This window comes from Mytilus californianus, unplaced genomic scaffold (assembly GCF_021869535.1).
Source record: "Mytilus californianus isolate M0D057914Y unplaced genomic scaffold, xbMytCali1.0.p SCAF_8, whole genome shotgun sequence".
NCBI classification, from domain to species: Eukaryota; Metazoa; Mollusca; class Bivalvia; order Mytilida; family Mytilidae; genus Mytilus; species Mytilus californianus.
Genome location: NW_026262734.1, coordinates 31,685,649 through 31,801,812, shown reverse-complemented (window position 1 = coordinate 31,801,812; position 116,164 = coordinate 31,685,649). Strand labels below are relative to the sequence as shown.

Here is a 116,164-nt window from a genome sequence, read left to right as displayed (position 1 = left end):
CAGACAACCCGTTGTTGGGTTGCTTCCCATGAATTGGTAATTTTAAGAAATTTTTCACAATTTTTCGTTAATTTTTGTAATCTTTTACAAAAATCTTCTTTTCTAAAACTACTGGGCCAAATTAAACCAAACTTGGCTTAAATCATCCTGAGGGTATCTAGTTTAAACAAAATGTATCTAATGAACGCGTCCACTCACCAAGATGGCCACCATGGCTAAAAAAAAGAACAAAGGGGTAAAATGCAGTTTTTGGCTTATATCTCTGAAACAAAAGCATTTACTGCAAATCTTACACGAGTAAAAACGTTCATCAGGTCAAGATCTATCTGGCTTGAAATTTTCAGACGAATTAGAGAACTCGTTGTTGGGTTGCTGCCCCTGAATTGGTAATTTTACGGAAATTTTGTAGTTTTTGGTTATTATCTTGAATATTATAATAGATAGAGATAAACTGTAAACAGCAAAAATGTTCAGCAAAGTCAGATCTACAAATAAGTCATAATCAAAATTGTCAATTGACCCTTTAAGGAGTTATTGGTTTTTTTTTTTTTTTTTTTTTTTTTTTTCTTAGGACATTCTTGCCATACTAGTTCTACAGTCTGTTTTCATGCTTGCGTATATAAATTTGTAATTGTGTACATCTCTATTGATTATTGTTTTATATGCATTGATTGTTATATGTATTAATTGTTCATTTTAATGTGTGAAGGCCTCGTGTGAGATTAACAATTATATGTTAAATGAGTTACCTTCGTTAAATAAAGAATTTATTATTATAATGGCCCTTTAAAGTCAATTTTTCACTATTTTCAGTAAATTTTTGTAATCTTTTACAAAAATCTTCTCCTCTTAATCTACTTAGCCAAATGGAATTAAACTTAGCCACAATTATTATTAGAGTATCTTGATTGAAAAATGTATCTGATGACCCTGCCCTACAACCAACATGGTCGCCATGGGTACACATAGAATATAGGAGTTTACTATAGAAGTCTATGGGAAAAATTTAAAAAAACAATTTCAAATGATCACAACTTGAAAACTAATTTAATAATGATAGGAGGTCTTCAGTAACTATTTTAAGACTATAATGGGATGACTTGATTTTTTTTTCCAGGGGGATGCAATTTTTTACAGGGTTTTTTTTGGGGGGGATTGCTAATAGTTCCTCCTTGATGTGTTCCATTTTCAGAATTATTCAGTGTTATTTTTTCTAAAAACCATTATCATATCTTTTCTTTCAGCATACTTATATTGGGTGAATGCCCCCAGACCAGGCAGGTTAGTCGGGGTCAAGACCCTTGCCCAAATTTTTTTTGAAGGGTGTTAAAAAAAACATTTAAAGGCATTTCCATCATTATACAGGCCCTGGGTGAAATAAATTTTGGAGCGGAGGAAAAGAAATTTTGCATATTTTGTTAATTATCTTGAATATCATTATAGATTGAGATATGCTGTAAACAGCAAAAATATCAAGCAAAGAAAGATCTACAAATAAGTCAACATGACCAAAATTGGCAATTGACATCTTATTGGAGTTATTGTCCTTTAAAGTCATTTTCTGCAATTTATTGGTAAGTTTTGTAAATTTAAAAAAAAATCTTCTGCTTTTAATTTAACTACTGGGCCATATTGACCCAAGCTTGGCCTTAATCATTATTAGGGTATCTATTATGATTTTAACCGTATTTTACATGATTTCCAAAACCACAGTAGATACATGTGAGCGACACAGTCTCTTGAAAGCCTCTAGTTTAATTCGAAAAAATAAAGCATACTTACAAACTTATATTGACAACCATTGAAGATTCTCCGACTTAGAATAGGCACTAGATCTTATTCCAAACAAGGATAGTTGTCTCATTGGCAATCATACCACATCTCCTTATTATTAAATAAATTTAACAAAAACGCCAACAAAAAAGTTGTTGTAGTTGATAGTAAATTGACAAAGACACCGATAAAAAAAGTTTTTGTAGTTGATAGAACATATCGTTTATAGTATACACTTTCTCGATAAAGTACAAATTGTGTTAAGTCAAATATAAATACGAGGTAAACAAAATGGAAACAGCACTGAAAAAAACCTCTTTTGTCCGAATCGCATCTCAGACCCACCTGCACCAGGAACGCCCAAGGTCAAAAACCCGATAGCGAGATGCATAAATACCGAGTTACATCAAAAGTCATACGACCAAAAGAAATATAATAGCACGAAGACAAATAAAGGGAAACTGTAAAGTAAATAAAAAGATACACAATTTCAGCCCCTAGAATCTATAACTCAAGACCATCTTGTATTATTTGTGAAGTAGACACTGAATATTCGTCTATCTTGGTACTTGCGACGAACCTTTCGAGAAAAAGGACGAGACGTCCTTTGACAAAACCCTGGCTCATTAAATTTTTGCTCAGACACCGATTACGTTTTACAAAATCTGAGTAGCAGCTGCAAGCACTTGAGTTGAGAAATGTATACTCCATAAGCGACGGAAGTTGGTATATTGCTGCTAAAGTGAGGAACATTTGAAAGCCCATATTGAGGGCATGATTATATACAAACATTTACTAAATAATGAACGTAACAGTACATGCAGTAGACAAAATATATATAGAGAAAAATAAAACATTTTCATCAACAACTGTTGTATAAAAACAACTTAGGAAATCTCAACTTGGGTAATTTTAACATCGCAATGACCGTGAGGGCATTCCGATGTATTGCTATCGCCTAGATTTCCATTACGTAACTTTCGATTTGGGTTTGTAACCGATCTATAAATATGATAAATACTGGGACATTAAGGAGTGCAAAAGTAACATTCCTTATCGTTTGTTATAAATACATCTCTTCAAAGAATACGCATAAAAATATTTTTGTTTAGAAGATAAATTAATAATATGAAAATGTTTTGTCGTTAGATATATATGTATAAATAAAAAAGACATGAATTTCTTTAAAAGAACGATGTTTTTAATTTAATTTCGTAAAACCTTGGTATATATAATTATAAATATGTACAAGTTAAAGTTGTACGCCATTGAGAAACTCATCGACACTAAGTCTTGTCTTTTTCCTGTAGTTGATTTTTCCGCTATCAAATGGAGATAACTCTAAAATTTGATGAAGTAATCGGAATAGAAAGCTATGATATGTAAAAATGTTTAGTCTTTATGGATAAATTATAAGGCAATATAAGAGATTATATTTTTTGTATTTTCGTGTTTTTTGTTATTCTGCTGTATACATTATGCTTATTATTTGCTCTATGAAACATAGTAGGAATGTTCTATTTCGAGCTCTTAAATGCAAGTTATGTAGGAAAATACTACTACTGCATGTACTCATTTTTTTCTACTTACAATTATTTGTGAAAATATACAATTTATGTCATTCATTTTACTTTCTTTCGACCGTAAATCTCCTTTAAAATTTCAAAGATCATACAGTGTAAATTATGCTTATAGTTAGAAATTATCTTCACGCATAAATTATTAAATATTCGGTAATACAAGACATACAATGTACTTCATTTTAAGGCAAAATAGAGCTCTTAGCGGATGTACTTGCTCCATTGCTTTTTCAACTTTACTGTTTAAATCTTTATCTCTATCTATTATTGTGTTCAGTATACATGTCATACATATGAAATCATATGACCGTTTTGATTAATTTAAGACATCAACCCAGCAACACAAATTTCAAAGGATATACAGAGGTTAACAAACGGTCTTCACCATTGACAGGTGTCTGTACAATATATCTATATATTGATAGTTAACTTTTGCTATTTACAGTTCATGTCTATACATGTATATATTATAGTTCCAAGCTTATATCATGGAAGTATTATATTGACATATAATACTTCCATGTATAGACTAAACCTCTATAAAACTGGTTAAAAATCGTCATTTAATGCATACTCACCAGCGCGTTATTTCAGAGAAAAAAAAATCCGCGATGCTGAAACGGAAATGTTTGATTATTTTATTAAATGACTACCTTTAGCAGAAATACTCGCAAATTGTTTTACTTACGACACAACGAAGAATCTATTTTTTTTTATCTACATGCATTTGAACTTTTTGTAGCATAAACGGAACTTATATATAGATTATTTATTTTTAATGTAAAGTTTCTTTTTTTCCATAAATACTGTGATGAAAATAAAAAGATGTGGTATGATTGCCAATGAAACAACTTTCCACCAGAGACCAAATGACATAGAAGTTAACTACTGTAGGTCACCGTACGGCTTTTATTAAGTTCCTTTAATTTTGACAAACAATTATTGTTGCCAAAGTAGTTGGTGTGGTAATGTGTTTTTTTTATTCCTACGTTTATTACTTCAAAATGAAAGGCGTTTCAAGCTGGTGTATTAGCATGTCAGAAAGAAAATTTGAACGATTGTTCTTCTTTAGGTATACAATATTCCATCGACATCCGATGATTACATACTGTTGCATACATGGACTTTTTATAAACATTTACCCCAATTTAAACAGAAAATAATTATTTAGGGCAATGAAAATAACAAATTTGTGATTAAAACTATATACAATATTAATTTATGCTATCTAAATAATAGTACAGAGATCAGCAGGAGTGAGCTATTCCCTGAAGCTATCAACTGATGGTGCTTGAACAAGTACCACAGGGAGCTGATTCCACTGTGGTATTGTGTATCGGAAGTATGAGTGTCTCTATGAGTCATTGGATGTATATATGAGCCTGTATGTGAGTGTATATTTTTTCCTGGTTCTAGAGTTTGCTTGTATTAGTGTGTCAGATGGAAAAGCAACAAGATGGTATGATATCTTATACATCATAACCAATCTTGTGCTTATCATACAGTCTTCTAGTGATGGTAATTCTAATGTGGTTAGCATATTTGTAACACTACTTGTATTGTGATATCTATTGCAGATATACCGATCAGCTCGTCATTGGTCCATTTCGATTTTGGATACTGATTCAGTTGTGTGATGACAAGATTTTCAAGTTTGGGTCGGACAAGTGCTTGGTATGCCTGGGGGTTTATATGTGGGTTTGTTGTTTTTGGATTGCGTTTTAGAAAACCCAGTGATTTGTTACCTTTTAATGTTATGTCATCCATATGTTTGTCCCATTGGATGTTTGACTCTACTGTGATACTAAAGTATTAAGCTGAGGTTACAGATTCAAGTGTATGATTATTTAAAATGTAGCTGCGCTGTAAAGGTTGTTTCATTTTCGTGACAGCTAGCACAGGACATTTATCTGGACGGAAAGCCATCAGCCAATCCCTCTCTTCCTACTAGCTGCCGTGTCTAGATCTTCTTGGGGTTTATCACAGTCACTCTATAGTATGCTATCATCTGCGAATAGCATGGGCTTACTGTGGGCAAAGTAGTCTGGCAGGTCATTAATATATACCAGAAACAAGACAGGGTCTTATACAGTACCTTGTGGAACACACGTTTAGGGAGCTTTTCATATAAACAACGAGTTGAAGTTTACAATAAAAAAAGCTAAAAAACAGAGATGTTCTTAAAAGTTGACTTCAAAATCTTCTTGATTTCAAACACATTTATATATGTATAGGAAACAGCACAGTGTTCGATAAAATAAACATTCAAGTCAAATATATTACATATGCATTTGTCTTAACAACCATATTATTAAAATATCAAGTTTTATCCTCGAAGCAAGTAACTATAAAAGCGCGCTCATATATATCCTTCCAGGTCATAAAAGCTATGCAAATTGCATGGTCTTAATTCATAGCGATTGGTGTTAAATAGATATAACTGTTAACTATTATCATCATGAAATATAATTATAAAAGACAAAATTCACCTTATATAGTTATCATTTTGACTATGATCCATTTTGACAATGGCCTCGCAATCCTAGTTTGAAATTAAAGGGGTACATATTGAGTCTTACAAAACCTGCTCATTTTAACTTAAGTATTTGTTGTCTGCAGTATCATTTAAAATACCTCGAGTAAGGTCATTCCTATACTGTGCTTTAAAAAATATGCTTGCAATATTTATACCAAAAATGTAACTTTAAACAATCAATAATCAACAATTATAGGTAATATAAAACAATAGAGAAGGTCACAGTTTTATGTATCGAACTGTACTGTAAATTAATTGCCATTCGATATTAAGCAGATTAAGGTTAACAAAATGATTACGACATCAATAAAATGACATTGAGTTGAGATTTGGATTCATTTCTTATAAATTTTCAAAAAGCAGCATTGAATTCGATATAAATATACAATATAATATGTACACTGTCGCAAAATATAAAATTTATTGGTGCGAGTACAAACAAATTTTATATTTCCGAATATGTTCACTTACTGTTTTTATCCTACAATTTACACCCGGCACTTTAGCTGTTTAAATCAAAACAGTTGTCTCTGATTTTTCAAAGAAATCGACATAGTTTAAACGCGGACCGCGAAGAGGACCCCAAAATGCACTGTTACGCAAAAAGAAATATTCACATTACTGCTTGCTTTTCCTTTCTTTTGATGTGTTTGAGCTTTTGATTTTGCCATTTGATAAGGGACTTTCCATTTTGAATTTTCCTTGGAGTTCGGTATTTTTGTTATATCACTTTTTGCTCAACATGCGGATTCAGTGGGTAATGTTATTCTCGAGGGACTAATTCATATAGTTTATGTAAGCTCAAATGTAAAACTAGGCATTTTGCTCTCAGACATGTTTTTTGGCCGATCTGTATTAATGGAATTTGATATATTCTATGTATGAAACTTTTTTGTCATATGTGATTTAAATTTTTGATGTCGTGGTAAAGAGGGAGATGCTTTGTTTAATCAACATAACAGATATTAATAATATTAATAATCTTTGTTTTGGGATAATGAATTCTCTAGACAAAATTTTTACCTTTTCCGCATAAGCCCAAATGCAGAACAACCTTAAAGTTTGCTAGCTTACATATTGGCTGTTCGATCGGCGCCAAAACAAATATACCCAATAAATACCATTCACAATACGGCACTTTTTATACACTTGATATCCATTGTTGTTTTTTTTTTTTATAAATGAGGCATTATAAAGATCCAATTCTTAAAAATGAATTATACTTTAAGATATATAGTCCGCATATTCTCTCTAAATCATCAAGATCTTTCTTAATTTATCAAAGAGATGTCTCTAATTTTTAGTTGATTTATACTTTCCCTGAACTATTGATTAGGGAACGACCATTTAACTTTAAAAAAAGACGGGGGGTTATGGTTTTTTCCTAAAAAAATATTCTGATCCCCAATTTGACGGAAAAAAATATTGTGGTCAAGCAGATGACAAAAAAAAATCAAATATTGTGAATCCAGATTTTCCCCATACCTTATAGTGTTAAATTTAAAAAAAAATAATTTGATTGATAGCGTCGAAAAACTAAAAAAAAAAATGTTCGAATTTTCTGACTCAGACAAAAAACCATACCCCCTTGAAGTTAAATGGTTGCTCCCTTATGTTTTCTACAATCAACTTGCAGTTTCTTAAAAGTCATATGAAAGGAGTTTCTTGTAATGATAATGTTATCGAAATTATTGAACATGCATATATACTAAACTAAATCCTGTATGCACGTTTGTTTATATTTATTAGGAATCTATAACGTATTACCGACAAATACTATTTCATTCAGTGTTTATTGATTCCAAGCTTATTAACTTTCACAAGTTTGTTGCCGAAGTTTTCTGGATCGTGGCTTTAATAAACAACCAACACAGAGCAATTAAAGCACGTGAAAAATAAGTGAATTGATACAGCCATGCTATTTCTTTTTAATATTTTCCATGCGTTCCCATTTGTTAATCAAACTTTTCCTTATCTGTTCTTAAATTATTTTTTGTATTTAATATGTTTTTTAAGAATCCGTTATTATCATTTACCTACCGGTGCACGTTTGTTTATATACTTTCATGACGGTTTCCCCCCTCGCTCTTGCGGTGGCCGAAGTTCTAACGAGAGGTACATAGTTAAGGTCACTGCATACGGGACAATATCGGCGAATGAGTGTACAGGATGACAATAATTCAATATCAGTATATTTATGAAGATTTGGATAATATAAGGGATTTGTTTTTACAAGAAAGTTCTCGTACACTTGTTTTATAGTAATTAATACTTAGCCGTTTAAGTATATGAAACATATTCAACATTTTTTTTAGATTTGAAGTTTCACATGACTTTTATCTAAGTTTATCATTGATCAAAATTCAATAATGACGTCCTATTTTCTTGTATTCCTCTTGATCCGCTATTGTGTTTTCAAGAAAAAAGTGTCCAGGCTTGATGGGGTGTCATAAGAAGAACTTGCATTTTTCGCAGATCATTGAAAAAGGATAGAATTTTCCTAGTTAGAGTCTAAAAACATTAGAGAAAATAATTCCAAGACAGTATCTCGTGCAATACGATATTTATCACCTCTTGCCACAAGTTGAGCAGGATATGCTTACCCTTCCGGAGCACCTGAGATCACCCCCAGTTTTTGGTGGGGTTCGTGTTGCTCAGTCTTTAGTTTTCTATGTTGTGTTTTATGTCTGTTTGTCTGTTTCTTTTTTAGCCATGACGTCGCCAGTTTATTTTTGACTTATGGGTTTGAATGTCCCTTTGGTATCTTTCGACTTTCTTTTCCTTAATAAATCTTTTAAATTTCAAATATCTAAAAAGCTCGACAATCCTAGCTTTAGAACATTTTCTAGTATATACCTAGTACTGGAAATGTATGAACATAACCGACTATTTAAATCATGTCAATACAATCTCTGGTTACAAGTTTCTACAGGTACACCAAAACTTCCTATCCTAACACATTATTTGCATCTATGAAAGAGAAGTGAATGTTTTAAGTAATTTGTGATAACAAAATCCCTAGTTCAATTAAATACCAGCTATATATAGGTTACGTTAATTGAAATCTAAAACAGCACTACAGATACGAGTTAGAAAACATACACACCAAAAGGAACATCACTGTCCATGTATGTTGTGTTTTGAGCTCCATGATTCAAGTCTGTATAGTGAAATACTACTAAAATGATTACTCTCAACTGCAATTCTAATAGATGTTTTGAAAATTTGAGTATAAATTCAATGATTCAATGATGAATGAGGAGGACTTTGTAAATACGTACGTAGAAAGTTGTTTCGGAGCCAAATTACCAAACAGACCTAAACAGAATAGTCAAATTCACCCAAGGTCTACTTTGTCGGAAGGCCGGTTGGAACTTTAGTTTCTTATTAATTTCTTAATTTATTAACGGGGAATTTTGAATAAGTATGCTATAAATCACGCCAGTACCGAATCACAGACTACTAAACTGATGATACCCTCGGGGAATTGCAGTCAATCAGCAGTGGTACCGACCCAATACTAGTACTCAATATTATGGAATACATTCCTGATATATAGTTGGTGTGTAAGACATAATAGTGTCCTGTGAAAAAGTGTCCGACAGTTTTCCATAGCTGTAAAATATTAAATAGTCTATTGCCATGAAATTTTGTCTCTTAAATGGACAGAATTTTACAGCAACAGTTATGAAATAGTGTCCTCCAACAAGACAATATTTCATAGTAGTTGATATTAAATTATGTCTTCCAAGAGAAGTCATACAAAGGTCATCAAAATGTTTTATTATACTTGAATTTTTATTAATTAAGAAAGGTGTATTAGAAATAGATGAATTTAAACATAAAAAATGGACGGCAGTGAATACTGACAAATTTACAACTAGTTCAAAGAAATACACAGAAAAGTTCAATGTAAGGCGAACACTACGAAAAAAATGTGAACATTTTAAAATCAAATTGGAGGAGTTATATCATATTTATAAGGACAGGAAGGCCAAAGAAAGTATAGATAAGCTTCAAGTTTTCACAGAATTAAAGTATTAAATAATGTCCGTCCATTGACATGAAATTTTGTCTCTTAAGTGGACATAATCCCAAAATTTATTATGTGCAGACTCAAAAGAATGTGACGGAGTTAAACAAATATCATGGGGACATTATTAAATCATACATTATCACATTTACTGTTTAAGGACCAAATAATGGTAAAAAGTGATAACATGGACACTTTTTCACAGAGTAGGACATTTTTTTATAGGTAAATTGTGTCCGGGACACATCAAAATAAGTTATTACTATGAATAAATGTCCCGGGCGGACATTATTTCATGGGGGACATTATTAAATCCTACACCAGCGTCCGCAATGATTTCTGGAAATCCGCTGTATCTGCCTCTTTAAATTCAAAGCCATGGTTGCTTATTCTTAAAATTCCTCGACTCCTGTTCCCTATAGATAGGTAGGGTTCAAAACTAGTTATATAATTTCCGAATGATATATTTCCCCCTATATAGATGAATACCACTACAGCTGATTATCATATGCAAGTACTAGTCGAACTGAAAACAAACCGAATTTACTAATGCTAATAGAGATTTCCAATAAAATGACATTTCTCGACATAACCAACCTATCTGACCGTGGGCGTGTTTTTTTTGTTCTTTGGTAGTGAGCCAGAAGAGGTCCATTTCTATTTTTTGTTTGCATTGGGAAGATCTTTTGGCTCTCTTCTACGTCTTCCTTTTAAATAGTTCATTTTAATCTGTCGCTAATTATGCCTATTTTCCAGCTCTTACCAGGCCACCATATTCATATTAAAATCCTCCTATCCCCCACCCCACCCCCACAAAAATAAATATCAAAAGGTTTTCCCCTTATTTAACACAAATTTAAATTGCTTGATTGTTGGTTGCTTATTTTTAACGTCCAGTGACAAATATTTCATGCATGTTCAGGAAACCACGAGTTTAAAAGTCAGGTATATAATATAAAAATGAGGGGATGTGGTATGAGTCAACTGTCCACCGGAGTTCAAATGAAGTGGATGTAAGCAGTTATAGGCAACCGTACGGCATTCAACAATGACAAAAACCCATACCGTATAGTCGGCTATAAAAGGCCCCGACGTGAAAAATGTGAAACAATTCAAACGAAAAAACTAACGGCCTAATTATATATAACAAAACAATTTACAAAAAATCAAATATGAGTCGACAGACATGAACCAACGAGAACCACTGAACTACAGGCTCCTGACTTGGGACAGGCACATAAAGAATATGGCAAGGTAAAACATGTTTGTGAGTGCTCAACCCTCCCCTTAACTGGAACAGTGGTGTAACAGTACAATATAAGAACAAACTGTAAAATTCTGTTGCAATTAGATTAACTCAAAAGATCGATACGACACACAAAAACAACTAACATTAAGACAATAGACACAAAGAACCGAAATAAGAGTTATTTGCAGTTACGGAAAGTTTGTTCAAAGCTAATTACAACTAAAACTGAAATAGATCTTGTTCTCCCAGATTAAAGTATCAACCAGTACACAGCCAACGGATTTAGTCATAAACAGTCTAAGAAACGCCACGACCTTGTATGCCTTATATACATGTATATACATTCCCCATTTCCATTCTCAATTTTACAAATAAGGTTTTCGAAAAGTGGTGGTGCGGAGGTTTTGTCCATCGAAAATTTGCAATAGAAATAATAGTTAGGACCAGCAGGTTTTCTTCAAGGACCACCAGGGAAAACAGATTTTGAGAACTCTGCGATATCTTTGCTTTATACAAAAATAATCCAGTTTGGTTACTTTTAAAAAAAATTGATATACAAGATGTCCTTTTCGATCATATACCAAACAAACATAGACAAATTCTTGTACAGTTTAAGATTAATTATTCCTGAAAATGAAATGGTCAGGGATTTAAGCCGGCTTTGTTTAGCAAAATTTAGTTAGGAAAGGATAAATAAAAAATGTCACGAACACAGCGATTACTTCCAACCAATTTTCTTTGTTTTTACACTTATTGTAAAATTACATCAATGCCAAAACAAAGCACACTATTACAGTCCTGTCCATAATACCGAATCGGAACTGACGTATCTTACTGTTCTAATAAATCATCGTAAAAACTCATTTATGTCATCCAACATAAAAAAAAAATTCTGCTATATTCGACGGCAAATTGAATTTTTGTTTTATTGCTTCTTCTACAGAATATCTCCAGAAGAGGTCCAGATTCATTTTTGTTGGACTCTTCACCAGAAGACATTCTGGAGATGTACAGAAGAGACCTATAAAACACGCCTATTGCATTGAAGGATGACGGAGGGGAGCATAGACTGCATGCATTTTTGGCTCGTTGAATACACATACTTTGTTGGAATAGATGCTATTTAAAAATTAGTACAATCTGCTATTTTAATTCTTTACATATTTTGTTGTTAAATTTGGGATGATTTTATTGACAACAACCTTTCAAGTGAATAATTAATTCAGTAACCGGTAGTCAAATGCACCGATCATTACTTCGTCATTTCACTTGACCCATATATTTATTTCTCAAACGGTGAATTCTTAAAGCTACAAAATCAAAATTAAGTTTAAAAAAATAAAAATAATGGAATCTGAAGCAAGATGATATTCTCATTTTTGATTTATAAGTTATAAGATCAAAACAAGAGTTTCAAACAAACCGGAATGTAAAGGGTGTACACGAATTGCTTCTTCTTCATTTTTGTTTTAGCATACTTCTATAATTTATTTCAAGATACTTTTGTCAGAGGTAGATATTTAGATCACTGATGCATCTTTCTGATAGTAGTTTGTCACCTTTCCGTAGAATTTTATCAAATGGAATTTATGAGGACGCATCTTCAAGAAAAAATATGATTACACTTTACTGAATAAGTTAATGTTTTTACTGCTTGTCTTTAATTATAATGATCACTGTGTATCATCGCCACCGGAAATTGGGTACTAACGAAGCGGAAAAAAAAAAGTAAACAAGGTAAGAATTCATTCAATTTAAAGCATTTCTACTGATATGACGAGGGTACCGCTTAATAAATGATTTTCTGATACATAATTCTTTAAATTATCAGGCCGATAAGTACAAAATTAAGACACTATTTTGTGTTATACTCCAAAGCTTGCCACTGAGTACCTGAAAATTTCGAGGTCGATTGTCCTCTGTCGCCCCATTGGCAAGATATTCAACTGTTTTTCATTGTTTTTCCAGACACGTTTTTAGATTATGATAGTGTGACATCATATTGACTGAAATTTGTTGTCATAAAGATGTTTTTAAAGAATATAGACCAAAACATTGTTTGTTTATTGTACGGCGAATTGCAGGACGTTGTACGGCGAATTGCAAAATAACAACTTTTGTCTGTACGGCGTCTTGCAATATATTGTAATTTGAAGATGAAATTAATCACTGTTTAGAAAATATCAAGTGACGATATTTTGGCTGTATCAAAGCTTTACCGGCTTACAAATATACAAAATAAACTACTTATCAAATATTATAAAATATATGCCGTTAATTTCGTTCAGAAGTCGTCGTTGCGTACCTCCATTTGACTTTGTGTTTTAAAGACAAAGGTTTTTTTCAACCATATTATCCTAAAAAAAACATTCATATATCGTTATAATACTAAAAAATGTTGTCTTATTTGTTGTCAGGGTGAAATTTTGTAAGTTCAATAAAAAAAAAACCGACCATTCATCTTTTGTTGGTGCTGGTTTTTTTAAAAATATAAACAGTGGAGATGTTGTATGATTGCAAATAAGATAACTATCCACCAGGGTCAAATAAAGTGTACGTAAGCAATTATATGCTATCGTTTGGCCTTCAACAACGAAAAATCGTACCTTATAGTCGGCTATAAAAAGCCCCGACATGAAAATTGTGGAAGGATTCAACAAGAAAACTAACGGCCTAACTCATAACAAAACAATTTACGAAAAACAACAAATATGATAGAGATGAGCCAACGACAACAACCAAACTACAGGCTCGTGACTTCGGACAGAATCATAAAGAATGTGCTGGGTTAAATAGATATAGGAAGATGTGGTATGAGTGCCAATGAAACAACTCTCCATCCAAGTCACAATTTATAAAAGTAAACCATTATAGGTCAAGGTACGGTCTTCAACATTGTTTATTGTTCATTTTTTAAATTTCTGAAATGAATAATTTGTTAAAAGAAAAGTGAAGAAAATACTTTGTTTTCATTGAAAATTAGGAGAAATAAATCATGAATTGTGTTTCGAATTAATTTTCTTGTTTCTTATTGAAAATAAGATTGTATTTTTTTTTAGTTTAAGTAAATTCAATCAATCTTTTTATTTACAGGGAAAAAATAATAAAAGACTGTTGCTAAGGCTGTTTGGCCTAAACTTAAATGAGTAGATGAAGGGGTAGTGAAAAGGAGTGTATTCGTCCGAATTTTCATTGTGACAGTAGTACATTTTCATGATTACTATGTATAATATTTCTCGGTAAATTTTAATGTGATATTGTGCCAATTAAAATTATATAATTAATACAAGTAAGACTTGCATTTGCCTTAAAAGATATAGCAGTACGTGATTATTTGTTTTCAAACACACCTCTGTTTTGAAACTTATAATGGTATGGATCTCGGCCTATCTGTTTGGTTGAATATAAATGTGAATTCAATCACAGAGTTTCAAAATCAGTAAGCCCTATTTTTGTGTGTGTGTAAATAATCTAATCTTTAGATAGATGCTAGAAATAAAATAATTTTTCTTAATAAGAAGAAAAAAGTGCAACTTAAGCACGCCTGAATGTAAAAAGGTGTACCCAACTTATTCGTTCACGATAAGAATTTACCGATTTCGGTATTTTAACAAAACTGTTTACGAGGGCAAATAAATAAATGAACGCTATCAAATCAACATTTAAATTTACGTGGATTTTTCCAAAAGAATTTATGAGCATGCACCATCAGGATTCAAAAATAATTCAACCTGTCCTTATTAGATGTTATTTCATTATAATTCTTTAAACTTACAAGTCGAAGATGCTAGCTTTTGTGAATTGTATTAATAAATATATAATATTAAGATGACAACCAAAAAAACTTCATACAAGGTCATCTTTATTCTCAAGTAGAAAGTTTATATAAATAGTTTATGCCGTAGCCACAGCCGGATTTGTATCCCTTGTATCGGATTCTTCTTTCATTCTTTCCAAAAATGATCAATCTAAGGTTAATATTTTTTTTAAATTCAAACAGTGTTAGCCACCGAGCTTGCTCATATCTTACTATATAGAGATGAAGTTTTTTTTTTAGAAAATTAATGTTCTTTATTCTAATATATTGACTGTATCTGCTTTTTACAAATAAGGCAATAACATTAATTGAAAAAGGAGACGTGGAATGGTTTTCAGTGAGAGGACTTTCAAACAAAGTCCAAATGAAATAGATTTGACCAACTATTGGTTACTATACACTTCACAATGAACAAAACCCATACCGTATCAAAATTGCCTGATTTATGACAAAATCATAAACAAATATGTCAGGCAGCAACTTACGACAGCTGCTATATTACATGTTCCTGACCAGGGACAGACACATATATATTGAGGCGGGGTTAAACATGTTTGTGAGCACTTAAACCTCCCTTAACATGGTGCCGTGGTGTAGCAATACAACATTTTGTTTTTGCAGAGAATGATAATACATTTATATTTCATTTTATTTGAAAGTTGAAAGAGAATTCATTCACTTAATGGTTCTTAATATATATATATATTCAATGCGGAAAAATTCTCCTGCCCTTACCTCCTTCCTTCCCTCCACCCACAACCCAACCCCGAAATGTTCATCACTTATATGCAAATGCTGACTAATGTTGTATTGTTAAAACATTTGGTTGAGGCAATCTAAAGTTTGAGAACAGAAACGACAGCTTTATATCTTTTTTTCATTTATAAAAGGGCATAACTCAAGAACGGTAACAGTGACGCTACCCATTTTATAACTTGATCTGTGTTTTGTGGTGATAGGCATTTCGTGTAAGTTTTAAAACATTTGGTTAAGGCATACTAAAGTTAGAGAACGGAAACCAATTTTTGGGACTTTCTGGACGGACGGGAGAGACGGGTCGGACGGACATGGGTAACATTTAACGCTACGTCAGGGGCATAATAACAGGTCAGTAAAACAGTGACATGTCTTTCCGAAAGTTACAACATTTGCCAGCTTTTGTATATGCCGTATTCATATTGTATATATACATCAGGTATGTAAAAGATGTAATAGGCCTGTGTTCAAGCCTTATATTGTGTATACATCTTAAATGGTGTTAAGCGAATTGTATTTTTATCAAATGCATAATTAGATATTTGAAACTAATACTTAATTTTCTTTAAAAAGACGGCAAATAAATATTTTGAAACTAATCAAGTTGCCATACAGTTGAAAACAAGTTGCCATACAGTAAATTTGTCAACATGAGCAAGTTGCCGTACCCTAGACTTTATTTTTTATGGTCTATATTCTTTAAAAACCATCATTTTGACAACAAATTTCAGTAAATATGATGCCACACTATAATAATCTAAAAAAGTGTCTGGAAAAATAATGAAAAACAGTTGAATATCTTGCCAATGGGGCGAAAGAGGACGATCGACCTCGAAATTTTCAGGTACTAAGTGGCAAGTTCTTGAGTATAACAGAAAATCTTGTCTTAATTTTGTACTTCGGCCTAATAATTTAAAGAATTATATATCAGAAAATCATTTCTTAAGTGGTACTCTCGTCAAATTAGTAGAAATGCTTTAAATTGAACGAATTCTTACCTTGTTTACTTTTTTTTCCATTTCTCTCCGCTTCGTTAGTACCCAATTTCCGGTGGCGATGATACACAGTGATGATGCATGTATTCTATAAAGAGTCTGTACAAACGTATAAGTAATTTATCGTCATTGCTCTGAAGTTGTTTTTCTAAAATGTTAGGCGTTTGACTTCTGCAAATACGTAAGCAAAACTGACATGTACGGAATATTTGATTGCAGTTTTGTTAAGTAGGATGATCATTTTAGTTTTATTACCAACTTATGATAGCAAGGGGATATTATATTTACTGGTCTGTGCATCCGTCCGTTCTTCCTTTCCGTTCAAAATATAGAACGTTTAAAATTTTATACCAAATTAGAGTTTGACCCGGATTAAGTGGTGCACTGAACATGGAAATAGGATCATGTGAAGGGGCATGGTGTCTTAAGGCCACTCATTCTTGTTGTAAATGTTTTGATTAATACATGTACATGTGTATGTATCTTCCATTTCCATAATTGTCTCTTTGGTCTTGTGGTAGCGTGCTCGCCTTGACAGTAACCCCTTAAGGGTGACCGGGCAATAGAAATATGGTCACTATTGGTCTTGTTCCGACCGTCAGTTAAACCATTACCAAAGTGGGGCGTCCGTTTGACTGTGCGGGATGTACAAGTACGTAGTCACGTCCGGTCAGAGTGGGTGCCTGTTGTAGAGAGTATGCTACGCTCTCTACACGTTAAGTATGCATGAAATATTTGCCATTGGACGTTAAGCAACCAACTATCGACAGTAGCGTAACTTGAATTTTATTTCTGGTGAGGCAAATGATTTGAATCTTGGCAGTCAAAGCCTCATCTTGGTTAAAAGACGTCAATGACAATAGGGAGTGGACGGTTTATGGAAAATCTGAATCGCAAAATAGTTTTCAGCATTTACAATGCAAGAAAAATCATAATTTTAAACACGTTTGGTTGATTGATTTATTGATTGTTGTTGCCGGACAATCAGAGACGAAAACTGCATGCATATTCAGGGCAAGTAAAACAAAATAATACAATAGTTATGTATATCAGGTGGACCATGATAACAGCATAAATTTCAATTGTACCTGGAAAAAGAGAGCATGTTACATAGGGGCAGACATTTTGTCTTGCAACAGGCCCCCTATGGATCCCTGGTTCTGTTCCGTGTAGAACTTATGTACGCACGTACATTAGATTTTATTAAACGTCCCCACTCCTACTGGACGTGGCTGTGTATTTATACATCCCGGACAACCAATCGGACGACCCTTTTAAGCATGTTTTAATATTGAATATAATCTTGTATAGAGTACATACGGGTACACCCAGCAACGCTAAGGAAAAACCCAACGGAGGGAGGGGGTTAGGTGACCATACTCTTGATAGGTCACACACTGGCACAAAGATCCAGTATATGAAAAATCCTGATTTGTGGAATTTTATCATGAAATAATAATATTTCTAGTGCGCATTAAATCAATATATTTCAATGAATCTATTGGTGAAAGGTTTAATTCTCAGTATTCATTTACAGACAGGTCCTGACCAAAACAAAAATAATTGACATGATTATATGTATGACCGCCTCTAAAATGTTTTTGTACAGATTTGGGGATACATAAAATGTAGGAATGCCAAGTGTCTGTTGAAAAGTACGTCCACCTAAAGTCAGGGGCGTAGCTGGCCTAAAATAAAGTGCAAGCATAAGTCTTGTATCGCCGAGCGGAGCGAGGCGAAAAATATGTGACCTTTTTATGCAGAAAATGATAATTTTTCGGTCATTTTCCAGGTATGCCATGCTTATGAAATTCACATTATTCCTTATTAACATGGTTGTTTTCAAATATAAAATAAATTTTATAAAACGGGAAGATCAGTCGACAAGTCAACCGAAGCGTTTATCAATAGAAGGGTAATCAATGGACACATGACCAACCCGGGAACAGATAAGACACAAAAGAACAAACAAAAACATTCAATATTGAAAACTAAATACAGATAAAAAAAACACGAACCCCGAAAAAAAATGTGGCGACCTCCAGTGCTCCGGAAGGGTAAGCAGGTCCTGCTTCTTGCAAGACACCCGACCGTAGCGTTTCTCACTAAGGTCATTTTCGAATCAAAGGAGCCTGAGGTTTCTACGACAACGGTAGAAGGTCACTTGGGACACAGATACCCAAGGTGAATTAATAGTCTTTTGGACGAACGGACAATGGGAATACGAAATCAAACGGCGACTTTTAAGTCTTGACTTATAAGTGAGGGATATAAATCTTAGATGTTTTCAAGGTTATTGTATTGAGCCTGTATTATTAAATGTTAATATCCAAAGTCCATATATCTATTTTTTGCCAAGGCAAAAGATCGCAGAACTCTCTCGGTGTCGATATTCATTTCTCTGTGAACATGTATGAGCGCCAACGAAGATAGTCTGTCCTATACCATGGTTGAACGGGGATAAGTTTTAAGTCGCCGTAATGCACTAAATGACCGTTCAGTAGTTGATGTAGTTACTGGCATTGTAACTAAGATTGACACGATTGCAAACTATTGAAGGATATAGTTTCTTTTTAGTCACTGCTAGAGACGACATCAGAGATTTGGGCTACTCTATAACATCTGGACCCGACCAGCGTCTCTGCCATCTCTTTACCTCAGAGTTGAAGGTTTCTTGATTGTCCGTCAAGTCGTGTCTAAATGTTTCGTATATTTTGTCTATACACTCTGCTGTCAAAGATTCCAAACGTGCAGGTATTTAATTGAAATTAAGGTTCTGGCCTTGAAAACGATCAGAATTATCCAGTAAACGTCCTGTGAGTTCTTCAATGAAATAGTCAAGAAAGGAGAAATACAAGGCTCGCTTCCAATATTGACTTGGAGTGTCAGCTGGATAGTTAGCCCGGTTGACCTGTCTTCCTACTCATTCGTAATTTAATTTCAGAATTATTTTTTTTTGTGAAAAAAATGTGCAAGCAAATGATTTTTTGCGTAAAGGCAGCTACGCGCCTGAAAGTAACAAGTTCGTTTTAAAAAACTAGAGGCTCTCAAGAGCCTGTGTCGCTCACCTGTATTTACTGATGCTTTGGAAATCATGTAAAATAAGGTTAAAATCATAATTAATAGTATTAGATATTAGATATTATAATGATATCTAAGTGATAACAAAAAACTGCAAAATTTTTGTAAAATTACTAACTCAGGGGCAGCAACCCAACAACGGGTTGTCGGATTTGTCTGAAAATTTCAGGGCAGATAATTCTGATGAACATTTTTTTTTGCCACCTGTCAGATTTGCTCTAAATGCTTTAGTTTCAGAGATATAAACCGAAAACGGCATTTTACCCCTATGTTCTATTTTTAACCAAGTCGGCCATGATGGTTGGAAGGTGGGGTCATCAGACAAATTTTTTAAACTAGATACCATAATAATGATTAAAGCCAAGTATGGTTAAATTTGTCTCAGTAGTTTCAGAGAAGAAGATTTTTGTAAAAGATTACAAAAAATTTCAAAAAATTGTTAAAAATTGACTATTAAGGGCAACAACTCCTAAAGGGGTCGACTGACAATTTTGGTCATGACAACTTATTTGTAGATCTTACTTTGCTGAACATTATTGCTGTTTACAGTTTATCTCTATCTATAACAATATTCAAGATAATAACCAAAATCTGCAAAATTTCCTTAAAATTACCAATTCAGGGGCAGCAACCCAACAACAGGTTGTCAGATTTGACTGAAAATTTCAGGGCAGATAGATCTTGACCTGATAGTCAGTTTTACCCTGTCAGATTTACTTTAAATGCTTTGATTTCAGAGATATAAGCCAAAATCTACATTTTACCCCTATGTTCTATTTTTAGCCATGGCGACCATCTTGGTTGGTTGGCGGGGTCATCGGACACATTTTTTAAACTAGATACCCTAATGATGATTGTGGCCAGGTTTGGTTAAATTTGGCCGAGTGGTTTCAGAGGAGAAGATTTTTGTAAAAGATTTCAAAAATTTACAAAAAATTGTTAAAAATTGACTATTAAGGGCAACAACTCCTAAAGGGGTCGACTGACAATTTTGGTAATGACAACTTATTTGTAGATCTTACTTTGCTGAACTTTATTGCTGTTTATAGTTTATCTCTATCTATAATAATATTCAAGATAATAACCAAAAACTGCAAAATTTCCGTTAAATTACCAATTCAGGGGCAGCAACCCAACAACAGGTTGTCAGATTTGTCTGAATGATGATGATGATTGTGGCCAAGTTTGGTTAAATTTGGCCCAGTGGTTTCAGAGGAGAAGATTTTTGTAAAAAGCTAACGACGACGACGACGACGACGACGGACGACGGACGACGGACGACGGACGCCAAGTGATGAGAAAAGCTCACTTGGCCCTTCGGGCCAGGTGAGCTAAAAATCAAGCATCATGTCAGTTTCACAGTTATGACCTCTTGTTTGAATCAGTTTTTTGCGAGGTATGCTTTGTCTGTTCCATAAAAAAGATATTTGCATCTTCCTTGTTCATGAAAGAAAGCTTGACGTATATTATTTCAAGACGTCAATAATGAGGAATAAGTGAGTAAAGAGTATAGCAGTCAACGTTTTGAGCCGTCGTCACTCTGTATACTCTATACTATGAAATACACGGTATACATTTTCTCTTTATCGCTCTTTTTTAATGGTAAAAAATTTGGTGAGGCGGTTGCCTCATTGCATCAATGGAAGCTACACAACTGCTTGAGTGCAGGAAATCTTGGGTTCCGCATCGGTCCTCGCCCGGTTCAAATGTACGATTGGCTGCCTCTCTGCCAAGCACGCAATATTTAGGAGTAAGAGCAAAGATTGGTCGGTCCGGAGTCAGAATCATTTGTCCGGGTAGAGTGACATGTTTTCCTGCGGTATAATACAAAGTCTGGTTCATATTCATCTTCTCGTCCTAAATATGCATAGGTAAACTACATATGCAACGAACATTTCTATATATGGCCCTACATCCTATTAATACTTATATTTTATGTTGCACTTCTAACGCCTAGATCCCCCCACCCCCTTTTCAAATTTTTACATTTTATAATAGATGAAAAATAATTTTTAGGAAAAAGCGCCACCTACAGTGAAAAGAGCGGAAGTTTGGAAAAATCAGAGAACCAAAATTTTGAAAATAGATTAATTTAAACCTTAGTTTTTGCTATAAACTTACTATTTCTACTATTTTCAACATCAAACAACACATTTTGAAGATGGGATGTGACATTAACCAGTTGAGGATGAGAATTGGTTCATTTTGTCATCAAATCGGTAGGAACAAAATCAAGTATCCCGCGCCACGTTGTTAAACGCAAATCGGAATACCAACTTTAAAGCAATTTTTTTTTAATTATAACTACCTGTGCATTAACACCATTATTAAACCCAACCAAGAATCTCCATTATATCATATTGTATATGAATGTCACTTAGATTATCACTTCTTTCGTAATAGCAACGCTGACCGTTTGGTGTGTAGGCCGTAACAGAAAGTTCTTGTAAGGCATTCTAGGTCCCTTATGTTGTCACACTTTAATTTTGCTATATGATGCAACTTTGGTAAGGATGAATCAAGTATAAATTGTAGGTCCTCTTTTTCAAGTCTATCAATGATACTCTCACTGTAGTTGTTTCTTATGCACTGTTCTATTTTGAGCAGATGTTTATCTCTAATGTCTTTTAAGTGCCGTACATTCCAATAGGAAATGCTTTGTGTCTTCTTTACATAGGCCGCATAAAGTACACAGATCAGATTCTTTGTGACCGGAGAATTTTGATTTGTCATGTTGGAGCGTATATGTTCTTGTCATAAGTTTCGCTTTAACTTCAGCCTTTTTAACATCTAAAACTGTGTTTGAGACCATTTTGCAGATTTGATGAGATTTTCCAAATAGGCTGTGCTTTTTTTTATTCCATTTCGATTCCCAAAATTTTCCAATTGCATGTTTAACTGTTGTTTTCCATTCATTTTTGTATGAACTGTTTCAATCAATTTCTCAGCTTTAGGTAGTTCATATTTTTGCCAAAACAGTTCGTAATCTATTAATAAATGAGTCTGATTGTTCCTTTGACATAACCAATTGTCTTTCGATAATTTTGAATTCGATGCTACATTTATCTTGAAGTATACTTCCGAAAAAAGTGAGCCAAATTCTGTCTACAACAGCCTGTATTGGCTCCATTCCGACTATGACATATGTTGCGGCATTAGCTTTTCGTGTTGGTAAGCCTTGTATTTGTCGACATATTTGCAGCTGAAGTTGTTCCAATTTCAAAATATCGGAAGATGTATAATTTAGTACTTCGATACCAAAGACTTCTATGTAGAGCATATGTCTGCCAAAGCTTAGCGGCTACAAGTGGTGACATTCCCTTTCGGGCATGTAGTCCTGGTTTAAGAAGTGCATAGATAGTTCGTCTTGCTGTCCTTAGCCTGTCCTCAATATTTAGTTTGTTTCTTACAGTACGAATTAAACCAAGATGATTTGTTTCTGTTTTTTTATCTATTTTGTCATATCCCAAGTAAATGTTGAATTCTTATCAGTTTTTGTAAGTGGTACAATGTCAGACTTAGTAGGATTGATAGAAACTAGATCTTGTGCAGTTAGACTATGGACAATATTCAGAAGTGCCAGAGATTCGTGTTCTGTGCCTGCAAGGATGACTATATCATCAGCACATGTAGGGGACTGCAACGTTGATATTTCCTATTGATACGCCTAATTTCGATCTCTCTAAGGCTTGAAGAATGGTATTATTGTACCTTTTATAAAGAACAGTAGACAACCTTGCTCCTTGTCCTACACCAAGTTCCTGTACAAATTCATCAGACAGGTTATTGTTCCATTTTACTTTCACTATCACATTTTGGTACATGTTTCGTAAGAGAAGCCAGGTGTTTCCAGTAATTCCATCATGATAAAGCTTATTTAAAAGAATCTCATGGTGTATCTTGTCAAAAGCATTTTTGGCATCTAGCGTTACAAGTACTAGTTCCTGTAATATGTCCTTATAGTGTTCACCCACCTCAGATACTATGAAAGCAGCGTTGACAGATGATGTGTTCTGAGTGGATCTACGCTGGAGCTTGCTCTGCGACTTGAGGAGGTTTGGCTCTACACGCTCTTTTAGAATACCTTCTATAAGCGTTGACATGATGTTTGTAACTGTAATTCCCCGGTAGTTTTCAGGATATAGTTTATCCTTACCTGTTTTGTGTATGGGGGTTATAACACCTTCCTTGATAACTTGAGGCACATCCTTTTCTTCGAAAACACTATTACTAATATCTATCAGAAAGGGTAAAAGCTCATCTGGCATGTATTTAAAGTGCTCAGCCGACAGTCCATCGGGTCCTTGACATTTTTCTGATTTTAATTTGCTCAAAATATTTTGTACTTCCTCTTGGTTTGTATTTTCAATTTTCTCATTTTTGTTTGTTTCTAGTTCTTCTATAATATCAGAAGTCACAAGATTGAGTTTTTCACAAAAGAATTTCTGTAAACCAGCTTCCCTGTTTGTAAAGTTTTTCTATGTGTCCTTTCTATCCATTGAGAAGTTGTTCATTCTCACATTGTTCTTCACCGTTAAAAACCATTGTGTCAGTTGTCATCGTTTTCTTGTTACGCTGCTGTCGCACTAGCTTGTGAAAGAGTTTTGTATCACTTTGAGATGATCGCATAAGTTTTTCCATTAGGCTATTTCTTCTAGAGGCATGTGCTCTCCTCTGTGTACTCCTTAGAGTCTTTTTTGTACTTCTCATTTTATTCTTTTTAGTGGTGTTAGTCTTGTCATTTTTCCATTGGTAAAAGGCACATTTTGATGTCTTTGAGGCCTCACTTATTTCTTTATTCCATATCCCTTTGCCTACAGATTTTATTGATACAGATTTGCAGTAGCTAGGTATAGAGTCCTTACCGGCTGTGTGTAATATATTGGAGAGTTTTTTTCACAGCTCCTGATGTATCAAATAGACAATTGTGTGTCATATCTTTCACGGATTTTCTTATTGAGTTCTTGAAGGTCTCTTTATCGCATCTGGACCAATTTGGCCTTGGTATTACTTTACGACAATGCTCTTGTTTTCTTGTTTTCTTAATGTCAACTTTGAATTTTGCACAAACAAGATTATGATCAGAAACATTGAGTGCATGCAAGTCCTCTATAGAAACAGTATATTTCAGCTGAATTTTAAGTTTCTTATGTATAAAATAGTCAATTTGCGAGGATGATAGCCCATTATGATGTTGAAAAGTAGGCTTTTTTGGAAAGTCATCTGACAAAAGAAGGGTATTCCTATCCATGAACTGTTAAAGTCTCCTATCTCTGGATCTGTTGTCCCTATCTAAGGAGGCATTCAAATCCCTGCATACAACCACTTGATACCCATCAGCATGATATTTGTCGATTACCTCTTCCAGTTGCACAAGCATGTCTGGGTATTGCTCATCACAGTTTTTATTTTCAGATGGCATATATACACCAATAAAACAGAACGGAGTTCCAATTACATTAAAAGATAAAACTATCATTCTTTCATTTCCATCTTGTATATATCTGATAGAGTAGTCAAGTTCTTTTCTCCAGTAGACAACTACGCCTCCATATCCTCTACCTTTAACAAAGATTTCAGTATCTATGTTATCGTCAACAGATTTTACACAGCATATATGTGTGGAATTAATGTCTTGAAGCTTATGTTTGTCAAAAGAGAAGAGCCAGTGTTCTTGTATAGATAAAATATCACAGTTATTTAGCACATGGGTCAAGTATGTTTGATTTGACAGTGCATTCTGAATATTTCTATTCTATGCCTATTCTAACAGTTCTTGTATGTCCCTCTTGGTTGAAGCTCGGCCCTGTTCTAAAAAATGGTCCTTATTTGTGTTGCTATTCTCATGTAGTATCGGAGCTTGTATCACATTTTTGGGCGGGTAATCGTTTAGAACATTATCACTTTGCTCATTGCTTGGGTTCCCTATTGCTCTCCGTTTATCAGATTTAGATCCTTCAATTGTATTGCTTGTTTTGATACTTGTAGAAGGTTCTAAAACTTTACTTTTGCTGAAGATCGCGTCATTGCTGTTAATGCGTATGGCCATAGAATTTTCAGCTTGAACTACGTTATCTTTGACTATTCTTTTTTCATATGCTATTGGTTCTTTTCTTATTTTTGCCGAATGATTTTCATTGCGATTTTCATGATTTTCATTGCGATTGTTGGCATTTTTTATGGTTTGTTGTTTATTCCTATGTTGTTGGTTGCTATTGGGTGGTTGTTGCACAGGATGAGCAGAATATTGGACATGTGTCTACATTGGGAAGTGCTGCGTCTGACTCATTCTACCAACTGGTTTGCTGTTGCATATTTGTATAGTATATACCAGGTTGCATGGTATGTTGTTGCCTTGCTGCCTGTGGCGGATATTGCAAGGGTGTATAGTGTTGAGGCAAGATATTTGTTGGAAAAGGTGGGTATCCTGGTTGATTCATAGATTGCGCATGATGTGGTGTACAGCTGAGGTGGTATGGTACATGGGTATTCGGCACAGTTGGAGTACAGTGATGATGTTGCATAGTTTAAGAAGAGTTTGTAAGCTGATCGATTTTTGCTTTCAAGTTGTTTACTTCTAATTGATGTTTTAAGTTTACCTCATGTAGAGCTAGGTTGTGTTGCATTTCTGTTTGAGCATATCAAGCTTAACTGACACTAGCGTTTCAAATTGATGAAATTTTTCATTGAGGATATTTAGGATTTGATCCTGTTGTAAACTTGGTTTGTCATCCTTTATACCATTGCTGTTCAGTTTTCTTTGTAATAAAGTAATAGAGTTTTCATAGACTCTATTTTGTTATTCTAGCAGAATAATTCTTGATTTATGAGCGGCAATTGCTCGTCTATTTCACTAGGTTCCTTTTTTCCTTGATTTTTTAAGTTAGGGTTTTATCGTACAGTTTTGTGTTGTTGCTTCACCAGTACGTGCATTCGAATGTGATTCATTTTCTACTTCGATAACGGCTTCCGGTACTGTATCTTCATTATTTCCTATATTTATAACTTCACCAGTGCATGTATTAGAATGTGTGCCATTTTCTACTATTATAGTTGTTTTTGATACCGTGTCATCATTTCCCATATCAAAATTTAAATGATGCCCATTTTCTGAACTATGTTGTGTCATAATGGTGTTTTTTGGGTGTGTTTCTAGGTTGTCTTGCTGATCAGGACAAAATTTGTCAGTTTGTGGTATAAGCATTCCTTCACGGTCATCCTCTATGTAAAAAAACATCAGACTGCTGTTACAATTATGATGGTCTAAATCTTTAGCAGAGGTGTATATTTCCTGATCTACTAGATTTATTCTAAAGAGTTGCTTCCTGTTTTCCTGTGCCTTTGTCCCTAATTGACAGTGACTCTTCCACTATAGCTTTGTCTACCAATCCATTATTGGTTTTACTGGCTTTAGTTGTTTTCTCATAAGTTCTTGTTGGGTTTGACTCATAGTAGTCATAAATAGCTTGTTTATAGAGTTCATAAACACCAGGTGTAAATGGCATTACAAGCGTACCTCTTTTTAAGTGAATATCAACATTATGCTCTCTTTTTGTTGCTTCAATTTTCTTGAACATAGCCTTTTTCTCATTTCGTCTATGAGACATATGCATTTCTGCCTTTTCAGGTGTGTAAATGACTCTAGGAGTGATTAGTCTCTTTGTTTGCTTACGGCAATGGAGGTCGCCATCTTGAGAAAACGTTACTTCCGGTAGTCGAAGTAAAAAATAAATGATAACACTCAATATCGACAATGATGATAAAACGTAAACTTTGGAGTCCTTATATGAGTAAAATACGCATAAAAAGTGTCTATAATAAAACAATGTTCAATCTTAAAACAATCTCATGTGCAGGCTTTATACAGGTGCGCGGTAAAATCATCAAGCGTGTCGGAGTATAAAAGTGTTGAATAAAAGTTTGTAACACAAATAAAACCACTAAAACATGATTCTTGGTTTGTGAATGGTGCTAATACATAGTACTAACTGCATTTAAAACTGGTGACAACATATAAAACAATAAACATTTTAAAAGTTTAGGGAGTGATGTGTGCTGTGAACTTCTTACTCCGCCATCTTGTCTGTCTACCCTCTGAGAATGATTCACTCAGTCGAACTCTTCAGGAAATAAGGTCAGAAATGACTACCATATCAACAAATATGCTCGCTACGAAAACAAAGATGACCGGTGTAAATCAGAACATAGATAGACTAAATTATAAGATAGACAGTAAAATAGACATGTTACAAACAGAAAACAATAAACCTAAATCACGGGTGATGTCCCTAGAAAACCAGGTTCTTCAAATTGAGGCCGGTTCGCGTAAAAACAACTTGTTATTTATGGATGTCGATGATAAACCCAGTGATATAAACAGATCCAATGATGTAGATGATGTGTTCGATGATTCAGGTCATAAATCGCCAACTCAGAAAGAGACATGGGTTGAGTGTGAAATGAAATTCAGGCTATTCTTAAACTGGGAAAAGAATTCGCAGATTATGTACAAATTGAACTTGTACAACGTGTCAGTGGCACAGAAAGTAAGCGTCCAATTATTGTGAAATTCTCAAGCTACAGGGACAGAAACCTAGTACTGAAAACGGCTAAAGATGTTCTAGAACAAAATGAAACATATAGAGTAAACGAAGATTTTACACCAAGTGTTCGAGCAGCAAGGATAAATTTAAGACAATTCCTTCTTCGTGCTAGAGAAAATGGTAGCAAAGTTTCGATGCGTCATGATAAAATTTTGATCGATAGCAAACTGTACACTTTTGATGAGGATACTAAAAATCTACAAGAAGTTGCTTGAAAATAAGGATGTGGTCAAGGCTCACGGTACTGTACATATGACAATTATTTTAAATGTAAACCTGGCTCTTCGGAGAACAAAATTAAAATTGTGTCATTGAATATTGAAAGTTTAAAAACTAAGTTATATCGTGACAAAAAGTCTATTGATGAGATAGTAGAAAATCATGATGTTATTAGTTTTCAAGAAACATTTAAAGAAATGGAGGATGGATTTGTAAATACGTTTTATGATTTTGATTGTTATGAAAGTATTCGTGTAAGCGAGCAATTTGATTACAGCAAAGCTTCAGGTGGTGTAGTAGTGTTGGTTAGAAAAAATATTGTAACAAAATGTAAAGTGATACAAATCTTAAAACAATTTAAAGATATGGTTTTACTTATATTTAATTGTGAAAACAAAACAATCATGATGGTATTTATTTATATACCCCCAGAAAACTCTGTTTTTTATAGCAATAAGAATACTGAAAATGGTATTGATATTCGGGAAGAAGCTCTGTTTGAGGTTGCGGTTGAGGTTGAGGACTTCAGAATTAAACGACTTTGTCACAGAAGATAAAGCTAACTACATCTGGTCTTCAATACATAATAAACAATGATCACGACTGAAAACCATATATTACGCAGTGTAAACGTAGCAATAAAGACAAAATTACAAATAATTTTGGCCGGTCATTGATACAGCTGTGTTGTGCAAAGGATTTATATATATTTAATGGGCGCAAACAAAATGATAAAGATGGAGAATTTACTTATATGTGTCAAGTTGGGCAAGTGTTATTGACAATATTATTTCTAGCTATAAAATATACAGATGGATATCACATTTTAGTGTACTTCCTGTTGATTTGTCAAAACATTTACCAATTTCATGTTGCTTAAATATTCCAGTTACAGGACATGTATGAAAATGGTGACGAATATTGTGATGAGAAACAGATACGATTCAAATGGAACAGTAACAAAGCTCAATTGTGCAAAGATCTACTAGACAATCCAACTTCGTTAGCATTTTTAAATTATATTTTATATTTAATGGACAGCAATACAAATGATGCTGCTAATGCATTCATTTCTCACTTGCATGTATTTGTACAGAAGCAGGTTTATTATTATTTTATAAATTTTGGAAATTGATAAAATCACTCATAAGTAAATCTAATATACCTAGGTCAAATATTTCTAGTGAAGAATGGAAAACTTATTTTTCTAACCTTTTGAACCCTGATGTATTAGATAAAGATGTAAATTTTTCTGAATTTGAAGATACTTTTGTACAGACTCATAATACTGAATGTGATTTATGTATTGAAGAAAATTTTTCATATTTAGACAGTGATATTACATAACTTCAACATTATATAATTACTGCCAGTTTTATTAAAATTATTTACTAAAAAATAAAATATTTCATACTGGTGATTTTCCAGAATGTTGGTCTACTGCTATTATTATTGAATTATTACATTGTTTAAAAAAGGTGATAGAAATGAATGTGGTATCTACCGTGGTATATCACTTTTATTTGTTATAAGTAAAATTTTTATGGGTATTATTTGTAGTTGATTAAAATTATGGTCAGATCTGAACGAGCATATAATAGAAGAACAAGCAAGTTTTCGCAGTGGTTACTCCACAATAGATAATATTTTCATTTTGTGTAGTATTATTATGAAATATTTGCCAAAGAAAGGGTGTTCTGTGTTGTGCATTCATTGATTTTAGCAAAGCCTTTGGTGGCATCAATCGTTCAAAGCTTTTTAATATATTGTTAAGTAAAAATTTACATGGTAGAATGATAAAGCTATAACAAAATATTTATGGCAATGTCAAAGCAAAAGTTAAAACAACTAATTGATTATCAGAAACTTTCACATGTAATTCTGGCGTGAGACAAGGTTGTCCTTTAAGTCCTTGGTTGTTTGCAATGTATATAAATGAACTTGCAATTGAAATTGAGAATAGTGGTGGAAATGGCATCTTTATACATGAGAACTTTCATAACGTTATGCTACTACTCTTCGCAGACGATCTTGCGCTTATAGCTGATGCACCAATAGATCTACAGAGACGATTGAACAGTTTAGAAAAGTATTGTGAAAAGTGGAATATGACTGTAAACATGGACAAATCAAATATTGTTGTATTTAAGAATGGAGGTAAATTGACTAAAAACGAGAAGTGGTACTTCAAAATTTAACTTTTAAAAGTTATCAGTTATTATAATTATCTAGAAATATATATTTCCAATAGATTGAAATTGACTTACTTTTGCAAAACATTAGGAATGCAGTGTGAAAAAGCTATGAACAAGATAAAACATTGTATGTGTAAACTCCGAACTACAGATATAAATCTTGAATTTAAATTATTTGACTCTATGGTTGCTCAAATACTTTATTATGGTGCAGAATTATGGGGTACAGATAAAGTGAAAGACATTGAAACTGTTCATAACAAATTTTGTAAATGGTTACTAGGAATGGGTCAAAAGACTAATAATCATATAGCAAGAGCGGCGTTTTGCATTTGCGCCGATCTGCATTCACTTGCGCCGATTTTTTCTTTCATTTGCGCTGATTGTTTTACAGGTTATTTTGTATTATTTAGAATTATCAGTGAATTGAGTGTTCTACAAGGATCACCAGTCCTTCTCCTTTCATCTGATACCTTAATTACTGAAATGTATGCTACATGGTTTAAGGTGTAAACCTGTGCGTAGGAACTATTTTGTTTTAAATATGTACTACTTTCCTGTATGTTCTTTTTTGACCGGGCCCGATTAGGTGGTGTTACATTTTACAAAGTCTATCCAAATTATTTTTGCAAAGAATTCCGCGCAAGCCGGTGCTAGGAGCCGTCTTAAACATGCAGTGATGTGAGAGTTTTTTTCCTCCGTGTTGAAGGCCTCACTGTGACTTAAAGATGAAGGACAGCAATAAAAGCGCTGTTCTTTTCCTCTTTGTGTGTTTTTTGTTGTTGTGCATGTACTGATTTTGTGTCATGAATAGATACCCCATATCCTTTGTTTTTCTATTATACAGGTGAAAACTATTTTTATTTATCATCATAAACCTCTTCTATTAGCCAGTTATACTAATGTTATGGATTATCAATTAAAACATGCATATAACTGTTGTCCCATGCCACATGGGGAGGTGGAAGTAGGATTTCGAGCAAAACAAGTCAATTTTACGGTTAAAAGCATTCTGTTTACATCCACTAAAATAACTGAATATAGCAATACAATATCAAATGATATAAAAATCTATTTACAGCCTTTAAAATATCAAAAGACAATAAAACCTCTTTACGCCATGAAAAAAGCACAACACTAAAATGCAAAATGGAGCAAATGGAACTTGAAATTATTGAATCGGCGCAAATGCAAGATTGAAAGTTTATAAATTTGGCGCAAATGTCATACGGCCAGCAAGAGGTGAATGTGGGCGTCATGAACTACAGTTGGGTGCAGACCAAGCATTACATGTAAACGGGCGGAAAAAGTTAACGCGGCGTTTACTCGCGTGCACTTCAAGTAAACGCCGCGTTAACTGTGCGTTAACTCGGAAATTTCAGTAGACATAAAAAGTAAACGGCCGTTTACTTTCGCGTTTACCTTCGCGTTAACGCAAAATCGGCGCGTCTTCTAATTTTGTAAAGAGTAAACGGGCGTTTACTTTCGCGTTTACTTCCGCGTTAACGTGAAAAAGGCGCGTCTTCTAATTTCGTCAAAAGTAAACGCACGTTTACTATTTGAAGTAAACGCGCGTTAACGCAAATTGTCATCGTATCCTGGATACACTGACCTTAAATATCAAATGATAAAGTACATCAAAATTAAATGACCAACTGTTCATTTTCGATTGACATTAACAGTTAATTAATAATGTAATAACACCTCTTAAATTAATTGAAAATTGATCATAGTAAATTTCTTTTTTCTGCACAAACAAACAGTTCAAGCATGTCCTTCTTTTATTCAAATAATTAAATCATCACCAAAATTTTTCACATCTCAGACTGTCCAACTCAGGATGACTCGTTTAACAAAATTAATTGACCTCATTAACCAAAAATGACCATATCTGCACTTCATCAAGTAAATATATATAGCCGCACAGTAATTCAGTTATATTTTTAGGTCAGGAGGGACTGTATAATACAAATGACAGCAATATTGGAAAACAATGACTAAAAAATTTGGTTCGCATCAATTTATAGTGCCAGCATGTCCTGTTTTTATTAAAAATATTGAATCGTATACAAATATCAGTAGTTTTCATACCTCAGACTGACTCGTATAAACAAAATTATTTTTCCGCATCAACCAAAACTGACTTAATTTGCTCTTTTTTATGTAAATCTTATAGTTGCATACCAAATCAGTAATATTTTAATATCAGTATGGATTGTATAATACAAATGACAGCAATATTGGAAAACAATAACTAAAAAATTTGGTTCGCATCAATTTATAGTGCCAGCATGTCCTCTTTTTATTCAAAATATCTAATCGTAAACAAATATCTGTAGTTTTTATACCTCAGGCTGACTCGTATAACAAAATTATTTGTCTGCATCTACCAAAACTGACCATATTTGCACTTTATCAAGTCAATCTGTATAGCTGCACAGTAATTCAGTTATATTTTTAGGTCAGGAGGGACTGTATAATACAAATTACAGAAATATTGGACCATAATGACTAAAAAATTTGGTTCGCATCAATTGAGAGTGCCAAAATGTCCTGTTTTTATTCAAAATATTGAATCGTAAACAAATATCAGTAGTTTTCATACCTCAGACTGACTCCTATAACAAAATTACTTGTCCGCATCAACCAAAACTGACCTAATTTGCTCTTTCTTATGTAAATCTTATAGTTGCATAGTAAATCAGTTATATTTTTATGTAAGGATGGATTGTACAAAACAAATGATAGCAATATTGGACAACAATGACTACAAAATTTTGTTTGCATGTATTGAGAAAGCCAAAATGTCCTGTTTTTATTCAAATATTGAATCGTTAACAAATATCAGTAGTTTTCATACCTCAGACTGACTCGTATAACAAAATTACTTGTCTGCATCAACCAAAACTGACCTAATTTGCTCTTTTTTATGTTAATCTTATAGTTGCATAGTAAATCAGTTATATTTTTATGTAAGGATGGATTGTATAAAACAAATGATAGCAATATTGGACCACAATGACTACAAAATTTTGTTCGCATCAATTGAGAAAGCCAAAATGTCTTGTTTTTATTCAAAATATTGAATCGTAAACAAATATCAGTAGTTTTCATACCTCAGACTGACTCGTATAACAAATTTTTTTTCCGCATCAACCAAAACTGACCTAATTTGCTCTTTTTTATGTAAATCTTATAGTCGCATTCTAAATCAGTAATTTTTTTATATCAGTATGGATTGTATAATGCAAATGACAGCAATATTGGAAAACAATAACTAAAAAATTTGGTTTGCATCAATTTATAGTGCCAGCATGTCCTCTTTTTATTCAAAATATCTAATCGTAAACAAATATCAGTATTTTTTATACCTCAGACTGACTCTTATAACAAAATCATTTGTCTGCATCAACCAAAACTGACCATATTTGCACTTTATAAAGTCAAACTATATAGCTACACAGTAATTCAGTTATATTTTAGGTCAGGAGGGACTGTATAATACAAATTACAGAAATATTTGACCACAATGACTAAAAAATTTGGTTCGCATCAATTTATAGTGCCAGCATGTCCTCTTTTTATTCAAAATATCTAATCGTGAACAAATATCAGTAGTTTTTATACCTCAGACTTGACTCGTATAACAAAATTATTTGTCTGCATCAACCAAAACTGACCTAATTTGCTCTTTTGTATGTAAATCTTATAATCACATAGTAAATCAGATATATTTTTATGTAAGGATGGATTGTATAAAACAAATGATAGCAATATTGGACCACAATGACTACAAAATTTTGTTCGCATCAATTGAGAGTGCCAAAATGTCCTGTTTTTATTCAAAATATTGAATCGTTAACAAATATCAGTAGTTTTCATACCTCAGACTGACTCGTATAACAAAATTACTTGTCCGCATCAAGCAAAACTGACCTAATTTGCTCTTTTTTATGTAAATCTTATAGTTGCAAAGTAAATCAGTTATGTTTTTATGTAAGGATGGATTGTATAAAACAAATGACAGCAATATTGGACCACAATGACTACAAAATTTTGTTCGCATCAATTGAGAGTGCCAAAATGTCCTGTTTTTATTCAAAATACTGAATCGTAAACAAATATCAGTAGTTTTCATACCTGAGACTGACTCGTATAACACAGTTTTTTAAAGAGGGACTGTATAATACAAATGACAGCAATATTGTAAAACAGTGACTAAAAAATTTGGTTCGCATCAATTTATAGTGCCAGCATGTCCTATTTTTATTCAAAATATTGAATTGTAAACAAATATCAGTAGTTTTCATACCTCAGACTGACTCGTATAACAAAATTATTTGTCTGCATCTACCAAAACTGACCATATTTGCAATTTATCAAGTCAATCAATATAGCTGCACAGTAATTCAGTTACATTTTTAGGTCAGGAGGGACTGTATAATACAAATTACAGAAATATTGGACCACAATGACTAAAAAATTTGGTTCGCATCAATTGAGAGTGCCAAAATGTCCTGTTTTTATTCAAAATATTGAATCGTAAACAAATATCAGTATTTTTTATACCTCAGACTGACTCGTATAACAAAATTACTTGTCTGCATCAACCAAAACTGACCTAATTTGCTCTTTTTTATGTAAATCTTATAGTTGCATAGTAAATCAGTTATATTTTTATGTAAGGATGGATTGTACAAAACAAATGATAGCAATATTGGACCACAATGACTAAAAAATTTGGTTCGCATCAATTTATAGTGCCAGCATGTCCTATTTTTATTCAAAATATTGAATTGTAAACAAATATCAGTAGTTTTCATACCTCAGACTGACTCGTATAACAAAATTATTTGTCTGCATCTACCAAAACTGACCATATTTGCACTTTATCAAGTCAATCTATATAGCTGCACAGTAATTCAGTTACATTTTTAGGTCAGGAGGGACTGTATAATACAAATTACTGAAATATTGGACCACAATGACTAAAAAATTTGGTTCGCATCAATTGAGAGTGCCAAAATGTCCTGTTTTTATTCAAAATATTGAATCGTTAACAAATATCAGTAGTTTTCATACCTCAGACTGACTCGTATAACAAAATTACTTGTCCGCATCAAGCAAAACTGACCTAATTTGCTCTTTTTTATGTAAATCTTATAGTTGCAAAGTAAATCAGTTATGTTTTTATGTAAGGATGGATTGTATAAAACAAATGACAGCAATATTGGACCACAATGACTACAAAATTTTGTTCGCATCAATTGAGAGTGCCAAAATGTCCTGTTTTTATTCAAAATACTGAATCGTAAACAAATATCAGTAGTTTTCATACCTGAGACTGACTCGTATAACACAGTTTTTTAAAGAGGGACTGTATAATACAAATGACAGCAATATTGTAAAACAGTGACTAAAAAATTTGGTTCGCATCAATTTATAGTGCCAGCATGTCCTATTTTTATTCAAAATATTGAATTGTAAACAAATATCAGTAGTTTTCATACCTCAGACTGACTCGTATAACAAAATTATTTGTCTGCATCTACCAAAACTGACCATATTTGCAATTTATCAAGTCAATCTATATAGCTGCACAGTAATTCAGTTACATTTTTAGGTCAGGAGGGACTGTATAATACAAATTACAGAAATATTGGACCACAATGACTAAAAAATTTGGTTCGCATCAATTGAGAGTGCCAAAATGTCCTGTTTTTATTCAAAATATTGAATCGTAAACAAATATCAGTAGTTTTCATACCTCAGACTGACTCGTATAACAAAATTACTTGTCCGCATTAACCAAAACTGACCTAATTTGCTCTTTTTTATGTAAATCTTATAGTTGCATAGTAAATCATTTATGTTTTTATGTAAGGATGGATTGTACAAAACAAATGATAGCAATATTGGATCACAATGACTACAAAATTTTGTTCGCATCAATTGAGAAAGCCAAAATGTCCTGTTTTTATTCAAAATATTGAATCGTAAACAAATATCAGTACTTATCATACCTCAGACTGACTCGTATAACAAAATTACTTGTCCGCATCAACCAAAACTGACCTAATTTGCTCTGTTTTTTGTTAATCTTATAGTTGCATAGTAAATCAGTTATATTTTTAGGTCAGGTTGGACTGTATAATACAAATTACAGAAATATTGGACCACAATGACTAAAAAATTTGGTTTGCATCAATTTATAGTGCCAGCATGTCCTCTTTTTATTCAAAATATCTAATCGTGAACAAATATCAGTAGTTTTCATACCTCAGACTGACTTGTATAACAAAATTATTTGTCTGCATCAACCAAAACTGACCTAATTTGCTCTTTTTTATGTTAATCTTATAATCGCATAGTAAATCAGTTATATTTTTATGTAAGGATGGATTGTATAAAACAAATGATAGCATTATTGGACCACAATGACTACAAAATTTTGTTTGCATCAATTGAGAGTGCCAAAATGTCCTGTTTTTATACAAAATATTGAATCGTAAACAAATATCAGTAGTTTTCATACCTCGGACTGACTCGTATAACAAAATTACTTGTCCGCATCAACCAAAACTGACCTAATTTGCTCTTTTTTATGTAAATCTTATAGTTGCATAGTAAATCTTATAGTTGCATAGTAAATCTTATAGTTGCATAGTAAATCAGTTATATTTTTATGTAAAGATGGATTGTATAAAACAGATCATAGCAATATTGGACCACAATGACTACAAAATTTTGTTCGCATCAATTGAGAGTGCCAAAATGTCCTGTTTTTATTCAAAATACTGAATTGTAAACAAGTATCAGTAGTTTTCATACCTCAGACTGGCTCGTATAACAAAATTACTTGTCCGAATCAACCAAAACTGACCTAATTTGCTCTTTTTTATGTAAATCTTATAGTTGCATAGTAAATCAGTTATATTTTTATGTAAAGAGGGACTGTATAATACAAATGACAGCAATATTGGAAAACAATGACTAAAAAATTTGGTTCGCATCAATTTATAGTGCCAGCATCTCCTATTTTTATTCAAAATATTGAATCGTAAGGAAATATCAGTAGTTTTCATACTTCAGACTGATTCGTATAAGAAAATAATTGGTCCGCATCAACCAAAACTGACTATATTTGCACTATAGCATGCTAATCTATATAGCTGCATAGTAAACCAGTTATATTTTTAGGTCAGGAGGAACTGTATAAAACAGATGACAGTAATATTAGAAAACAATGACTACACAATTTTGTTCGCATCAAGTTATAGTGCCAGCATGTCCTCTTTTTATTCAAAATATTGAATCGTAAACAAATTTTAGTGTTTTCTTACCTTAGACTGACTCATATAACAAAATTATTTGTCCGCATCAACATGCTCAACCAAAACTGACCATATTTGCCCGTTATTATGGAAATCTTGATAGTTGCATAATGAACTGTCACTTAAGTCAGTAGTTCGGGATGGTTTGTATTTAAAACAAAACTTAATATTTAACGGCATCATCCAACACTGTCATGACTGATTAAAGTAATTTATAATGAAAAGTACGAGTTGACATGTATCCAAATTATGAGGAGGTCTATTCTTGGAAAAGTGTACTGTTAATATATTATGGCGGTTGATTGATTTCGTTTGTAGCCTAACGTCCAGGGGCAAATATTTTTTTTCATGTTCAGAACGAGTATATTTTTTCGGACGTCCCAGATATCATTTATAGTCGTTATGGATAAGTCTGTCTAAATTGACGAGATGGTACAAATGTACATACTTATACAACACCTGATCAATATCCCAATATATACACTGTACAATTTTCGATCGAACTTTTGGCAAAATAGAATCTTGAATCATGTAAATCCAAGGCAAACAAGGTGAATTACGATTAAAAATCCTTGTATTAAATGCATAGAGTTATATTTAGGAAGAGACTGTTAAAAATGGGGAACGAAGCAACGTAAACCATGATGTTTATATCCCATCATATACAAATATTTTTCTGATGTGTTGGATAACCTTTCTATTTGCCTCGATATTTGTACATGTAACTTTTGAAAAGAAAATATAGAAAATCCGCTACTCCGGAAAATTATTGGAACTGATTTTTTGTAATTAATAAAAGTTAATATTTCGAATTAAGTGTTTTTGAATTGTTCTGGTTTGAAACACTTGTACATAAAATATTAAGATACAAGTCGTTTTAATTAAAAATAAATGTACAAATGAACACGAAGTTTATTTCTTAATTTACACAATCAGTTAACGCGAAAAGTAAACGCGCGTTTACTTTCAAGTGCACGTAGAAATACACTTGTGAAATCTGTAGTAAACGCCCGTTTACTTTTAAGTGCACGTAAAAATAAACTTGTGAAATCTGAAGTAAACGCCCGTTTACTACTGACTAAACGGACACATAGTAAACGCCCGTTTACTCGGGTAGACATTAGAAATTTCCATTTTGACCGCGTTAACGTAATTATAGTAAACGCGCGTTTACTAGTAAACGCGAAAATTGAAGTTAACTAACGAAATATGTGCACGCGGCGTTAACTTGCGTTTACTTTATGTAATGCTTGGTCTGCACCCAACTGTATATGTACTTAAAGATGTAAATTATGTGTGTAAACCTATAAAATTTTTTCTTCATTTACAATGCATTGATGATAGCAGATTACCAAAATTATGCTACCGTATGATGTTTAAAATGAATAAACATGGACGTATAAATTGGTGTTCTAAAGTGCAAAGACTATTATTTTCAAATGGATTTTGGTTTTGTATGGGAAAATCAAGGTGTGGGTGATACAAAACTGTTCATGAATTTATTCAAACAGATACTTAAAGATGTAAATTTACAAACTTGGTCAGATCTCATTGGTAATTCATCAAAACGTGCATTTTACTCAAAAGTTAAAGATTATATTTGTATAAATGAAAATATACAGAAGCTGTCATATAATCTTAGATATAATTTTTTTTCAATTTTATGTTCAAACAATAAGCTTGCTATAGAACAAGGTAGACATGGAAATCAACCAAGGGAAAATAGGTTGTGTAAAATTTGTAATACAAATGAAATTGAAGATGAATTCCATTTTGCACTAGATTGTCCGATTTTGGCTGATATAAATTTTTTACCATTATGGTGTCAAAGTAACTGTAACAAGGACACGTTAATTAGTCTTTTTAAAAGTAAAAATTCAAATACTTTGAAAAATCTTGCTATATTTTTGAAAAAAAGCTAAGTGCTGTAGAGAGGAAGTTTTGTCACTATGACTTTATGAAAATGAATATACTTGGTAAATAAATTAATTTATTACAAATACTGGTCTATTAAAAACATTTTGCAAATCAATAAGATATATATATATTTATATGTATAATATATTTGTGTTGTATTGTTTAATATATGTTACTATTAAACTGTAGTTGACATTATAAATTATGAACTGACAACTGTACCGTGGACGAAAGGCCTATTTTTGTACAATAAACTTGATTTGATTTGATTTGAAAAATACTTTTGTTTAGAAACTAAATGGAAGCGATAGTTATATCTCAATTTTCAACTTTTATAAAGTTCTGACAGACGCTGGTTTCGATATTTCTGAAATGTCTTGTGTTGTGGGCGATCGGCAATTATAAAATGTGTTTGAGATATTTTTGCCATAAATATTAGAATAGTGTGTACTGAAAAATAATTGTCATAATCAAAACCATGAAAGATAACTTAAATCGATCGTATGATAGGTATATGGGATACGTGTGTTTTTACGTGATCTCATGTCAGTGAAAATAAAGGCGGTAATCTGGAGAACCACGTGATAAATAAAAATGCAAGATTTCTATCATCATTTTTCGTCATGATAAAAATATTTTATATGGACGAAAATGCCAGTGGGTGATTTTAAAAATCTTGGAATACTTTGTTAAAACTTGAGCGACGTATTTAATCAAATTCAATGGTTGGCAATAAATAGTCCCATTAGGTCCGTAAGTCGAGTTACGTACGTATGTCATTTTATTGGAATCCCTAGCGGACGTGTTAGCAAAGGGATTTAAATATTCTGCGCTGATGTTAAATAACAAAATACAATTGCATTGCGTAGTATAGTTTACCTTTGTGGTGTGTTTAATACGATATAGCAAACAGTTAACGACTCCAAATCTTAAGACGGACATTTAATAGATATTAATATATGTATCTGTATTTTTTTTTTATTTAGGAGTGCAAAACAAAACTAAAAAACATATATAAAAGGGTAAAGAATGGGAATGATAGATTTTACGGCCACAAACCTAAATATTAATTTACATTGAATGAAATGAGTAAAATATATGTACTAGTAAAAAAAACACCGTTTGTCTCTCCACATATCCAGCACACAATTCAACAATTTGATTTAATTCTCAACCATAAATGTTTAAAACGTCTGATGGCATACTCGACTCTAAAATTCTATTTTTTTTTGCATTTTCTTTTTCCCCTTCGCGTTTTTTTTTCTCAATTGGTATATGGCGTAACAATTAAAGGACTTTATATCTTAATCGCTGAACTTTACATCTCCAGCGCTGGACTTAAAATCTCAAGCGCTATACTTTAAATATCCAGCGCTAGACTTTATATCTGCAGTACAGCACTTCATATATCCTGCGCTGGACTTTTTATATGTCAACAAAATAAAAAAAAAAGAAAAAAATTGCCCGGTAAATGATTATGCAGGCGTTGCAACAGGTGAAAATGAATATTATGTTTTCAAAATATCCTCCTGACCAAAAGATAATAAAATTAACTTCTACGTATGAAAGCTTCACGCCACTTTCAACAATATCTCAGTTAAATCGTGGTGTCTTGTCTAATTGGTTGAGGAAGCCATGATACAAAAAAAAAGAAATACCGACCCTTCACCGACAAATAAATTTAACACTTTGATTGTATAGTGCCCTAATGTGGTAATCTTTTAAAACTTAATTCGATAACCTAATCTGTACGAAATACTAACTGACGAAAGTTGATAGAAAGAAAATGTCAGGGAAAATGTGAATAAGATTAAATTACCAGACTGACATTTCTAGATAAAATAAAGATAATATAATTAAATAGGACAAAATAATATGTCTCCCCTTGAAGGGGAAAAAAATCTAACAATTCGGATATTGGAATATTTTGCAGAAATGGTACTTCTATAATTTCACTTTCAAATTTATTATACACGACTCCAACAACAACCCGAATTGACCGATGACGAGGTTTCTTGAATCATAGTATACAAGAAAACATGGTTCAACATTCATATTGAAGAAACAGTTATGATGCATGAAGTCGTCGTCAACACGAGGAGAGAAACTTAAACAAGTATCGCTTATAAGTTAAGCTGCATGATGTTCGTTTTTAAAAAAAGGGTGTAAAATTTCCGTATTTTACACGATTTATAATTTTGAAAATAGTTTATATTTTTGGTACGAAAAAATATATCGGGTTTTATGGGGAAAATATTGAGGGAATGCAAATAACTTCTATTGTATTATGTTAATATGGGTTTGACTATTATCTAAGGTTTGAGATTTTATTAAATTTATCAAGTACACCGATAGTCTAGTTTTTGTTTAATTAGAATGTAAAGCTACACACTTCTCTATTCTAGAAACATGAAGAAATTATGGAGATGTGGAATGATTGCCAAAGTGACAACTATCCACCAGAGACCATATGACGTAAATGTTTGCAACTATAGGTCGCCATTCGGCCTTCAACAAAGAGCAAAACCCATACCGAATAAATAAAACTATTACAGGCCCGATATAAAAAGCACATTTTAAATAAATTTCAAATAAACGAACATTTTGAAAAAAGATTGATAAAGAGTAAAAAATATGAAAATCGGATTCGGATGTGATTTGATTGCAGTGTTTTTATTTTATTCATATATTTTGGTCATTTTGCGGATTTTCCTTGTAGTCGTTTAACAAAATAGTAAGAAAAGGGGGAACAACGATCTTAAACTTAATCGATGATCACTACTATGAAACAATGCAATTTTATGATAAAAATATTAATATATATGAACAATGATCGTGGTTTTTATTGCATGGTCCTCGTCTGTGTATTGAAGAATAAATTCATTTTACATTATTGAAAAATCATCTCAGCATCTGTGGATCGAATTAGTCAACCAAATGCTTCATCCTTGTATCACCTTCAATGTTTACATTCTTTCCCTTTTAATAGCTGAATACATGCGTAACCCATGTCCAGCTAAGGGGTTAAATTAAAGGTCACGTGAATACGGATTCAATGAGGTCGAATTATTCACTTGTAAGTGAATAATTCATCATCGATGTTTCTTAGCTTATTTTGACAAAATTGAAACAAATTGGCTGCTAAAAGCGAATAATTATTTCACTTTTCGCTTTCATTAATGATTGAACAAAAAAAAATAATATTTTGAATTTTTTCCATATTTCTTAGCTAATGCCACTTTAAAGGGGCATTAACTGTCAAATTATTGTTCACCTATTTGACTCAAATTCTCATATTTCATTTATAACATACTAAAACGTATATCCAAATTACAATACGTCTTAAATAAACAATTAACAATGCATGGACTCGATAATATATATCTACATTTCGTGTGTATTTTAGTCTAGGCGCCATCTAATTAACCATCGATATGACCTCCGAAGACTGCCGACGGTCACATATCCCGATATAAACATAAACATAAATATAGATAGCGACCTAGTGCAATTGGACATTTCTAGGTCTGTTTGATTTCATGTTATAGGTTAATAAAATTAGTTAAAAAAATCATCGTTTTAATTATAAGAATATTTTTTTGTGGATCGAATAAGTCAACGAAATGGTGCACCTTTGTTTCACTTTCAATGTTGAAATTATTTTCCTTTTAATGGCTGAACACGACTAATACATGCGTAACCAAACTCTAGATAATGGGTTAAATTGAAGGTCACATGAATACGGATTCAACGATTGAACAAACAAAAAATCATAGTTTAATTTTTTTATATCTCGTAGCTAATGCCCCTTTAAGCTTATAAGGGTAAGTATGACAAAGGCCTTATTCGTCACCCAATAATAAATGGTATACTAAATAAATATGAAGACATGTATAATTGTTTGATTGATTGTTGATTCCATTATTTTGATGGCCTCATATATAGTGAAATCTAAAATAGCATTGAAGAACTTATCACCTTCTTTATAACCAATGACATTATTATAATTTGAAAAAAGAATGGCGAAACTACTATGTTTTGAATTTCAGGCGCTTACAATAGGTCTTATACACCAAATTATCCCATAAGAAAAACATTCAATTGTGAGGATAGCCATTATTCAAATATAGAAAAAAAGAGGCGTAGGGCATTCCACATTGCAGTCCAACTACAATGAATAGACAAGATCTGCAACAAAAAATAACCATACATATGTAAAGCTTTACATTTTAAGGATCATTTTGAAAAGATACCGTTGAAAATATATTATTTGTGTTCTGATATGTTTAAATTTTACTACGTTTCACTCTCTTCACTTTTCGATGTCTATTATGAATGAAAAACATTCAAGTGGAAGCGGCCATACTTTTCTTTTCGATGCCTCTCACTGTGTCTAAACTACCCCGGCAAAAAATGTTTGGACTCGATAGTATCTAATATCCGGTACGGTGACGGACAATCAACAGACAGAAAAAAGGTAGAATTTCTGTTTATTTATTTGTTTTTAAATGACATTGAAGAATAAACATACACATATAACTATTTTCGATTGTGTGATGTAATATTTTCTACAACCGTTCTAGATTAATGGAGAAATAAGTAAAAAGGCACATGAAAATGGTGAATTGAGTGAACCTTGCTACGAATTTGTTTTATTTCTTTTTAAATTGTGCACATTGTAAGGAAAGAAACGTACGGAAAGAAAGATATCAACACAGAGATTGAATGGCTAGTCACTATGAGCACCTCAATATTTGCATTTCTGTACATGGAACGAAAGAAAGGGGTCATGTCAAAATGGAAGGACCCTGTTTCGTCAATGTTGTTTATTACATAAGGACCCGATTTTGTCTCAGTATAGGACCCGGTTTTGTTTTGTTTTGAAACCACAAATTTATGAAAAGCTACGTTAGCACGGATCTGAACATTTCCCATCGGAAGAAATTAAATATGTGAGTCAAAAAGATGTTATAAAGATGTTATTGCAATACAAACATGTGTTAAAATATATTTCAAACGGGAACTTTTCGAAATAGGAAGTAAACATTTTTGAATGCTATACGTATACCTTATTGAACTTATTTTCGAACTAAGTTTAAATGGAAATAAATACTTTATAGCATGTACTTACATTAATTCCTTATGATTTAAAAAAAGAAGTGGTGTGATTGCCAATGAGACAGCTCTTCACAAGAGATCAAATGACACAGAAATTAACAACTATAGGTCACCGTACGGCCTTTAACAATGAACAAAGCTCATACCGCATAGTCAGCTATAAAAGACCCCGAAATCACAAATGTAAAACAATTCAAACGAGGAAACTAACGGCCTGATCTATGTACAAAAAAATGAACGAAAAACAAATATGTAACACAGCAACAAACGACAACCATTGAATTACAGGCCCCTGGCCTGGGACAGGTACATATATACGGAATGTGGCGGGGTTAAACATGTTAGCGAGTTCCTAACCCTAACCCTAACCTGGGAAATTGATGTAACAGTACAACATAAGAACGATCTATAAAAATCAGTTGAAAAAGGCTTAAGTCAGCAGATGGATAACAGTAGAAATACATCTCACAAATGTTTGTTTGTTTTCTATACTACTGTAATGATGTAAAAATAAGAAGATGTGGAATGATTGTGTTACCATATCAATTTATCAAAAGAGTAAGGATAGTATGCTTTACTACACTATAATACGCTATGTTTACAATATATTTACTCATTCGTTCATCCATTGACGGACAGTGAGAGAAAAAGCTCCGTTTTGAAGGCCGTACTTTGACCTATAATGGTTTACTTTTACAAATTGTGACTTGGATGGAGAGTTGTCTCATTGGCACTCATACCACATCTTCTTATATCTATTAGAACGTTTTGGATATCTCAAATCAAAATGGGTGCCTTTCGAACGTGTATTTTATGTCCGCTTCGAAATACACAAGTTCTAAACTTCCCTATTAGAAACAAAATAATTCTATCATGCCATGCTCTACGCTCATTTAAACATAGGTACTAGGCATTATATTTGTCAATATTTTATATCTAGCTAACGCTTGGTTTAAAAATTTTAACAAATATAATGCTTACCTATGTTAAAATGAGCATTGAGCAATGCATGAAAGAATTATTTCTTTTTATAAATAAAAGTTGGTTTGCAACATTATAACGTCCAATACCTCCGTCTTCGTTTACCTGATTGGTAATTTGAAAAATGACAATGAGACAGCTTTCCATCAGAGACGAAATGACGTAAAAGTTAACAAATGTAGAACACAGTATGGCATCCAACAATGAGAAACGTCCATACGACACAGCAAGCTAAAAAAGGCCCCGAAATGAAAACTGTAAAAAAAACTAATGTGAAAACTAACGACCTAGATTTATGTACAAAATAAAAAACGAAAAACAAATACATAAAATTGAGAATGGAAATGGGAATGTGTCAAAGAGACAACAACCCGACCATAGAGCAGACAACAGCCGAAGGCCACCAATGGGTCTTCAATGCAGCGAGAAACTCCCGCACCCAAAGGCGTCCTTCAGCTGGCCCCTAAACAGATATGTATACTAGTTCAGTGATAATGGACGTCAAACAAAACTCCAAATTATACACAGGAAACTAAAATTAAAAATGATACAAGACTAACAAAGGCCAGAGGCTCCTGACTTGGGACAGGCGCAAAAATGCGGCGGGGTTAAACATGTTTTTTGAGATCTCAACCCTCCCCCTATACCTCTAGCCAATGTAGAAAAAACAAACGCACAACAGTACGTACAGTAAAACTCAGTATTAGAGAAGTCCGAGTCCGATGTCAGAATAGGAAACAAAAGAAAATAAACAAAATGACAATAATACATAAATAACAACAGACTACTAGCAGTTACTGACATGCCAGCTCCAGACCTCAATTAAACTGATTAAAAGATTATGTCTTCATCATATGAATATCAGGCACAATCCCTCTTGTTAGGGGTTTAGTATTATACCGCCATAAAATATATGAGAAGAACATAACCCGTGTCATGCCAACAACTGGTTTTAGAATAAATGTGTTTAATTCCGATGCAAAGACCCTATAAGTGAATTAATATTAAAGCCAAAATATGCAATCTTTAATGACCTGACAACAGTATCGTAACTATATCCCTTCTTAATAAGTCTGTTTAAAGGTATTGTTAGCTTTTGAGGTGAATAATGACATTTTTGTGCTTTGTAAAGAATATTACCGTGGATAATTAACGATAGGAAATGAAAAATCATCTCTTTTATCATAAATTTTTGTATTAAGCTTCCCGTTAATGATATAGATATCAAGATCGAGGAAAGGACAGTGGTCATTGTTAGTATTAGCTTTATTTAAAGTACTAAGTTCAACAGGATAAATTTCTTTAGTATACATACTGAAGTCGTCATTATTGAGAGCCAATATATCACATATCATGTATGATATATAGCAACAAAAGACAACAACCGATTTACAGGCTCCTGAATTCGGTACTGGCATATACAGAATGGCGGGGTTTAACGTGTAAACCCCCCCCCCCCCGTCCCTTCTAAAAAAAACAAGAAAAAAACTGGTATAACAGCACAACATATGAACAAACTAAAATTCAGTGAGTTGAAAAAGGCTTAACTCATTTGATTACAGAGCCCCTATAGTAAATATGCGATTGGCGGCTGTCTCTGTTTTTTCGTCTTTTATTAAATTTTATGATGGTATACGATATAGTTACATTATATCAGTGGGGATCCAGGGGGCAGAGGGAGTACGCCGACCCCCCCCCCTTTTTGGTGGCTAGAAATAATTATTTCATCATGTTTTTTACGATTTATATATGATTTTTTATTAAGAATAAAATCGTTAAAAAAAGTTCACCTTGGCGGTATAAAATCCGTTTATGAATACCATGAAAATCATGGCCTAGGCCGCCCTTCCATATTGACAATTTTAAACTTGACCAAATTGCTTAAATTGTAGAACATTTGTCAATGTACGATAATCATTATACAATGAAGAGATAAACCTATATATAATAGTTGTACTATATAGGGCAGTTGTTAACAACTTGATACTAGTGCATTAAAGAATTTGTTAATGTTAAAAAAAAAAACGAAAAAAAAGAGAGATAAAACATCGTTTATTTATAAAATTACCAATCAAACTAGTATCTCAATTGTTTGAAAAACAATTGAAAGGTCTTTCCTGTAAAAGTGATGTTTTTGTAATGTACTCTTTAAGACCTTTCATTTGATATACGACAAGCATACCTTCTAAAAAATTTCACTTTTTACACTTAATGACCCCATCCGCCTACATTTTTGATATCGGAAGTATGATATATGTAATCTAGACTTGATTATCTTTCATTTGATATGCGACAACGCCATGTTCTAGAAAGTTTGATTTCTGCACTTAATAACCTCATCCAACTTATTTTTTGAGGACAGGAATCTGATATTTGAAATGTACACGTTACGACCTTTCATTTAAAATACAACAACCTTACCTTAAAAGAAAATTATATTTTTTGCACTCAATGACCCCACCCAACCCATGTTTTGGGGACGTCAATTTGATATTTGAAATGTACGCTTTATGGACTTTCATTTGATATGCAACAACCTAACCATCTGAGAAGTTTTAATTTTTTGCACTAAATGACCCCACCCTTCCCCCTGGGATGAAAAGGGGGGTTTACATTTTCATTTTTGAGTAGAGCTCGTTAAGACCTTCAATTTGATATATCAAATGACCCCATTTGGCAAAGTGCCAAAAATGATGCAATATTAATTATATAAATAGAACTTATGAAACTTACAAAGTCAATGCAAAACATGAAAATTTCAAATTGATTTTTTGGTTTTTTTTTTCATTGAATGTTTTTGGTATTTAGTCAAACATATAACCATGTTAAACTCTTCAATTTCTGATAATTTCAGGTGGTTACCTGTTGTTGATTCAGAAATACATGCCTCCGCTCGCAAAATTTCAAAGTGCATTATCTCTTAAACGACAACAGGTATCTCAAATTTGTTAAAAGAAAAATGATCTACAGTAAAAGGACAACATTTTAGAAAAAAAATTGGACAATTCCAAAGTTCATCAAGGTCACAATGAATTATCAAATATATGATGCAATATCAAACTTCTGAACCGGAAGTCGTAGAGACATGGGACTACCACCATTCAACTCAGGACCACTTGACCTTTCAAATGTCACAAGGTCATGGTCATAGTACACTCTGAAGGTCAAGGTTAAATTTCATCATGACCTGACATTGACCTCAAATTGAAGGCCTTGAATTACTGATCATCTTTGCAGTTTATAGTAGGTTGATATCTGTTACCTTTTAAAAGATATACATATGTTACTATAGTTTTAAGAATTATGTTAATGTAACTTTTGAACAGACGGTCGGACATTTTTGAGCTTAAGGTATAAAATGTAGACCTCGTCGAGAGGAACATTTTATACACAGTATGTATGCAGCAAACTCTTATCGTTTTCCTAATATGCAAGCTTGAAATTGCAGCGTAAATTGTTTTTGCACTCTGTGACCTTTGACCTTGGGTGCAAATTGAAGGTCACATGAACTTAAGATTATTGGTGTAGGTCCCAAGTCTCTACGACTTCCGGTTCTCGAAATACAATTTTTCAAAAATTGTGTATATTTTTTTAAGAGAAATAACTCCTTATAAGGGTCAATAACAAAATCATTTTATATGTTCATTAACATTGCTATCTGTTTTTGTATATGTTGCCGTTTTCAAATCGATTCTATCCCTAATACTTTTTGAGAAAAATGCAAAGGAAAGAAATCGCTTCAAGGGGATATAACTCGCATAGGGGATGATGAAATCCTATGCAGCCTCATATGGTAGTACATCATGATGAGATCAACCTATTGTCAAAATAAGGTCATGATATCTTTAAAAACAACGAAGGGGGGCCATGTTGAAAAAATCCAATAAAAGGGGGATAACTTCTACAGGGGATGATGAAATCCTTAACAGGGTCATGTGGTAATACTTCAAGATGATGTCTATCGATGGTCCATATTTCGTCTTGATATCTTTAACAGAAACGGGGGGAGGGCATTCTCAAAAAAATGTTGGAAGAAAAAAAAGAAAAAAAAAAAAAAAAAAACATTAGAAAAACAATAAGGTCTTTCCTAACGGAGTGGAAAGACCTTAATAATCATCATTGCAATTTCCGGATGGCCGAAGACTTTTATACTAATTTATACTTAGTATTATTGTAACAAGGAGGGGTAAACAGATTTTTAACGCACTATTATTGTGATCCTTTACGCCGCATGGAAATTCCTTTTCTTGGGCGATTCTGCATGCACATAAATTTTTCTTATTCTCTTGCTTTATACTGAACGTTTAGTTTCAGAATATTTATTTTCAAACGATTATACTGTCTTCCCTTTAAGTAGAGCGGAACACTAAGATAACCATCTTGTTGTCCCAGAAAATCACATATCAAATGTGTGTCCTTAAATTTTCAAGGCCGTACACTAATTAAGTTTGAACACTTGAATTTACATAGTTGATATAAAAAAAATCTAATTCCGTTTCAAAACCTTCATTTCTTTTTAATTTTTCCTTTTTTTTTTTATACAAAACAAAATTGAAATTTGCTTTGTTCTAATATAGCAGAAATTCAAGTGTTTACGGATTCAAAAAGGTTATAAGTTATCCTCTGAAAGAAAATGTTTTTCAACGATCCCTCAAACTGCTGTTGCACGCCATATTTTGATTTTCGTCATGCGATTATGCATTATATTCTATGACAAAACCGGGTCTGCTTTGTGAAATTTAAGTACAAAACCGGGTCGTACACATTGACAAAACCGGGTGCTTCAATTTTGACATGACCCACTTCTTTCATTCCATGCACAGACATGCAAATATTGAGGTGTTCATAGTGACACGTCTTGAAATCTCCGTGTTAATATCTTTCTTTCCGTACCTTTCTTTCCGTACAATGTGCTCAATTTAAAGAGAAATTAACAAATTCGAGGCAGGGTTCACTCAATTCACCATTTTGATGTGCCTTTTTACTTATTTTTCCATAAATCTAGAACGGTGGTAGAAAATATTACATCACACTATCGAAAATAGTTATATGTGTATGTATATTCTTCAATATCATTAAAACAACATATAAATAAACAGAATTTCTACCTTTCTCTGTCTGTTGATTGTCCGTCACCGTACCGGACATTAGATACTATTGAGTCCAAACATTTTTCGCCGGGGTAGTTTAGACACAGTGCCTCTTATGAATGAAAAACACGCAGGTGGAAGCGGCCATACTTTTCTATCACAAAGAAATAAACAAACAAATCAAAGAAATATTCAACGAACAACATATCTGTTTGAAAAGAAAAAAATAATCGATAAAAATGTACAAATGCAGATGATTAAGACATTGCCGCTCCCTTTCCACTGTTTATACAATCCACAAAAAAAAAAAAACAATTGGCCAATATAAATAATTGTATTAGCCTTTTATAATTGTGTTTTTATAATCCACTTGAATTGATATACAAGGCTATTCTGAATGAATTAAACTACAAAGCGAAAAACATTTTTCTCTTTTATCAGCTATGAGACGGCTAGCTTTTTAGAAAAGCTATTGTTATCAAGCTTATTTGACCCGAAGACTTAACTGATAATATTAGACACGTGATAAGGAAGAGAGGAGTATAACATTTGAAACGTAAGTAATCTTTATTAGATGATATTTATGCCATTTCGACAGCTCTGTTCTTTTCATTGCAAACCAGGAACATTTTGTTTCTAGGCTTTATAAAAAAAACCACTATATATATTATTGTTTCTGTAACAGTAAAGAAAAAAGTAAATTTCCGGAAATAGGTCAGGGAATTTTTGAAAATTACGGAAGCCTTCTCCTTTAGGGCCATGCCAATGTTATCTAGTCTATAAGTAGCATGCAATGATTGTATTTATATTTTTAATTTGATAACCGAAAGCTCTAAATCAGAAATTAAGACGTCTTCAATATTGCCGATTTCAGTCTACGTGGGTCTACATGAAGGATCTTATTTTGTACTTGATATTTGATCAATTTTCAAATCAATCACCCATTACGTCGCAATTTCCAAGCAAGGACCGAAGCTCATAAACTCGGCAATCAATCCTTGCCGTCACGATTGTCATCAGTTTCTATTGTAATCGACAAGCTTTCAAAGGGACACTACTCTTTGTGGTCGGAACGCAGGTTGAAGAAAGGTCCGCTGATGTAGGCCCTCAGGTAATCAGTGCCCTCAGGTATCTTGCAAATAGTGCCCCATATGCGTAGTAATAATATGATCTAAAAATAGAATAAACAAAAAATACATTATTCTACTTTCTATTTAGACTGTGACAGTACACAAGACTGGTTTAATAAAGGTTACCTCAGGTAATCTGTTGTGTATGGAAACTGGTTTAATAAAGTTCCACGAAACTTATGTATGAAGAATGGTTTAATAAAGGTGACTTTGATATTTAACATATTTTATTCATTAAGATATGAAAAGGATTGAGCAACAGGCACAGCATATAAAAGCTCTCTCCATATTACATGTACAAGGTAAAATTAAATTATCAACAACTGTATTCAAAATATTGTAATATAGTGGAACATGCATGCTACTTACACTACAAAAGTCAAAAAGTCTGAAAAGACCAGTTTTTGTCTGAATTTGCATGAATTTTTACTCGACATTCTTAATTTGTCTTAATAATTTTTAAAAATTCTTGACATAGTATGAATTTGTCTAATAAGGTTCTTGATTTTTCTTGACAAGTGTCTTGACAGTATGAACATTGTCTTAAAATTTCTCGACACTTCCTGTATCATCTGATAAGAGTCTGGATTAGTCTCGACCAATTCTTGACTGTCTTAAATTTGTCTCGATCTGTCTTGACATATTCTTGACATTCTTAATAATGTCTGAATATGTCTCGACATATTCTTGACATTCTAAATAATGTCTGAATATGTCTCGACACATTCTTGACAGTCTTAAATATGTCTTGACACTATCTCAACAGTATAAATTTCGCCTGAAATGTGAACAGACTTATTCTGCACTGTTTATGACATTCTATTGCTGTTATATACTCCTTTTTATTATGGCTAAACTAAACTTTGAAGAATCAAGGATTAATTTGGTATAGTAAGATACCTTTTTGGTGCAACTAAGTTGGAATACCCTGAATAATCCCCCATGACGATGATGTAGTTTAATTTTGATTTATTTTTATTAAACATTTAAGTAATTGTTTTCACTTGGAATATAAGTCGAAGGTATTGACAAACAGCATTAAGATTTTTGCCGTTCGCAAAACTGCCAGTCAAATTTGCTTTACTAAAATAGGTGTCTTGTATCTCTTTTGGACCCCACAATTCATCTTTTGGGTTTGTGTGGCTAAAAATAGAGGGGGGGGGGGGGGGGGGGGGGGGGGCGGGAGGGCTTTCGTTTAGATCAAAGAATTTGTTCCCATCTTGATTCAAAAACCTTATTCATTTTTTAGAACAACCCAAAAACATTTTTATTCAAATTTGAGTGTTGAATTTAATATTTTTTTTACCAAAAATAAATATTTGTGATAACTCCTTCCTGAAAAGAAAAAAATGTTTAGATCTATATTATGCATGTCTGTTTGAGAACCATTTCATAAGACCGATGATTTCTATAGAAATCATTGATGGGACCCATTATAAATACATTTTTTTTATTATTCCTGGAGTAGATAATAATTTTCTTTTAATCTTTGGGAATTATTCAATTTGTTTTTATGTTAAAATAATTAACTTCATAATTTTGATGAAGAAAATCCATTTCAATTCAATTGTTTTTATCAAAATGATGCTTTTCATTTTCATCTATCAACAAACTTTTTAAGTTGTAGTGGCATGGTCGGTCAATTGATAAGTTGTATGGCTGATTACAGGTAAAGCAATAACTTCTATTTGACAGTTGCGTGTACTCTGGGGTGTGGAATACCTTAATTTTATGGGGAACATCCTGTCCATGTGTAATACTTAATATATTCCAACAGATGACATTACACAATTTTTTCTTCTGTTAAATGAATGATTTGTATATCATCATAATTTGCTATTTATATAAACCACATTTTGGTATAATAATTATTTACCATATCAACATTGAATATTATGAATGTAGAATGAAATATGTCTACAGTATGATTGGTTTGAATCATTTAATTTATAAGATTTAGGAATCAAAATTTGTAATTATTTAAAAACCCACATTGAAATTGTTTTATGTCAACACACCCACATTTGAATTATTTTATACTTTAGATTTCATAGCCATATTTGCATTTGTAAAAATATTTATATACCCAAATTTTCAATTATTTTACATGCCCAACTTTTATTTTTGTTGTAGAGAAGTGTAACTTGAAACAACAGTATTTTATATAAAGAGAAATAAAGATTAAAGTTATATCATGAATATTGGTCATGATTTGTAAAACTCGGAACTGTCAAGTAAATTTAAGACACGATTCAAAATGTTCAGAATATGTCAAGCCATACTGAGAAAAAATAAGAATGTCGAGAATATGTCGAGAAATTTCAAGACAGTATTCAAATGTCAAGAATTTGTCAAGAAATTTTAAGACCATATTCAGAATGTCGAGAATATGTCGAGTAAATTTCATACAAATTTAATATAAATGAGAATTTGTCAAGAAAAATTAAGACACAAGTCATACTTTTGGAGAATGTCGAGTAAAAGTTCATGCAAATTAAGACAAAACCTGGTCTTTTCAGACTTTTAGACTTTTGAAGTGTTATGAGCACACACGAGCAAATATATGTTTACAGTGTTACTTACTAAATGTAAAGTATATTTAAGTATATAGGCAATTACTCATCATTTATTCAAGTACCTTGAAACATGCAAATATCCTTTATAAGTCATTAGAAATATATATATATGTATATATATATATATATATATGGCTTGAAAGAGACACTAAGCTTGCTTAGTGGAATAAATGAATTAATGTTGAAGTGTAGGAGAAAAAAACTAAATAAAACAAAAATTAAGTAAATTTCGAACAAAACGTTGAGTGTCACTGATATTATTCTGAACAGATTTAAAAATACCAATATTCATATCATATGTAAATAATCTGTTTCCAAAAAGTAATAATTCAATATTTATGTCAACATTATCAGCAATGGAGTAAATGGAATCAAGTAGGATCTGTCTTACATCATTGTACTTAGGGCAAATAAATACGAAATGTTGGTTATCCTCAACAGGGTGATTACAGTTTGTACAAAAAGTATTCTCGGATGAGAACTGATTAAACAAATGAGATTGTAGGTTGCTAGCACTATTTTTGAATTGACAATGACTTATATTAAGTTTCCTTATCCCATAGTTGAAAGGTTTAAATATATCATCAGTCCTATAAAACTCGTCCAGTCCACTTCTAAAAATACCCAAATTTGGGGATTTTTGTAATCTCAAAGGAAGACTATTCCAAAGTCTTATAGGGGAAGGAATGAAACTATTAAAATAAGAGCTAGTTCTAGCAAGAGGCGGGTGAAAAGTGTTCTTTTCATTCCTCAAAGAATAAGGGGTTTGTCTGGGAAGATATGGCTGGACTAACTGATATAAGTATGCAGGTGTCATCCCATTTAATATTTTATAGAATAGTATAAGCTTATGTTTATTACGTCTATTCTCCAGAGTTTCTAAACCTAGTCCAATATAAAGTTTTTGTCTTGAGGAATTACATCGTAATCCTGTAATAATTCTAGCAGCTTCTATTTGAATATTTTGAAGAAGCTCAGACTCATTATGCAGGGAGAAATTGCCCAAAAAAACATCACCATACTCTGATATAGGTCTAATAAAAGCATAATAAATACCTATAAGTGAACTCCTATCTAATAAATGTTTAACTTGACGATAAACTCATCAAAGATACCAGGATTAATTTTGTATTTACGCCAGACGCGCGTTTCGTCAACAAAAGACTCATCAGTGACGCTCGAATCCAAAAAAGTTAAATAGGCCAAATACAGTACGAAGTTGAAGAGCATTGAGGACCATTATTTGAGGATTCATTAACGTTTTGCCAAATGCAGCTAAGGTAATCTATTCCTGACGAAGCACAGATAGACGAGAGCATGCTTTTTTATATATAATAAAAAATATGTGTGTTCCATGAACCTGATGACTGAAATGTTATACCAAGATGACATTGAATATTTATTTTCTCAACCTCTTTGCCATTTATCCCCAAAATAATACAGGTGGATGCTCCCTTTCCCTTCTAGTAAATACAATATTTCTAGTTTTCTTTGAGTTAAATTGAACAGCCCATGATTTTGCCCAATTTGACATAACATCCAAGTCATCAGTTAAAAAAGCAGCTGCTACACCATGATCATCATCTATTATACCAAAAAAGAGGTGTCATCTGCAAAAAGTCTAATATCATAAGCAATGTCATTTACTTTATCATTTATATAAAAAAATAAAGGTGACCTCAGGTAATCTGTTGTGTATGGAGATTTGTTTGATAAAGGTGACCTCAGATAATCTGTGTTTATGAAGACTGGTTAAATAAAGGTGTCCTCAGATAATCTGTAGTGTGTGGAGAGTGGTTTAATAAAGGTGACCTCATATAATCTGTGTGTATGAAGACTGGTTTAATAAAGGTGACCTCAGGTAACCTGTAGTGCATGAAGACTGGTTGAATGAAGGTGACCTCAGGTAATCTGTAGTGTATGGAGAGTGGTTTAATAAAGATGACCTCAGGTAACCTGTAGTGTATGAAGATTGGTTTAATAAAGATGACCTCAGGTAATCTGTAGTGTATGGAGAGTGGTTTAATAAAGGTGAAATCAGGTAATCTGTAGTGTATGAAGACTGGTTTAATAAAGCCCTTATGTAATATGTTGTGAATATAAAATTGGTTTATTAAAGTCCTCAGGTAATTTGTAGTGTATTGAGATTTGTTTTATAAAGGTGACCTCAGGTAATCTGTCTATGAAGACTTTTTAATAAAGGTGACCTCAGGTAATCTATTGTGTATGAAGACTGGTTCAATAAAGGTGACATCCGGTAATCTGTAGCGTATTGAGATTTGTTTAATAAAGGTGACCCCAGCTAGTCTGTTGTGAATGTAGACTGGTTTAATAAAGGTGACCTCAGATAATTTGTCTGTGAAGACGTGTTCAATAAAGGTGACCTCAGGTAATATGTGTATGCAGACTGGTTAAATAAAGGTGACCTCAGGTAATCTGTGTATGCAGACTGGTTTCATCAAGGTGATCTGAGGTAATCGTTAGTGTTTTTAGATTTGTTTAATAATGGTGACCTCAGGTAGTCTGTTGTGTATGAAGACTGGTTTAATCAAGGGGACCTCAGGTAATCTGTTGTGTTTGAAGACTGGTTTATAAAGGTGACCTCAGGTAATCTGTAGTGTATTGAGATTTGTTTAATAATGGTGACCTCAGGTAGTCTGCTATGTATGAAGACTGGTGTAATAAAGGTGACCACAGGTAATTTGTAGTGTATGGAGATTTGTTTAATAAAGGTGACCTCAATAAATCTGTAGTGTATGGAGAGTGGTTTAATGAAGGTGACCTCAGGTAACCTGTAGTGTATGAAGACTGGTTGAATGAAGGGGAAATCAGGTAATCTGTAGTGTATGAAGACTGGTTTAATAAAGCCCTTATGTAATCTGTTTTGAATGAAAACTAGTTTAATAAAGTCCTCAGGTAATCTGTAGTGTATTAAGATTTGTTTTATTAAGGTGACTTTAGGTCATCTGTCTATGAAGAGTGGTTTAATGAAGGTGACCTCAGGTAATCTCTGTATGCAGACTGGTTTAATAAAGGTGACATCAGGTAATCTCTGTATGCAGACTGGTTTAATAAAGGTGACATCAGGTAATCTGTTGTGTATGAAGACTGGTTTAATAAAGGTGACCTCAGGTAGTAAGTAGCGTATTGAGATTTGTTTAATAAAGGTGACCTCAGCTAGTCTGTTGTGAATGTAGACTGGTTTAATAAAGGTGACCTCAGGTAATCTGTGCATGCAGACTGGTTGAACAAAGGTGACCTCAGATAATCTGTTGTGTATGAAGAATGGTTGAATGAATGTGAAATCAGGTAATCTGAAGTGTATGAAGACTGGTTTAATAAAGCCCTTATGTAATCTGTTGTGAATGAAAACTAGTTTAATAAATTCCTCAGGTAATCTGTCACATTCATTTAACCAGTCTTCATACACACAGATTATCTGAGGTCACCTTTATCAAACAAATCTCCATACACAACAGATTACCTGAGGTTACCTTTATTAAACCATTCTTCATACATAAGTTGCGCGAGGACGTTAATAAACCAGTTTTCATACACAACAGATTACCTGAAGTAACCTTTATTAAAGCAGTCTGCATACACAGATTACCTGAGGTAACCTTTATTAAAGTAGCCTGCATACACAGATTACCTGAGGTAACCTTTATTAAAGCAGTTTTCATAGACTTCAGATTACATGCGGTCACCTTTATCTAATCACTCTTAATACACAACATGCTACCTGAGGTCACCTTAATTTAACCAGTCTTCATACACAACAGATTACCTGAGGTCACCTTTATTAAACAAATCTCAATACACTACAGATTACCTGATGTCACCTTTATTAAGCCAATCTTAATACACAACAGTTTACCTGAGCTCACCTTTATCAAACAAATCTGAATACACTACAGATTACCTGAGGACTTCATTTAAGCAGTTTTCATTCACAACAGATAACATAAGGGGTTTATTAAACCAGTCTTCATACACTTCAGATTACCTGATTTCATCTTCATCAAACCAGTCTTCATACACGGAAGATTACCTGAGGTCACCTTTGTTGTACCAGTCTGCATACACAGATTACCTGAGGTCACCTTTATTTAATCACTCTCAATACATAACATATTACCTGAGGTCCCCTTAATTAAACCAGCATTCATACACAATAGATTACCTAAGGTCACCTTTATTAAACAAATCTCAATACACTACAGATTACCTGATGTCACCTTTATTAAGCCAATCTTCATACACAACATTTTACCTGATGTCACCTTTATTCAACCAGTCTGCATACAGATTACCTCAGGTCACCTTTTTTCAACCAGTCTGCATACATAGATTACCTGAGGTCACCATTATTAAACAAATCTCAAAACACTACAGATTACCTGAAGTCACCTTTATTAAACCAGTCTGCATAAACAGATTACCTGAGGTCACCTTTATTAATCAGTCTATATAGACAGATTACCTGAGGTCACCTTTATTCAACAAATCTCAATACAATACAGATAACTTAAGGTGACATTTATTAAACCAGTCTACATTCACAACAGACTAGCTGAGGACACCATTATTAAACTAATCTCAAAACACTATAGATTACCTGAGGCCACCTTTATTAAACGATTCTTCATACACAACAGATTTACTGAGGTCACCTATATTAAACCAGTCTGCATACACAGATTACCTGAGGTCACCTTTGTTAATCCAGTCTGCCTACACAGATTACCTGAGGTAACCTTTATTAAAACAGTCTTCATAGACTTCAGATTACATGCGGTCCCCTTTATTTAATCACTCTCAATACACAACATATTATCTAAGGTCCCCTTAATTAAACCAGTATTCATACACAACAGATTACCTAAGGTCACCTTCATTAAACAAATCTCAAAACACAACAGATTACCTGAGGTCACCTTTATTAAACCAGTCTTCATACACAACAGATTACTTGAGGTCACCTTTATTAAACCAGTCTGCATACAGAGATTACTTGAGGTCATTTATTAAGCCATTCTTTATAGACAGATTACCTGAGGTCACTTTTATAAAACAAATCTGAATACACTACAGATTACCTGAGGACTTCATTTAACCAGTTTTCATTCACAACAGATAACATAAGGGGTTTATTAAACCAGTCTTAATACACTTCAGAGTACCTGATTTCATCTTCATTCAACAAGTCTTCATGCACTACAGGTTACATAAGGTCACCTTTATTAAACCAGTCTTCATACACGACAAATTACCAGGGTTAACCTTTATTAAACCAGTCTGCATACACAGATTACCTGAGGTCACCTTTATTTATCCGGTCTTTAAAGACAGATTACCTGAGGTCATCTTTATTAAACAAATCCCAATACATTAAAGATTACCTAAGGTCACCTTTATTTAACCAGTCTTCATACACAACAGATTACCTGGGTTCACCTTTATGAAACCAGTCTGCATACAAAGATTACCTGTTGTCACCTTTATTAATCCGGTCTTTATAGACAGATTACCTGAGGTCACCTTTATTAAACAAATCCCAATACACTACAGATTACCTAAGGTCACCTTTATTAAACCAGTCTACATTCACAACAGACTAGCTTAGGTCACCATTATTAAACAAATCTCACAACACTACAGATTACCTGAGGCAACATTTATTTAACCAGTCTTCATACACGACAGATTACCTGAGGTCACCTTTGTCAAACAAGTCTGCATACACAGATTACCTGAGGCCACCTTTATTAAACCAGTCTTCATACACAATAGATTACCTAAAGTTACCTTTATCAATTCAGTCTTTGTAAACAGATTACCTGAGGTCACCTTTATTAATCAAATCTAAATACACAGATTACCTGAGGTCACCTATATTAAACCAGTCTTCATACACAACAGATTACCTGGGTTCACCTTAATTAAACCAGTCTGCATACACAGATTACCTGAGGTCGCCTTTATTAATCCGGTCTTTATAGACAGATTATCTGAGGTCACCTTTATTAAACAAATCTCAAAACACTACAGATTACCTAAGGTCACCTTTATTAAACCAGTCTACATTCACAACAGACTAGCTGAGGTCCCCTGTATTAAACAAATCTCAATACGCTACAGATTACTTGAGGTCACCTTTTTTAACCACTCTTCATACACACATATTACCTGAGGTCACCTTAATTAGTCTGCATACACAGATTACCTGTGGTCATCTTTATTAAACAAGTCTTTATAGACAGATTACCTGCGGTCACGTTTATAAAACAAATCTGAATACACTGTAGTGTATAAAGACTGGTTGAATGAAGGTGAAATCAGGTAATCTGTAGTGTAGGAGGACTGGTTTAATAAAGCCCTTATGTAATTTGTTGTAAAATATTACAGCATAATTATATACCCTAGCATTGTATCTATTTTTCTTTTATTACAGAGGGTACCTGAGGTCACACCCCTAAAAAAACGAATATAACCCATTGAAGTTATCTTAACAAATACATTACACAAACAATACAACGTCCATGAATCCTACATTTTAAAATGAAGAAATTAATTCATTACAGAATAATTATATACCCTAGCATTGTATCTATTATTCATTCATTACAGGGGGTACCTGAGGTCACCCCCCCCCTCCCACCCCCCAAAAAAACAATAAATATTATCATTTAACTCAAGTTATCTCAACAAATATATGACATAAACTATGCAATGTCCATCATGTCCATGAAGTCCTACATTCAGAATGAAGAAATTAGTTTATTGCAGCATAATTATATACCATAGCATAGTATTTACTATTCTTTAATTACGGGGGTTACCTGAGGTCACCCCAAAAACCCACAAAACTGCAACCACTTCATCTCCAATAAACTCAGTTCACCTTAACAAATACATAACATAAACAATACAACGTCCATGAAGTCCTACATTCAAAATGAAGAAATTAGTTTATTACAGCATAATTATATACCATAGCTTAGTATCTATTATTCATTCATTACATGGGGTACCTGAGGTCACCCCCCAAAAAAGCCGAATAAAACCCATTTTACTCAAATTAACTCAGTTCACCTTAAAAAATACATTACACAAACAATGTAACTTCCATGAAGTCCTACATTTCAAAATGAGGAAAATAATTTATTACAGAATAATTATATACCCTAGCATTGTATCTATTATTATTTCAATACAAGGGTACCTGAGGTAACCCCCAAAAAAATCAAGAAATATAACCCATTTAACTCAAGTTATCTTAACAAATATATTACATAAACTATGCAATGTCCATCATGTCCATGAAGTCCTACATTCAGAATGAAGAAATTAGTTTATTGCAGCATAATTATATACCATAGCATAGTATCTATTATTCATTCATTACATGGGGTACCTGAGGTCACCCCCCAAAAAAGCCGAATAAAACCCATTTTACTCAAATTAACTCAGTTCAGCTTAAAAATACATTACACACACAATATAACTTTCATGAAGGCCTACATTTCAAAATGAGGAAAATAATTTATTACAGAATAATTATATACCCTAGCATTGTATCTATTATTATTTCATTACAAGGGTACCTGAGGTAACCCCCAAAAAATCAAGAAATATAACCCATTTAACTCAAGTTATCTTAACAAATATATTACATAAACTATGCAATGTCCATCATGTCCATGAAGTCCTACATTCAGAATGAAAAAAATAGTTTATTGCAGCATAATTATATACCATAGCATAGTATTTACTATTCTTTAATTACGGGGGTTACCTGAGGTCACCCCAAAAACCCACAAAATGCAACCACTTCATCTCCAATAAACTCAGTTCACCTTAACAAATACATAACATAAACAATACAACGTCCATGAAGTTCTACATTTAGAATGAAGAGATTATTTAATTACAGCATAATTATATACCCAAACATTGTATCTATTTTGCTCTTTAGTATTAAGTCACATTACAATTTGGTATTAAGATTGATACAAATAGAGAACTATATTTTCGTGCTAATTAATCGATGACCAATTCCCCCGGATACCTGAGGGCACCGGATACCTCAGGGCCTACATCAGCGGACCTTTCTTCCACCTGCGGTCGGAACTACTTTTTGGGGTTTACACCAAAGACCCAAAAAGGAAAAAGAAATGAATTGACGCTGAAAATATACGATTCGATTTATTCAAATTTCAATTACCCTTTTTTACTTTTCAATATATTTTCTTCAAGTTTGCATTTTACTAAATGTAATGTTAAATGTATTATTAAAATGAAAAGAAAAAAAACATTTTCTTTATGTTAAAAGTCGAACCTGCAAGTGGAAACGAAAAGACCTGAAAAACTCTACTATACGACTTATCCAAACTTCAATTTCTTTATTTTTTTGTAATGGATTTCCCCCTAGTTAATATTTTGGAAAAAAACAATAAAAAGTCATTATAATTTGTTATCAAAATTAACCAGAAAAAAAAATAAAACTTGTTTACAGGTATGCAATTCAGAGAACTGCATGCCTATTATTTCAAAGGCAAATTCAATTTAGACATTTATATATTTACTTTAAAGCTACATTTGTATGTGATTGATTTTGCCAAGTTATACTGTATAATGTTTTATCAAATTTATATGCAATGAGATTTGTAACTGTTTTTTTTATTACACCATACAGTTAAAAGATCTGAGATTTTACTCTTATGCATGCATGTAGCATTAGACTGTGATTGATTTTAGAAGTAGTTTCAACTACATGTTTTGATATAACTTCTTGCTAGAATTGGATGCTTACTTTGACTGATAACTTTTTTAAAACGATTATATGTTTCACAAATATTGTTACTGTTATCTTATTTTACTACATATATGAGTATAATAATTCAATTCTTTTATGTTGACAATGCACATTTTCGTAATACTTTACAAAAATATGTAATAAAATTCATTCAAAGAACCGACAAAATAGCTATTCCTAGAGAAATATGCTCTTTTGTCGGCTTTAAAGGGAAACTTCGCAAAAAAATGAAAAATTGATATTATGTTCATTCTGTATAAAAAAGCACAAATTCATAAATATTAAAGTTTTATTCTGCTATATAAGAGATCACCATCGACTTTAAATTTAGAGTATCAATTCTCTGCATGCGGCCATTTTGACATCTTCTCGGTTTAGAAACCACGATATATCTATAAACCACAAAGGACCAAAACCAGCAGTAACCTAACGTAGTCGTAATTGCGTGTCGATATCTTGTCAAGCGTACAGTTGTTTTATCCGACAAGAAAAGCATAAACAGTTTCCCGGGTAACAAAAATGATTATAATAGACATGGTTGTGCAACCTTTCCTAACTAACATGATACGGAAAATGTAATTATTTTTTTTTAAATAACTATGGTCTGTCGTATTTAAACTTGTTTTTTTTTACCAAGGATTTGTATTTGTTACTACACAAATCCTTGTTTTTACTAAGTTTTGAAACAAGAAATTTATATGGGAATTAGTTAAAAAGTCAAAGTTCAAAGTCATAAATAAGTGTCCCGTGTATAATTGTTTTCGAAAATCTAATTTGTTCATAATTCTTTTATGTAATAAACCAAGTGTTGAAGACCGTACTTTGACCTATAATGGTTTACTTTTATAAATTGACAATTTGTGACTTGGATGGAGAGTTGTCTCATTAGCACTCATACCACATTTTCTTATATCTAATTATTTAAATAAATTCAGACCTTCCCTTATCTGATCACCAGCATGGCTAAAGGAATTATTCCCAGAGGTATTGTGAGGTGACACGTCCAGGTATTCATGCGATTTCCTGTCAGGCTTAAAAACTCTTATTACACAATTACATAAAGCAAGTTCATGCATCCCTTCATTTCTAAGGGTATTGATCAGTGTACACGGCCGATAACTTGTAACTTTCCATTTTGAAACTATCAGGTGTAATATACATCTTTGTCTTGCGTGTCCGATAGTAATATACTAGTCATTACTTAACACATACACTTGTTTATAAATAACATTTCTGGTGTAAAGAATGATATTTATGAAAATCTAAATAATTCCAAAAAAAGATTTGATAAAATTTTTCCAAGGGTAAATTGTGGAAATGTAAGTATATACTCGTTGTCAATAATGATGGACATTTTGAAACATACAAATATTGATTTAACAAAAATGTACGCACTTGTCGATCATTGGTTAATACGCCTAGATAGAAAGTTACGGAACTATAGATAGTCGCAATTAAAAATATATACATGTTTTTGAATATAACAGAGAAACATCCAGAACCAATTTGATTTAAATACAGGTTGATATCTTACTTGCTTTGGTTCATCGAAGTTATGGACATAGTAAAATCACAGATTTATATTTCATTTAGATTGTTCTCGATCAGTTAAAGAAATTCTTCATCACCACAATTGATGAGTATAATGTATAATGATGTGAACATGGTTCTAAAAGTACATTATGCTAACTTTCCTGTTCCGACATGCATGTAATATATATGCCACTTGACGTACACTGATGATCCCCAAAAAAATCTATTTGAAGAAATAAAGAAACTTCACTCCGGATAGACTGATAGTATTTGTATTAACGTCTGATTAGCTAGATGGTTGATTAATTTATTTAGTTGGCTTGTGGGGGAATAAACTATTCCCAAATATTGCACTTATGCATAAAATATTAAATGAGAGTAATATGAGAGAAAATATAAATACGAAAAGTCGCATATCTGGTAAAAGAAAGTCTCACTGGCAACTATAGAATTTCACGTACAATTGTCATTCTTAATCGAAATAACGGACAGTCATTAAAATACATGCATGTACACTTTGACAAAAAGAGGTGCCGCAGTTGCATATTATTCATCATAAATCTATTTCAAGTATATACTTTCCTGTCATTCTTATTAGTTAACGCAGAGACATGTATTTATACATCTCTAGTTAACGACAATCAACCATATAAATATTTGAATCTGATGTGACTTACCGTTCATCTCTTTCTTTTTTCTTCTTTTTTTTTTTTTTTTTATTTGGGCAGGTACACAAACATTGTAATGTTAGATATACTGTTCCCAGGTTGGGAGGGGGCGGTGGTTGGAGGAATTTACATGAATAATTCTGATCTTGGACGTAGGTTTCTTTTTTTTTTAGTTCAGAGATTTAAATTGAGAGAAAAAAATCTAGTCAGAATTTAAATCGTACCGGCAATTTCCACCTAAGACTCCTCTAAAATCATGAATGGTCACGCTTCACAATCATCAGAATTTTCTTTGCATTGGTACATTCTGTATCGGTAGTGATTTACCTTGACATTTCCGGGTATAACAGAGCTACTTGTATATTACCTGTATGTGGTTAGGTGACGTCCCATGATGTCTTACGTATACAGGTTCACATTGGTTTCTGATAACAAGGTTTTATGACATTCACACATCTGCATGTTCTGTATACCAAATTCTTATCTTATTTTTTCAGACACAACGAGGATGTGACTATTTTCCAGGAAAAATATGGAATATCAAAGTATCAAATTAATATCGGGATTTTTTTCTTTCTTCGTATCAAATCACAGAAATTTAAAGAATATACTGCTTGTCCGCTTGAGGTGTATTCTTGTCAGTTAAGACTGACATATATGTATCTGGTTTATGAATGAATGATAAGTCTTTCAAAGGTACAAGATATAAAGCACATTGAAAATTGATTCCGCCGGTCTGTCTCCATTCAAAAAAGGAAAGTTGACGTTATATTGATTCTGTTATTTTTTTTAAACATCGTTGGTCAAATAGCTAAAGTATGTATACGTTGTGAGATTTTAAATATTTTAATAAGGGCATTCCCGATTAGGTAAATGTAGATCGCGGTGGACGGACCAAGCTATATTAATCATGTAACCACGATAATTTTCGCTGAACATTGAAATATTCAAGCTTAATACCCATGATAATTTGAAAAAAGTAAGTACAGTGTTTGGTTTATACGCTCGTTTTCGTGGGCCATTTTTATTTATAAAATTATTTTATTGAAAATAATACAGAATTTCGATGTTACAACAAAATACTCACCTATCTATTATAAAATTAAGCTTACGCAAAATATAAAAGATATATATAACGGCGATTCAGGTATTTTGCCACCATATTCCTCCCCAAATAATTAATGTTTTTATCATTCATACGAAATGTTGTTCACACCTGTAACGGTGAACAGTGTTGGCTAAAATTCACTGAGTGAAGATCAAAAGAATAGAATTACAGAATGCTAATCTTTTAATTACCTTGAATTTAACCACGCATTCAACAGGTAGTCACTAAGTGTCACAGTACAATACACATTGTATTTACACAGTACTAGTGTGAAATGTTTGATAGACTGAAGTAAAAGCCTTCAGGTGAGAATACAAACATGCATTTGTAAAACAATATCAGTTATATATGTTTGTTCAAAATATCCGTCGGAAAAAAATTCATAAAAAAATATATTCTATTGTATGATTTACTTTTATTATTATAATCATATCAGAAATCCTTTAAATATAAATCGTACATTTTAATTTTGAAAGTTGCACGGCTGATCACTTTACTTTCTCAATTATTAGTTGGTTAATAGCTACACCAAAAGTCGTCGATGCGCTTTAAATCGCGTTATTAGATGATTAACGAGCAAGACTTACAATGAGATTTATTCACTCCCGGCATGCAAAAAGACTTAAACTACGTCACATAAGTCAGGAAGTTCGAATAAATTAAATTATTAATTCCCAATTTTCTTCTTTATTAGTGTTCATATCCAGATAAAACTTGGTGAATATGTTTTTTATTGTATTATGAACATAATAAGATGAAAAGTAAAAAATCGCGAATTTTCCCTTTAATTAGGATATTTTAATCAGAGCCGGCAAAATAGCCACTGTCTTAATTAAATTTGAGAAATAACTATGAGTCTTATCCGTGAACATGTCTTTGAAATCTAATGCCTCTTTTATGAGTTATTATATATATATATATATATATATATATATATATATATATACAAGTCTAAATTGAAAACAACGTTCTATCCTATGATTGCGTTGGATAAAAACCGCAATTTTTATACGTGTGCATGCAAAACAAATTTCTGGGTGGAGGGGTCTAAATACAGCACAAACAACATTTTCCAAAAGACCAAATGAGTGAAAAAGTATATTTTGACAAAACGCATTTGACTAGCAGGTCGAACAACTGATGTTCTTAAACCCTGCTGACTGCCATTGGCGATTGCCAAATAAACGGATCACCGATGTAATAAATGGATCTTAATTATAAATTTAATACTAAACAGAAAACAATAAACTTGCGGAAAAGATGGTATACCGCAAACAAAAGGTGCAAAGGTTTCTGTACACCATATCCGGATTTCGACAATTAATGTCTCTTCAGTGATGTTAGGAATCGAAACGGTATTTGGAAGGCCATATAATTTACCTCAATTTAAGATAGACTCTTGAATTTTGAAAGAGTCAAAATAGGATGAACGGATCATATAAACCCGAAGGCAAATATAATACAAGCCCAAACGATAAAATATAAACAAGTCTAAATTGAAAACAACGTTCTATCCTATGATTGCGTTGGATAAAAACCGCAATTTTTATACGTGTGCATGCAAAACAAATTTCTATAATTTATATATATATGTTGTTGCCTCGATGCAGGTGAATATTGGGAAAACTTTTCCTACGATTAGATGCCACTTTTTCATGTCAACACACCGTTAACATCTTTCCAGAGCTTATAGTGTTTCTGTAAAACTCATCGTATAGATAATACATATGCAGGCTAAAAACGTTAGTAGATTTACTTATTTACTTATTATAACCACAGTCCACTGCTAAAATACCCTAACTTGGGATATGATTTGCCGTACGGGAGGGAAGCGTCAGTACTGTCTAACTATACTGTCCTATGTACAGTTAACTGTATGTTTGACAATATCTCAGCAGTCTTACTTTTTATGATTTAGAACTTGAATAAAGCATGGCTTCGTTAGTCCCAAAAGTTAGACAGTGCTGTTTTTCATATATACATCTTATGAGTCAAGTACAATAGCAGGAAATTTTCAAATGGAATTAACATGTGATCTTCCTTAATATAAAAATCAAAAGATGTTGTATGATTGCCATTTAGACAACTATCTACCGGAGACCAAATGATACAGAAGTGAACAACTATATGTAATATTCATCGCTGGACGTTAAACACTAATTATTAATCAATCAAAACTAGTTCAACCAAAAAATCTTTAAGCATCTGTCTCAAATGATGATGGATGGCTGCTGAATGTCCACCGCAAATTAATGTGCTTAGTTACTCAAGACGAGAACATAATAATGTGATAAGAAGATTTACCTTGCTTTGTACTAGACCGACACACAGAGCCGGATTTTTAACGTGCTAGTACACAAAGCAATAGTCATCAGGAAGACAATGTCACCTTACCCGGACACATTATTCTGTCCCCGAGGTGGACACGCTACCAAGAGACCACTGATGAGTTTTTCCATTATCATGAAATTAGTGTCTTCATATGGTGAATGTATAGACAATCTGCATGCATGCATTACTAAATATTTATATGGGGAAATTTATAGTTTGAAGTGATAGATGTATATATGGCAAAGATGCTTGTCCATATATATCTAACGGCAATATTGCTTATGAAGATGTGATATGATTGCCAATTAGACAACTCTCCATAAGAGACCAAATGACACAGAAATTAACAACTATTGGTCACCGTACGGCCTTCAACAATGAGCAAAACCCATACAGCAAAATCAGCTAATGTAGGTTGGGGTTTATCGTGTAATGATATATATGAAAAGGTATCATTTTCCGGTATGCATATTTTACTTGTTTCTACTGTAAATCGAGGTGAATCAAATTATGAATCTGGTATAATTAAAATTTCATACAGTTACCTTCATACACTATGTAATGACCTTACATGCAGTTGGAGGGGAGGATTTAGGGCGGACCGGGGTGCCCGCCCTTTATGGAACTTTATTTATGGTTAATCCAGACTTTATACTGGTTCAACTACAAATTTTGTCTAGTTTGGGTCCTGTGGGCCAACCATTTTTCAAAATCCTGGATCCGCATCTGAGTTGCTCACATATCAATTTGGCCTAAATGTCGAGTTGGCATCATACCGTATCTGATTTTTTTTGTAATGAATCTATTTACCAATTATTGCAGACTTGTCACAAGGAAGGTGAAATTTAGCTTTTTAACATCCCAATGTTCAGACTTTGTTTTATGTATTAGGTATTGGTGGTGGTCAATGTTGATGTTTCCAACAAGCTAGTCAAAAAGAATTGTGTTACAAAATGTGTGAAACATTTGGCCAATTTCATTATTATTCACTGATTTGTTTTGCTCATTTTGTCTTATGATTGATTTTATGAACTTTTCATGTTCATCCCAAAGCCATGTTTTTTCTGTATGCCAATGCAGCCATAAGAGTTTGATTCCAGGTAGAAGGTTCATGCACCGTCCCCTCACATTATAAATTGTTAGATATCTCTAAAATGGTTCGAATTCCGACATCTAAACCATATAATTATGTTATCAATTGCAATGAACAGACCTTTCTAGAGGTGTTTGTCCATCCTCTATATTGTAAATCGTTAATAAATATATTGTTCATATCCCAACCATTCTAATATTCTATGACAAGGCCTTTACAGTATACACACCATGTGTTTTTATTTCGAGTGATGCCCAACCATCATATCATTAAATGTTAAATATAAAAAAGAAGAGCGCACATGCTGAAATTTTTGTCTGCTTTATACTTATCATGATTGGACTTTTGTTAAAAGTCTGTAATATGAAGGTTGTACTACAAGTATCACATAAACCTAACAATATCAAATATACATATACATAAAGTCAAGGTCTGATGAACCCTGCCAGACAGACATGTACACCTAACAATCATACCGTACAATACTTCAAATATAGTTAGCCAGTTGCTTATAGCATCTGACAAATGAGTCTTCTCTTTATTAGCGTAATAATAAATTAATAGCACATTTTTAAAAGAATATTGTCCATGCCATTTCACGTTGTTTACGTTTGTCATAAACACCTAAAACTCAGTAGAGATTTCCATGTATTTTTAAAATGTATTCTGGTTCAATAACATATGCTAGGCTTTGAACTGAACTCTCAATTGCATTGTTTCATATTTTTCCTTTTAGGCCTTTTATAGCAGACTATATGGTGTGGGATTATTTCTCATTGTTGAAGGCCACACAGTTGTCTAATATTGCTTACATCCACTTCATTTGAATTTTGGTAGATAGTTGGCTCATTGGCAATCATACCCCATCTCTTTATTTTCATATTTTTAATCAGGCTAACCTTGACCAGATGCGGATCCAGGAATATGAAAAATTGGGGGATAGCGGGCCCCAAAATAAGACAAAATTTGGAGTGGAACAGGTGAAAAGTCTGAATTAACCATAAATGTAGATCTGTAAAAGGGACCAGGCCCCCTGTCCCCCCCCCCCCCTAATCTGCCTCTGTTGACTGCAGTACTTGATATTCATGAATGATGATAATATCAATATGGCTTGTATAACATGTAAATAATCTGCCTTTTAAGTGTATACTTCTGAAATTTACTAGATTTTGACAAGGACCTCTGTCTATAAATTGACTTTTAAGATTGACTTAAAAAAAACAATAAAAGATATGTATTTTTATTTCCTGTGTCTATGATAATTGTTTGAATTACAACATGTATAAAGGTCCTTCACTCAGGAAGTCTCTATCAGTACACAACATACAAAGTATATTTCTTTTAAGTCAGCTTCTCTCTGTTACAGTTCCATATAATGTGTCCATTCTAGAAGAAAAAAAAAAAATTAATAAATTTATTATATTGCATGACTTTATGAATGATAATAGTTCATCCAAAAATAAGATAAAACACTTATGATACATGAACAATTAAATAAAAATACCTATGATCAAATTCAGAACATATAAGGAGATCATGTTCAACAATCTAGTAAAATATAACATATATTTTTGCATATCTTTGAAGCTATTACATATAGATCTTATCTCCCTTTACAACTTCAAGAGAATATATTTTAAAAGCTTAATGTATATTTCACAAAGTGTTTTAGAGATTCATTCAAAGAAAATTAATTTGTAGCATGCATAGAAAAACACCATTCTGATCCATTCTAGAAGAAATAATTCAAAAACTTAAATTTGGACATTTTCTAAGCTATTCAATCAATGACACCTATCAAGGCTATTACCTTTCACATGACAATTACAATAGCGATATGCAGCTCGTGCCGTTTCCATCCAGTGCTGTCTCATAGCTGAAATTTCTTTCTTTCTTTTTATTTATGGCCTTTTGCTCTGCTTTTTATGCATTATTATATATATCTGCTATTATAATTAAATGCCAGTGCTTAATTTATTTATTTATTAATTTTATGCTTTTTAACCGGATTTTCGAAGGAAATATCGGTTATTAAAATGGTGATGTACGGCGGGCGTACCTGTTTCCTGGGACTTCATGAAGGACTTGAATTTTCAAGATATTAGTATATCTCCTTTGTGAGTTATCGCCATTTTTAATATCTAAAAGTGGAATTTTTAAATATTTTACTCTTGTTATCTTTTTTATGACTACGCATAATGTCTTATCTCACAATAAAAATTGGAGTGACAGATTTATTTGAAAATTATCAATTTCCTAAGTGGTAATTATTATAAGCTATATTATTAGATATTTTGAAGTTAATTACATTATTAATTATTAATTAGATCTGGGTTATATCTTAGCATATAATATCATTGGAGTGACAGATTTATTTGAAAATTTTCTGTTTCCTGAGAAGATCTGTAGGACTGTATATTATATATAAAGTTTGAAATTTACTAGTAGGACTGTATAAATGAAATTTGAAATTAACTGTTCATTATTAGACATTTTGTAGATAATTAAGTCTCCCTAAACCATATGTATTCTTACCCCCACCCCCTTTCAATTTGAGAATGTGCTTTTATCTTGTAAACAGTTGAGATCCCCACCCCTAAACCATATATATTCTTGTATGGGACAATAAAACAAATCAAATGAAATATTTGGGGAGTCCCCGGGTTCACCCCCACCCCTATACTTTTTGAAAACTTGTAAACAGTCAAGATCCCAACCCTGAAACCATATATATTCTTGTATGTGACAACAAAACAAATCAAATGAAATAAAAGGCGAGTCCCCTGGGATCACATCCACCCCAACCTGTTTAAGAACTTGTAAACGGTCGAGATCCCCACCCATAAACCACATATATTCTTGTATGGGACAATAACACAAATCAAATGAAATATAGGGGAAGTCCATGGGGGTCACCCCCCCACCCCCTTTCTTTTTGAAAACGTGTAAACGGTCAAGATCCACACCCTGAAACTATATATATTCTTGTATGGGACAATAAAACAAATCAAATAAAAAATAAAAGGCGAGTCCCCTGGGGTCCCCCCCACCCCCTCCTGTTTGAGAACTTGTAAACGGTCGAGATCCCCACCCCTAAACCATATATATTCTTGTATGCAATAAAACAAATCAAATGAAATATAGGGGAAGTCCATGGTGGTCACCCCCACCCCCCTTCTTTTTGATAACTTGTAAACGGTCTAGATCCCCACCCCTAAACCATATATATTCTTGAATGGGACAATAAAACAAATCAAACGAAATTAAGGGGAAATCCCCTGGGGTAACCCCCACCCCCTTCTTTTTGAAAACGTGTAAACGGTCAAGATCCCCATGCGGAAACCATATATATTCTTGTATGGGACCATAAAACAAATCAAATGAAATATAAGGCGAGTCCCCTGGTGTCACCCCCACCGCCTCCTGTTTAAAAACTTGTAAACGGTCAAGATCCCTACCCTTAAACAATATAATATTCTTGTACAGGACAAAAAAAACAAATCATATGAAATAAAGGGAGAGTCACCTGGGGATCACCCCCCCCCCCCCCCCTCCCTCCTTTGAGAACTTGTAAACGGTCGAGATCTCCACCCCTAAACCATATAAATATCTGTTCGTAATTTCAAGAAGATTTGAATGACATACAGGGTCAATCCATAGGCGTCACTATGCATATCATAAACCAATTTGTACTGGACATTGCCCAATGTCAAGCGACAATGGGAATGACGAATTATTGGAGCTTTGTTTGGGAGACTTCGTAACAGCATTCTGTTACAATTATTTCTTTTTTTGACTATGATAATTGATTTATTGGTCTAAAGCTGTTACAATAACCTTATTGCTACAGCTTTCACAAACAAGGTACCCTGGTATATTAATATCTTTAAGAACAGGGTGTCTTAAAGATAAGTTTTACTTTATAATTGTTAGCTAATTACAAATACAAATATACTATAATATAAACATATATAATTGCAAATTATTTAAATTTGTATTTACGTATTTTTTGTTCCGGATTTGACCTTTACTTTTCCGTCCTTATACAATCTAATAGACACATATTTTACTCGTTTAGAAAAATCGTGCGTTTATTTCTTGTTACTGATAAGTTTTATAGATTTTGAAATGACATTGTATTAATGATAAATAAAATTTTTGATTTTTTTCTTCTTTTCTTTGGTAAATTGTTTGACAGAATTTTGTGGCAAGTTTGTTTGTTATTCTGTAAAAACTAATTTTCTGAATGCTATATATATTTTTTTTTTTGATGAAGTAAACTCCTTTAAAAACTAAGCTTATATTGTCTATTAATAAACATATATTTATATTTCTGATTTTGGGCCCAGTTTTCAAGTTGGTCCAAATTGAGGTCCAAAATTAAACTGTGTTTGATTTCAACATAAATTGAATATATATAGGGTTCTTTGAAATGCTTAATCTAAACCTGTATTTCTTTTCATTATTAATAAGATAATACCACATTGAGGTCCAAAGGGTCATAAAATAAACTTTTGATTAATTTCATCAAAAATTGAATTCTTTGGTTCTTTGATATGCTGATTCTAGCAATGTTTGAGTGTTAAATCATATCTAATTTTAGAGAACTTAGTCATCACTGGTTGTTGTTATTATATTATTGATTATAAATTGAAAAATTGCATCATATCTTATTTTAGAGAACTATTTATCCAGTTTGAGTTATTTCCCTTTGCACAGAAAATATTATGGATAAAATGAACCTGTGTTTCATTTCAACATAAATTAAATATATATAGGGTTCTTTCAAATGCTGAATCCAAACCTGTATTTAAATATTAGATTTTTGGGCCCAGTTTTCAAGTTGGTCCAAATCAGGGTCCAACATTAAACTTTGTTTGATTCAATAAAAAAAATATTTATGGGGTTCTTTGAAATGCTGAATCTAACCATGTATTGAGAGATTTTGGATTGTGGGCTCCTTTATCAAACTGGTCCACATTGAGGTCCAAAGGGTCTCAAATTAAACTTTTGTCTGATTTCATAAAAAATTGAATTCTTGGGGTTCTTTGATATGCTGTTTCTAATATGTACTTAGATTTTTGATATTGGACCATAATAGGTATTTAAATGTCCAATTTCAAGTATTTCAGTTCTTAAACCACATTCATTTTGTGTCACAAACCTATGCTGTGTCAAATATTCAATCACAATCCAAATTCAGAGCTGTTTTAAGCTTAAATGTGGTGTCCATACTTGCTCAACTGTTTAGGGTTCGACCTCTGCAGGAAAATCCGGTTTGCTGTCAATCTGACAGCCTCTTGTTAGTTTGTTAGTATTTTATGGTATTCAAGTGATTTGCTGGTTCCCTCATTCAATGCACATAGAGGTGTTTGCAGCATGAGTATTGACTCTGGAGGCTCAGAAATCAAAATTAATATTCTTTCATTATATTTGCATGCTTTTTTATTTTTATTAATTAGTATTTGCATGAAGCTGCATTATTTTTTATGTGATAGTCGGTTAAAGAGCTCACCAGAGCTCATGTTTTGTTGGTTAGTTTGTATATATATGCCGACTTTGAATAAAATTTACTTACTTATTTACTTACTTACTAGTCTATGCATACAAATTCAAAATACCATATCTGAGATTTAATATATGTTCAGTAAAATCAAACATGTGTCTGTCTAAGTCTTTGTTATGTGCCTTTTATAGCCAGAAACAGGAGGCCACCAAAAAGAGCATATTTTCAGCCAATATTTAAAATTTTGACAAATGAAGTCTCAAAAATATTTTTCTTCAACCCATTCAATTTTTCAGCTCTAAAATAACTTTTTGATAAAGTAAATGTTATATATATGAAAGCATTTTCTATGTATTATAGGCACCAAACACTTAATTTTACCTTCAGAGATATGCAGAGATATTTTTGATGTATGTTTACAGTGGCTCATATCTCCATTTCTCTTCAACTTCAACCCAAGAAAAGGAAAATCACAAATAGATATGTGAAGAATACAAATGAACTAGTAAAATGCATACACATGATCAGTGACAGAATTCAATATTTGCATGAAAATCTTATGGTACAGTGTATTAGACTATTTTACAATATGATAAAATTTTGGTGCGTTGCTATAGAAACAATGAATATGCTATAGACTTTGCCAATTTTGCCAAAATTGAATATATTATGAATGAAAGAGTCAGATCAGCAAGTCGTGCAAAAAAAGCTTTTTTTCATATTTAGAATATGGAACACACTCTCTAAATATTGACTATTTTGACAAACAATATCAAAATTAGCTGATTTCTCATTGACAGTCTCATATAAAATTGCACATTACAATCAAACTGACTTTCAAGTACAAAACTAGGACTGTTTGACCCTAAATATATATATAGCTTAGTACAGAAATAATCAGTTTTATTGATGACTATATTTCATGGTCCAAAATTGCATCATTTTGTTTGTTGGGTATCAAATTACGTGCACTTTGTACAGTTAAAATGATAATAAATGAAGGAAAACTGTACTTTTAATGAAAAAAATGGAATAAGACTGCCAGTATATTGCTGTCTGACATATGAAACATCTTTGCAGTCAATATTATGAAGTTTAAACTAAATACCTGCTCAAACTATTAAAGGAAAATCATCTATTTCTTAAATATAATTACATAATAGCCTGTAACATGACCCCTATATGATACATATAAAAAAATCTTTATAATTCTCCAATATTTAATCATTGTCTATCAATCAAACCACAATTTGAAGATTTTTGTAGATCAATTTCTTCAGGTGTACCTTATCCTTGACAGGAACGTGGACCCAATTCTTTCCCCCATTACTTGAAAGCGATTCTATACCGGTAATTGAGGGACATTTTTTTTATTCCCTATATTAGACGTGAAAATTTCAATTACTTTCTCATTTATTTCTAATTACAAAATTTAAATTGCTTTTTCATTCTTAAGTAGCCCCCTTTATAGTTTCTTGAAGAATTCTTGAAGGTTCAAGACCAGCATTTAACAGCAATACTGTTTTGAGTATATATATATATTACATGTTAATAAGGACCCAGCCATAAATCATGGCCCCCGTGGGCTACATGTAAATTATGGGAACTTTCATGGGTTAAAGCTGGTCCTGGCCCTATAAAGATATTAACTGGACATATTTCAAAGAATGCAGTTTCTTAACTTTTAAGATATGACCTTCTTTTTTTCCATAAAACCTAGCTAGGCTGTCAGATCCTTTTTAAACTACACAGTGTACTTAATATACACTATAAAAATAAATTCACAGCCTCAGGTCCTATTTTTGAAAAAAAACTGATGTTCTATATATATATACAAGTCTAAATTGAAAACAACGTTCAAACCTATGATTGCGTTGGATAAAAACCGCAATTTTTATACGTGTGCATGCAAAACAAATTTCTTGTTAGAGGGGTCTAAATACAGCACAAACAACATTTTCCAAAAGATCAAAAAAGTGAAAAAGTATATTTTAACAAAACGCATTTGACTAACAGGTCGAACAACAAATGTTCTTAAACCCTGCTGACTGCCATTGGCGATTGCCAAATAAACGGATCACCGATGTAATAAATGGATCTTAATTATAAATTTAATACTAAACAGAAAACAATAAACTTGCGGAAAAGATGGTATACCGCAAACAAAAGGTGCAAAGGTTTTTGTACACCATATCCGGATTTCGACAATTAATGTCTTTTCAGTGATGTTAGGAATCGAAACGGTATTTGGAAAGCCATACAATTTACCTCAATTTAGGATAGACTCTTGAATTTTGAGGAGTCAAAATAGGATGAACGGATCATATAAACCCAAAGGCAAATATAATACAAGCCCAAACGAAAAAATTTAAACAAGTCCAAATTGAAAACAACGTTCAAACCTATGATTGCGTTGGATAAAAACCGCAAATTTTATACGTGTGCATGCAAAAAAAATTTCTTGTTAAAGGGGTCTAATTATATATATATATAATTATCTTCAAGGCGTTTGATCAAAAATAAATGACTAAACTCACCAAAAGGTAAAATACTATTGAAATTAACATATACTATCTGTTAGAAATTTAATTGCTAACTTCTAATCTCCTGGCACCTCATCATGTGGTGACAGTGTCATGATAATCAGTAACACGAAACCTAAAAAAATAATTATCTATCATCAGAATCAGCTCTATATAGAGCTAGCCAACAAAAGAGGGGTGCAGTTCCCCTCTGCAATTTTCTGTGTCTAACCTCAGCCTACATGTATACTGCATGTATCAAAGGGAAAAAAATTATTTTAACAACTGGAAAAAGTTTTTTACAGACGGTGAGACTAAAATAGCATAAATTCAGCAAAAACACAATAATTTATTCATTTGTTACAATATTAATTTTTAATATATAAACATGTTCCCTTTCAGACAAAATACCAATCTTAGGTGTCCTTCATCCTAAAACTGTGCCTCTCTTAAGTTCTACGCTCAAATTACCTACATGTAGAACACTGTGCATGATTGGTATTTAATATTTAAAAAATATCCATTAGATTAGTACATTCATTTGCTAAATAACTAATTTGGAGTTCAAACTAGGCTCAATTTTAAATTGAATTATATATATATGCAAATATGAAAATTACAAATAAATTCATTCGTTATGATATCTGTGCTTTTTCTTACGAACTTCCTACATATACATGTACATTGTAAGAAAATGGGTGATTATACATTTTTGTAAATATATATAAACTTATGATTCTGGCATTTGAACATTACTATCAATGGTTTTGACGGACAAAAATATATTAGGTTTCAAAACCTGTGAAGTAGGAATTTTTTTACTGTGACACACATGTACAAATGAATATTGACACCATAATTTCATAGGCAACCTTTGATTGCTTTCTCAATTGTTAAACAGTTTCCTAATGCAGGTTTTTTTTTTGGGAGGGGGGGGGGGGTGTTGAGGGGGTACAATTTTTAATATCCATCAAACTCTATTGTCTGTCCATGAATAAAGTTATTTATGGTACCGCAGCTAGAATAAAGTATGATACTTGGTAGTTTTGAATGCATGTGAATCTTTTTTGTGCATAAGTATAAACTCCACCGAAAAGAAATCCACAGAAAGATAAAAGATTGGTTTAAAAAGTACTAATTTGCATCTCTTCCCCCGGAGACAAGTTTTGGGAGAAAATCCTAAAAAAAATTAAATGGGCAATAATTTCATCGAAAAGAGAAAGTCGAGTCACCTCTTTATGTTCAGGCGTGTTTGAGTTGACTATTTTGTCTTGAAAATGTAATGCAAAAATATTTGATACATCATCTCGCTTTAGATTCTATTACTTTTTTTATATATATATATTTAGGCTACAGGTTGATATAATAACATTCTGTAGCCTAAATATATATATATAACATTAAAAAATATTCTCTAATCGGTTGTCAGGGGTTGGGGGTTTTAATGTTATATATATATATTTAGGCTACAGGTTGATATAATAACATTAAAACCCCCAACCCCTGACAACCGATTAGAGAATAGTTTTTAGCTGACTGAAGACCTAAAAGTACATTAAATGATGCTTAAAATACCTAGTATATACAATTGTCTTTTAAATTTCAACTGTCATATAAGGATCGTAATGATGCTATGTGGTTAAATTTATCTGTTTTCAAGAGCTAAATTGACAGCGCGTCTTCCCTTCAATGACTTTCATTTTTACGATTGAAAAAAAAAACAGGTGGCGTAATAAGAAATTAATTTTGACGAAGTAGAACCCTGACTGTAGGTACTTTTATATTTCAACTAAAAGGATATTACTTCCTCACCAGGATAGAATAAATCCAACCAAATTCTCAACAGCGACATTACAAAATGTACGTTTCATGTTAGTGTAATGTGGGATGCCACATGAGAACAAGTACAGATTCTACAACATTTTAGGTTGACAGATTTCTACTCTAAGCAAATACAAACTTTAGATACAAGAATTTATAGAAAATCAATGGTTATTTTGTTTTACTAATTTGCAATAGAAGAAAAGTAGTTTTTTCACTACCCTTATGGTACCAACTATTTTTGTTTCATTTTATTTTACAGAAAACCCCCCCCCCCCCCTCCCAAAAAAAAAAAAAAAGAAGCTCGGTGCCTATAATAATATATGGTTTCTACATTCTTTTAGATGTTCATCAGCAGGCTAGACTAAAGTATTTCATGATTTGATCGTGTTTACACTTGAAGCAGTTTTAATTTTCAATTGATTAATTTTTTCCTACCATTTGATTACATGTTGCATATGACGACGGTAAACATAAAATCATTTGGGAAGAAAAAGTTTTCCCTCAATCTTTGCTTTGTTAATTTGGAAATAGCTAGAAACTCCCATTTATGAAAATAATAACAGAAATAAGCTATCAAAGTGACAGCAAACCCGCTTTTCCTTAGGTAGGTAACCATTGTTGAATAAAATGCCTTTTTTCAACGTTTGGATTATTGAAACAAGCTTGGGAATTATCCCGGCGAATAATCTTCAATAATTGAAGGATCGCTAGAAACTTAAAGAAGAAGATATCCTACAATGTGCAAAACGTGTATTCTGCCTGCATCGAATTATTAGAGAAAAGGAAGAAATTGAATTTTCAATCCTCTAGAAATGACTCTCAATGGTTATCTGTATATAATGTATATATTTAGCTTTAATACTATGAAACACAATACGTCTTTACTATTCCGAGTAAAAAAAGCTTAAAAAATCATATTGCCCAGTATTACCCGTTTATGGGAGTATTGCCCAGGACCCGGGTTTTCCCGCCCGGGTAATACTTTGCCAACCCTGGTAACAAACGATCAAAATTTGAGAAGCATTGATTGAACAGTTCATAAGTTATTACACGGAACCTGTTGGCATTGGCAGCCGTCCACAGTCCAGTGTCGGCCTGTTTTAATTTTTTTACAATTGTTGTGTTTTATAGCTTACTAAATGCCGTACAAGTTTTGATGAAGGCCGCGTGTTGGCCAGTAGTTGGTAACATCTGTGTTATTTCAATCGAATTAAAATATAGACCTCTGATTTCATCGTATGAGGATAACGAAATCAGATGTCTATATTTTAATAATATTTGAGTTATTTGGTCTCATTGGTAATCATACTACATAGATATAAGAAGATGTGGTATGAGTGCCAATGAGATAACTCTCATTCCAAGTCACAATTTGTAAAAGTAAACCATTAACGGTCAAAGTACGGCCTTTAACACGGAGCCTTGGCTCACACCGAACAGCATGCTATAAAGTGCCCCAAAAATGACTAGTCTAAAACCATTCAAACAGGAAAACCAATGGTCTAATCTATATGAAAAACGAGAAACGAGAAACATTTATGAACCCCATCAACAAACGACAACCACTGAACATTACATGTACATCTTCTAAAATGAATGTCATTTGAAGTTCGAACAACATCATAGCAGATTATTTTAAAACATACATATAACAATATTATTAACACGTAAAGAAGCCACAATCACACTTGGACATATTTTTGGAATTTTGAGTTTTCACTCAAGAATGTTTGAGAAGGGCATTATGGAAATTAAGCTTTTTATTGTCTCACAAATACAAATCAATTCATATTGGTAAGAGACGTCCTTTGATACAAAATTTTACAAACACATGTAACATTTGTAATTTTGTATCAACAATGCCTTCGACAGCAACATGAAGCCCTAGATCACATTTTGATTCTATGCAAATATGTAAACTGATGGATTTCATTTTGAAAATCAACAAAGATTAGACTACTTCAAGATTTTCACACCGTGATTAAAACAAATACGGGGGAAATTGGTCCTATCTCTTTTTTCGTGTAGTAGACGGATTCATTTTTCAATACCCCAGTAGTAACCATTTATGTAACAGAGCCGAAGTCTATAAAACAGTAAATTAAGAGAACACAAGAAATACAGAGGAATAATAACATTGTATGTCTAATATTTATTATATTAAGGAATACATCTTCAAACTCACTTTCATATCTAAGATATATGTAAAGTATTCGTTTGAAAAGACAAAGCAATGATTATTACTTAATTTTTCTTGAAATATCATTTTATTTCTGATTTTAAAGGATAAACATCAGAATGAGTGTGTCAGGACCTGACATTGGTTTCACAGACCTTACAGATCTCGGTAAGGGTCACAGAGGATATGCCCATCAACTAACGTCATTATTTAACCAATGTGATTTTGGCACAGTGGAAACCCATCGTCATACCATTAGCTTCAAAGAAGCATCGAAAAGACTAAGGAAGCAAATGATGGAGTCTTTTGAATATATAGAAATTCAAACAGGTAGATTGGTAAAAGAATTTAATATTGGTAAAACACATGTTTACTCGCAGTATTCTATTGATTTCAATCCAACACAGCCGTCCACTTGGGCTCCCTATGGAGGTTTATCTGTTAGTTGGGAAAATTATAAAAAGAAAGGATTTGACGGAATGATAGCATTGGGTTGTGTAATAAAGGATATTATTCCCCAAGTTATTCGCGACACCAACAAAGCCTTAGAAATAAATCATCATAGCTATGCAGCTGGATTAGCACAGTCCTTGGTACAGTATTACCTTCTACAAAATCCTGATGATAGGTTACGCAGTGTAACTGTTGAGGATCTGGGAAACAATACTGGGAAAGATGAACTTGGTTCCCCAGCTAGTGTAATATATGCAGCGTATAAACTAGAACCTAAGACGACCAATTCGGTAAGTCAGAATTTGACGTTTTAGCTTTATAATAGAAAAACAAAGGATATGAGGATATACATCCAGGACACACAATCAGTACATGCAAAAAAACCAAACAAACAAAAAGCAAAGGAACAGCGCTTTTATTGTTGTTCTTCATCTCAAAGTCACAGTGAGACCTTCAACACGGAGCAAACAATCCTCACCTTATGCTTTTTTTTATAGCTGTCATTCATTCATCAAATTTATCTATGATGAGTTTATTATGCAGTAATAATTTTGATAAAGTTGGAATTTATTGTCAATAGTAGTAGCCTTTCGACCTAAGCAGAAGCGATTATATTTTCTTTGAACTGAAGTGTCAGTTAAATAGTATTACACAATGCATTATTTCATAAATGTTACGATAATTAATGTATGCATTCATGTCATATTTGAAATAATATCAGAGAACATTATTTTTACAAATTTAAAATTTAAATTTATTACTGTATATATTCACTAGCAACTTTTAGTAGATACTCTTTGACACATTCCCCGTTTCCATTCTCTTTACTGTCACAATAAATAAAGGTTAGCATTGGCTAAAGACATCCTTAGTCATATAGTCCTGACTGGGACAGTATTTGAGTATGATTTTAATCTTCCACAGAAGACGAAGGAAATCAGTATGGTTCCATATGCTCAAAACTCTTTGAAAAAAATGGAGCTCTACTCGTGCACAAAAGTAAACTTACAGGGCGACAACATAAAACACCACTGTCATGTGAAAAATATCTTATAGAATTTTGAAAACATTGGATGACTTGTTTATTCATGATAATCAGATGTTCAGGATCTATTATTACAAACTAAAACACACTGGGACACCAAATGAACACAAACTGAATAGGGACTCGACAAGAACAACAACAATACTTTATTCTCTAATAAACTGTTGACACAGAGATATGTCTCGCCTGTCCGCATAAAATTCAGAAAAAGACAATCTGATGGACAGCAGCATTGCTTATTAATTCAAAGTCGCTGGACCATGATCTTGATGGCAGAACCTAGAAATAGTCGACAAATTGAGATGTACTGTAAGTAATGAAACTTCATACAAAATAACATCGATCTGTCACAAGCAGTTCTTATCAAACTGACTTAAGCAGAAAACTTATCATTGAAAATTGCTAATTAATTCAAAGTCACTGGACCATGACCTAGGGGGCAATGAATAGTCGTCAAACAGATATGTAATGACAGTAACGCAACTTTATATTAAATATCAATGATCTATCACAAGTTGTTCCTATCAAACTAACTTAACCAGAAATCAATTGTTGACACCACCGCCGCAGCCGTCGCCGTCGCCGGAAAATCAATCCGGACTTTCGTCGCGAGCGAGACAAAAACCAATACAATCAAAGGTCATAGAATGCCATGCAAATAATATATACAAATCATACATAGTATGGTTGAGGTGAGTTAACATTGGTGTAGTAAAAGATACAAAATAAAGAAAAACTAGACTAAGTGATGCCCCTGCACTCCACTCTGAAGTAACTGTATTATAATAAAGTCAATGTAGGACTTTCTTTGAGATATGATTGTGTCTGGGAGACACAAATGATGCCCCTGCAGATGTAAAGTGTTATTTCATAAAGATGAGCATAGGAGCACATAGGTCTATGTTTCACTGTAGGAGGAGTTATCCGGAAACGTTATGCACCTCTTATGCAAGTATATACCTGGTACTCCAAAAATGACAAAGTTCAATTATCTCCCAAAAGAGCAAATGTTAATAAAAATCAAAACCCTGACTACATGCACACCTTCAATATATGTACAAACAGCCAGCAAAGTGAAAACTTCATATCATTTAAACTGTAGGAGGAGTTATCTGGAATACCTATGCACCTCTTATGCAAGTATATACTCCAAAAATGACAAAGTTCAACTATCTCTCATAAGAGCATATATCAATAAAAATCAAGACCCTGACTGAGATAATAAACTCATGATCATGTACTTGCTCCACGTCAAGGATTTCAGAAATGGTTGTCTTTATCTTTTTTTAAATTGTTGGTATACTAGTATTGGAAATTCGGTGTTGATCCCAGAACTTTAATATACTCTGTTAAATTTAAGTCTGGAGCTAGGGAATTTGTATAGCTGGACATTCAAGACATTTGTATATTGTTCAATACGTATTATAATCGACCACATCCCCTCTTTTCAAACAAATAAACATCCGATAGGATGTAACAAGTGAAGAAAATATATCCATTCATTCTTGTATTTTACTATGATACTTTTTTGCGATTAGATTACATTAAATAGCAATTGTAATTATGAAAATAAACGATATATTTACGCATATATTGTATATTTAGTTTCAGGAGTTAAAAATTAAAGACGAACCTGATGGTAAGGATTTAAGTTGCAAATAGTCAATATATATACTTTAAAATTTCAATGTTACGCATATTTTGGCTCTTTTCAGTTTTCCCTCCACTGTACTTTAGAATCAATCAAGTTTGCGGTAAACACCTTGAGTATATAAATTCAAAATTTCCAAAAATGTAAATTAACAATGAAATTATTAGATTTATTCGGTGATATTGACTTTTGTACATTTTACATTTTGGTGTCCTTTTTCGCTGAATATTAATTCCCCTATATCTCTTGAAGTTAAAAACAAATAATAATTCATTTTTTCGATATACAGATGCAGTTCTTAGTACTATGCTACATATTTTATTGGAGCCAAACATATGAATTTCATAAAATTATCGCGATTGCCTCTTGCATTCCTCTGACTTTGAAGGATTTCAATAAAACCTGTCACCTTTTGTTTTATCATATTGGACGAAAAATATCTTGTAAAATCATTCAATTTGATTGGTTACCTTGATAGGGTATATGAGACTTTATTCCCTGTGAAAAAAATGAAAAAAAAATCATAGTGATTAACCATGTTAAAATCAAGGCACACTTGTATAATATTATTGTTTTTTTTAGGCTTCACATGGTATATGAGCTCACATTCCCTGACAATGCCCTATATCATATTCAGTTGACGACGCACGGGATATGAAAACTGACATGGAATATGAGCTCATATCCCCTGTGAAGATGCCATATAAAACACTGACCGACAGAGAACATGAACCAATATAATCTGTGAAGATCCCTTATGGTACAATGGATACAAAATACTGACTGATAGGAAATATGAGCCCATATCCCCTTTAGAATCCAGAAAAACATAAATAATGTTTTCGCACAAGAACCAAAATAATCAGCTGGAATTATGGAACTATTTAACAAGTAAACAAAATCGGCTTGTAAAGTCCTGTTGTGTTGCACTTCATTTTGGAAATGTTTTTGTAATATATAAGGACCTAAAGTTTACCTATATTTGGAAATAGTTTTGTTGTCTTTGATTTGCTATCGCATTGGCGTATAATCCTTCATCTCCTTTTTCGTATACCGTGATTAAAGCACTAGCAATACGTTAAACATATTTGTATTTGTTAAACTTTGTCATTCACCACCCAAATTACAAAAGAACATGCAAATAAAGTAATATTCGATTTTTTGTTGATTGTTGTATTCAAAGATTATACATAAAGATAATAATAATAATAATAATAATAATAATAATAATAATAATAAATTCTTTATTTAAAGAGCAGAGGCAGATTTAGGGGGGCAGGGTGCCCGGGTCCCCCCTTTTGTGGAAACAATTTGGTTGATTATTTAGGGACCACTGAAGCATGACTGGAGCGGGCCCCCTCTTATGGCAGTCAGTGCCCCCACCTCCTTATGAAAATTTCTGTATCCGCCACTGAAGAGGGTAACTCAATTAGAACTGGTATAATTTTCATTGAGGCCCTCAAACAAAATACATGTGTACAGTTAACATTCATACACTAATAATGGCTAATACGGTTTTTTTTGTATATACTTCCTTTTTTGTATGTAATCAAATAATTGCTAAGTGTTGGAAAATATCTTTGCAATAAATAAAAAAATAATGTCATGTCTCAATATCCCCATTAGTATCTCCTTATATTTGAATCATTTATTTCTTTATTTTTGATAGGTCAACTGTTTTAATGCACGGACATTGTGTAAACCTATGTTTTTGACCGAATTCTTCGTTCAAAGAAGTAGGGTGTGTAATAACATTAACGGTACCAATTTTATTGTACCAGATGCGCATTTCAACAATAAATGTCTCTTCAGAGGTGAAAGAGGCAAAACGCTTGAAAGTCGAAAACCTAATTCAAACAACAAAAAACTGATGAAACTAAAAAAGACAAAAAGTAAATCCAAACCCAGATAAGGAATTAGAGTTATATATGCATGAGGAAGACACATTCCATGATTTATAATAATTTCGAAATTTTAAAACTGCATAGTTCAGTAGAAAAATATCCGTATTTACGAGACAGTGCCGAATTACTGACTACTGGATCAATGGTACACTAACAGTACCAGTTTTTTGCACTATTCATGCACAAAACATGCACAATATTCACTATATTGGAAAGCCTTTGTGCAGCTATCATTTGTAACGCTTTTAGATAATACTGTATGTATTGACCAACTATTAAATCACTGCATAGATACACACTCGTGCAACTATTAACACGCTTAGCCACCTTTTCATATATTGATGAATGACTTACAATGATATTAAATCGTGGTATATAGTTACTTCATCCCAATATATTTACCATTTTAAAAATCAGCAGCTATTTACACAACAAATCGTTGAAGTAGAAATCATATCCTCTTAAGTCATGCACATTTAGGATAACTTCCAACTAAATCTTAATTTTAAAGTTCGTTGCTGCAATGTCATTGACCGACTTGTTACAAAATGTACTTCTGCTTTGATTTTGAAGATTTCATAGTTAATCAGTCAGCTATAGATCTATTAGAGACGAAACTGTCAGGTGAAGGATTATACTTCCGTGGTGAGATATCAAATGATGGAAACTCGTTTTTCCGATCATGCAGTGACCAACTTGAAAGATTAGAAATGCCGTCCATGGACCATGCTGAACTAAGACAGAAAATTGCTCAGCAAATGAGAGGGATGCCTACAGTAAGTATTTGTTAAATAATACTGATATGATCCCACAGGTTGTTGAATTAATTAGCTAGCTTTATTCCTGTAAAATGATTACGGACTTTATAGAGAAGCAAAATGCTATTTAAGAATTAAAAGCATTTGCAAACATGTTTAACCCCGCCACTTTCTAAATGTGCCTGCCCCAAGTCAGCAGCCTGTAGTTCAGTTGTTGTCGTTCGTTCGTTGCAAAATATGATATTTGTTTTTCGTTTATCGTTTCGTACATTAATCAGGCCCGTCAGTTTTCTCGTTTGGATTGGTTTACATTTGTCATTTCGGGGCTTTTTATCGCTTTCTCATTGTTAAAGGTCGTAATGTGACCATTAAATGCTTACCTCTACGTCATTTGGTCTCTTGTCTCATTTTCGACCATACCACATTTTTTAGCTCACCTGGCCCAAAGGGCCAAATGACCTTTTCTCATCACTTGGCGTCCGTCGTCCGTCGTTAACTTTTACAAAAATCTTCTCCTCTGAAACTACTGGGTCAAATTTAACAAAACTTAGCCACAATCATCATTGAGGTTTCTAGTTTAAAAAAATGTGTCCGATGACCCGGCCCGTCAAGCAAGATGGCCGCCATGGCTAAAAATAGAACATAGGGGTAAAATGTAGATTTTGGCTTATATCTCTGAAACCTTAGCATAAAGAGCAAATCTGACGAGATAAAATTGTTTATCAGGTCAAGATCTATCTACAATAAAATTTTCAGATAAATCAGACAACCCGTTGTTGAGTTGCTGCCCCTGAATTGGTAATTTTAAGAAAATTTTGCAGTTTTTGGTTATTAACTTCAATATTATCATAGATAGAGAAAACTTGTAAACAGCAATAATGTACAGCAAAGTAAGATCTACAAATAAGTCAAACATGACCAAAATGGTCAATTGACCCCTTAAGGAGTTATTGCCTTTTATAGTCAATTTTTAACAATTTTTTGTAAATTTTTGTAATCTTTTACAAAATTCTTTTCCTCTGAAACTACTGAGACAAATTTAATCAAACTTGGCCACAATCATCATTAGGGTATCTAGTTTTAAAAATGTGTCCGATGACTCCGCTTACTAACCAACATGGCCGACATGGCTAAAAATAGAAAATAGGGGTAAAATGCAGATTTTGGCTTATATCTCTAAAACTAAAGCATTTAAAGCAAATCTGATTGGGGTAAAAATGTTCATCAGATTAAGATCTATCTGCCCTGAAATTTTCAGACAAATCAGACAACCCGTAGTTGGGTTGCTGCCCCTGAATTGATAATTTTAAGGAAATTTTGCAGTTTTTGGTTATTATCTTGAATATTATTAAAGATAGAGATAAACTGTAAACAGCAATAATGTTCAGCAAAGTAAGATCTACAAATAAGTCACATGACCAAAATGGTCATTTGACACCTTTAGGAGTTGTTGCCCTTTATAGTCAATTTTTTAACAATTTTATGTTATTTTTGTAATCTTTTACAAAAATCATCTCCTCTGAAACTACTGAGACAAATTTAACAAAACTTGGCCACAATCATCATTAGGGTATCTAGTTTAAAAAATGTGTTTGATGACCCCACCTACCAACCAACATGGCCGACATGGCTAAAAATAGAACATAGTGGTAAAATGTAAGTTTTGTCTATTATTTTTTGAACCGTTATAAATAGAGAAAATCTGAAGAGGGCAAAAATGTTCAGAATAATGAGCTCTACCAATTGTACATATACGTCAAAACTGTTAGACAAATTCTTTTAGAAGTTATTGCCCATAAAAGACAAATTTTACCATTTTTTTTCATGTTTGCCTATTATCATAAAAACTATGATATTTAGATAGAAACATTTTTTTCCCCGTTATGCCTTATATGATTTAAATTATAATAGATAAATAAACACTTTAAATCACAAAAATGATCAGCAAGGCAAGATCTATTAAAAAGTCAAATTTTGTCGATTTAGTTAGTAGACTGTCACTTTTCATAGGAGTGATTGCCCTTAAATGACGATTTTTTTTAACCCTTTTTTTGTGTTTTGAGCAAAAAATAAGAAGATAGAGAGAAACTAAACAGACTAAAAAATCAGTAATACAAGATCAACAAAATAGAGATTTTTGTCAAGAAGTCTATTCTCGTCTACAATGTTGGAGAGTGTCCATTGTTTGATATGCACATAGACCAAGGTGAGCGACACACGGTTTCAGCTTTTACTGCCAACGTCTATATTTTTTAATCTATTTATCCAAACGTTGCATTTATCAGGTTCCCCAAATCGATGTGATGGGTAGACCATGCGATGACATTGCACTTGGCAAAGAAGTCATCAAATGGCAATTTAATTATGAAACTTACCAGTCTTCGAATGAAGATCTGAAATGGTACAGACCTAGGATATTTGTATCGCCGCTTATGACATGGCTTACACTTCTTTATGACACGTTCTGGTTTGTTTATGGAATCGTTATTTATTTTTGGAAGTGTTTCTGCAACTCTTGAAATATGTTTTGTCATTTTGTTATTTTTCATTCTTAATCGGTATTCATTCCACATCGTCACCGCAAATTTAATACTAGTTGCAAATCATTGATAGGATTAAAAGACCGATAATGTAAGCATGTGATGCATTATCTCTTTGTACAACAATGAATCGCCTGCTAAGAGTTTCTTTATCGAACTTCGTTTTTCGACACTGAACGTTAAAAACCAACAATCAATCAATCGTTTTTCGATATGGCCTCCACACGTAATGCTAACTCTCGTAACAATTGAAACCAGGAGATATATGTTTTGAACCGAAAGATATTTTATTCCTTTTATCTTTTTTTAATTTGTGATAGAAAAATATCATTTTGGAAAAATAAGAAATTTAGTTATCCAATTCAATGTAGGTGGCAGCACTCCTTTTTTAACAATGTAATCTATTTAAGGATGTTCGCTACTCTGTTCCAAAGTAACAAGCCTTTTAAAAGAGTATTATAAATTGAAAGTATATGAATAAAGGAACTGAAAAAGCAGAAAAAAATGAAGGTTCCGTGTGCTTGTTTTCAAGATATAAGCCATTGAAAATTTGGCGGGAAGTGATTCTCTCTAGATTTTTCATACATTTAACATTTGCACCTCTTTTCTTTCAAAAGCAATGAAAAAATAACAAGGATTTTATAAGATTTTCAAATGTGGCTTTTTAAACTATATGTAATAAAAATATGAAAAGAAAAGTAGGGGTTTGCGTGCAAAATGTTTGAATGGCACTACATGGATAAAACCACAGGATTCCGAATATCTGGCAAAAACTCAAAAAACAAAACAAGAGGAGCGAACATCCTTAAGGCCAAAGTGAGGGCTTTTTTCAGATACTTATGATTTCAAACTGAAATTCTGATAGATATTGTCAAGACTTAAGCTGTTATCTTAGATATGAATGAAGGACATTCCAATTTAATCCAAAATGCTATTTTAAACTTAAGTGCCAGTCTGCCTAAGAATCAGGCAGTGGTGAAAACATGACAAATAAAAACCCACTCAAGTTTATATTATTTCAGTTCATTATAGATAGTAATGCACGAAAATAACTTTCTTTCCTGTTTCCTGTTCTGTTAATAGAAGACACAATTTGGTTGAAATGCACTATAAATTAACGTTTAAGGGGAGATAACTACGTAATTTGCTGTAATTCTAACCAAAACTTATCTTGAGTTATTTTGAATTACCAGACATACAGAAAAGAAAGACATACTATATCTATAATTCTCGGTCCAAATTCATATGCTAGTGATACATAGAAAATTACATGACATTTTCCATACCGGCCATTGTGTCATCCCTTGACTCTTATTGGCACCATGGGCTAAAACCGTCGGTCCTATAAGAAAGTTTAGGGCTGATCTGAAAAATGTCATGTTATAATCTATAGTTTAAAAGGAAGTAAATAAAGATGACTGGCGCCACCTAGTTTTTACATCCAAGATAATAGGTAGAATAAATTTATTTTCTGCTGCTGCCCTGCTAATTAGGAAACGAAATTAAAATAGTGAGAATGGAGTGTTGGCTATTGGTGTAGAAATAGCGAGAATTTTGGGGGAAACTCTCTGTGATGAGCAACATTTTCTGTGCAAAATTATGCAAGGGGTGTTCTTCATTCATACTGTTTCGAAAATTCCGGAACCATAGAGTACCCTTAAAGAATGCAATTTCTCTATCAAAAAAGCTGCGGCACCATATGTGTTTTGCATTTTTATTCACACCCAAAGGTGTCGAAAATTCAGAATCTGAGAGTTTTATCAACGGATCTTTTATAGTGAAAACGCAAAACCAAAAAGGCTACCATTGTCGCCTATGTAAATAATTACTTCATTTTAACCTATAAATATGACTCATGCAACAAACAAATATAGATCACTGCGTGATAGTCAACGACGACCTTACAGTACACTATTGTGATGCATTTTCGGATCCTGAATTTAGTATGAAAAGAGTGTTGTATATCTATGTGATGAAATATAATCATTTTGTCAAATAACTCATATTTTGCTTTTGTATATCATTTCTAGGATCAAATTCATGATGCACATTTTACAAATGAAGAATGGAACATATTTATTAAGAAGATCGCCGAAGATGGAGAACACATTGAAGATGTTGTTGTGGAAAAAATGGCAATTCTATTAAAAAAGAAAATAGTCATATATTCACTTTCCTATGCCAATGAAATTAGTAAAAAGTCAATTAATGACGAGGCATCCGGGACTCCTTTTTTACTTGGAAAGGAAAAAAGTTATTACACAAGTCTTGAAAGAGGTCAGGGTACTTCGCCTGTCAGTAAGGACAAACAGAATGCATGTCAAAGTAAGTTAAATGGTTATTATTGGTTTGATTTTGTCATTTCGATAAATCTTGCTGGTTTTTAGCTCACCTGGCCTTAAAGGCCAAGTGAGCTTTTCTCATCACTTGGCGTCCGGCGTCCGTCGTCCGGCGTCCGTCGTCCGTCCTCCTTTGTCCGTCGTCGTCGTCCATCGTCGTTAACTTTTACAAAAATGTTCTCCTTTGAAACTACTTTTTAACCAAACTTGGCCACAATCATCATAGGGGTATTTAGTTTAAAAAATGTGTCCGATGACCGGGCCCGCCAACCAAGATGGCCGCCATGGCTAAAAATAAAACATAGGGGTAAAATGTAGATTTTGGCTTATATCTCTGAAACCAAAGCATTTAGAGCAAATTTGACGGAGTCAAATATTTCATCAGGTAAACATCTATCTCCCCTGAAATTTTCAGACAAATCAGACAACCCATTGTTGGGTTGCTGCCCATGAATTGGTAATTTTAAGAAAATTTTGAAGGTTTTGGTTATTATCTTCAATATTATTATAGATAGAGATAAACTGTTAACAGCAATAATGTACAGCAAAGTAAGATCTACAAATAAGTCAACATGACCAAAATGGTCAATTGACCCCTTAAGGAGTTATTGCCCTTTATAGTCATTTTTGCGGTCGTATATTGGTATGACGTTGGCGTCGTCGTCGTCGTCGTCGTCCGATGACACATTGGTTTTCGCACTCTAACTTAAGTTTAAGTAAATGGATCTCAATGAAATTTTACCATAAGGTTCAATACCACATTAGGAAGGTGGGGATTGATTTTGGGGGTTATGGTACAAACAGTTAAGTTTAGGGGCCAAAAAGGGGCCAAAAAAAAGCATTTTTGTAACTTCCAGACATAACTTGTGTGTTAGTGTATGGATCTCTCTGACATTGTACCACAAGGTTCCATATCACAAAGGGAATGCCGGGATTGATTTTGGGGTAATTGCCTCCAAATTTATAGGAATTAGGGGCCAAAAAGGGGCAAAAAACAAGCATTTTTCTAGTATCATGACAATAACTTGTGTGTAAGTGTATGGATCTCTCTGACATTGTACCACAAGGTTCCATATCAAAAAGGGAATGCTTGGATTGATTTTGGGGGTAATTGCCTCCAAATTTTAGGAATTAGGGGCCAAAAAGGGGCAAAAACCAAGCAGTTTTCTAGTTTCATGACAATAACTTGTGTGTAAGTGTATGGATCTTTATGAAATTGTACCACAAGATTCCATAGTTTGGGGGTAATTGCCCAAAACGTTTAGGAATAAGGGGCCAAAAAGGGGCCAAAAATAAGCATTTTTCTGGTTTCCAGACAATAACTTGTGTTCAAGTCTATGGATCTCTCTGAAATTGTATTACAAGGTATCATACCACAAAGGGAAGGCTGGGATTGATTTTGGGGGTAATTGACTCAAAATTGTCGGAATTAGGGGCCATGAAGGGGCAAAAAAATAATTTATGAAACAAAATTTTTAATCAGTTGTGCGTTTGAAAGTAACACCATACAGATACGGAAATTGACATAACAAACGATCTAGATCTAACATTCACAACGTTGTTGTTACAATATTATTAACAAATTTAGCATAATAAGCATTCTTAAAGTAAGACATGAGTGGACTATTTGTAGTTACAGTGGTAACGCAGGCAAACACATCAGTAGAATATGATTTGGGCAATTCTTTCACCGTGCATAAAAGCCTATTAAAATAGGAATCTACACGTACGAATACAGATACAGATACAGATTTGTTGGAAGTGCTCCGTGCAAGACCACAAACGTTCATAACATCAAACTACAAAATTAATTGCCTCAAAATTTTCGGAATTAGGGGCAATAAAGGGGCAAAAAAACAAGCATTTTTCTAGTTTCAGGACAATAACTTGTGTGTTAGTGTATGGATCTTTATGAAATTGTACAACAAGGTTCCGTATCACAAAGGGAAAGCTGGGTTTGAGTTTGGGGGTAATTGCCCTAAACGTTTAGGAATTTGGGGCCAAAAAGGGGCCAAAAAAACAAGCATTTTTCTAGTTCCAGACAATAACTTGTGTTCAAGTGTATGGATCTCTCTGAAATTGTACTGCAAGGTACCATACCACAAAGGGAAGGCTGGGATTGAGTTTGGGGGTGATGAATCATAAGGGGGTTCAAAAAATTTGGGGGGGGGGATTTTTTTTTCTTTAAAATTTTCCATTTTAAATTGGTTATTTCTGATTTATATATAAAAGCAAATAATAATGATATGGTTTGAATAGGTAAATTAAAAATGTTTAAGTTCTTAGACCACATTCATTCTGTGTCAGAAACCTATGCTGTGTCAAATATTTAATTACAATCCAAATTCAGTGCTGTATCAAGCTTGAATGTTGTGTCCATACTTGCCCCAACTGTTCAGGGTTCGACCTCTGCGGTCGTATCAAGCTGCGCCCCAGCGGAGCATTTTATTGTAATCTTTTACACAAATCTTCTTCTCTGAAACTACTGAGACAAATTTAACCAAACTTGGCCACAATCATCATTAGGGTATTTAGTTTTAAAAATGTGTCCGATGACCCTGCCTGCCAACCAACAAAATGGTCAATTGACCCCTTAAGGAGTTATTGCCCTTTATAGCCAATTTTTAACATTTTTTTGTAAATTTTTGTAATCTTTTACAAAAATCTTCCCCTCTGAAACTACTGAGACAAATTTCACCAAACTTGGCCATAATCATCATTAGGGTATATAGTTTAAAAAATATGTCCGATGACCCCGCCTACCAACCAACATGGCCGACATGGCTAAAAATAGAAATAGGGGTAAAATGCAAGTTTTGTCTATTATTTTTTGAACCGTTATAAATAGAGAAAATCTGAAAGGAGCAAAAATGTTCAGAATAATGAGCTCTACTAATTTTCCATATACGTCAAAACTGTTGGACAAATTCTTATAGGAGTTATTGCCCATAAATGACAAATTTTACCATTTTTTCATTTTTGCCTATTATCATGAAAACTATGATATTTAGAGAGAAACATTTTTTCCGTTATGCCTTATATGATTTAAATTATAATAGATAAATAAAACTTTAAATCACAAAAATGATCAGCAAGGCAAGATCTATTAAAAAGTCAAATTTTGCCGATATAGTTAGTAGACTGTCACTCTTCATAGGAGTGATTGCCCTTAAATGAGATTTTTTTTTTACCCTCTTTTGTGTTTTGAGCAAAAACTAAAGAAAATAGAGAGAAACTAAACAGACTGAAAGATCAGTAATACAAGATCAACAAAATAGAGATTTTTGTCATGAAGTCTATTCTTGTCTACAATGTTGGAGAGTGTCCTTTGTTTGATATGCACATAGACCAAGGTGAGCGACACAGGCTCTTCAGAGCCTCTAGTTTTGTTAGCTCTTACCTGGCAAACAGAATACAACATATTCTAAGAATCTATAACATAGACTTTTGCGATAAAGCATACTTTCATGAAACCGCAGTTTAACGATGAATGAACATCCATTTAGTATATTTAGCATTTACAAGATGATGAAATGACAATTATTTCCTTTATTCACATTGAACTAGCTAAAGGCGTTGGGTGTTACATTGGAATTAAAACCGATCCCACACAACACGATCACAAAAAAGAAACACAAAAATATAAAACAGCAACGTTTTTAATGTGAACAATTCCAAACTTTTACAACAGTATGCATGTTATTTCAATATTGTGCACATATCTAAATAATTAAAGTTTACATCGTGTTGAAACTAAACAAAAACACGTGATGAGTATACACATATGAGAGAGTCTGTATGGAGGTTTACAAAATAGAGAATAATGGGCAAACAATACGAAGAATAGAAAAAAATGGTCCAAAATAGAGAATAATGGGGTGCTAAAATGTAATATGTAGAGAATAATGGGCTTAAAATATAAAGAATAGAGAAAATTGGCTTAAAAAATTAAAGAATTAGAGAAAATTGGCCTAAAAAACTTAAAATATACAGAAGTGAAGGACCCCATCCAATCCCTCATATGAGGTTCAATTCGTTCGTTTTATTCTATTATGTGGAAATTTGTATGAATTTAAATTCGAAGATGCATTTGTAAATAAAGAAGCCCTGATGTGCAGTGTATTATAAGTAAGAATTGTAATAAAATGTTAGATTTATAAGCTTTTAAATATACACCTTTTGTTCTTGTATTACCCAGAAAGACCAGCGAAGAATGTTCAATTTGCTGGCGATGTGTCACTTGCAAAACAACCTAAACAGACAAAGGCAGCAGACAGGTATGTTTTCATAGAGAGTAAAAAAATACAAGAGCTTTAACTAGGACTTAAGAATTAATTGATAAACACCCCATATATCCGTTATATTTATTTTTCTCTGTTCACAATATATCTGTTTCTCTGCACAATGTACAACTAACTTGTTTTTATTGGACTGAAATTGTACTGTACATGTTAACGGACACATGGTTAATCATCCAATCATAGCAAGCCATTTAAACAGAAACTAAATGTTAAAAAGTTGAGAATGTTTGTTATCCTAGTTAATTCTTCTTCCCTTATAAAAATAAGGAGATGAGGTATGATTGCCAATGAGGCAACTATCCACCAAAGTTCAAATAAAGTGGATGTAAGCAATTATAGGCAACCTTACGGCCTTCAACAATGAGAAAAAACCATACCGTATAGTCGGCTATAAAAAGCCCCGAACATTTCATTTTTTTTAAGTTATTGATTTACTAGAGATAAAAACAATATTTACTGCATCCAAAGTATTCTTAGTTTTGTAAAACAAAGTCATCTTCAAATATCATATGTTTTCAAGCCTTGTGTAGCAATAAATGGTATCAGTAATGAATCCAATAGTTTTCTTTTCTATAGAACAACCAACAAGTCATTCAACCACGGATTATGAAAGAGATGGACAAAAAGAGACTTAGTGACAGTCAAAGTACTCTAAAAATGTCTACGTTCAAGGACATTAAATTTGTCACAGTCCAATCCTGTTTGCAGGGTGTTTTTTCCGGCGTCCTTCTAATTCTTCACATCTTCCTCATACATAAAGATCAATTTAATGCTTTCTCGATTTTATCTTATTTGAAAAATTAGCGACAATAAATTCCTTGCAAAATTTTGCACTTTACAACTTACAGTATTTGTCAATAAATGGTTTGTTTTATTGAAACAAACAATCTATCAGGGAAGTTGCACTTTACAACTTACAGTATTTGTTAATAAATGGTTTGTTTTAATGAAACAAATAATCTATCAGGGAAGTAAGTAAAACAATTGACATGCTTCACTATGTTCTAATTTTTCTTTTTTGTTTGTTTTAAACATAGTTGATTATGTAAAAAAGGTAATTTATGGTCACACTATATATCCACAGGAAGTCGGATGTGTCATTTGGTGGGGATGTAATGCCAGACAAAGAGTCGGACAAATCTGCCACTTTTTCAGCCAAACTTATTAAATCATCTACACCAGTGAAGATTGTGCAAGAGGGACCATCGACTGAAGGAGCGCCGACTAAAAGAAAACAAGTCACTAAACCAATGAAGAAATTAACAAAAGATGAAAAGTTATTGATACTACGCTGTTACCATGCATTACAGGTCAAAGGTGACTGGGATAAATTGGCTGAAATGGTGTACAGTAGAAGAGAAGAAAAATTGTCACGTGAGATGGTTCATCATTATGAACAAAACTTAGATCTGAAGACAACACTGAAGAACAGAATAAAAGATTTCATAATGAGAGTAACAAAAGACAAAGGAGAAAACGAGAAGGATTCAGAAGTAAAGGCTTTAATACAGCTGATTTGATTGGTCACTTTAACAAAAGACAAAGGAGAAAAGAGAAGGATCCAGAAGTAAAGGCTTTAATATAGCTGATTTGATTGCTCACTTACACATCTAATATTGCATGAAATACTCCATATGTATGCATGGCATATACACGCATAATCTTTCGACACAGAATATCTTGATTAATTTTCTGAACGATTTTTAGTTCATCATTGTGTTTATTTCATTGATGTTGCATTTTTATAGAACTCATGATTTTATCAAGTTAGCTAAGGATGTATTCTTCTGACGATTTAATCTCGTTGAAATCTCGTTCTGGTATCATTTCCAAAGCAAGTTGAAAATATCAATGAATTTAAAAAATATTATAATCAAACTAAACTATGTGAAAAAATTGTGTACTTACAATAAGTAGTTTTTGAGTGATAAAGTTTTCAATTTTTTTAACCAATCCGTTCAGTGGCATCAGCCAAAATGTTGAGAAAATCGGTGAGGGTACAAAGAAATTATTTTACCAAAAATATGTACATCCCATATCAATTTTTTCTTTTTAAAATTCTTAAATATGTATTTTTCAATCATTCTTAACAAAGAAGTTGATATAATATGCTTTTTGTTCTAAAAAAAGAGAAAAATTCCAAATTTACAAAATTTACAGCATGGTCAATTAGACACGAAAAAGCAACAAAATTTTATAAAACTTTCTTATATTAACACCTACCTATAGTTTTTTAAGTTAAATTTATTCAGATTGGTCCACTTCATCTTTAGAGTAAGTATGAAAAAAAGTTTAATTGTGAAACCATGATTTTTTTCATGATAATAGCCCAAAAATGGGTAAAAATTGATGAAAAATGGGAAACTGAAACATGGAGTACTTTCAAATGGCCTAAGCAAAAAAAGAAGTGCACCACCGTATGATTTTTTCTTCGTCAATTACTTTCTTACAGTCATATAAACCCAAAAATCAGGTAAAGAAAAAAGTTTAATTCTAGAAATTTTGGCTCCTCAGAGGTGTACATCCTTAAGTTCAGTGTATTTTTTTGCATTGTTTTGTCATATTATATGATTTATAGTTTCATTTTGTCATGTAAGCTCAGTTAATTGCTCACATTGTTTTGTAATTTTATATGGTTCATGATTGTCTAATCATCATTTTAGTTTTAGTTCATTTATTCGCAATATTTAACTTTATATTATTCATGTTTGTCATTTCAGTTTGATTGATTAGTTCGTTTTGTTTTATATTTTTATATTATTTATGTTTGTTATTTCGTTATTAAAACTCATATCATGGCTTCGCTTTGCATTGTATGGTTATATGATTCATAATGTCGATATGTAACACACAACATATTTGATAAAGACGATGATAGTATAAGATATTGGACTATAATCTAAAAAATAAATATTTTGTCTGAGTTTGAAGTGATTTTAATCTTTATTACATGGTCTTAGTGTTGATTTTTATTTGTAAATAAGTAGCTTTGCTTTAAACTTGTGTTGTAGTATATTGAAGGACTTTTTGTCTGATTTTAAAACCTACTTTTATTAAAAAATTGACATAGCTCTCGCTGCGATATAGCCTTTTTGTGCTTAGGCGGCATAAAGCAAACACCAATCAATCAATCAATCAATATTAAATATAGTTTTGTAATACCTTTAAAAAGCAAAACAACAAAAATACCGAACTCCAAGGAAAATTCAAAACGGAAAGTCCCTCAACAAATTGCAAAATCAAAAGCTGAAACACATCAAACGAATGGAAAACTACTGTCATATTCCTGACTTGGTACAGGCATTTCCTTATGTAGAAAATGGTGGATTAAACCTGGTTTTATAGCTAGCTAGCTAAACCTCTCACCTGTATGACAGTCGCATAAAATCCATTATATTGACAACAAAGTGTGAACAATACAAAAGACATTATACTATTAGGTAAACATGTCAAAATAGGGATACAGCAGTCAACATTGTGTTATAATCTCAATCACTATTAAAATAAAAGAACAGAGTTCCAATGTCCCCCGCGTTGCACATATTTTATCTATCAGGGGCAATGACTAAAAAAAAAAACCACTTTTTTTTGTTGTTCTTGAAAACAATTTATAACTAAAAAGAGTGAGCGGGGGACAAAAAAGTTTTTTGTTAAATATTCAAAACAGACCTTCAAGGGCATTACATATAGTAAACTATAAGTTTTATAAAAAATTGTACTCGTGAGAGCGCTAACGAGGCCATTTTTCATAAATTTAATATTTCCAAGGGTCAGAAATCTTTTTAAAAAAGTCGATCCGTCACCGTTATAAAACTTGCCCGAGATATTGCTGATATTAACCTATTGTATAAGTTTTATAAAAATCTGGCAAGAATTGTACCCGTGAGAGCGCTAACGAGGCCATTTTCCATAAATTTAATATTTCCAAGGGTCATAACTCTTCTTTTTTAAAAGTCGATCGTCCACCATTATAAAACTTGTCCGACGAGATATTGCTGATATTAACCTATAGTATAAGTTTTATAAAAAATTGGCAAGAATTGTACCCGTGAGAGCGCTAACGAGTCCATTTTCCATAAATATGATATTTCCAAGGGCATAACTCTTTTAAAAAAAGTCGATCGGTCACCATTATAGAACTTGTCCGAGAAATTGCTGATATTAACCTATAGTATAAGTTTTATAAAAATCTTGAAAGAATTGTACCTGTGAAAGCGCTTACAATACCGGACGGACGGATGCCCGGTATTTCCATGTCCCCTGCAACGCGTTACGCGGGGGCCAACAAAATATGTCAACAAAGAAAAATAAAAAGGCATACAGACAAAGTACATACGCAAAAAATGAAACACAAGAATACAAAAAATGACCACAGCACCACAACATTATGGAGGATGTACAAGTACCGAGCCACACCTAAAGGATATTACCAAAAAATGGACCAAACAGTAAACTTTGATAATTTACAAAGACAAATAAAAGAACACTATAACACGTAATTAAGATGATGAACAACGTCAGTACCTAGAATCTATACATCAAGACCATCATGTATTATTTGTGAAGTTGATACGAAATATTTATCAATAAGGTCTTGGTATCTTCCGATGATTTTTTTTAGAAGAAGAACGAGACGTTCTTTGACATAAACCTGGTTCATCAACTTTCTGCCCAGACACTATAAATGAAAGGACACATCGGAAGTACATCAACAACACAATTAAACTTTAAATACAACATGTATCTTATATAAAAGATACACATTTGAAATTGATTAATTGATTGTTTGGTGTTCAATGCCACTTTCAGCACTATTGGCTATATCGTGGCGGTCATATCTTATTCGTTGAGGAAGCCGAAGTTCCCTGAGAGAACAACCGACTTTCGGCAGGAAAACTGACATAACTAGTCAATTAAGATTGGAGTCGAACGCACATGCAACGTGCGACATGTACGCGGCTCGAACTCACCTCAATATTGAAAGGCTATTTATACAGTAGATGCACAGCTTAAACCACTCAGCCACCGAGGCCCCTATTTTTAATTAAAAGTACGGTACAAATCGATGTTAAGATTAGGTTATACTATTCCAAACAATTAAAAAAAAAATACATGAAAACAGGATTCTACAAGATCTTCAAGGAGTTGATATAATACATGCAATCAAAGTACAACTTCTATTGCAAAAAATAGTAAAATAACAAAAATACCGAACTCCAAGGGAAATTCAAAACGGAAAATCTTTTATAAAATGGCTAAATCAAAGGCTCAAACACATCTAACGAATAGAAAACAACTGACATATTCCTGACTTGGCACAAACATTGCAATAGAATTAAAGCTTTGACTAAATAATCATTCTCTTAAATATTCCTTATTCTAAACTCCAACAGACAAATAGAATTAAGTCTTATTTATTGTTGTCAACATTTTAGTCATCTAAATCATCAATTTAAATTAGAAACGTTTCTTTTCCTGATCATTTGATTATCTTTCCTACTTTCCCTTTTAACTATGGCGTTGTTTTCCTTTGATTTAGGTGCGAGTTCGTTAAAACCTCGCACGTGGGAAGTGCCTTTGACTCTAATCTAAATTGCTTAGGATTGCCAGTTTTCCTGCCGTAGGTCGATGGTTCTCTCTGGGCACACCGGATTTGTCCGCCAATAAAAGCTAGACCAAAAATCAATCAATCAATCTTTTGACTGAATATTTACACCATTTCTATTTTTCTTTTTTTTTATATTTTTGGGATACTAGTATTTTGTTTTAATCTATTAAAAATGTGAAGATAGGTTTTAAAGTTTTTTAAGTCACGTTGGTTGCAACTGTTTTAAACCATTACAACAACGACACAAGACAATACTCGACGAAAAGACAATAAACAGTCTAAACAACACTACATAGAAAGGTAAATACTAATCTACACGAACCAACAAAATATCCGGGGTGATCTGTTGTATTACGGAATATAAAGTTGAACCTGCTACACAATTTGCAGACGTCGTGTTGTTAAGTTTACACGAGTTGAATGAGGTTATTTTTGCTAATGCCAAGTTTTTTTAAAAATAGCTCTTAACCTATTCAAGTACTTAAACAGAGTTGTTTTTTAAATTTTTGGTTTGACCTTTACTGAATAAGGTAAATCAAGAAAAGCGCTTTGGACGCACAAAATATATGTGTTATTGTCATGTTATAGTTGCCGAGACATTTTTCTATCATACAAAATAAAAACGCTACACTGACAAAGCTCAACACATTAAGTTTATGATTTGGAATTTCAGATAAGAGGCATCAGTAATAAAACCGATGTTCCAAAACTCGATAATCCATTTGGAATTTACCAACCGAGTGAAAACACATTGACGATTCGGGTGAACTGCAAACGGAACTGGACAGGTTACGTCGATAGGAAAAACATATTATCATATGCGTGCATCGCCAGTAATGAGTATCCACATATCTGGCTTGCCTTCTTAAAATTGACAATCGTCATTAACAAAAACCATAATTTACCAATATTTTATATGTATTTATTCCTGTTATCTAATACACGTTGCTATACTGCTTATCCACGTGTACATTCACGTGTAATTGTTTATTTACTTTAATAAACATTGACCATTGGTCCGAATTGGACCTTTAACTTATGTTAAATTTTGAGTTTAAAGTTGCCACTTATGTTGCACGAATTTCAAAAGAGGGAATAGTTTTCTTTGTTTATCAAACTACAGTATATAATCATTCGAAGCTCAGTTTTCAGTGCAGCTAACCCACCGTCCCATCCATAGCTATTTATAAGGAGAATGTATATATTTTTTATTTATTTGTATACTGACTGTTTCTGTTTTCTCTTTGTAGATATTTCAACATGACAGCGGCCAGTGCAGATGTCATATGTGACGGACTCTTTATATGTTTGCCCATAATAAATTTAATAAAGATAGTTGCACAACTGGCGAGCTGATCCCATAATGATATGGTGGTTTTGTTTTATGTACTAGCCTAAGTGTTGTGGTTTAAGGATTAAATACTTTATGTTCGGTTGAGGAACGAATGAGAACATAATTGATATCAAAGTGAGCTTTTTACATAGCAAATAACTATAGAAATGCCGGACTACTTGAGTTAGCTTAACATCTATTATAGCATTTCAAAGATCAATTATAAAGAAAAATGATAGCGTTTTCTGTACTATTAGTTTGACTTTTATAAGTTCCAAAAATCATTTAAAGAAGGTTTATTATGCTTTAGATAAACACCGTTTTGTTTCTGTAGTGTATCCAAATGTTTAATTTTTACGCTCGACACTTCAATCTCAATATGTAAAACAGAGATGAAGAAATATATGAATATTAATAAAAAGGAGTAGTGAGGTATACTTCAATAGGGAAGATACTGATCAAACTAAAAAGAACTAAAGAGGTCAGAACAAACGATAAGGGCCTATAATGTATGTTGAGACACGTTTTGAAAGCATTGTTATGTACCTAGTTCAAATGCAATACTTTATTATTTGTCAGAGAAAATATTTGCACGAAGCCGATTAGGAATTTAATGTACCAATTGCTTACTACTGTGTGCAGACAAATAAATCCTTGTCACGCATCACAGATCATTTGACTCTCAATAGTAATAGGCTGATAACAAATAGTGACACAACTCTAAATACTAAATCTCTTTGCGCTATCAATCACCAACTGAATACCAGGAACAACACAGAGGGTAGTTAAATGGAACGAAGTAAAAAGTAAAATTACAAAAATACCGAACTCCAAGGAAAATTCTAAACGGAAAGTCCCTAAGCAAATGGCAAATCGAAAGCTCAAACACATCAAACGAATGGATAACAACTGTCATATTCCTGACTTGGTACAGGCATTTTCTTATGTAGAAAATGGTGTATTAAGCCTGGTTTTATAGCTAGCTAAACCTCTCACTTGTATGACAGTCGCATAAAATTCCATTATATTGACAACGATGTGTGAACAAAACAAACAGACATAATAGGTAAAAATGTTAAAAATATGGGTACAGCAGTCAACATTGTGTTATAATCTTTATCACTACAAAACAAGCAAATATGACAAACAAAAAGGCATATAGACAAAGCACATTAGCAAAAACGAAAGACAAGAATACAAAAATTTACCATAGCACAACAACACAATGACGGGTTGTATAGGTACCGAGCCACGTCAAATGGTTTATTCATTTTACTTTTTTCGGGTTGGGGGGTGGGGGAGGGGATGGGGTGGGACGGTAGTTGAGCACGAGTTTTTGAATGATATTTTTCTTCTTCTGACCAGTCTGCGTTTATCAAATTTTGTTGATTTATCTTCTTCACCTTGTTTTTGTTTATATTTTACATCGTACGTCATGAAATTCCTATATTGCATGAATGTCAATTTTGACATATGTCGTTGCATGCAGTGTTTTGGTCCTTGGTGGGCAAACATTAAGACGAAGCGCCATCTTAGTCCCATGAGAGCCTTGAATAAGATTACATAAATATGTCAAATTTTAAGAATAATTCAAAATACAGGATCCCTCAAAAGTCTTACGTATGATTCGTCAAGCGAACGTACAAATTGTAAGAAAGCTCTATTATGACCCATAACTTTGACTATGTTCCATTTTGGACTGTTTCGTTAGTCGTTTTTTGTCGTGTTTTAAATCAGCATTTATTATGGAGAGGGTTGTTACCGACAAGGAAGCTAATAAAACAGCTCGTATTGGTAAGGATAAAATTTCGTGTCTGTGTTGACCGTTGCAGAATATCTGTTTCAGATGGTGACCAATGGTATGGTCGACTTCCCGTAGTCACAATCTCGACCGTGTTTTCTCCTTTATGACATATCATCAAAATTTTTCTTTCGTGAGCAAAATGAGAGGTGATCAGGAAGTCCCCATCCTTATATAGTACGGAGTCCAATCCCGATTTTTGGTGCATAATGGACTGTTGCTTCTTTTCAATTTTTTTCAATTAAGAGTTATCAGTTATTTCAGTACTTGTAGTGAAAGCTATGTGTTGATTGAAGTAAAGTTAAAAATATGGTGTCATGAACCCCTCACATCCGACAGCCAAACTAATGATAAGGGGATGAGCATTTGATATTCTGGGGGTGGGAGGATGGGGGTTGGGTGGGGTGGTGGTGGTGGGGGGGATGGAGGATTTTTTGCGGATTGATTTCCATCTATTGCTACACATGTTTATTTTTTAACCAGACAATATTTATTTCACTTTTGTACATAATTATATCCTGCATTTAGTGTTGCTGAAAATACATTTTCATAATGTCTTGTGAAATGTTATTTATTTTCAGCTCTTGCCGGGCCAGGATATTTATTTTCAAAATCCTCCTGCCCATCTATCCCCAACCAGCCTCCCGAAAATTAAATGGTTGTCCCTTTTTGCGGCCGTTTGGAAAGGAGGATGAATGATACGTAGGAACATCCGTAAAGAAAGTGACATTACTACTATGCAACAACTCCGTCATTTACCAATTGATTTAAATAATGTGTTATATATTTGTTGATTAAAAAGATTAAAAAAATGTTCCAACACAATAGACAAATAAGTTCTACCTGAAATATTATTCAGCATTTACTTCGATAAGACAAAGGAAAATTAAAACATCATATGTAGGTTAACCAAACACAATAATTACTAATATAAACTGATGACACAGATATGCCGCACTGTATATAATTTTGATAGTAAAATGCAATTGCCGAAATTAAATAGCAATATTTTTTTCTTGAAAACTATACAAAATACTCAAAGTTAATGAACCAAGACTGAAGGAACATGGGTCAAATAATTTATGAGATAAATGATACTGTCCTCACTGGACATGAAATCTATGTTCATGGCCTTCATGATCTTTTCCTCCTCCACGATCGGCAGTTTCTTTGTACGCAGAGCCTTATTTCTATTTTGCAGTTTCTGTAATAAAAATAAATTTTAATTTGTTTTTAATTTAGACTATAATTGACTAGTGATATCTAGTGAAACAGAAGCATAATTTTCTGCATGCAGTAATTGTAACTCTTAATTATACAGTTGTAGAAAAAACATATATTTCAAAATATGCTAATGAGTGCCCCAAAGTTATCTTATGGAAGCTTCAAAATTAAATATTGCTTGAAGGTATGATTATTGTTGTAGTCCTTGCTCTGCCTGAAATTCATCTGCATTAGAAAAGAAATAACTTGAGTAGTTTATAATTTTGTTTGAATAAAAATTAAAAGAACAAAGTTCCAATATTCCCCGCATTGTACATATTCTATCTGTCCAAGGGCAATAACTAAAAAAAACTCTTTTAACAATATTTGATTGGCACTGATTTTCGAAATTGTCCAAGACATTTCTGCTATAAACCTTTGATATAAATCTGGCAATAATTGTACATGTGAGAGCGCTAACAAGACCAGACAGACAGACGGACGGACACCCAGTACTCCTATGTACCCTGCAACGCATCGTGCGGGGGACAATAACACATTGTGTGACTACTTCATGAAATCAGGGTTTCATCACAACCAAATATTTTTTATTTCAAGTTTATCAGTTTAGTTTTTCTTTTGTATTTTAAGATAAATTTAACAAACCTCTACTTTCATTGTTTGGTGTCACAGTGCAGAATAGTTATTTTCATATGTACTTAGCCATTTTTATTTGAAAATATGCAAACAAATTTTTTTAATACAAATGTACTTTTAAAAATACAGATATCTGTCAAATCTTAAAAAAAGGAAGCGAAAAACAGAAAAAAACTTGTGAGCGGTTTCAATTCATGCACAATTTAATGAGATGTTGAAAAATTCTATTTCCAAATTGCCCACCAAGACCGATTGTGTTTTTACTTTAAAAAATGTATATGTTTTTACATAATATGCTGAACCTCACAAAAATGTACAAGTATTTGTTTGAAACTAAGATGGTCTGCATATAATGCATTGTGAAGCCAACACCAACACTAGAAAAGTATAACTGTGATGTTAGTCATTCTGCAGTTTTTGTCTCAAGTGTGACAAAAATGTTTTGTACTTATCCTGTTCTTTCTTCCATACAAGACCATTTTTCTGTTGTGTAATTTTCCATGCTCCTGTCTCCTCTGTTTTATGGTATTGAAAATACGTTTCACCAGCCAAGTGAATATAACGTACATCTAGGTTATTGTTTTTTTTTTTTGTCTTTTTCAATTTCAATAAAGATCACAATATAAAGTATTCTGATTTATTTTTCTTTTGACAAATAATTTACTGAAGATTATCAATATCAGACGTATTTGAAAGTGGACAATCAGTATGCAATATAACTTGTGCAATCAGATATTGGATTACTTCCCTATTATTAATACTCAATTTATTAAACTAAAAAAAAATACAATAATAATGATATTTGTTTAATTATTAAAGATTTCAAACAGGAAATAAGCCAGTCATTGTCCTCATATATCTGGTTTGGCTTATCAATTCAAATATGAAATTAATTGCTTTTTTGTTGTTATTGTCCTGAAATATTTGTTTCTCTTATTATGTAAATGAAGGATTGCATGGTCAAAATTTTAACAAAAGTGCTGAAAAATGACCAGATATCACAAGTTATATACGGAAGTGATGTCATACAAAGATTTAACTTTTTTAATAATTAACAGACTCAAATTCTATATAAAATCAAAGAACTGAAGTACTGTCTACTTGGGATGACCTCAAGTTCTGTTGGTTGAGGAATAAATAATAGGGATTTTAATCTCGCTGCAATACTGACTGTACTGTTGTGATAATTCACTTATATGCGTCATCTGTCTGAATTGCTGCTTTATATCATATCAATATTTGTACAGTACTGCTGTAGCATATCATCTTGATAACCTAATAGGCAAATGTTCATTCATTGAATGTCCACATTCTATTCTAATGATAGTGTATTGTATGAGGATAGCAGGCACCCTCCTGCAATACGTCGTTTTTCTAATGAGTTGGAGTTGTGCAGGCAACCATATTTCTATACTTTATCAGCTAAATGTATTAGTCTACTGCATATTATAGTCCTCAATATACATGATAGAGATTTGTGTACTATACAAGTTATATGGAAATATGGTTTGTTTAAAATCGTTGATCTACTATGTAATGTTCATTTTTTTAGGTTTTTTATCATCCGGTCTTTATTTTCTTATCGAGGTATTTGTGTTTCTTAATATACATATTGTATACATCTGGATATGCTTTTCAAATGATTTTTATAGTTTGTTCTGTTGTTGTTGGTTGCTGTTTGTTATATTTGTTTTTTTTTTTGTGTATTGTTTAGTCATAAATCAAACCGTTGTTTGTTTGTTTGTTTGTTTGTTTGAATTGTTTCACATTTTGTCATGTCCTGGCCCTTTATTGCAAACTATTATGTATGGGTTTGGCACATTGTTGAAGACCGTATGTTGACCTATCGTTGCTTAAATAATTATCATCTCCTCAAAAATCACTATATATAACCCGCTTTGCAGCAGGAGTTTATTATGATTTAGGAGTCCGTTCGTCTATCCGTCTGTCATTTTTTTCGTCCTTTTGTTAGCAAATGATCATGAGCCGCTTCACAGAAAGTGTGAAACCTCCACAAAACGTTACTTACATGATGTACATTTGCATCTCTTACTTTTTTTTGTGTGTTCTTTGGGATAGCATGGGCGTCAACAAATCTGCACACTATAGTATATATACTAGTCAACAAAACTAACGATACACAAATTTGAAGTCCAATTTATCATAAAATATAATAAATAGGAAAAACTGTTAAATTATCCAATAAAAAACATTCATTTGCAAATCAAATGCATATGATTAAAAGAATCTGACCAAATTGGAAAGTGAGAAAATACCGTGTTATTGCACATAGGGGTCAAATTTATTTTGCGGAAAATGATGACAAAAGTCGGCTCTTAATTTCGAAGATGTGAATCAAGCATTCAAATATCTGCGAAGGCATTCAAAATTTTAAGCAGACCATGTTTAAGTTGAAAGTTTTAAGTTCTAATATCGATTTTTGAATTTTTGGGTGAAAATACGATTTTTGAAATAACAAATATTGCAAAAAAAAAAAAATCGCATATTTGCCTTAAATGATAACACTCTGTAAATATTAGACCAATTGGGCAATTATTAACCTTGGTACAGTGTATCCAATTTCATTATATATAAGGAAAATACATTGCCATGTATCGTTTCTTTTGTTGATTAGTATATCTAATTATGTTACCGCATTTCTTCCTAAACCACTTTTAATTTATTGAAACGATTTCACAATTTTATCAATACAACGCTATTGTACACCTTCAGTTTCGACGGTTTCGTTTTAAAGTATGTACTTTGCTATTGCTTTATGAAGGGGCCCCGGGTCCATTTATATTTGCAACTACTCATTAACCATTCATTACAATTTAAGGAAATGTTTTCAGAACGTTAACCATAATCGGCATATAATGTTTTGTGACCTTCTTTTTTAGATATTTGGTCCAACTCGTTTTTAAGATTGACAATACTTTATGTGCACCCATTTTGTATTCACAATTCCTCCCAAACCCTGTATTACTAATTGTTGACATTTTTTTCACAATTTGTGATCGGGAATATTTTTGGGTTTCCCTGAGTAAATTAGCAAATCATTGTCTTTGCAAAGGGCAAGTACCATTTTTGAAGGTTTGTTTGTATATAAAACTTCTATTTACAAACAAGTCTAAATTGAAAACAACGTTCAAACCTATGGTTGCGTTGGATAAAAACCGCAATTTTTATACGTGTGCATGCAAAACAAATTTCTTGTTAGAGGGGTCTAAATACAGCACAAACAACATTTTTCAAAAGACCAAAAAAGTGAAAAAGTATATTTTAACAAAACGCATTTGACTAACAGGTTGAACAACAACATTTTTAATGTTCTTAAACCCTGATGACTGCCATTGGCGATCGCCAAATAAACGGATCACCTATGTAATAAATGGATCGTAATGATAAATTTAATACTAAACAGAAAACAATAAACTTGCGGAAAAGATGGTATACCTCAATTGTTGGGCTTTCCAAATACCGTTTCGATTCCTAACATCACTGAAGAGACATTATTTGTCGAAATCCGGATATGGTGTACAAAAACCTTTGCACCTTTTGTTTGCGGTATATCATCTTTTCCGCAAGTTTATTATTTTCTGTTTAGTATTAAATTTAAAATTAAGATCCATTTATTACATCGGTGATCCGTTTACTTGGTAATCACCGATGTAATAAATGGATCTTAATTTGCCTTCGGGTTTATATGATCCGTTCAATCTATTTCGACTCTTCAAAATTCAAGAGTCTATCCTAAATTGAGGTAAATTATATGGCCTTCCAAATACCGTTTCGATTCCTAACATCACTGAAGAGACATTAATTGTCGAAATCCGGATATGGTGTACTAATTTTTGCACCTTTTGTTTGCGGTATACCATTTTTTCCGCAAGTTTATTGTTTCTGTTTGGTATTTAATTAATAGTTAAGATCCATTTTGTTACATCTAGTGATCCGTTTATTTGGCAATCGCCAATGGCAGTCAGCAGGGTTTAAGAACATTTGTTGGTCGACCTGTTAGTCAAATGCGTTTTGTTAAAATATACTTTTTCACTTTTTTGGTCTTTTGGAAAATGTTGTTTATGCTGTATTTAGACCCCTAAAACTTCTATTTATATATTGTGAACGTTCAATCCTACCTAATATAGGACATTGGTGTAAAATTAAAAATGTATTCATTGTGTAAGTTTATTTTTAATCGCATTGTGTAAGTGTACATGTATAGGTAACCTTTTTTATGGATTCTTATTTAGAAGTTTGTAAATAAAACAAAAAAATTAACGACTTTGAACCCACTTCGTGTAGACAATTTTTTTCTCGAATAATTCAATTATCAGTCATAAACAGTCATATTTATGCTAAATGCAAGAATCACCAAGAGCATGGACTCATATATGACATTTTAATGTGTACTGGTAAAATTTGGAGCAAAATAATTTAGGATTTGGAAAAAGAAATATTCTGATGCAGACTGCAAGTACAACTTGCTTCAATGACGTGAGAAATAAATTTAAAAAAAATATTGAAGATAATGGGTTAAATTGTGGGGATTTTTCCTTATGTTTCATGACAGCACACATTTCCAACAAGATATCCTTATCTTAATTATCCATTTGCCAAATTAACCGATCCTTAGCATTTGACTTATCAAATATATAGCACAATAATCTCATAGAACAAAGTTATTGATTATTCTCTTATGTTTTATAGTTAAATGCAATTAAGAAGTTAATGCAATGCATCTTCATTTTTAAAGCTAGGGCATCTGAAACAAGCTATATCGTGTCGAGCAATACCCTGATATCTTCACTTTGTAATCTCAACAGAGTGTGCTGACACACGCAATCTTGTCATTTGTTGTCTAATATCTGTAAATGGCATATAAAGCATTTCATAGCAAAAACGTCTATAAAACAGAAAATGAGAGAAAAGTTAAAGAATGACATGAAATTTAATTTTTGTTCTTATTCTTATAAAAACACAGTTTGTAACCATCTTACTATTTACATCTAGGTTACTGTCCAATGGGTTCGCAGAATTGATTATGTTTAATATGACAATTATAGCGGCGCACCATGAGGGAGGGCTATTTGGTATCAAATAATAGCTTTGATTCTTAAAGGGCACTATCTAGTAGTGAACATATTAATTGATAAAAATAAATACGCAAATTATCAAAATTAAAGTCTGTAAAAGAACAGTTGTATATGATGTAATTATGGTAATTGCATATAAATAATATTATTATGTCAAAAAAATAACTTGATTTTCTTGACCCCTTGACTGTATTTCCAATCTTTTCCGGTTATCATCACGTTTGACGTATAACCTCATTTTTACTTACCATGGAACATGACGGGTGTCAGTAAAAGATTAGGAACTGTTTTGTTGTCCTTAGCACATAAGTTCTATCTCAGTCTATATGTTTCCGTGTAGTATGTTTTAGAATGTCATTTGTCTGGTCGTTTTTTTTTTTTTATTATTTCAGCCATGGTGATTTCTATCCTCATATGATTTATGATATTTTATTGATAATTTCTACCTTTTTCTATTTTATAAGACGCACAATGATCATTTCCATTATTACACATTGTTTGTTAGGCAGGTTTTACACTATTTTAGGTTGATTGAGATGGTTTGATCTGTTAAAGGTTAAGTGTTATATACATACAAAGTCATGCTTTCATTTATTTCAGACTTGAAAGAGAAGAATGTTAAATCAGAAAAGTATGTATTATGGAGAACTAGACATATCGCAGATTAAATACTTAAACTCGACACTCTAAAAACAAAGTAGAATCAACCTATTATTCAATTTATTGGTATGAAAAAATACAAAATGTCATTGTTTAAAATAAATAAGGTATATGGCCAATTCATTATGTATATTAATAAGTTCTGGCATTGTTCAACTAAAACAGTATATATCTCCACGGAAAAGATAAAATCATGTAAAAATTGACAAAATCGCACGAACAAATAGAGTTCATGCCAATTAAATCTTACTAATATCTATTAATCATGTTAATACCTTGAACCCTTTTTCCGTCCCCTAATCTCGAACATGTTGTGTTATTTTGTTCTGATTACACCATATGCCTTCAAAGAATAAAACTCAAATTATTGTATGCGTGTTTAAATACAGCACTCAGTAGTGCAAACTTTAAAATAAAACGGCCATTGTGTTGGTGTAATCGGGAATGTTGTCAATGCTCTAACTTTGAACTTTAACTTTTAACATTTTTGATTCGAGCGTGACTGATGAGTGTTTTGTTGATCTGTGATGAGCTGTTTTTTTTTATTTAAAAGTGAAGTGTGCATGTTGCATTGTTTTATAAAAGATCTATTGCAAATTGCCATTCCCTTAAAAAAACATTATTCGGAGGGTATTAATAAAATAAATCTGACCGCCACTATGTAGCCAAAAGTGTGGAAAGTGGTGTTAAACATCAACAATCAATCAATCAATCAATCGTTAACTCTAAAATCCACAAAATACAAAAAAAAAAATCATATATGCGAATGGCAACTATTGACGAGGTTTTTGACTTTACGGTTACAAACTATGGATTTTCTTCCGCATGTACAGTAAAGTGTTTTGTACCTTTTATCTGTTCTTTCCATCTCTTTTCTCAATTAAATTAAAGGAGAGGTTTACCGTTAAACTTCCTTTTCACAGCTGATTATGCATATTAATTATGTAAGTACTAGTCGAACTGAAAACAAACTTAATATACTAATGCTTATGAAAGGGATTAAAATTTATTATACTTCATGTCAAAATTCGGGATTCTGATTGGTTAATACGAGGGAGACAATTTACTCTATCCCATGGCAATACTCTATTACCCTTCACGGAGACGCTTGATCATGTGTGCGCTTTACTAAATAGGGATGATTGTTATGTACAAGACGTCATATTTTGAATGTGAAATTTAACAGACAGTAAAAACAGAACATTCAGTATAATAAAGTAAACAACACATAGCTGAAAGGGTGATAGAGCAGATTGTCACCCCTCGAAAAGACATTGTCAACCTTGGCTTCGCCGCGGTCAACAATGTTTTCTCGGGATAACAATCTGCTCTATCACCCTCTCAGCTATGTGCTATTTATATAATACTGCATAACCGGTACAAGATTTAAGTGTGGACTTTCTCAGAAAATACAAATGCATTTCGTAGTATAGTTTACCTTTGTGGTGTGTTTAATGCAATATAGCGCAGGCGGATACCTAGTTGAAATTAAATAAAAGAAATGAAACGCTTTTTTCGAAAAGGTAATAAAGGCCAAATTGGTAAATTTGATTTTTTACATCTGTTTCTATGGGCTTTAAAAGTTTAATGAAGGTGCATACTTTAGGATTTTATGCATCTTATATACGTGTTTTACTTAAATTATAGGAAGGAGCTTCGAGATATTTGTAAACGTTTGATCTACAGAAAATTTCCAGAAAACAGTCGATTGTGGTAGGTGCAAATGCATGTGGATTTTTTTGAGCAGGTGCAAATACATGTGGTTCTTTTTTTAGCATAAGGATAAATTCAGCTGCAAAAACTTCCACAGAAAGATAATAGGTTGATCTTTTAAAGCATTGATTTTCATCTCTGCCCCCCGGCGACAGTTTTTAGGGAAAAAATCCTAAAAATGGGCAATAATTTCATCAAAAAGAGAAAGTCGAGTACACCTTTTTATGTTCAGGCGTATTTGAGTTGACTTTTCTGTTTTGAAAACGCATAAAGCAGAAATATTTGATACATCATCTCGCTTCAGATTCTATTATTTTGTTTTACATATTTAGGCCATAACATTAAAAATACACAGTACATTTTGTACTAAAAAATGAAATATATGGTTGAAGTGAACTACCTTTCTAAAACGGAGTATGTGTGTTCGAATAACAATTTTTTTCTAAAAGTACTGGACGACAGACTTTACAAGTGGATCTTAAAAATGCATAACTTAAAAAAAACTTCATTTTTGTGTGTGTTATCTAGGGTTATTAG

General features: G+C 32.7%; 1 protein-coding gene across 2 annotated transcripts; it reads left to right on the top strand.

Annotated features, from left to right (window-relative positions):
• The first annotated feature begins 51,783 nt into the window (after window positions 1–51,783).
• On the top strand, window positions 51,784–104,531 carry LOC127710483 (uncharacterized). 2 transcript variants are annotated; one of them, XM_052216362.1, is made up of 8 exons: window positions 51,784–51,833; window positions 82,672–83,308; window positions 85,669–85,702; window positions 88,192–88,394; window positions 92,947–93,241; window positions 97,454–97,532; window positions 98,641–99,123; window positions 104,415–104,531. In XM_052216362.1, exons 2-7 carry the CDS (start codon window positions 82,685–82,687, stop codon window positions 99,074–99,076), a joined length of 1,671 nt encoding a protein of 556 aa, XP_052072322.1. In that variant the 5' UTR covers window positions 51,784–51,833; window positions 82,672–82,684; the 3' UTR covers window positions 99,077–99,123; window positions 104,415–104,531. The 2 variants fall into 2 exon arrangements, with proteins under 2 accessions (XP_052072322.1, XP_052072321.1); XM_052216361.1 differs by lacking the exon at window positions 104,415–104,531 and having other exon boundaries at window positions 98,641–100,486.
• The last annotated feature ends 11,633 nt before the right edge of the window (window positions 104,532–116,164 follow it).

Bases quoted from the DNA above. Each gene is read 5' to 3' on its own strand.
- LOC127710483 (XM_052216362.1), top strand. From the start codon at position 82,685: ATGAGTGTGTCAGGACCTGACATTGGTTTCACAGACCTTACAGATCTC. The intron at 83,309-85,668 runs GTAAGTCAGAAT...TTGTATATTTAG, and splicing joins AACCTAAGACGACCAATTCG to TTTCAGGAGTTAAAAATTAA. The intron at 97,533-98,640 runs GTATGTTTTCAT...ATATATCCACAG, and splicing joins CAGACAAAGGCAGCAGACAG to GAAGTCGGATGTGTCATTTG.